The sequence below is a fragment of the Rhineura floridana genome, chromosome 3 (genome assembly GCF_030035675.1).
Source record: "Rhineura floridana isolate rRhiFlo1 chromosome 3, rRhiFlo1.hap2, whole genome shotgun sequence".
Taxonomy (NCBI): Eukaryota; Metazoa; Chordata; class Lepidosauria; order Squamata; family Rhineuridae; genus Rhineura; species Rhineura floridana.
This window is the reverse complement of record NC_084482.1, coordinates 152,504,153-152,616,443: the sequence shown is the minus strand read 5'-3', so window position 1 is coordinate 152,616,443 and position 112,291 is coordinate 152,504,153. Positions and strand designations below refer to the sequence as shown.

At 42.9% G+C, this 112,291-nt stretch overlaps 1 protein-coding gene across 3 annotated transcripts; it reads left to right on the top strand.

The window, feature by feature from the left end:
• Positions 1–25,971: 25,971 nt before the first annotated feature.
• Positions 25,972–107,280, top strand: PODXL2 (podocalyxin like 2). 3 transcript variants are annotated; one of them, XM_061618373.1, is made up of 8 exons: positions 25,972–26,679; positions 67,195–67,485; positions 73,244–74,175; positions 81,544–81,618; positions 94,571–94,727; positions 100,202–100,263; positions 105,875–106,054; positions 106,205–107,280. In XM_061618373.1, the coding sequence occupies exons 1-8, from the start codon at positions 26,634–26,636 to the stop codon at positions 106,412–106,414; spliced, it is 1,953 nt and encodes a 650-aa protein (XP_061474357.1). In that variant the 5' UTR covers positions 25,972–26,633; the 3' UTR covers positions 106,415–107,280. The 3 variants fall into 3 exon arrangements, with proteins under 3 accessions (XP_061474357.1, XP_061474359.1, XP_061474358.1); XM_061618375.1 differs by lacking the exons at positions 105,875–106,054; positions 106,205–107,280 and adding an exon at positions 104,522–104,678; XM_061618374.1 differs by lacking the exons at positions 25,972–26,679; positions 67,195–67,485 and adding an exon at positions 72,198–72,250.
• The last annotated feature ends 5,011 nt before the right edge of the window (positions 107,281–112,291 follow it).

Below are 112,291 nucleotides of genomic sequence, written 5' to 3'. Positions count from 1 at the left end.
TCAAGCTCAGCCAACAGCGCGCCAAAAATACAGAAACAGAAAGTATTTATACACTTTGTGCAGGCCGTGTCTCGGCATCCCATAATTTCAGTTATAAACTGTTACAAAAGAACATTACCTTATAAGGTCATGGACACAGCAAGACAGCAAATGCATGCGTGCCAAGATGGCGGTGATATTTTCGTGACAAAACATTTGGAGGTTATAACATGTTAGGGGGTATTTACCTTATCATTCCCCCCTTTAATACTTTAACTTCTTATTATAATGATTAAAGTATTACATAACAATAACACTGTTTTACAAATTATTCTCTTCTTCATGGGGTACTGGTTGATATTGGTTGGCTTGTAACACCATCTGTCGGGCAACCTGAGTCTCTACTGCTCCTGAAATTATACTTCTCAATCCATTGATTATTATAGGCATAGTGCATGGTAATAGCAAACATAACAGTATCAGTACAGCAATAGTAATGATCATTCCTTTCAATCCCCCCATTTTCATCAATTTTTAAACAACATTCTGTCAAATTTAATAACTTACAAACTCCTCCTTCTTTACATAACAGGTAATCTAGGGCTAACTGATTTTGCAATGGGGGGGAAACAATAACAGTATTAGTATAACTCCAAACTGGAACAACATAATTAAATAAGATAATTTGCAACAGGGCATTTTAATTGAAGCTGGGCAAATCTGTATCTTCGGGTGGTGTCCCACTACTCTCTCCTGGTCGGTAGGGGATGCAACATCCTCTTGAGTTTCGCTCACTTGGTTGCCGGTCCCAAGGAGGCTTCTCCTGTCGCGTCCTTTCGGCCCACATTGGCCCTTTTCCAGATCTTCATCCGTAGTGTTTCTGGTAACATGGCAACAATTTCCCATTCTGGACTGGCAGCTGGCTTTACTCTGGTCCAATGGATCCATGGGATCTGTCCTTCAACTTTCAGGGCTGTAGGGGTGACCATAATTACTGCAAACGGACCTTTCCATTTAGGTTGTAGCAATTTGTCTTCCCACGTTTTTACCCAGACTTTATCCCCTGGATTATAATTATGCATGCTAGTGGTGATTTGCAATGGGCTGGGATCAGTATATCGCTGCAATTCTCTTATAACTCGATTTAAGGCTTGTAGTTGCCTCTGAAAAGTTACTTGTCCCTGCTCTCCTAAGATTTCTACTCCTGTTGGTAAAGGTGGTGGTCTGCCATACATCAATTCATATGGAGTATAACCAGAACTTCGAGGTGTACATCTTTGATGCAACAGGGCTAGAGGCAGTAGCCGGACCCATTTTTCCTTAGTCTCTATGCACAATTTTGTCAAATGTAATTTCAAAGTCTGATTTGCTCGTTCCACCATTCCACTACTCTGCGGTCTCCAAGCACAATGTAATTTCCATGTTAAGCCTAGAGCATTAGAAACATGTTCTACTAGAGTGTTTGCAAATCCCGGACCATTATCAGAATTTATTTGTAAAGGCAGTCCATATCTAGGCACAACTTCTTCTAATAAAAATTTAGCAACTATTGCTGCTGTCTCTCCTGTTGCCGGTCTAGCTTCTATCCATCCGGTGTAAGTACAAACTGCCACCAGCAACACTTTGAATCCATATGCTAGGGGCATGTGGGTGAAGTCTATCTGTATGACTTGAAACGGTCGTGTACCCTTAAGGACAGTCCCGAGTGTTAGTCCTGGTCCTTGACGGGGATTTGCTTGTGCACAGGTAAGACATTCTTTTGTTATTAATTTACACCATTTGTATAAATGGTCAATATAAAGAGTTTTTCTAGCTAATCTTTCCAGATTTATTTTTCCCAGGTGACATTGGTTATGGATTTTAGACAGAACTTCATAGGCTAAGCTTTGAGGTATCCAGACTCGGTCATCCTCCAAGATTTTCCATCCATCTATGTCCCTGAACTCGTAGTCTTGAGCTTCTTTTTCCTCCTCAGGGGAATAATATGGTTTGCTCATTCCAACAGGTATCTCTGCATAGTACAGGTGGGCAAAACTTCGAGTCACTGGAGGCCCAGAAATAGCGGCCTTCTTTGCTTCTTGATCTGCTATGGCATTTCCTTCTGGCACAGGCCCCCCCCTTTTTGGTGTGTGCCTTGCAGTGAACCACTGCCACCTTTAACGGTTTCCACACCGCATCCAAGAGGGCCCTTATTTCACTAGCATAAGCTACTGGTCTTCCTTCAGAGGTTAGGAATCCTCTTTCTTTATACAGGGCTCCATGCACTTGTAGAGTCAAGAAAGCATTCTTGCTGTCAGTATAAATAGTGACTTCTTGTCCAGTTGCTTCTAGTAAGGCCTGGGTGAGGGCTATAATTTCAGCTTTATGGGCTGAAGTTCCAGCAGGCAATTTCCCATTTCTCACCATCCGTCCTTGCTCCACCACAGCATATCCTGCTACCTTGCAGCCTTCCTTTATGTAGCTGCTCCCATCACAGAATAAAATTCGGCCTTTTTTCAGTGGTTCATCTTTCAAGTCTGGGCGACTGGAATATACCTTGGTCATTACCTCCTCACAATCATGCACAAGTTCCTGCTCTGGTACAGGCATTAAGGTAGCAGGGTTCAAAGTAGATCGGTCTTGAATAGTTACATTAGGATTTTCACAGAGCTGAGCAGTATATTTAACAAGCCTGGAACTTGTCATCCATCTGGGACCCTGTTTTTCTAGTAGGTTCTTGATTGAATGGGAGGCGGTGACATAAATGGTCTGTCCAAAGGTAAGTTTCAATGCTTCAGTTAGAAGTAAAGAAGTGGCGGCTATACTTCTTAGACAACTTGGCCATCCTTGACTAACTGTGTCTAACTTTTTACTCAAATATGCAATTGGTCGGTCCCATGAGCCTAAAATTTGGGTTAGCATTCCCACTGCCACTCCCTTTCGGTCATCTACAAACAATTTGAAGGGCCTGGTTGTGTCTGGTATTCCTAAAGCTGGTGGGCTTTTGAGAGCTGCTTTCAGGGTTTCTATAGCTTTCAACTGGATGGGTTCCCATGCAAGTGGAACATTCTCTGGTAAATTTCCTTGCAACATAGCATACAGGGGTTTAGTTATTGAGGCAAAATTCAAGATCCAAATTCTGCAGTAACCCGCCATTCCCAGCATTGTTCGTAATTCCTTTTTCATGCGGGGCAAGGGCAATGTCGTAATGGCCTTGGTGCGTGCTGGGCTTAAAAGTCTCTGAACCTTTCTTATTATAAAGCCCAAATATTCCACTTTCTCTTGACATATTTGAGCTTTCTTCTGGCTTGCTCTATAACCTAATTGTTCTAATTCCTTCAGTAGTGATAGGGTATGTTCCTTACAACTATTCAAGTCGGGACATGGGAGCAAGATATCATCCACATACAGAAGGAGGGGTCCATTGGTTTCTTGCCAATGTTCCAGATCTTTATTCAATTGTTGACTAAAAATAGAGGGAGAATGAAAGAACCCTTGAGGCAACCGCGTCCAAGAAAGCTGAGAGGTGATTCCTGTCCGAACATCCTCCCAAGTAAAGGCAAACAAAGATATAGAATCTTTGTCAAGGGGGATACTGAAGAAGGCATCCTTCAGATCTACTACAGTATAAACTGAACTGTTACCAGGAATTCTTCCCAATAGAGTATAAGGGTTTGGTACAATCGGTGTCATTGGGAGTACAGATTCATTGACTGCCCGCAAGTCCTGTACTGGTCTATAGTCACACTCTGTCCCAGGTTTTTTCACAGGTAACAAGGGAGTATTCCAGGCGGAGGCGGTTTCGATCAAGACACCTAATTTCAAAAGACGGGCTAAATGGTTCTGAATAGGTTCTTTTGCTTCTATCGGGATCGGGTATTGCCTAACTTGTACTGGCCTGGCTTGAGGTTTCAGGATTATCCGGACTGGTACCGCCTGTACTGCCAGACTAATTGGGTTATTTTCTGCCCATACTCCAGGTACTAAATTAATTAGTTTCCACTCACCTACCCCCTTCTCCTTTACAGAGAGGGCTTTTACTGCTTTTTGACACCTCCAAGCCTCTTGTACTGGGCACAACAAGATAGGAGCCCTGCAGTGTAAGGATTGCATCTTTACTTGCCCATTTGGAGCAAACTCCAAGGTTGCTTGCATCTTACAAAGAAGATCTCTACCAATTAAGGGGATTGGGCACTCAGGTATGTGCAAAAATTCATGGTAAATAACTTGAGATCCAATTGCAACAGGTTGGCTCTTTAAGTTCACTGCAAGTGTGGCTTTTCCTGACGCTCCAATTATACTGGTGTTATTCCGACTAGCTGTTCCAATTGGAATATTTAAAACAGACCGTTGTGCCCCTGTGTCTACTAGACCTGTAACAGTAGTTCCCCCCACAATGATTTCCATTACGGGCTCAGGGGGGCTCGCCCGTAGGCAGCCCTATGGCCGTGCGGGATACGATTCTTCTGGTTCTGTCTCTTGGGGGTAAGGAATCCTGCCTCCGATTTCCGATGGTCTTCCACGATATAGTCCTCCCTGTAACAATCCTCTAGCTCCTTTCATAGTCGCTTCTCCTTCTATCTGTCTTTTGAACTTCTTTTCTCTCTCTGGACATTCATTCTTCCAGTGATTATAACCTTTTCAGTAGGCACACTGGTTCTGATCTAACGAACTCCTTCCCATCTCTTCTCTTCCTCTTCCTCTGCCACGTCTCCAATCTGGAACCGCTGGTCCCGATGGCCCCTGTAGGGCCGCTGCCAACAAACATGCTTTTTCCTTCCTCCTCCTCTCCTTGTCTTTAACCTCTTCTGCATCACGGTTGTTATATACACGATCTGCTATTGCCTTCAACTGTGACAAGGGCATCCCCTCAAATCCCTCAGTCTTCTGTAGCTTCTTTCGGATGTCAGGAGCTGACTGTGCCACAAAACTCATCACAATAATAGACCTATTCCCTTCCTCTTCAGGGTCTAGGGGACTGTGTTTTCGATATGCTTCTTGTAGACGCTCTAAAAATTCTCCTGGGGCCTCGTCCTTCTTCTGGACTACATCATGTATTTTTTGCATATTCATCAACTTCTTCTTTCCCTTTTTGACTGCATCTAGGAACAATGTCTGGTACATTGTCTGAGAGTTTTGTCCTTCAATGGCATTCAAGGCCCAATTAGGGTTTGTGACCGGTGCCCTTTCTCTGATCCAGATAGTAGGATCTGCCTGATTCGCAGCTACTGCTGCTTGGCGCACTACTTCTTCCATATTACTCTGAACTGTCCTTCTTTGTTCACTGGTAAGGAGGTACGCCATCAACTGTTGAATGTCGGCCCAAGTAGGATTCTGGGCCTGAACTATGCCCTCAAGCATATCTATAAATTTACGGGTGTCCTGTTCATACGATGGGCCATGATTCTTCCAATTTAATAGGTCTGATGTTGAAAAAGGCACATAAGAACGAGTCTCCACCACCAAGCCTTGTACCTGGCCGTTATCGTCTGTTCGGGGCACAATGCCAGCCGTAACTCGAACTGGTGCAGTGAAGACCTTTTCTGAGGCAGGTTCCCTGACCTGCCGTGGACGAAGGCGATTTTGTATAGGGGTAAGTTGGTTTCCCTCTATTGGGGGTGCCGAAGGTTCGGCATTCCCAGAGGCCCCTGACAACTGTGGATATAATCGTTGGGCCGGGACAGGAGGCGATGGTTGAGTTGTATCTGGCTCCTGGTCTTGATCTTGGGGCAGAGGTGGGGGTTGCGGCCTAAGGACTGTTGTGGCCACATAAGGAGGTGGTTCTGGTTCTAGCTGACTTGATTCCTTTAAAACAGGCGTTAGTTTCTTCAAAGTTCTTTTAGTCCTTTCCTTAGCCTCTGAGGCACTATAATTTAGCATCAAACGGGCAGGTCGATCTCCTAACTTCTTCTGCATGGCTTTAACGTCCTTTGGGGGGTGTTTACTAATTTCTAGCCAGCCCAAAGCGTAGTCAGCGTCAACAAGATCCACTCCAGGATTAGAGTCCACTATCACATAGTTAAACAAACGGCTGACAGCAGGGACATAAAAGGTTCCTTCTTCTGGCCACCAGATGAAGCTTGGGGCCATATTGGGCCATTTTTCTTGGCACTTCTGTTTCATAGTTGTCAGGTTACATTTGGACTGATCAAAATATTTATTAAAATGGGTTACGGCCATATTTAGGGGTGTGCTTTGTCCTTTCCCCATCCTGCCTGTCCTTTTCACTCAGTAGGATAGTAAGACAAACAAAAGAGGGATTTCAGGCACCGTAGAGTAAGGGGTCTCTACGGGGAGGATACACAGAAGGAATTTCTACAGGCCGTGTGGATTCCGCTTTACCGGCAGAGTACCTTTAGTGCTTACTAACCCTCGGTGATACTTGGCCTGGAGCCAGAGGCACTAGGAGCAGGAAACACTAGTGCTTAGCCAGGTCCAGAGGTACCTTTACTCCGGGTTTTCGTCACTGGGTATTTTGCTTTCAACCGTTCCACACCTTTCACACAACAATCATGCCAACAGGAAACCCACCAACCCGTTTCCTACGGCTCCAGGTGAGGGACTGGCCTTGTCCCCCCTTCAGTCCTTAAGGACTGGCCAGAACTGTCTAAGGGACTCACTATACTTGCCTTTCTGATGTGGTGGGGTGGTCCCTATTCCGGTGCCGGCCGGTCTTTCACAGGAACCGTTTGTTGTCTCACTCCTTTCCCGGTGGAGGGTTCCCGCAGAGAGACAGACCGCCCGTGCCGCAAGGCGATCGGTGAAAATTACCGGTCGGCGCGCTCCCTTTGGTAACGCTCGGTCTTCCTCTCCACACCGGTCCGTCCACTTCAGGAGGGCGGAATACCGCAGCCTATTAGTGTCTCGTCAGTGTCCCACCTGGGTCGCCAAATGTTAAGGGAACTTGACGATGACACATTCAGACCAGAGAAAGGTACAACAAAGGATTTATTGCTGCAGCAAGGCGCTAGGGAGTCAAGCTCAGCCAACAGCGCGCCAAAAATACAGAAACAGAAAGTATTTATACACTTTGTGCAGGCCATGTCTCGGCATCCCATAATTTCAGTTATAAACTGTTACAAAAGAACATTACCTTATAAGGTCATGGACACAGCAAGACAGCAAATGCATGCGTGCCAAGATGGCGGTGATATTTTCGTGACAAAACATTTGGAGGTTATAACATGTTAGGGGGTATTTACCTTATCAATACCCTGGCTTAGCATGTGCATTTAGATTGCGGTATTATAATTTAGAGATTTGAGAGTGGGGAAGTAATGACGGGGGGGGAAGAGAGTTGAAGAATGCACAATGACTTCACTAAAGTAATGCATCTTTGCTGTGGTATAATAGAGCAGTCACTGTGGCATTTCTCATGTTACATTACAGACTGCTCATGCTTAAAACAAGCAGCACTGTGCATGCAAGTACATATGAAAAGTGAAAATAGCAGGACAGTACATCAGCAAATGTCATTAAGCACTTTTACATAAATTCTGATATTGCTGGTTGTCCAAAGTCCATATCCTTGAGATAAAGAATGTTGGAATATAGCAGCAGCAGCTCCTCTCAGTCTGTTGTGTAACAAATCTTGTCTGCTTCTCTCAGACAGACAGTACCTCAGGCTGGAAGTGTGTATTTTCTTAACTAGAGCAGAAAGTAAAATATGTTTCTTTGGCAGTAGGGTGGAATTAAACAAGAAAAGAAAGCTATATATATATACACACACACACTTCATCTAGCTTTATTTCTTACTTGCCCTCTGATCTGTGTTTCCTCCTTACTGCTAAATTTATCCCACCAGCAGCTGAGGTCTTAGACAATAAGACTTCTCTGGATTAGAAAATAAATCTGGAAGTAAGGAGCATATGGTTACTTTCTTTGTAGTAGGAAAAGGCTAGAAAGGGATGAAAACGCTCATAGGGGAAGGTCTTAACGCTGTGGTGGAAGGTTAACAAGGAGGGAGAAGACTGTGCTCCCTAGAATTGGAATTCCAAAGCCTGGATATGGCAACAGACAAGATCCTCTCCCTTGCACCACCAAAAGTGAGTTTGGAACTGACAAGATGGCCTTTAGTATTAGTTGTAGTAAATACTTTACCAGTAGACTGGGCAGGTCACAACAATATAGAATACAACATTAAAAACAGTTTAAAACAAATTACATTCACAACTAGAGAGGGTCCTAATGTATCTCAAGTGTCAAAAGCCAGGGTGAAGAGGTGCATCTTCAGCATATAAAGAAAGTTGTACAGTGAAGGTGCCAGGCTCTCTGCTGTAAGAAAGAATTCCACAACTTAGGGGCAGCCTCAGAGAATGCCCTCTCCTGGCCACCCCACTAAACTTCTGGGAGGGGTGGAGGTACCAAGAGGGCCACTTTGGGTGATCTCAACACCTGAGAGAGTCTGTAAGGAAGGAGGCGGTCTTTCAGATACTTGGGGGCTAACTTAATGTCAGTTAAGAAGATGGTTGGCTTGTATGGGAGAAGGTGGTCCCAAATAGTGTATACTGATAACACAGAAAAATATAGAATGGAAATAAGCATCATCAAGGATGATGTACAATTTAGCCTCAATTTCCCCCCTCATGCTAATGTTCTTGAGACTTAAGCTGGGGCCCTGGACCCTACTAAGGAGTGCCTGTTCTTTTGACCCCATCCCAGTGCTTGGGCCTACGGATCCAAATAACTCATCCTCCAAGGAGTTCAAGGTAGTATATGTTGCTCTCCCACTATCACCACCCCAGCACACACATGGTATACACGTGGAGAGTGATGAATGAGACAACAGCCCTTATGTTGATCATCCTGCCATGTAAAGTATGCTACTTTTTTGTTGTTCTGGGGAGCTGGCAATTCTAATGGTAAAGTACTTCACTTCTGTGTTGCCTGCTTTCATGATAAATCCCAAAATCTGTTTCTTTGGGTTCAGGCCTCTGTCTCTGCTTTACTTTATAAGCATGATGAAGGTGGGAATCCCTAATCTTTCTGTTCAAGACATCCCCCCCTCCTTCCCCACAGCTGTCACTGTGGGGAAGAGCCATATCAATTCCTCTGACTGGTCAGCATGCTACCCTGAGATCATCTTTGATCCTTCCCTTTCCTTCTTCCTATCCCTACCCCAGCTCTTGCTGAACATCTTTAAGAGGGGCTGTTTTGTTTCGGTACAATCTGATATAAGCCATAACTATACTTTTACCTACTGCCATCTCCATGATAACATTTCTTCTGATCTTGTTAATGGCCTTTCCTCCTTCATCCTTCTTCATGTGTTTATATGGGATTGGATTAGCAGGGCTGGCCCAAGACATTTTGCTGGCTGAGGCAGATAAGATAGCACCTCTCCCCATTCCATATACAAAAGCCAACCAGACTGACAGATGAATCTTACTTCAACACTGCAAATGGGGCAACATTCTCGGTTCTGCCCCAATTAAGCATTATGTTGTTTAATAATATACTGCTTGCAGGTTAGTAGGTAGAATTCTAGTCAGGAAATCTGTTAGCAACTGATTAGGTCTGATTCTCTGTGATCATGCCCTGATTGGCTGCCCCTGAGAAAGGCCTTTAGTTATATGTTTTGTGGTGGTTCTTTCTAGAAGGCAGACAACTTCCCTCAGACCTGGTTCTCCTCAGCTCAGAGGGCTTGGCCAGGCATTACCTTTTCACCACGCACCCATTCCATCTACTTTGTTCAACTGAATCCTCTAATCAACTTTGTGCAATTAAGTGTTTATTGGTTGCTGTTCAAGATTGTTCACCAATAAAAATAGAAGATTTAAGTTACGTAAAGTGGGATTGGACGTGAGTTTATCTGCCTGGATAGACACACACCTCAACGTGTGTTGAGGCCAGAACATCCTCTGCTGCACCTGAGCACAGTAGAGTAGCCTAGAGCAGTCTCTGAGACCCACAGAGAGATGCATTCCAACACCTCCCTGCTGTTCCCCACCCCTCCGCCTTTAGTCTGCCTAATGGTAGGGCAGGCCCTTATGTTAGACTAGACTCCTTGAAATCTGGGATTTAAGGTATCCTAAATAACTTAACACCTTAAAAAAAACCAGTTTCATTGAACATTTTTCAAACAAAGAAAAACAATTCGGTCTGGAGCAGAATAAAAACAAATGAATAATAGATTATTTATTTAATTAATTAATTTGTATCCCGCCCTTCCTCCCAGCAGGAGCTCAGGGCGGCAAACAAAGCACTAAAACACTTTAAAACATCATAAAAGCAGATTTTAAAATACATTAAAACAAAACAGCATTAAAAACATTTTTTTAAAAAACAACCTTAAAAAAGGGTTAAAAACATTACTAAAACATATTAAACAATTCTGACACAGATGCAGACTGGGATAGGTCACAACTTAAAAGGCTTGTTGAAAGAGGAAACTCTTCAAAAGATGCCAAAAGGATAGCAGAGATGGTGCCTGTCTAATATTCAAAGGAAGGGAATTCCACAGGGTAGGTGCTGCCACACTAAAGGTCCGTTTCCTATATTGTACAGAACGAACCTCCTGATAAGATGGTATCTGCAGGAGGCCCTCACCTGCAGAGTGCAGTGATCGACTGGGTATATAAGGGGTAAGACGGTCTTTCAGGTATCCTGGTCCCAAGCTGTATAGGGCTTTGTACACCAAAACTAAAACCTTGAACTTTGCCCAGTAGCAAAAGGGCAGCCAGTGCAATTCTTTCAGCAGCGGAGTGACATGTTGGCAATACCCTGCCCCAGTGAGCAGTCTCGCCATGGCATTTTGCACCAGCTGCAGCTTCCAGACCAACCTCAAGGGCAGCCCCACATATAGCACATTACAGTAATCCAGTCTAGAAGTTACCAGTGCGTGGACAACAGTGGTCAGGCTATCCTGGTCCAGAAACGGCCACAGCTGTCTCACCAGCCGAAGCTGGTAAAAGGCACTCCTAGCCACTGAGGTCACCTGGGCCTCTAGTGAAAAAGATGGATCCAAGAGCACCCCCAGACTACGGACCTGCTCTTTCAGAGGGAGTACGACCCCATCCAAAGCAGGCAACTGACCAATTATCCGAACTCGGGAACCACTAACCCACAGCACCTCCATCTTGCTAGGATTCAGACTCAGTTTATTGGCCCTCATCCAGCCCACCACCGAGTCCAGACAGCGGTCCAGTGCTTGCACAGCCTCTCCCAATTCAGATGTTACGGAGAAATAGAGCTGGGTATCATCAGCATACTGCTGACACCTCACCCCAAAGCTCCTGATGACTGCTCCCAAGGGCTTCATATAGATGTTAAACATCATGGGGGACAAGATGGTACCCTTCAGCACCCCACAGCATAGCTGCCAGGGGGCTGAAAGACAGTCACCCAATCCTATTCTCTGAGAACGACCCTGGAGATAGGATCGGAACCACTGTAAAACAGTGCCTCCAATACCCTTCTCACCAAGTCGGCCCAGAAGGATACCATGGTCAATGGTATCAAAAGCCACTGAGAGATCAAGTAAGAACAGGGTCGCACTCCCCGTCCTTCTCCCGATAAAGGTTATCCATCAGGGCAACCAAGGCCGATTCAGTCCTATAACAAGGCCTGAACCCAGACTGGGATGGGTCAAGATAATCTGTTTCATCCAAGAGTACTTGCAGTTGCTGCGCCACAACCTTCTCAATCACCTTCCCTAAGAAGGGGGTATTTGCAACCGTGCGGTAGTTGTCACAAACCAATGGGTCCAGGGTGGGCTTTTTCAGGAGTGCTCAAATCACCGCCTCTTTCAACGTGGCTGGAACCACTCCTTCTCGCAATGATACATTGACCACACCCTGGATCCACTTGGTCAGATCCCCTTGGCAAGCTTTAATAAGCCAAGAAGGGCAAGGGTCGAGAGGACAAGTTGTTGGCCACATCATCGCAAGCACCTTGTCCATGTCATCAGGCCACATCAACTGAAACTGTTCCCAAGAAGTTGCAGCAGATGTTGCACTGGACACCTGATTGGGGACTACAGTAGATGTGGATGGGGCATTAAGACAGCTACGAAGGCGAGCAACTTTACCCTCAAAGTGCCTAGCAAACAATTCACAGTGGGCCTCCGAAGGGTCTAAGACTCCATTTCCTGGAGTTGATGTCAACAGACCCCTGACAATACGGAAAAGCTCCACCGGATGGCTACTTGATGCGACGGAGGCAGAGAAGTGGGCCTTCTTCGCCGCCCTCATCACACAGTAGGCATGGTTATGAAGTTTTACTCATGCCCGATCAGCCTCACAGCACGTCTTTCGCCACTTGCGCTGTAGCCGTTGTCCAGCCTGTTCATTGCCCTTAGCTCAGTGGTGCACCAAGGTGCAAGCCGGGCTCCACAGTGCCGGAGAGGGCGCTCGGGGACAACTGTGTTGAGAGCCCGACGCGCCTCACTGTTCCACAGCATGACAAGGGCTTCAACAGGGTCACCTGCTCTATCTACTGGGAACTCCCCGAGGGCATTCAGGAATCCAGTGGATTCCATTAGGCTCCAGGGGCAGACCATCTTAATCTGTCCACCACCCCTGCAACAAAGTACATCAAAGACAGGTAAGAATAGCCAAGACCCAGCAGGAAAAAATCAACAAAAAATTGAGTTGATTGAGCGTGTCTTTTAGGACCCCCCCCCCACACACACACACAGCAAAACAAAGGAACAGATACCAAATAGCTGTAATGTATTGGTTGGGCTAACCTCCTTAGCCTTTTACACTCTTGAGGGGTTTTTTGGACCAGAGCTAGCTGGCAGATTATCATACCAAGCTCTCACTGAAAGGTACTGCACCTGCTTCAACTTCTTAGGAGTTTCTAAATGTACTTCAAGCAAAAACTGAGGCTGCAATCCAATACATGTCCACTCAGAAATAACCTCCACTGAGTTCAATGGGACTTACTCCCACATAAGTGTGTATTGGATTGCAGCTTTCATGATTCCCATTAATTTTAAATGGATCTACTCTAAGCATAACTGAGTCTGGATCCAACCCTTTATTTAGTGAATAATTTTAATAAAACACCATCTGAACGACTTTCAGCTAAACAAAGTACATTTTGAATTTACATAAATCATGTACAAAATCCACTTTTCATTGTACCATTGCGATCGACTTCTACATATTGAAAAAAAATCTTATATTGGAATAAATTAGATTTTTTACAGTACTCAGTAAAAGAATTCCAGTTAACTTCAAGGTTGTTCCATTTCTTGTCTGGTCTTTTTTTCTTCTCATAATGTGTTAATTTGCCATAACAGCCAAATCCCACATTTTATCAAGCCAATCTTTCAATGAAAGTAAGTTCCGAGATCTCAGTTCTTTGCTTGCAAAAAGTAAGCTAGCCCCAATAACCATGTAAAATGCTAGTTGGTAACTCTGATCTCATCATATACTTTAGAATAAAAATATTGGACCAATATTTCTTTTGTCCATGGAGTTTAATGAGCACAGGTACATCTTATAGCCATAGTCTCATCTCACAGCAAACTTCCCAGTATTTCCCCCATTTTATTTATTTATTTTGGCAATGCTAGTCTTTCCACTTAACCACTCCATGCCAATTTCTTGATAAGATCCACATCGTATCTTTCATCAATTATGCAGTTGTTACTGCCATGATTACAATTTAATGTCTCCATTACACTGAGCAAAAGCTTGTCTGTGGTGGTTGCTGTCTCGGCACAGGCACAGCCTTGGACTGAAGCTCTACGGAAAGCTCTGGAGCTCAACCGCAAGCTGCATTCTTAACAGCAAGAAAGCTGTCAGTTGGTTACATAAGCCACATGGAGGTTATGTCTGGCTATCACCTGTTCACCTTGTCAGACTTCTAGCTTGTAAATTCAACATATTTGTGCAGCTGGCAAATAAGGCTGGAGTATTGTAAAAGGTTGAGAACAATTTGTACATTGAGTTACTGAAGCGTCTGTCCTCCACTTTGGCCAAAATCATAAAGAAAAAATTAGTTTGGCTACTATACCATAAACAACATTTGTATGGCACTCAGAAGAAGCTGAGAGCAATGCCGTCCGGAGTCTAGACCAAGAGGCTAGACTCCTAGCAGGGGCACCCATGGTGGAATGGTCAAAGCTGAGACACCAGACTAAGATGCATCCAGACTCAGAGGAAGGCAATGGTAAACCACCTCTGAATACCTCTTCCCACGAAAACCCTATGAAACAGAGTATCCAAAATGCAACACGAGATAGTGCTGGAAGATGAGACCCCCGGGTCGGAAGGCACTCACTGAGCTACTGGGGAAGAACAAAGGACAAGGACAAGTGGCGCTGTGACTAATGATGCAGCTGGGTCAAAGCCGAAAGGAAGCCCAGAGGCTGATGCGCACAGATGCGAAAGGAGAGTCTGGAGTTGTACGACGCACACAATAGGAACATGGAATGTGAGAAGCATAAACCAGGGAAAGTTAGAAATTGTCAAGCAAGAAATGGAGCGTATCAACATTACAATACTTGGTGTGAGTGAATTAAAATGGACAGGAATGGGACATTTTCAATCAGGCAACTACAAAATATTTTATGCAGGAAATGAGAAATTAAGAAGAAATGGGGTTGCTTTAATAGTGAGAAGTGATGTAGCAAAAGCAATTAGGAGTTACAACATAAGGTCTGAGCGAGTGATATCAATGAGATTAAACAGGAAACCTATTAACATAACCATCATCCAAGTCTACGCTCCAAAGTCAAACGCAGAAGAAGAAGAATTGGAGAAATTTTACACAGAAGTACAGGAAGAAATTGATCACACACCAAAACAAGATATGATGATAATCATGGGGGACTGGAATGCAAAAGTAGGGAACAGAGAAGAACTAGGAATTGTGGGGAAATGGGGCTTAGGTGACAGAAATGAATCAGGAGAAAGACTTATTGAATTCTGTGAAGCCAATGATTTGTTTCTTGCCAACACATTTTTTGAGCAACCAAAAAGACGACTGTACACATGGACATCACCAAATGGTCAATATAGGAATCAAATCAATTATATAATTGGAAACAGAAGGTGGAGAAGTTCTATACTTTCTGCAAAAACAAGACCAGGAGCAGATTGCGATACAAATCATGAACTGATTGCATCAAAAATCAGAGTAAAGCTAAAGAACAACAACAAAGCACTTATAATGACAAAATACAATTTAAATAACATCCCAGAAGAATATAAAGATCAAATAAGGAACAGGTTTGAGGCTTTAAACTTAGTTGACAGAGAACCAGAAGAACTATGGACTGAAGTCAGGGACATTATCAGGGAAGAATGCAAAAAGAAAATACCTCTTGTTAAAAGGAGAGAAAGACCTTAATGGATGACTGAAGAAACTCTTAAAATGGTTAAAGAGAGAAGGAAAGCAAAAGGAGATAGAAACACAGTCAGAACTCTAAATGCAACTATATTTATTTATTTTTATTTATTTATTTATTTAATTACATTTCTAGACCGCCCTATAGCAGAAAGCTCTCAGGGCGGTGTACAACAAATAAAATCACAATTAAAATATGAGCAAGTGTGGAAAATATAACATGATAAAAATCCAAAATAGAATTGCCATGAGTTTATAAATTAAAATCCATATTAGGTTTAAAATTAAATTTAAAATGTTTAAAAAGCCTGGGCGAAAAGGTAGGTTTTTACCTGGTGCCGAAAAGATAACAAAGAAGGCGCCAGGCGTATCTCGTCTGGGAGGGCATTCCATAATTCGGGGGCCACCACCGAGAAGGCCCTAGATCTAGTTGTTGATCTCTGGGCCTCTTTATGAGTTGGGACCCGGAGAAGGGCCTTCGACGTCGAGCGTAGTGAACGGGTAGGTACATAGCGAGAGAGGCGTTCCACCAGATATTGCGGTCCGATGCCGTTTAGGGCTTTATAGGTAAGAACCAACACTTTGAATCTGGCCCGGAAACATATCGGTAGCCAGTGCAGCTGCGCCAGGACAGGTGTTATATGGTCAAATTTCTTTGTCCCAGTGAGAACTCTGGCCGCAGCATTTTGCACTAGCTGAAGTTTCCGAACCGTCTTCACAGATAGCCCCACGTAGAGTGCATTACAGTAGTCCAATCTAGAGGTTACCATAGCATGGATAACTGAGGCGAGATTCTCCCTGTCCAGATAGGGTCGTAGTTGGGCTACCAGCCGAAGCTGGTAGAATGCATTCCGTGCCACCGAGGCTACCTGAGCCTCAAGTGACAGGAGCGGATCTAATAAGACCCCCAAACTACGTACCTGCTCCTTTAGGGGGAGTGTAACCCCATCTAGGGCAGGTCGAACGTCAACCATCTGGGCAGAGGGCCCTCCCACCAACAGCATCTCAGTCTTGTTAGGATTGAGTTTGTTTATTAGCTCTCATCCAGCCCATTATCGCGGCCAGGCAGCGGTCTAGTACATCAACAGCCTCACCTGACGAAGATGAAAAGGAGTAGTAGAGCTGCGTATCATCAGCATATTGCTGGAAACGCACTCCAAAACTCCTGATGACCTCACCCAGCGGCTTCATATAGATATTGAAAAGCATGGGGGACAGAACTGAACCCTGCGGGACTCCATATTGGAGTACCCAGGGACTCGAGTAATGTTCCCCCAGCATCACCTTCTGGAGACGATTCCCGAGATAGGAGCAGAGCCACCGCCAAGCAGTGCCTCCCACTCCTAAATCCGTAAGTCGCTCCAGAAGGATACCATGGTCGATGGTATCAAACGCCGCTGAGAGATCAAGGAGAACCAACAGAGTTACACTCCCTCTGTCTTTCTCCCGACAGAGGTCATCATACAGGGCGACCAAGGCCGTTTCTGTACCAAACCCCGGCCGAAAGCCCGATTGAAATGGGTCCAGATAATCAGTTTCATCCAAGAGAGCCTGGAGTTGGCGAGCGACCACACGCTCTAGGACCTTGCCCAGGAATGGAACATTTGCTACCGGCCTATAGTTGTCCAAATTATCAGGGTCCAAGGAGGGTTTTTTTTAGGAGCGGTCTCACCACCGCCTGTTTCAGGCAGGATGGGACCACTCCCTCTCGTAAAGAGGCATTAATCACCTCCTTGGCCCAGCCGGCTGTTCCATTCCTGCTAGCTTTTATTAGCCATGAGGGGCAAGGATCCAGAGCAGAAGTGGTCGCCCGCACCTGTCCAAGCACCTTGTCTACATCCTCGAGCTGTACCAACTGAAACTCATCCAGTAAAACAGGACAAGACTGTGCTCTGGACACCTCATTAGGATCAACTGCTACAATAATGGAGTCAAGGTCCCGGCGGATGTTCATGATCTTATCACAAAAGTGTCGCGCAAACTCATTACAGCGGGCAATTGATGGTGTTATTGCGTCCTGGGGACCAGAGTGTAAAAGTCCCCGGACAACTTTATAAAGTTCCGCTGGGCGGTTAAGAGATGACTGAATAGAGACAGCAAAGTATTGCTTCTTTGCTGCTCTCACTGCCTTCACATAGAGTTTGGTAGAGACCCTCACAAGTGCATGATTACAGCCGTCGGGAGTTCGCCTCCATTTGCACTCAAGCCGTCTCCTTTCTTGCTTCATCACTCTTAGCTCCGGGGTAAACCAGGGAGCCAATTGAGCTCTGCAACGGAGAGGGCGCACCGGGGCGATCGTGTCAACTGCCCGGGCCATTTCTGTATTCCACAGCGTGGCCAGGGTTTCGACAGGACCGTCAATTCTATCAGCCGGAAAATTCCCTAGAGCCATCAGAAAACCCTCAGGATTCATTAGTCTCCGGGGACGGACCATCTTAATTGGTCCTCCACCCTTGCAGAGGGGAGAAGACAATGTTAGTCTAAACCTTAATAGGCGGTGATCTGACCATGACAAAGGAATAGATGTAAAATTCCTCACTCTCAGATCACCATCCCCTAATCCAGAGGCAAAAATCAAGTCCAGAGTGTGCCCCGACACATGCGTAGGGCCAGTAGCAAATTGAGACAGCCCCATGGCTGTCATGGAGGTCATGAAGTCCTGAGCAGCTCCAGATAAAGCGGCCTCAGCATGAATGTTGAGATCCCCCAATACCAAAAGTTTGGGGGAACGCAACAATAGATCCGAGACCACCTCTGTCAGCTCAGTTAGGGAGGCTGTTGGGCAGCAGGGTGGACGGTACACCAACAGTATTCCCAGTCTGTCTTGCTGACCCAACGTTATGTGTAGACACTCTAGACCATTAGCCACCTGGATAGGGTGCCTAACAAGAGGGATGGAACTTCTATAGACCACAGCGATTCCCCCTCCCCGACCCTCGGATCTACCCAGATGCTGAACCGAATACCCAGGTGGGCACAACTGGGAGAGATTAATACCTCCCAGATCGCTCACCCAGGTCTCGGTAATACATGCCAGATCGGCCGCCTCATCCACAATTAGGTCATGGATGAGGGAGGTTTTATTATTTACTGATCTGGCATTGAAAAGCAGCAACTGGAGATCCGAGGGTTGGCTGATAGAACTACCAGCAATCCTGTGGGTGTGGGGAGGACCGGAACACGTCACAGCCACCAGTTGTCTGGGGCGAGTTCCCCTTAACTGGCATGTCCTACTCACAGCACCATACCTCCCATTACCCGTCACTACACTAATAGGGGCCCCCTTTGGTCCACCCTCCCACAACACTGTCCCCTCGCCCAGGCACATAATAAAAATAAAATAAATAATAAAACTCATGGCATATACACACAATCACACACTCACTCATACAACCCACTCATACATTCAGACAGCACAGCAGCATCCGAGGGGCTTCAGCAACCGGCAGTCCGTAGTAGCTGATGTAATAGGGGCCCAAAAGCGATGGACAGCAGGCAATGGGTCTCCCAAGCCCCCTCAGCCAGCCGGCTTATATATCCCCTCCAAAGAAGGAACAGATGGAACAGTATCAGGCACAGCTGGCTGAGTACCTGAGGCCTGGTCCTGCAAGGCGCCCACGTGCAGAGCAGGAGCCCAAGAAGGAGAGAGCAGAGATGTTGACCAAGCAGCAGCAGCAAAGCAGGCAGATGGCTCTCCCTCCCTGGGCGGTGATGGTCCTCTTCCCTTGCAGGCACTGGATCTCCCAAGCCCCCTCAGCCAGCCGGCTTATATATTCCCTCCAGAGAAGGGACAGGTGGAACAGTATCAGGCACAGCTGGCTGAGTACCTGGGGCCTGGTCCTGCAAGGTGCCCACGTGCAGAGCAGGAGCCCAAGAAGGAGAGAGCAAAGATGTTGGCCAAGCAGCAGCAAAGCAGGCAGATGGCTCTCCCTCCCTGGGCAGTGATGGTCCTCTTCCCTTGCAGGCACTGGATCTCCCAAGCCCCCTCAGCCAGCCGGCTTATATATCCCCTCCAGAGAAGGGACAGGTGGAACAGTATCAAGCACAGCTGGCTGAGTACCTGGGGCCTGGTCCTGCAAGGTGCCCACGTGCAGAGCAGGAGCCCAAGAAGGAGAGAGCAGAGATGTTGACCAAGCAGCAGCAGCAGCAAAGCAGGCAGATGGCTCTCCCTCCCTGGGCGGTGATGGTCCTCTTCCCTTGCAGGCACTGGATCTATACAATGACTAGTACTATTGTATAGAAATAGAAGAGGACAACAAAATGGGAAGAACGAGAGCCCTATCCCAAAATATTAGAGAAATGAAAGGGAAATTTAAACCACAAGTAGGGATGTTGAATAATCAACAGGGAAACACACTGACTGACCGAGATGAAATAAAAGGAAGATGGAAGCAATACACTGAAGAACTCAATAAAAGAGATGCCAGGATGACAGATTCATTCACGGAGGAACCGTATGATGAAGAACCAGAAATTTTAGAATGTGAGGTGAAAGCTTGGAAGAAACAAATCACCAGGAATAGATGGCATACCAATAGAGTCCAAATTTTGAAAAAAATTGTCAAGAAATATGGAAAACTAAACAATGGCACACAGACTGGAAGCATTCAATATATATTCCACTTCCAAAGAAAGGGGATCCCAGAGAATGCAGTAATTATCGAACAATTGCCTTAATATCCCATGCAAGTAAAGTAATGCTCAAGATTCTACAACAAAGGCTCTTACCATATATGGAGCGAGAAATGCCAGACGTCCAAGCTGGATTTAGAAAGGGAAGGGGCACCAGAAATCATACTGCAAACATACGTTGGATAATGGAACGGAGCAAGGAATTTCAGAAGAAAATCACCCTGTGCTTTATAGACTACAGCAAAGCCTTTGACTGTGTAGATCATGAAAAACTATGGAACGCTTTAAAAGAAATGGGGGTGCCACAGCACCTGATTGTCCTGATGCGCAACCTATACTCTGGACAAGAGCCTACTGTAAGGACAGAATATGGAGAAACCGATTGGTTCCCCATCGGAAAGGGTGTGAAACAGGGCTGTATTTTATCACCCTATTGTTTAATCTGTATGCAGAACATATCATACGGAAAGCGGGATTGGACCAAGATGAAGGAGGTGTGAAAACTGGAGGGAGAAATATCAATAATTTAAGATATGCAGATGATACCATACTCTTAGCAGAAACCAGTAATGATTTGAACCTAATGCTGATGAAGTTAAAGTGGAAAGCACAAAAGCAGGACTACAGCAAAAGACTAAAGTAAAGACAACAGAAGATTTGTGTAACTTTACAGTTCACAATGAGGACATTGAACTCCTCAAGGATTATCAATACTTCGGCACAGTCATTAACCAAAACGGAGACCATAGTCAAGAAATCAGAAGAAGGCTAGGACTGGGGAGGGCAGCTGTGAGAGAACTAGAAAAGGTCCTCAAATGCAAAGATGTATCACTGAACACCAAAGGCAGGATCATTCAGACCATGGTGTTTCCAATCTCTATGTATGGATGTGAAAGTTGGACAGTGAAAAAAGCAGATAAGAGAAAAATCAACTCATTTGAAATGTGGTGCTGGAGGAGAGCTTTGCGCATACCATGGGCTACGAAAAAGACAAATAATTGGGTGTTAGAACAAATTAAACCAGAACTGTCACTAGAAGCTAAAATGATGAAACTGAGGTTATCATACTTTGGACACATCATGAGAAGACATGATTCACTAGAAAAGACAATAATGCTGGGAAAAACAGAAGGGAGTAGAAAAAGAGGAAGGCCAAACAAGAGATGGATTGATTCCATAAAGGAAGCTACAGACCTGGACTTACCAGATCTGAGCAGGGTGGTTCATGACAGATGCTCTTGGACGTGGCTGATTCATAGGGTCGCCATAAGTTGTAATCGACTTTAAGGCACATAACAACAACAATGGCACTCATGTAGTATAATTATTACTGCTATTATTCCCTGTTGCCTGCCCCACCCACCTGTCAAAATGGCCAATGGGGGGGGGGGCTGGGAGTTAGGATCCAATCTGCTTTAAAGCCTCTAGATCCTCAGGAGAGGCTCTGCTTTGCATCCCATCCCATTCAAAGTTAAAATGGTGGATATGTGGGACAGAGACTTCTTTCTGGTGCTACCTAACTTCTGGAGCTGGCTTATCAAGGAAAATTGTCTAGTTCCCTCTCCCTCGGCCTTTAAAGCAGGTGGATCTATTAATTTCTATGGAAAGGTTAAAGAGGAAACCCCTCTCCCATGGCTATTGGAGAAACAACTATTAGCCTTTTTGAATAATGCAACTATAAAGGAGAGTGCAACCAGAAAGCCGACTAAGTTTGAGAACCTGATGTTGGAATTTCAGGAAGACTCCCGAGGTCTGATATCTGTTAGATAAATCGGGGTCAAGATATGGTAGGAAATCAAATTAGGATTAAATATAAAAAGAGAGGACTGGGCAATTTAGTGGAGTAAATTACCATGTAAGTAAATTTCAACAAAACATAGGGAGATATCTCTCAAAATACTTTATCGATAGTATTTGACTCTCCAAAAACTATCATACTTAAACTCAGGCTCCACACCATGTTGCTGGCAAGGCTGTCAGGAGATAGGTAAGTTTACACACATGTGGTGGGATTGCAGAAAAGTTAAAAAGTTTTGGAATGCAATATTTGAGGAGAAAGGGCTAATAATGAACCAGTGATTGGATCTGTCACCTCAGTTGGCAATGCTGAACCTGTTTTTGAATTAAGGGATGAACTTGCACAATAAACCCCTGATCTGTCTCCTATTATTAGCAGCGTGCCTTTCTGTTGCAAGGTTTTGGGAAGAGTTGGAAGGGACAACTAAGAAACATTGGTACTGGGTGATATGGGAGATAGTACTCCTGGAGAAATGGATGGATAATATAAAGACAGCATGAGGAATTAGGACAGAAGAGAAATTGGTTTCAATTTAGTGGGATTTTATTAGTTATGTAAATTTACAAGAAAATGACATATAGCATATGAGAGGATTTGGGACTTGTCAAGAACTATTCCGCCATGAGAAATTTCAATAATCAGAGCCATTCTCGACAATAACCTCCAAAAAGAGAGTTAAAAAGGAAGAGAATTATATGTTAACAGTAAAGAAGTGAACTAGTATATGCAAAATATTATACTTTACCTGGAAACTGTAAAGTGTAAAGAAAAGTGGAGAAGACAGTTTCTGTTTTTATTTGGTTATGAAATTTAATTTTGTGATTTATTAAATTGTATGAAGCATGAATTAATTATTAACAAAGAATAAATAATTTAAAAAATAAACAAAAGGTGGATATTGTGTTTTTTAATGTAATCTGTTTTTATTATATTTTTGAAAGGCACATGTATAGTGGAAAAGTGACAAAAATTGTAATAAGTTATTAAACTATTTTATCTTCCACTCTTCGTTTGACACAATGTAAATACTATCCCTTTTTCGGATTATCTTGCTTTTAATTTATGATTCCCTTCTACAACAATGGTGTCATCATAGGCATGCTTCATCTTGAGCCCTTGAACCAAAACTTGCTGGAATAATCAGAGCCTAACAATACTTGTTTTAGGGCTTTGGAATGTACTGTATGAGAGAGGCAGACCCTAATGAGTTTATTGGCTGGAAGAGAAGGTAGTAAGAAAGGAAGCACAGTGTTAAATACACTATTTCAGGTGTGGGGAACCCCGACCCTCCAGCTGTTGCTGAACTACAATTTCCATAATCCCTGGCCATTGGCCTTGCTTGCTGGGATGGTGGGACTTGTAGTTCAACAAGAGTTAGAGAACTAAAGATTCCCTACATCTGCACTGTTTAATATGGGGATGGGAACCTGTTTTCCTGATGTTGAACTACAACTTTCATCTTTCCTTACTGTTGGCCATGTAGGCTGGGGCTGATGGGAGCTGGAGTTCAACAACATCTGGAGGTCCACAGGATCCCCACCCCGGATTTGTTAAAAGTTTTTAATCACCTTTTTACAGAGCTTAGAAAAGTTACTTTTTTAACTACAACTCCCATCAGCCCAATCCAGTGGCCATGCTGGCTGGGGCTGATGGGAGTTGTAGTTTAGAAAAGTAACTTTTCCAAGCTCTGCTTTTTTAAAAAAGACCATTGGCTTGCTGGAAAACAGGGAGGGGCAGCAAATTTCCCGACTTATTATGTAAATTTCCCAGCTTTTTCTATTGTGAGTGCATGCATTCTATGCTCACATGTAGGTCTTTACCAGCAATGAAGGCCAGTGTGCATATGAACAGTTAAGATATATATACTTTTTTTTTTTTAGGGAGGCTTGCCTGTTGTTTTACTCAGATGTAGGGATTATTTAAGCATTTTATATACTGCTTCATGTTGCAAAGAAAATCTCTAAGCAGTTCACAGCATCCTAAAAAACATTATTATGAACAGTTGTCCCAAGTATAGAAACACTGGAGGGCACCATATACATTTAATAAATAATAATCCATAAGAAGAAAACACTGAGTGGAGGTCTAGCAGGAGAAGACAATGCTAATAGGCGTCATTCAAATGGCAGGATACTTTTTTTTTTGAATGGAGGACATTGAAAGAGCCTGCTGGATCCAGGCCAGTGGCCCACCGAAGTCTAACTTCCCGTTCTTGTAGTGGCCAACCAGATGTCTATGGGAATCCTACAAGCAGGAGATGAGTGCACCAGTGTTCTCCCTCCTGCAGTTTGCAGCAACTAGCATTCAAAGGCATATTGCCCAACAGTGGAGGTAGAACATACTGATTCATAGCCTTATCCTCAATGGTTTTGTCTAATTCTCTTTTAAAGCCAACCAAGCTGGTGGCCATCACTACTTTGTGTGGGAGCAAATTCCATAGTTTAACTATGTACTGTGTGAAGTATATTTTGTCTGTCTTTAACCTTCCAACATTCACCTTCATTGGAGTTCTATCTCATCACTACTTAAAACAGGAGCATTTTACCCTATGTCTTTCCTACCAGCAGTGTACGCCAATATATCTTTTAAATCTGGATTATCTAAGTGACTGATTGGATTTGAATTTGCTCATTTTTAAGCTACTTAAGTTCCTTTTGTATTTCTGTAATAAGGAATATTCTATGTTCCAGAGTCCCAAATGAATAGAAATTATTACAGGAGTCTTTATCTTCTATGTGATTGTTTTATTAATTTTTAATTATCTTGAGTTCAAAAGACACTGTGCCCTTCTTCTAATATCCTCAAACACATATAATCAGAATGTGTAATACAATCTGAAGCATGTTTACTCAGTCTTTTGTAATCCAACTATCCAATAACACAAAAGGGTTATCTTCCACTTTATATAATCTGCTTGTTTTAGAGTCCTGCAGAGATATCTGGGGACAAAAGACAACTTGTGAGGCACATATATGGGGTTCCTTATACAAGAAGCAAACTAGAACTCAGTGTGGTCCAATCAGCGTCTTAAAACCACTTCAGTCAGAATTTGGGAATCAGTATTAAAATGACTACATGAGTGACAGCTTATTCCACTAAGAAATAAAAATGTGTCCCTATGCTGGACAGGTTGTAAGACTCAAGGTTCTTTCATCTAAGATGGTTGATTATTGGTGAATGATTCCTGGACAAGGGTGTTTGCAATAATCTCAGGTGGGGTGCAACAATTAATCCAACACTTGTGCTCCTTTGTGTATTTAAGAACCCTATCCCCAAGACAGAAGTTTTCATAAATAAACCATAATGTTCCTACTAGCAGCTGTCTGTGTTGAGATTGCTGACATCCCCATGGATTACACAACATCTGGTGTTGGTATGCTAGAATTTGGCAAGTGGTGTTGACTGAGAAATTAAACCCATCACAGCGCACAAACTAGGGGATTGATGAAGCCAGACCAACATAAAGATCATTTATCTTTTTTTCCTATAGAAACAAACTGATACAAAGTCTTCAACCTCTAGCTGCATCACAGTCATCTTTTTGCAGAGAAGAACAACAATGCTTGTTTTGTGGTTTTATTTATCCTATGAATGAGTAAATCAAGACTCATCAGTACTCAAACTTCTTGTACTCAATGCATTGTTCATTATGTTTGAATTTATTAAAAAGCCAATAGAAATACATATAAAAGAGAAGTCCTCTTGTATGTCACCAGGGATGTAAATAAATGTGACTCAGTGTTGAATGGAACTTATTTCTTAGTAAATGTGTTTAGGATTGCACAGCCTTTCAGGCAAGTGATTAATTGGTTAAAGCTTGATTATTATTCTCTAATGCATGGATAGCTCTCCTAATACTACTTCAGAGCTTCCAGGGCTGAGCCTTGGCACGGAAATTAGGTTATGGAGCTAAGCTCTTGTTATTCCTGGCTCAGACTAAGACCTATTCCTGGGTGGTGTGAACTAGCCACTTTTGTGTACACATACTGAGGAGACCCTTCGCCAGCCCCTAAATGGTGAAGTGCTTCAGGGAATCGGACTCAAAGAATAATCGCAATATGGTCGAGAATCACCTCTTCAAATGCCATCTTCCTCTATCTATGGTTTTCCTGGGTTCCGCCCAAGCGCGCGCACAGACTGTTCCACATTTTGCGTCGCTTTCTCCGCAGGTTGTTAAGTGAATGGGTGAGTGCAGGTGTTCCGTCTCTCTCTAGGACCCCGGTGGAAGCTGAAGCCGGGCAGTGGCCGGAATGCAGACCACTGCGCAATGCATACGATTTATAATTCAGCATCTGTGGGAGATCCTCGGCAGCCACCACGGACACCGGAGCGGGGGGCGGGGTGTGGAGAGGCGAAGGCAACCAGCAGCTGCAGAAGACAAATCAAAGCCGTTGCAGCTGGAAATTAAAAGCTACCCCCTTCTTTATTCATTGATTACACATCCCTATTCCCACTTCTTGTCCTAAAAAGCAAAGGAAAGAGAGAGAGAGATGCATGCATGCGGCGGGCTTTGCAGGGGAGTTGATATAACTCTGGGTAGCGGCCAAAGCATCTGAGCAGCATCTCCTCGCTCGTTTGGATGCTGCTTCGGTTTGTTGGCTTTGGACGCGAGCCGTTCGTGTATCGATCGAACAATACAGGAGCCTTCGCTCTCTTTTCCGCCTGCGACCCCCCGCCCCCGCCGCCGCGGGTCCTCTTCTGGATGCGAGACTGGAGGGAGGGAGGTCTCACAGCGGGGTGTTGCGGGGAAAGTTGCGACTCGCTTGCGGGGAGGGCGGGGGCGATGCCTTCTGAGCCAGAGCTGCAGCAGGGGAGAGAAGTCTTTTCTGTGGCCAGGAGGGGCAGAGCCCCGTGGGCAGCGGCAGCATCAGCAGCTGCACAAACCAGGTCTGCCTAAAGAAAGAAAGAAGGGAAGTGCAGGAGGAGGAGGAGGAGTGCAAGCATCATGCAGCCCTTGCCGCGGTGGGGACTGAGGCTGTTTCTGGCCTGGGGTGAGTGTCTGTTTCTTAATTTGAGAGGGTGGCTACTTTGGAGTTGTTGGGTGTTTAAACACGGATCAGTCGGAGAAGATGTAGCCAACTAAACGCCACCCGGACAAAGAAAAGACCTCGTGGGAATCCAAGGCTATGTAGGCACCATACATTTAAAGTGCATCTTTTTCACTCTTAACAAACTACAGTTCCCAGCATTCTAGGGAGGAGAGAGAAATACGCTTTAAATGTATGGTGGGCAGAAGCCCAAGACTGTCCACAGTGTGGGTGGGTTATGGGGAATCGCAATGGGGGGGCCCAGCAGAGCAAATTGCTTTGGTCATAAGCACCTGGAATAGATGGCTCTCTGGTTCATAACGCGGGGCGTTTATCTGGTTTAGGGCACGAATAGGACAGCAGGTTGAACTATTGAGATGGGGAACAGAATAGAAATGGAAACCGTTTTCCTCTTCGAAAACGGCTGTATAGCGAAGAGGGAGGTGGGCGCGTACATCTTTGCATCCTCTTTCATATTATCTGTGGCGGTGGAAGGAAAGCGAATATGAAAGGGGAATCATATGGACTCAGGCATTTTGTTCCAGCGGCAAAGTTTAAACTTGTATTTCGGTGGGAGGTTGTTTATTTTCCTAAAGTTTTCACTATTGTGCCAATTCGCCTTCGTAAAACATCCGTGTTTCCTGCGGCAGGCTTTGGTTTCTTCCAGATTCGCTTCCCCTTAGAGGAGATCAGGTAGTTAGCTGTGCTTCTTCTTTTAAATACCTTTTACTATAGCAAGCCTTGTTGCCATTCTAAACGTTGTGTTTCATCTCTCATAGACCCCTTTTATTTTTCAATAAATGGGGCATCTTCATAGGAAGAAAGTTGCTTCTGTCATGAGGCCACATAATGCTTACCGTACTTATGCCTGTAGTAACTGCTCTATAAGGCTGTTTCAAAGGTAAGCATTTGCCATTCCATTTTAAATGTTATGATGCCATGGAAAGTCATGAAGCACCTGTGCCTGCAATAAAGAATTGCCTCTTTGTGGTGTGGACTGGGAACTATGCCAGTCTAGGTCACTTAAAACTCTTGTCATTACACAAAACTTTGTATACCGACAGTGCTTGCTCAAGTGCTAGCCCAATTTCAATGGTGTGAAATATCAGGGCAGCTTCACACACCTGCAGCATATAGCCATACAACACTCGGGGGGGTGTTGGGGGGGTTGAACACCAAACGTTGCATTTAGTGTGTGCAAAAGAAAGTGTGCCCACACAATCAGCAGTGGATGACATCTTCCCACTGCTGATCCCCCTCCTGAAATAGAGAGAGAGAAATGGACTATTGATTTCATTTGGACATTTGCATGGTGCAATTCTGAAGAACATAATGAATATTATAGAATTTACTAACAGCAGGAAAAATGCTAGTTGTTAAGAATTGTTGTGATTCAACTATCCTTTCATTTAAATAATCGTTAATGATGATTTGGAAGCTGGCTGAAATGCCACAATTAATTGAATAGACCCATTTGAGAGATGGGCAGCAAGTAGAGACACTTGGGGAAAATAGTTTCATCTATGAGAGTAGTTGTTAATATTGATTTGTATTTTTCAATAGTTATATTTATAGTTTTAGTGTTGTTGTTTTAACAAAGTGACCCTAGAGAATGATGAAAATAGCTCTGATATAGTATGCTTTCTGCTGAGTTGGGATTCCTGCATATTGAATTTTCCACCAGGGACTACATCAGGAATCACAGTCTACCACACTGAGAACCATTGAAACTAACTCATAAACCTCTTCTGTCACTTTGTCTCCCTAAGGTGCTTTGATTTCCCCCAAAGTATGGTGTTGGAGAGGCCTCACACCAAAATAGACTCTGGTTCTAAAGAGTCTAATCTGTACATTTTGAAAAGGGGTGGGGTATTAATTAAAGCTGATTAAGTGCAGAAGTAATTATAACTAGAACAGGTACGAGGCCCGTGCTTCTAATTTTGTATAATCTCATCGAAGATATTTAAAGGCAGTGACCCCTTTAAAAATGGTGGAGGAGTATTTCTTAATATGAGTGAACAAGCTCAGTTTGTAATCTTAGTGAAGAAAGTAAAATGGAACTTTGTAACAGACTATTAAAGCATTTCTTTAAAAAACAAAACACTTGGTAGCAATGGGCTTGGAAGAATGGAAATCATCTGGTCATTTTGATGGTGATGGGATTGGAATGGAGCACGATAGCCCTTCTGCTTGTAAATTACACCTTATCTTCATGAGTATTGTGAAGATATGCTTCTGTAAGAGATGCAGCAAGTCAAGTTAGCTGTGTTGGCCCATAAAAACATTCCAAAATCCATGTTAAGGCAATACCTTGGCTAAAATACACAAAACAGTCTGCAAGCTTTCAGCTTCTCCAGAACTCTTCATCAGGCTAGATTGTTTAAAAAAGAAAAAGCAACGGGAAGGAAACACTTGGCTGATAGTAACACCATGAGACTACATCTGCTAAGAAAGAATGTGGGAGAAGGTAGCAGACATTCCAGTGAGCCTCTTTTAGGTACTATGCAGGTATCAGATTACACAAAGGCCTACTAGGAAGAAGAGACAAAACAATGGCTGATGCTCCATCTCTGAAAATACAAAACTGTCTGCTGCTCACGTCTGTCTCCTCCACACAGGTTCCTTGATAGGTGGAAAACAGGAATGAAGAGAACTAGGCAGCCTAAGGTGGGAGTTCCATAGTCGTGACACCATCACAGAAAAGGTTGTCTCCCATGTTTCTACCAACCTAACCTCTCTTGGAGGATGGACGTAAAGCAGGGCCTTGAAGTAGAATAAACTACAGGTAGGTTCATACAGGAAAAGGCAGTCTTTCAGAAATGCTACCACCAAATTGCTTAGGACTTTGTAGGTAAGAACCAACACCTTGAACTGGGCCTGGACACGAAGTGGGTTCTTGTATACTTGGTGGAAGACCAGTGTAATATCAGCAAAGCACATGACAGAAAGCAATCTGCATTAATTACAGTTTCTGAACACTCTTCATGGGCAGTCCCACATAGAGGGAGTTGCAATAATCGAAAAGGGATAAGGAGGTACAGACAAAAGAAAAATATGCATACTGGGCAGATGATTACCAAGAACAGATGGAACAAGAATAAGCTATAATGAACAGTGTCATATCACCAAGAATAGCAACTTTGTTGAAATATCTGTAATCTGTACTTATAGGTAGTATACAACCTACAAATTAAATTAGTAAAAGTATCCACAGATTAAAAACATAATTAAAAACATCAGTAAAACTTCAGTAGATACTGGCTAGTTAAAAAAAGAAATTAATATTGTGCAGATGTGGTAATAGTACCGTTTTCAGGAGATGTCTAAAAAGGCAGGGAGAGTTCACACCGAACCTCTACTGGTAGGGAGATCCACAGGGCAGAATCCACCACATGAAAGTTTGGTCCCTGGTGGAGGCCAAACAAACTTCAGGGGTGTTGGGAACCACCAGAAGTGCCCCATTGGTGGATCTCAGTAGAGCATAAGGGAACAGGCAGACCTTAAGATACTTCGGACCCAAGTTGCTCAGAGCTTTGTGAAGTACCTTGAACCTGGCCTGGTAGCAAACCAGCAACCAGAGCAGCTCTCTCAGCAGCGGAGTAACATGTTTCTGAACATGGCAGCCCCATTTAAAGCAGGGGACCATAGGCATAAGATAGGCGATAATATAACCATTCAGGTCATCATAATAGCTCTTTCTCTTTCCATAAGGAGTGAATGGTTTCCATTCACCTATATGGGAAAAAGTTAGCATGTATTCAGGGGTACAGTTCACCCTTCTTTGTGATTCCAGCTTCTTGGGAAAGCAGAGTTTGCCCCTTTCCCAGCATTCTTACTGAATGTGGTCTCTTTATGTTGTCTCATAGAACCAAGTGGATATAGTCTCCATAAAGTGGGTGTGATGCTGAAATATGATGCTAAAATGTGATGAAGCCCTGGGACCTGGCTTTTATACGCATTGATGTGTTATGAGCCTCAGCCCAGGCATTGAACACAAGTTTCATGGGCTGAGCCTTGGAAGTTAAGCTCTGTATACTGTCAACCTTTGTCGAGGTCATAGCCTTTGTCATGCCATATATCTAGCTCCAGTTCTGTATTTGTAAAATGGAGCTGTTCATGGCTTTCATCAGGGGGCTTTTGTGAGAATGGATGAGAGAATGAAATCAAAAATAATTTCCATACTAAAAGGGCTATAGAAATAATTAACTATTTGCGATTCCCTGCGCTAAAAGCACATCGCTTCTTGACATTGCAGTTTGTAAAGGCATACCTTGGAAATGGTCTCTGGGAGGGTTCTGGCTTGGCTTTGTGGAAAAAGATCTCTATCTTCTTACTTCTGACTGTCAGTTCTTGTGCTATAGCCACAAAGCCTTTTAATAAACTGGTTCCTATTCATTGGCAATCACTCATGGCCGAGTAAGATTGTCTTCCAAGATAAGGTCTTTAACATTGGGTCCATAAGTGACTGTGGAGGTCAATTCTGGATCCACACAGCCTCCCACAGTGAGGACATAGGTTTCCAGATGGAAGATGGTCGCGATGAGGATTTGTTTGACGTGCCTTCTGCTTAGCTCGTTTGTCCCATTTGCCCTGTATTCATGCTTCTACAAAGTCCACAGCACCTTTGATAATAGCTGACCTCCATTTGGGATGTTCATGGGCCAAGACTTCCCAGTTGTCGATGTTCATGTTACATTTTTTAGATTTGCTTTAAGAACATCTTTAAACCTCTTTTGCGGTCCACCGATATTCCGTTTTCCATCCTTAAGTTGGGAGTAAAGTAGCTGCTTTGGAAGACTGTGATTAGGCATTCGAAAAACATGGCCAGTCCAGCGAAGTTGATGTTGGAGGATCATTGTTTCAACGCTGGTAGTATTTGCTTCTTCCAAAACGCTAATATTAGTCCGTCTGTCTTCCCAAGTAATTTGCAGAATTTTCCAGAGGCAGCGTTGGTGGAATCTTTCAAGAAGTTGGGAGTGGCATTTATAAGTGGTCCATGTTTCACAGGTGTACAGTAAGGTTGGTAGTACAATGGCTTTGTAAATAAGCATTTTGGTCTCCCTGCAAATATCCCGATCCTCGAACACTTTATGCTTCATTCAGGAGAATGTGGCACTCGCAGAGCTCAGATGATGTTGAATTTCAGCATCGATGTCAGCTTTTACAGAGAGATGGCTGCCGAGATAGGGGAAGTGATCAACATTCTCCAATGTCACACCATTAAGCTGGATTGATGGTGCTACAGAGGGACTAGTTCGCACTTGTTGATGAAGCACTTTGGTTTTTTTAATATTAAGTGAGAGCACAAGCTTTCCATATGGTTCTGCAAAGACATTTAGAATAGTTTGAAGATCTTTCTCTGAATGTGCAGAGACTACATTATCATTGTCGTATTGAAGTCTTATGACAGAGGCTGACATTACCTTACTCTTTGCTTTCAGCCTACTGAGATTAAAAACCTTTTCATCTGTTCAATATATGATTTCCACACCAGTAGGAAGTTTCCCCTCAACAAGGTGTAGAATCATAGCAATGAAGATAGCAAATAAGGAAGGAACAATGACACATCTCTGTTTTACGCCTGATCCAACTCTGAATGGATTGCTCTGAAAGCCATTGTTGTCCAAAATTGTTGCTGTCATGAAGGGGTCGCAAAATATTCACAAATTTATCAGGGCATCCAGTTTTCAGAAGGATGGTCCAACGAGCGGTTTGATTCACAGTGTCAAAGGCCTTAGTCAGATCAATAAACGCCATATATAAAGGTCGATTCTGCTCCCTGCATTTTTCTTCAAGCTGTCGTGCAGTGAAGATCATGTCCACTGTCCCCGTGGAAGGGCAGAAACCATTTTGAGATTCGGGGAGGACATCCTCTGAGATCGACAGGAGGCGATTTGCAAGGATCATTGCAAGGATTTTACCTGCGGTAGCAAGAAGAGAGATACCTCTTAAAAAGGGTGATAATTATGGCGTCCCTAAAGTTTTCCGGGATCTCCTCCCTCATCCAGATTTTTTCAATGAGCTTATGAAGTTGTTGTGTAAGTTCAGGCCCACCTTCTTTAAAGACTTCAGCAGGAATCCCTTCAGGTCCACTAGCTTTGTTGTTCTTCATTTGATTGATGGCTTTACTGACGTCATCCAAATTAAGGGTTACTGCAAACTCGTCTCTAGTTTGTTGTTGTGGAATTTGCGAGAAGACCTCAACAGCCACAATAGAGTTACTATTAAGGAGGTTGTGGTAATGCTCTTTCCAATGCAGTGCAATAGACTCTTTATCCTTAAGAAGTTTGGTACCATCCATTGAACGTAAGGGATTTTTACCGTAATTTGTTGGTCCATAGCTAGCCTTTGTGGCATTAAAAAAGCCCCGTGCATCTTGAGCATCTGCAAGTGCTGGATTTCTTGAGCTTTCTTTACCCACCAGGTGTTCTTAAGTTCTCTAGTTCTTCTTTGGACCTCAGCCTTTGCATTGGCATAGATTTCTTTCGTAGCAGCACAGTTAACATCTTTCTGCCATATCTGAAAGGCTTTCCTTTTCTTGTCGATGATATGTTCAATCTCACTATCATTCTCATCAAACCAATCCTGATGTTTCTTAGTTTGGTATCCAATGGTTCACATGCTGCAATAATGGATGTCTTCAGTTTAATCCAGTGTTCCTCAACATTCTCAGGGAGTTCCGTAGGCAGATGTTTCTTGAGAGTTGTTTGAAAGCAGGCTCGCTTAATAGGATCTTGAAGGGCATGGATGTTCATTTTATGCCTTGGTTTTCTTCCTTGGAGCCTACATTGAGGAACAATATTAATGGCCACAGTGGATCGAATTAATCGGTGATCTGTCCAGCAGTCATCGGCAGTTGTCATGGCCCTAGTGAAGAGTACATCACAACGATCTCTGGCATGGACAATTATGTAATCCAGGAGATGCCAGTGTTTTGATTGAGGGTGCTTCCATGATGTTTTAAATTTATTTTTCTGATGAAAGAGTGTGTTTGTAATAACAAGATTATGCTCTGCACATTTAGTCAGAAGTAGAATTCCATTCAGGTTGCTCTTGCCAACTCCTTCTTTCCCAATGGTTTCTGGCCATAAATCGAAATCACGCCCAACTCTTGAATTGAAATCACCCAAGAGGATAATTTTATCCTCTTTAGGTATCTCTGATAAGATGGTGTCCAGCTGGTTATAGAATTTTTCCTTGATGTCTTCATCAGCATCTAATGTTGGTGCATAAGCAGTCAGGATAGTTGCCTGCTAGTTTTTGGCAAGTTTTAACCGGAGAGTTGAGAGTTGTTCATTAATGCCAATAGGAACTTCTGACAAGAACTTCACAAGATTATTGTTAATAGCAAAACCTACTCCATGTATTCGTTGTTCTTGTTCAGGCAGTCCTTTCCAGAAGAAGGTATAACCTCCTTTTTCTTCCTTCAGTTGTCCTTCTCCTGCTCTTCGAGTTTCTTGGAGTGCTGCTATGTCAATATTAAAATGTCTCAGCTACCTTGCGATGATGGCAGTCCTGCATTCAGGACGTTCACTATCTGTATTGTCCAGCAATGTCCGTGTATTCCATGTTCCAAAGTTCATTTGTCTTTTGCAACCACTAAGTGGTGACCCCACTGGACGCAGTAATCCAGTCAGGGAGAGAGATGAGGCAGACTATGTTTAGGGCACCTTTTCTAGCTTCCTCCCCATACGGGGTGAGCAGAGTGGATCCTGAATAGGACTGCTCAGTCGTGGATATAGCTGCCGAACTACCCAACTGCCTCGGTCCTTGAGCCAGAACGACTGAGTCTGTATCCACCGCCCATGTGCTGGTCCATGACTAGGGGCTTCTGGATTTCACAGTCCTGCCCCTGTTGCCATTCACCGATCGCCATGGGATTTTGGTTTGATTTGGTTTGCTTGGAAGACACCTGTGCGTGAATTTGTTCTGTGTGGGGAGATCAGCGCACGACGATCAACACACAGTCTTGACAGAAAAAGACTTTGATCCAATGGCATGGATACCACGATGATTTGAAGTATTTTATCTGCTGCAGCCTTCATCTGCCTTCACAGTCGTTGTAACGTACACATTGTTATCTTCCGCCTGTTCTGCCACTGAGGACTTTCTCGGATCGTTCTTTGTCTGGTTCCTCTCCCTTGACCTTACTGCCATGGGTGACCCTGCTGGGAGTACATAACTCCTGACGGCATCATTCACAGAGTTCATTGGAACACGCAAGCCCACTCACCACTACAAGGTGACGATCCACTATAAAAAAATATTCTCATGTATAGGGGAAAAACAAAACTGCTCAAAGCATTTGATGCTGTGTTGTGTAAATGTGAAGCAATGTCATCTTTCTTAGTCTTCCTACAACTCATGGCAGGTGATTAATAGGCTAACTAAAGCACAAAACAGATACTTTCCATAGATGGCAGCACATTCTAGAAGGATGGAGAAATTCAATAGGCAATCTAGATTATTATAAAACTGTTGATGAAATCCTTGTCATAAGTGCTTCTTATACTCTCTTTCATTTAGTGGAAATCTAATATTTTTTTAAAAACAGAAAGGCAGAAGTAGAAACTTGCAAAAGTTCACAGATGCTTTTTGTTTGCACACACACACACACACACACACACACACACACACACACACACTCTCTCTCTATTCCCACATCCCTGTTCACATACTAACACTGTAACTCCGTTTGCATACTCTAATACTTGACTTCTTTCTCTGCACCCATTCTTACCAATTGACCCATCTATCTTTAGGCCTAGAGGACTGAGATTTAAAAAAAAAAAACTTTTGAGGAGTTGGAATGTTCATAAATGTTCCCTAACATCTGTGCACCTGAGTGAATAATTGGTGCAAGAGGCTCATTTCAATAAACAGAAGTCAGAGTTCTGGCAACTAATGGCTACAGAGTGTTTAAAAATATGATGTTGACCTTCAGTTCTTTCCCCACTTTCCAGGACCACTTTTTCCTTTTTCTTGTTTTGCAAATTAGCAGAGCCATTTTTAAAATTTGTGTTTTATATACTTTTAATTTGTTTACTTATTTAATTTTAGGCTACCCAGTACCAAAGTTCTCTGGGTGGCTCATAGAGTAAAAATATCCAATTAAGATAAAACACTACAATAAAAACACAATAAAATAAAATGCAGCATGGAACCAAGCCAGATAAGATCAAAAGTAGATAATAGGAAATGGAGACCAGAGAATGAAAAAAAATAATCAGAGGCAAAATGATACTAAATTATTTAAAGCGAGGGTAGCTAAAGCTCAGTTCAATGGGTCTAATCCTGCCCACCAAGAACATTTTTCTGTTCCTCCAAGGCTGTTGAACAGAGCACTCTAACATTTTCCAAAGTTTGTTTAACTTCAATAGATATATAATAAATGTGGAGCTGCAAAGAAACTGCAAAGGGGTTTAGGAAAAGACAAAAGAGGAAAGATTGCTCCTCTTGCCTTTCTTTCACTGTCTTATTAACCATCCCCCATGATAACTTCAAATTTGTAGGTAGGTTTTAAGCTGTCTGAAGGGAAGCAAATGAGGGACTGCATCTTCATTTCAACCACCCAACAGCCAGTTCTGACCAGCTGAGGCTCATGCCTGTATACAGTGTGTTTATACATAGCAGGGATAGGCAACCCATGATCCTCCAGATGTTGTTGGACTACAGCTCCCATCAGCCCCAGCCAGGATGGCCAACAGTGAGGGATCATGAGTAGTGAAGTCTAGCAACTTCTGGAGAGCCACAGGTCCTCCACCCCAATGAGAGCTAAGGTATTCACAAGTGTTATTGCAAATGTAGGTGGCCTCTACTATTGATACAGATGCTCTTCTATCCCTAAGTTATTAAGAAGTAGAGTTTCATTTTTCTGCCTTTAACATATGAGGTTCTTAGAATCAAAGATTGGGAATTTAAGGTGTGGTTCCATACCTAATACAGGTTTATGTATTATGTGTTGCCTGTCAATTCAGTTCCACTGTTATGGGTTTCTGAGATGAAGGAAACTGTTCCCCATCCTTCAACGTGGTGGTCATACTGAACCAAGTGCTTTTTCTGGGACATTTTGGCATGTTCTTCTGGAATGCACTTGTTTTTTAATATATGTGTTTTGTAAATCACTTTGAGTTCATCTTTCTAAAAAAAAGACTACTGATGATGGGGGTAGAAAGAGTGCGTCTGACTTTAAGTATTGGGACCTCTAATTTCTCCTCCCACTTCTCCAAAATCTTAATTCCTTCCATGCGGAGGTATTGCAATAGCTCTGGGAATATTAGCCCTGTTTTATAATAGGATTGTTACATTTTGTCAGTTAAGTCAGAAAGCACTCCACAGTGGCTGTTATTTGAAGGCTTCATATGTGTAAGTGGTGACAACCTGTAGCTGTGTTTTTATTATCATATATTGGCTTAATAAGCCTATATGTTAACAGATCTTTTGTCCATCCAGGCAACTCCTTCATTCCTCCCATAAGAGTCAAATTGGGAAGTTTCTAACCATGGTTTTCAATTTCATTCAAACTAGGAAACTCTGGTTACTAAAGTCAGAACAAACAGGATATTAAATCATTTTCAAACCATGGCTTAATATTTTAGCCTTTCATGAAGCTGGTAAACAAAGTTTCCCAGTTTGGATGAAGCAGGAAACTATGGTTAATTAGATGCTTCCTAGTTTAATCCTGGCTTGTGTGAAGACCCAGCATGTGTGGACAAAAGGCTCACTCATATCTCAGTTTAGTAAACTGAGATATGATCATCCTATCCAGACCTTTTTATTGCCTTACTGCTGACCATGGAAAGTGAAGAGCAATGTGCCTAGTCGATGACTTGCCCCACAGTCATGTTGTGAATAAAATCTCAGTCAGCTCTATTAAGTGAGACTTTCTCTTTATTAAATGGGCATATGATTGCAGCCTTGGTCTTTCTACAGTACTAGGCTATCACAGCTACTCCTCAAGAATTTAACTTCACAGTGCCAGTGCTTCACTCTAATATTTTAAGTAAAATAAATAAGTAGGATGGTTTCTCCATTTAATTTAAGCAAAGAGTCTCTTCCCTTAAAGTAGTGATTTTAACTTCCCATAATGAGATATTTTATCTGCCAGGCACAAGATTGATCTTGGTCCTTGGAACTCCCTGGGGTTTTCATTCACATAATGACTCCTAAATAATTTTATGGTGATGAGAAGTAGCAGATGCAATATGGTGCTAACTAAATTCTTAGTCTAATTAATAACCAGTGAAGTTTATGGCAGTTCAAGGACTTGCACTGATTTTCGTTTTGCTGCTGGGGATACGGACTTTCGTTCACTGGAGAGGTTATGAGTGAAGATGGGAACTCTTGCCATAATGGATGGCCTCAGGTTAACTCTGGAGACCAAGTTTAGTTCTGGAATTGCTGGGCAGTTGCAGATCAGGAATTAAACTAGTATTGGAAAAGTTATATTGGAAACTGAGAACAAAAATAAGATGTGTTGCAGGCTGTTTTAAGCCTGGTACTCTAGTGGCATTGTAGCAGAAGTTGTTCAGCTAAGTTACATGGTAGATGATTATGGGACTGTGTTTACTACATAGGATTTACCTCCATCTGGTAGTATGAGCAATGGAAGTTAGTCCTTTCCAAATAAAGTCTTCTCTTTTCCTTCCTTGGTCACCACCCTATGCTTTTGTGTGTATGGTACTGTGAGTTTCAGAGGGTGTTAAATCAATGCATCTTTCTCCTTCCTGTTATTTTGCTTGACTAATTCCTTGTTAGTTAATCTGTTCAACTCCTGCAAATTGGGATGGCTGTAAACTCTATGTAGTCAATCTGTCTAAGGAACAGTTTCTTTAATTATAGGCACTCAGGGTTTAAATAACTATATTCATACCCTGAGGGAGAGCTGCAGGTGACAGAGTATATATTAGAGCACAATTTCTTGCCTTGTGCTTGAAGTGAGGAACAGTGTTGTAGGATGTTGTGGATAAAGAGGCAAAATGTGAGCACTGAAGTGGGCCGCAATGAAGAATACTGGTATATGGACTCTCAGAACCAGTTTCTATGTGATTTGCCCTTAATAGTAATTTGAATGAGTTGAAAGGACAAAGTCTATATAACTCATTTATATGAATATAGCTTGGGTGGATTCACACATGAGGCAAAAGATAGCTGGGACAGTGTATCTTCCTTGTTCTGTCTTGCCAGATAGCACATGCATGCTTCTCACTTGCAGAAGCATACAAGTATTTCCTCTTCATATACTCTCCTCCATAGTGATTGGCAGCAAGCCAATGGGCAAGAGGATCCTGAAAAGGCTGGTGTTGTGGCTTGAGAGGTGTTGGGACTAATGTTGGCCTCCCCATGGTTCTTTTGCCTGGTGCCTCCTTATGCTGTTTGAACAGCCCACTCAGCCAACTCTTTTTCTCTTCCCTATTCTACAGGGCCAGGACTTGGGCCATTGCATTGCCCTTTCATGTCAGGAATAATGGAAGGATGCATTCACAATCCTCTTGGGACAGTTTTGGAGTCTTAATAGATCTAGCCTCCCTTGCTCTTTTCCTTAAAAATAGATAGATGAATGTGCTCTTTATCTTTTGTAATGGAAAAATCTGGGCACATGTTAGGACTTGCTTCCTATAGATTGACACTGGTGGACAGAGGTTGGATTATAATTCTACAAAAACATGATTTTTACATTAAAAAAACCCTCAAAGATAGTGCCTTGCAAAAGTACTCAGACCCCTGACCAATGCTCTCATATTACTGAATTACAAATAGTATATTGTAATTTCGTTCTGTATGATATTTTATTTTGAAACACTGAAACTCAAAGTCAGTTATTGTAAGGTGACATTGGTTTTATGTTGGGAAATGTTCGTAAGACACATAACAAACTGAAACATGCTGCTTGCATAAGTGTTCAACCCCCCCACATATTAATATTTGGTAGAGCCACTTTTTGCTACAATAACAGCTTTAAGTCTTTTGGGGTAGGTATGTACCAGCTTTGCACATAGTGTCAGAGGGCTTTTGGCCCATTCTTCTTGGCAGATTCGCTCCAGGTCATTCAGGTTGGTTGGATGTCGCTTATGGACCACAATTTTCAAAGAGCGCCACAGATTTTCAATGGGATTGAGATCAGGACTTTGACTGGGCCACTGTAGGACATTCACCTTTTTGTTCTTGAGCTGCTCCAGTGTTGCTTTGGGCTTCTAATTGGGATCATTGTCCTGCTGAAAAGTGAATTTCTTCCCGAGCTTCAGTTTTTTAGTGGACTGAAGCAGGTTCTCTTGCAGTATTTCCCTGTATTTTGCTCCATCCATTCTTCCTTCCATTTTAACAAGATGCCCAACCTCTGTTGAAGAGAAGCATCTCCACAACATGATGCTGCCACCACTGTAGGGGTGGTGTGTCTTGAGGCATGGGCAGTGTTAGGTTTGCGTCACATAGTGCTTTGAGTTTGGGCCATATAGCTCTATCTTGGTCACGTCTGACCACAAAACCCTTTCCCACATCACAGCTGGGGCACTTTCATGCTTTCTGGAAAACTTCAGACATGCTTTCAGATGGTACTTTTTGAGTAACGGCTTCTTTCTTGCCACCCTCCCATACAGGCCAGTGTTATGCAGAGCTCTTTATATGGTTGACTGGTGCACCATTACTCCATTTCCAGCCACTGAACTCTGTAGCTCCTTCAAAAGTGATGTTTGGCCTCTCTGTGACTTCTCTCACAAGTCTCCTTCTTGTTAGAGCGCTGAGTTTTGAGGGACGGCCTTTTCTTGACAGTGCCTGGGTGGTGTGATGCAGCTTCCACTTCCTGATTATTGATCCAGCTGTGCTCACTGGGATATCCAAACACTTGGATATTATTTTGTACCCTTTTCCTAATCTATGCATTTGTAGTATATTATCTCTCACTTCTGTAGAATGCTCTTTGGTCTTCATTTTCCTTCAGATCCACAGCCTGACCAGTGATCCCTCAACAGTGGGGGTTTTATCCTGACAATGTGACAGCAATTTTAATGGTTCACAGGTGGAGGCCAATGGTAAGGGAGTTGTGTCCTCGAGTTTCTTTCATCTGTGTAAACTGAGAGCTTCCACAGCACAGGGGTTGAATACTTACGCAAGCAACATGTTTCAGTTTGTTACATTTCTTACAAACATCTCCCAACATAAAACCAATGTCAGCTTACAATAATTGATTTTGAGTTTCAGTGTTTCAAAATAAAATATCATACAGAACAAAATTCCAACGTACCATTTGTAATTCAGTAATATGAGACCATTGGTCAGGGGTCTGATTACTTTTGCAAGGCACTGTAATTCTAACCATCTGCTGGTTTACAATCTTGTGTGCCCTCCATTAGTCAGTATGTGATTGCCCCCAATGCAACATCATGGTTCACTAAAATTACATTTACTTCCCCCCCTTTTTTTGCCACTAACCCAGAAAATATACAGGGCTGCTGGGAATGTGGATGTGCTAGAATCTCTGTGGAGTGCCTGCCTCTTTCACTGCTTGGCCTGTGCCAGAGGAATGCTGACCTCTTGCCTATGTTTTCTGTAGTCCTAATTAGAAGTGATTGCTCTGCTGGGCTTCCTAATCCTGCATTGAGAATGTTCTACTAATAAATGAGAGACTGGCAGAAAAAGGGGGGGTAGATATAAGGGTGCAGTATTCATTTCCCATAGGGAACTCACCAGGATCAGATGCTTTGGAATATCATTGGAAGATAAACAAAAGAGCTCTGTCGAGGCTCTGAGCCCTCTCTGTGTTCACAGCAGAAGCCACTGTGTCGTGGTGCAAACCTGCAATTCAGATGAGCCTCCAGTGTGTGCATGCAGCCTGCACTACGTTGTGCGCCACCAGTGTGTATAAGTGTGATGCCAGCCCAGTGAGCACTATTGACACTATTGCAGGAGCCATGTAAGCATGGAGTTGTATCACACCACATCATTTCTTTGTCAAGACAAATGGCTTGTTATGCACCTGCTTTTTGACTGCAAGAGGTACGTGTCAAATCACGATGGCACAAAATTTGTGCTGACTGAGTTTTTATATATATTCAAGCTGTGATAAACTTTAGAAAAAAATAACTGGAATTAGGGTGGAAGGAATGTAAGCCCAGAAGTCCTTCATAACTTCCTTGAAATAAAATAGTTATCTCAGATGTTCCCTGCCTCCATGTTAAAAGAAGCAGTTTTAACTCTCTTGTGTGTGTGATCGAAAGAGATGTTTGCAAGCAATTCCTCAGTTTTCACATACCCAGACTTTCTCACCATTATAAATGCTCCTCCCCACCTAAATTGCAATTAAAATAAATATCCTCCCACCCCTGTTCTCATTCTATGTGGAAAAAACACAGATAATAGCATAGGAAAGGTAATAGTGGGTTGGCAAAGTATTTATTTTTAGCACTACTTCTGGATTGGTCTGGATTTTGCAGCCCTCTGCCAGTCAGCATTGTTTTGCTTGATCATCCTAAAGATCTGTCTGTTGCAGGAGGAGTCTACAGTGGCCAGATGCCACAGTAAACTTCATGAATAAGAGTGTGATGGGTTCCGCCACCCCATTTGTCTCCAGCTTTTGACAATTAGAGGTATACTGCCTTGGAACAAGGAAGTTTCATTTTTTGCTGTTATGTCTGATAGCCATTGACAAACCTGCCATCTACAATCTTGCCTAATCCTTTGGTGGGGAGAGGGGGGGAGCCATGTATGCATTTTGTAGCAATGGATTCCATCAGCCAATCACACACTGTGTGAAGAAGTACTTCACTCCATTTGTCCTGTACTTCTTGTTTGTCAGTTCCATGAATCCATCAAGAGTACTTGTGGTGTTCTTAAATGGTTCACTCTCTTCACGTTGTTCATAACTTTACTCACTACCCTAACACTTTCTTTCTGCCTGAAGCTGGTAATACATAACGGGAATTCACTGGTATTTCTGCCTGCCTTTGCCTACCAGCAGCCTGTATGGAAGGGGGCATCAATGGCCGATGCTTTCCTTTAAGCCAGTCTTGTTTTCCTATATTAAGTGATTATTGCCGCCCTGGGCTCCAACTGGGAGGAAGGGCGGCATATAAATCTAATAAATAAACAAATAAATAAAATCAATGCATGACCTTTTTTGACCTAGCTCCTGATTTTAAATAATATCTGCTGGGCAAACGCTTGGGCAGCCTCTCAGATGAAAGCTAGATATAAACATAAGCTGGCTAGCATAGAGGCCTTCTCTGGTGGCCCTTCCCCAGTTGGCAAAATCTTCACTTGTAGCTTGTTCTGGATGAGGAATTTCAACTCAAGCATCACATCCTGTCATAAAGAACAGGATTAGCTAGTTGTGCTCCTTTACACAGAACCCACAGAAAACACACAAGTATGGCAGTAGGCACCTACAGCTGCCTCCACATTCAGTCTTCATGAATGTATATAGAAGACAGCTAGTGAGTCAGACTCTGAACGGGCAAACTTTTGTCTCAGTTTCACTTCACCTTCATTAATGCTGCTGTGTCTGAGATGGTCAGGCTGGAACAATGAGGCCTGCCTCTTCTGCCTTTCCAAGCCGTTTGTTTTGCAAACTTAGAGGAATGGCTTTTATTCTGTACTACATATCTCTGTGTGGCAGGAATTTGCCAGAGGACAAAACTTTTACTCTTGAAGAAAATACCTTATTTATTATAAGTATGTGGGGCAGTCAATTGAATTTGCTGTGCAGACATTGCTCTGGTTCATAGGCTGATGTGGTAAAGACTGGTCGAAATCCTGGTTAAAGGTGGAGAGGCTTCAGTGCTTTCCATATCAGTCTTTTTATCCAATATCACTCGTTCATTCCTGAGAGTCCATATGACGTTCCTCCTAAACCATTGCATTCCTCTCTGTGTCCACCACCACCACCACCACCATTGTGTCATCCCACTGTTTTAAAAGTCTGGCATTAATTTGTAGTGTCATTAGTATTTAGTTCCTCCTAAACATAAGTAGAATTCACATTGTCCGCTTGAACCTCATGATTATCCAAAGCTGCTTTATTTGTCATGTTATTCTAATGCAAGGGTGGGGAATCTCCGGCCCAGCGGCTGACTATGGCACTCCAAGCCTCTGTGTCTGGCCCCCTGGTGACACTTCCTCAGCCACATATCCTCCCCAGCCACATACCCTACTAGATCTGCTTCGCATCCTCCTTGAGTGTTTTCAATGTGTCCTTGAACTCTGATTATGCCTCTCACTTGACTGGGTGGAGGATAGTGATGTGTGTATGTGTATAGAAACTAGCCTACTGTACAAGGGTGAGATTTACATTCCTTGTTCTTAGGGTTGCCATATTGCCCGGTTAGCTGGGTTTTTCCCGGATTCTATGCATGCCACCCGGCGCCTGGCTAGCCCTTTAGGTGGCCCGGATTCTCAGCTTTAATTTAAAAAACAAATTAAGTTTCTAGGTGGTCTGGTTCTCGAGATATACATAAAAACGTCAGCCGCCCCCCCGACTGTTAAATCTTTCTTTAAACAGTACTGTATAGCACTTCGTAGCTTTAACCCCGCCCGTTCAGGAGTGCAGCCAATCAGGGATTCTGTTTCAGTTTATTTATTTTTTTATTTATTTAGTTTAATTTATATACCACCCTAAGCCCGAAGGCTCTCTGGGCGGTGTACAAAAAGATAAAAACAAGCACAATATATAAATACAATAAATAATAAATAATAATAAAAAAAAATAACGAACCAAACAACATCCAAAATACAGAAATGCTGTTTAAAATACACTTTAAAATGCCTGGGAGTATAAAAAGGTTTTCACCTGGCGCCGAAAAGATAGTAGCGTCGGCGCCAGGCGCACCTCATCAAGGAGACTGTTCCACAGTTCGGGGGCCACTACTGAAAAGGCCCTGGTTCTAGTCATCACCCTCCGAGCCTCTCAATGGGATGGTACTCAGAGGAGGGCCTTAGATGTTGAGCGTAGTGTACGGGTAGGTTCATATTGGGAGAGACCTAAGGCAGTGTCTAGAAAACAAAATGGTGGTTTCACCCCCTGTTTATCTGAAAATCTCATAAATTGGGTAAATATATACATTTCAGTTTTTTTTCCTCTCGTGTGCAGGAGTCAGATCTTGGGCAGTGTTTTGAAAACCTTCCCAATGCTTGCTTTTTGTAAAAGCAATGCTAATCCCATATGCCCAGAGTAAATCCCATTGAATTCAATAGGACTTACTTTTGAGTAGACATGGTTATGAATGTGCTGAAAATCAATGGGACTTTGAAGTGAATGTAAAAAAGAATTGTGTTTGTGCCCTCCAGTCCTATTTTAAAGCAAGTAGGCAGGGCTTACTTAGGTATTACAGTTTTTATTCTGTAGGAAAGTAATACTGATTTTTTTAAAACTAATACTGATTTTTCTGCAATGACCAACTGGTTTGACAATAAACTATTATATGGGTTGTATGTATTTATACATCTGCTGTGTGTGCGTGTGTGTGTATGGAGTCTTTCCAACACCTCTGTGAGGTAGGGTTGGAAACCAAGGCAGCTCACAACAAGAAATAAAGCCATTTAAAATCCAATGACCATAAAAACAAGTATAAACAGTTGCAAAACAGTGTAAAGTGGCATGATTCAGAATTTTGGGTTGTGTGAATGAAGTTGCTTATCACTTGAAGTTGCATTTCTGTCCCTGTTTGAGTAAGCCCCACTGAATACGCTGGGACTTGCTTCTGAATAAATAAACCTAGGATTGCACTATAAATATCTTTACAATTTGTGTAAATAATAAATATATTTGATAGTCATGCTTTTATATAAATATTTCTTCATTTATCATATTTTTGGTTGTGAGATGCTTAGTTTTCTGCCTTACTCATAGGAATCTTGTTGTGGTTGGTATGGTATTACATTTAGGAAAGTGTTACTGCCTTTTGTGTTGTTTTTTTCCTATTTGCATTTAACTTATCTTTAACCTCACTCCGTTACAGCCATAGAAGCAACAGCAGCATATGCAAGATAATTAACTCCCATTAGTGATAAGAACAAGAATTTATAATTATTATTTCAATTAAAACAAGAGGCTTATCAATACTTTGAAGAGGACCAGATATTTATTTTCTTTCTGAGCCCAGGACTGGGTCTTTCATGATGCCTGGGGGGGGGGGGAGCAGGAGAGTAGTCCATAAGACAGACATCCTGGCATTGGTAATCTAATTAGCAAGGTATGTGTGGGGTTGTTGCACACTTCCAGGCCCAGTTTCATTTTGAGTATGGAGGTGGAACCTGTGTAGATGTGGTTGATCAAAGGGAGAAGAAATTTTGAGTTAAGCAAAGCTCTGCTTTTATAAAACCTAAGAAACATACAGATACTTTCAATGTCTGAGTGCCTGCACCGGTGGAATACTGGAGGAACTTGTAAAGCTTGCTGCAACAGTATTTACAACTGAGCATGTGGTGTGAAAGACTCCTTTTCCTAACATTTTGACCTCTTGTTTTTCTCCACCCACCACATCTTTGAAATATATCGTATATGGTTAACCGTACTGTTGCCCTGACTTACTTTGTTTGTTGCTATTTTGTGTTTTTATTATGTTTTTATATTGATTGTGTATTTTTATTGTTTTTATTATATTTGTAAGCTGTGCTGAGCTCTGTTTTTAACAGTAAAAGGGCAGGATATAAATTCTCTTAATCAATCAATAAATACTCCATAGTGTTGGAAACTAGAGTCTAGGCATTTAAGGCTAAAAATGTTGCTTTTTAAAAAAAGATTTCTCACATCTTTCCCCAGTTTTTGGTGGTAATTCCTAGGCACAAAAACAAAACAACTGGACAATCCAAGTATTAATATGCAAATATTTGCATAATATGCAAATACTTTACATAATATGCAAATTAACCTGCCCGGATTTGTGGAACTGGAATATGGCAACCCTACTTGTTCTGCCCTGGTATAAATGCATTCAGCTGAACATCTGAAACGGCCCCCAGAAATATGTACAAGTGTGTGGGCTTCCATACAGTCGGAAAGCCTTCCTGGACTAAATGTGCTGAGATTAGAAAGCCTGGCCACGGGGGTATGCTGAAGCTGGTGATGCAGCTACCTGCCTCAGTGCATGAGGGTTTTGGAGGGAAAAGGGCTTCCCTTCCTATTTGTGAGGCCCTGGAAAAAGTGGAAAGGCAGATGGTTTTAAGGCTTCCAGCCTTATAGGCACTTCTGTTACTAGTCATCCATGGCTGTGAGTTCAAGACTGTAGGTGAAAGTGCTCCCAGTCTTCCTCTAAGAAAGGGACTTTTCTTATCTTCATTTCAAGGTTTGGGAGGGAGCTTGCTCCCTATTGCTCACTGGCTTGTGGCCAAATGAGATTCTTAGCCAGCTGTTCCCCTCATACCCAGGACATGTTGCTAGCATATCTCAGCTTTTCATTGTAGTTGGAGGTAATGAGTGTTGTGATACGTTGTGTGTATTAATCCCATTGTATGCTTACCATATGACTCTGTTTATTATTAATTTATTATTACATTTATATCCCACCTTTCCTCCAACGAGCTCAAGGTGGTGCACCTCACACTTTTTCTGCACGGTGCCCTCACAACGGAGGTTAGGCTGGGAGAAGCAAGCTTCATAGCTCAGTGGGGATTTGAACCTGGGTTTCTCAGGTCCTTTTTTTTTTTTTTTGCTTGTTGGTTGTATGAAACATTTTACCTGGAAACAGAAAATAATGTAAGAGAAATCAAAGTTTATCCAGAGCTTGGAAGTAACTAGTTACCAGTAACGAATTACTTGTAATTCATTACTTTTTTGAATAACGAGTGGGTAATTCCTTTACATTTTGATTGTAATAGAACAAGAGTAATTTTATTACTTTTGTAGAATAATTGTAACGTTTCCAGAATTACTTTTGGGCATTACTTGGGGGGGGGGAGCAAGGGAAGTCTTCTGCTCCTCTGATTTGTGGATGAAACTCATGTGCCTCAAACTGGGCTTCTGTGCAGTGTCGCTCTTTCCTCGTGCTCTGTGGATGGGCAGGAGGCGACGAGGGAGGAGGCGGAGAGTGAGACGGGGTGGAGTGGAGAAAACAATTATTTAAAAAAACGGATAGTGGTGGTGAAGAATGGAGTGGAGGGGAAAAGGATCTGGAGGTCAAGAACATGGATAAAGGAGGATAAGGAGGCAGCAGCAGAATGGAGATAAAGGAGATGAAAGATGACATGTGTGTGTTTGTGTGTGTGTGTGTGTGTGTGTGTGTGTGTGTGTGTGTGTGTGTGTACTGTGTTTGCACTTGGCACACAAAGTGGCCTCCACCACCCTCTCTGGCTACTGTGGTGCATTTGCAGTATTTTAACTTTTTTGCATCTCAGGGGAAAATGTTTGCTTGAGCGAGTGTCCCTTAGTTGGTGGCAGGGCAGGGTCCGGGAGGTGGTTAAGTGAGAGAGATTATGCTCTGTCTGAGTGGGGGGGAGTGTGCACTTGGTTTGACGTGCAAAGATCTGAGTAGTGGCCTCAGCCTCCCTCCCTACCACCCTTACCAGCGGAGAGACCACCATTGCTATCTTATGAATAAAAATAATTATTCTACTACCTCTGTATGTGTGTGTTTATTTTTAATGTTGTTTTAGGCTACTTAGATGTGCAGCAGCCAAGGCCAGCACCTTGTAGGCGGTTTTTTAAAAAGTAACTGAAATGTAATTATAGTGATTACTTTGAAGGAAAAGTAAAGTAATCAGTTACTTTCAGAGCAATTGTAACGGTAATTACTACGTTTTGGGACCATGTAACTGTAATTTATTACTTTTTAAAAGTAATCTTCCAAGCTCTGAAACAATACGTCCAAGCCTGTACAGCAGCCTTCCCCAACCTAATGCTCTCCAGATGTTTTTGACTACAACTCATTCCTTGCATTAATGGGAGTCATCAAACACATCTAGAGAAGTATCAGTTAGACCCCAGTGTAACATAATTTACAACCCATCTCACCTCCTTCTGAAACCTAGAAAGTGCCACCTTGCCAAGCAGATCAGACCCCCTGCCTCCACAGCCCAGGACCAAGTTGAACTGGGCAAGTCATGATCATCATCACGCACTGGAAATGAGTTGTAACACCTCTGCCAGATGACCAAGTGTATTAACAGTGGATTCTCAGACCAGACAGAAATGGAATAAGCAGTTCACTTCCTAGAAAGGCCTAGTCAGGGAATTACATGTATGATAAGCTGTCCACTGTGTGGCAGACAAGGGCGGATGACTCACTTTTCTTTCATGCCGGTTTAGACAGCTACAAGGGAGCAATGATTTGGCTATAAACTGGAGGGAAGTCAGGGATGGGGCTATAGATGTCATTAAATTAAACTTTTCCTTCCACAACTGAAGCACTATAGTAGACAGGATTAAACAGAAAAAAAGAGAGGATGCAACACAGAGAGATATCCAGTTAGACTGGCCACAAAATAGGAATTTTGTACTTCACAAGTAATGCAAAGCTGCCCAAACCTTAGCAATCATGGCCAACACAGGCCAGGCTTACCACGAGGCATGAAAAAACAGTGCATGTGTGACTTAAATTGCCTTCTAGCTATTTAAAAGTCGCATCACGACACAGTGGAGGAGAAGAGAGGAATGAGAGAAGCTTTATCACCGCATTTTTTATTGTGGGAATCGCTCACAAAATTCAGCTGGCAAAGTGGGTGCAGCTGAGGTCAGTTCTTCTGTAAAATAAGCTACCAAGGAATAAAAAGGAAATCGGAATTCTACCAATAGCAGCAAGAAGACTACAGCAGTCAGATTGTAGCATACTTTTTACACAGGATGGCTGTCAAAGAAAGGGAGGCTTGTTCCTCAGATTAACAGCTGTGCTGGGGAGAGCCCATTCCCAAGGGACAGCAGATGCAGGGTATCCCCCAAGCAGTTACACCATTCAGAGAGCAAAGAACAAAACTCCAAGGAAACACTAGTCTGGCTGCAGAGCCAAAAGGAAACCTGTCTGCCTGACAGGTGGTTTCTCCAGAGGGGCTAAACGAGTCAGGAGGCTTAGTGCTGGAGCCGTGTCAAGGGCTGATCAAGGGTGGGGTAGGGAGTGAGACTAGGCCCAAGAATCTAGAAAAAGCCCTGAAGGAAAGTCCAGGATAATAAGAGAAGACAGGAAACACCACGTTCATTAAAAGCTTGTAGAAAGAATGCCAATAGGCTAGATACTGCAAATCATTAGGGAAGATTTATGGGCAAAGGGCCTAGAAGAGTGATACAGGGAGTGGACTTAATCTGAAAAAGCGCAGAATAAACACTCTTGCCAGATCACCACAGCAGCCTCTAACCTCTTAGCATACAGAGGTGAAAACAGAATCAAGATTGTCAATGCCCGTGTTAACTTTTCCATTTGAAATCATTAGAACTGCCGATGGCACAACATTGAAGCAAAGCTAAAACAACTAAACTAAACTAGGCAGCCAAAAGAGAGGGACTAATTGGTTTACAGCCTGCCATATGGCAACCCCAGAATGGGGAACACGCTTCAGTGTAATGGAACGTGTCACTGAGTAGAATGTAAGACAGGAGGTTACATTAGGCCTAACAAGTCAGTGTCCCTGGGAAATCGCACACTTACACACACACGCATCAGGCACTGTCTTCCTCTCTACAGCTTAGCACTCCCTCCTAGACCCAGTTGTGTAGATCCCCAACCTTTTGAGGCCTGAGGCCACATCTGGAAATCTGTCATGGACACCACAAAATATAAATTTCACAGAAGAAAAGCTGGCAACGCTCAGAATGCCCCCCAAAACAGGCAGAACACCTATACCTCCCCCAAAAAACAGAGACAGAAAAAGCATGTAGTAACTCCCAAAAACAGGCAACCCAAAAGAGACTCATTTTAAAAAATGAGCCTGGGGTGGAGTATCTGACAGCACCATTGTTCACACAGAGGCCATGTTGGGGGGGGGCATCATTAAAGCACGTGGCAGTGCCATAATAATTCTCTCCCTCCCTGAATTCCTCTTCTTACCCGAATACCTTCACAGCCACCAGCAAAGACAAAGGCACTCTCAGGACCAGCATCCAGGACAACTGTAATTTGTCCAAAGGATGGATCCTGCTTGTGGGCTGCTCAAAATAGCTTTGTAGGCATAATAGGTTCAATCTGAAAACTCTTTCCTCAACAGTATTGCATCATCCATTTGGAATTTTCTCAGAAATATAGCTTTCAGGTATTTTTCCTTTCCTTCTCTTTAGCTCCATCCATATTCAAATACAGAACCCATTTCCTTAAAATACCAGAAAATCTGTTCGTAAACAGGAACCAAAAACCAGTGCAGCTTAAATAAATGGGAGAACTGCTTATCTATTACACATCCTCAATACCGATTGCTTCTTTGGTCTGACAAATTTAGCTTCTCCCCCTAGCTTGCTGAAACTAGTTCTCCCTGATCTGAGAGGCTATGATAAACTCAGAGCTTGGAAGATTACTTTTAAAAAGTAATAAATTACAGTTACATGGCCCCAAAACGTAGTAATTACCGTTACAATTACAATTGCTCTGAAAGTAACTGATTACTTTACTTTTCCTTCAAAGTAATCACTATAATTACATTTCAGTTACTTTTTAAAAAACCGCCTACAAGGTGCTGGCCTTGGCTGCTGCACATCTAAGTAGCCTAAAACAACATTAAAAATAAACACACACATACAGAGGTAGTAGAATAATTATTTTTATTCATAAGATAGCAATGGTGGTCTCTCCGCTGGTAAGGGTGGTAGGGAGGGAGGCTGAGGCCACTACTCAGATCTTTGCACGTCAAACCAAGTGCACACTCCCCCCCACTCAGACAGAGCATAATCTCTCTCACTTAACCACCTCCCGGACCCTGCCCTGCCACCAACTAAGGGACACTCGCTCAAGCAAACATTTTCCTGAGATGCAAAAAAGTTAAAATACTGCAAATGCACCACAGTAGCCAGAGAGGGTGGTGGAGGCCACTTTGTGTGCCAAGTGCAAACACAGTACACACACACACACACACACACACACACAAACACACACATGTCATCTTTCATCTCCTTTATCTCCATTCTGCTGCTGCCTCCTTATCCTCCTTTATCCATGTTCTTGACCTCCAGATCCTTTTCCCCTCCACTCCATTCTTCACCACCACTATCCGTTTTTTTAAATAATTGTTTTCTCCACTCCACCCCGTCTCACTCTCCGCCTCCTCCCTCGTCGCCTCCTGCCCATCCACAGAGCACGAGGAAAGAGCGACACTGCACAGAAGCCCAGTTTGAGGCACATGAGTTTCATCCACAAATCAGAGGAGCAGAAGACTTCCCTTGCTCCCCCCCCCAAGTAATGCCCAAAAGTAATTCTGGAAACGTTACAATTATTCCACAAAAGTAATAAAATTACTCTTGTTCTATTACAATCAAAATGTAAGGGAATTACCCACTCATTCAAAAAAGTAATGAATTACAAGTAATTCGTTACTGGTAACTAGTTACTTCCAAGCTCTGTATTGTTTTACTCCCATACAAAGGCATCAAAGATTTTAAAGACAGGAAAAAGTAGGACAAATCCCTTTCATACCTGGAGGCTGGGCTCAATGCAGAAAAACTAGTCAGTCTTTCCTCCTTGTGGAATCCAAAAAAGAGTGTGGCCAGGGCTGGTAAAATCCCTCGTGTCTGGTTACCTTGGATCTCTTCATGTTGGCACCCAGGAATCTGTTAGAATTTTAATTCTTGAAAGTGGATCACACTTGCTCAAAAATGCTGTATAGCTTCAATTATTATTGTACGTAGAGTCAGGAAATCTTTAGTTGCCACCTCTCTTTGAGGCAACAAAGAGAATACAAGGTCACACTACACAAAGTCCCTCCTCAGCTCAGTTTTCTATGTCTTTAAAACTTTCCTGAATAAGACCCAAGAGACAAATAGCTTTCTATAATTGCATTGGCGCCTGTCATAAAGCCCCACGTCTTATTTGTCCTTGGCAGAGTGGGCTGAGGTAAGCATGTACAGGCCTATACTTTTGCCTTGCATACACTTGGTTACTTACAGGCAAAGCACCTGTGAATAGTGCACATGGCAATGGTGTTAGTAGTGTACCACAGTTTTATAACATAAGTGTTGTCTGTCTGATAGTGGTGGAGCTGAGCTAGAGTTCAAATCCCTGCTCAGTCATGACTGTTACTTAGTGACCACCAGACAGTTTACCATATGTTAGACCCAGTGCTTTAACCTGTAATCTGGGAAGAATCTTTGAAGGAAGAAGATGGCTGTTGTAAAGCATGATCTTGACACATTGTGTTGCATATTGTTAGCGCTGTTTTGTTAGTCCGATATATTTCTTGCAGGGGCAGTTTGAAAAATGAAACAGAAAATAGAGCTGTGTTTACTTTGCACTAGTGGAAATTTGGTGTACGAAGTACAGTTACAGTTCAGTAGTGAATCTCAAATCCAAGAATCTTAGCAAAGTTTTGCAAAAGCAATTTTTCTGTACTTGTACTTAGCTTTCTCTTACATTTCTCTTTGCAGGAGTTCCTGAAATTCCCAGGGGTAAATTCCTGTTCAAAGAAGGAAGTAAGCTCAGCTTAAACCTCTTGCTGATTGAATAGGGTGCTTTTGCAACCGCTCACTCTTGTTTGGCTAGTGTAATTTTTTTCTTTGGTTGAGGATAGTAGCCTAGCCTGGATCATGAATCTTAAAAGGGTTTAAACTTGGTAAACAGTTCAGTGTTAAATGAGGATGAACAAACTACTGAGAACAACCTCCTGCACTAATGGGATTGGCTCTCCTGAAGACGAGGTTCATCACAAGTGACTGCAGTTTGTTAAGCTTTAGGTCTTTTATAGAGCATGCATTGGTAAGACAGTAGAAGCTTCCAGCACAATTATGTATATATTTACTCAGGAGTAAGCCTCACTGAGCTTAATGGAGCTTACTGCCAGGTAAATGGGTATAGGATTGCAGCCACTGTGCTGTATCCAATACTAGTCCTACTCAGAGTAGGCCCTCTGAAATTAATGGCTCTAAGTTAGTCCTGTCCATTAATGCCCATGGGTCTACTTTGAGTAGGATTAACTTTGGATACAACCCATAAAATGTGAATTGGTGCCAATTGTTCTGGTTGAATGGAAATAGAAATTCATGCAATTACGTCCATAATTATTCCTTCACTGTAATCTTCTAAAGTATGTTTTGGGGGAGAGATTGATAGAACAGTATATTGATTGATGGAACATGACACTGTATCTGTATAAGCTTTATCCAATGACTAAGAGTTCATCGAATCATAGAATAGTAGAGTTGGAAGGGGCCTATAAGGCCATCAAGTCCAACCCCCTGCTCAATGCAGGAATCCAAATCAAAGCATTCCCAACAGATGGCTGCCCAGGTGCCTCTTGAATGCCTCCAGTGTCGGAGAGCCCACTACCTTTCTAGGTAATTGGTTCCATTGTATGGCTCTAACAGTTAGGATGTTTTTCCTGATGTCCAGTCGAAATCTGGCTTCCTGCAACTTGAGCCCATTATTCCGTGTCCTGTACTCTGGGACAATCAAGAAGAGATCCCGGCCCTCCTCTGTGACAACCTCTCATGTACTTGAAGAGTGCGATCATATCTCCCCTCAGTCTTCTCCAGGGTAAACATGCCCAGTTATTTCAGTCTCTCCTCATAGGGCTTTGTTTCCAGTCCCCTGATCATCCTTGTTGCCCTCCTCTGAACCCGTTCCAGTTTGTCTGCATCCTTCTTGAAGTGCAGAGACCGGAACTGGATACAGTACTCAAGAAGAGGCCTAACCCGTGCTGAATAGAGGGGAACTAATACTTCATGCGATTTGGAAACTATACTTCTGTTAATGCAGCCCAATATAGCATTTGCCTTTTTTGCAGCCACATCACCCTGTTGGCTAATATTCAGCTTGTGATCAACGACAATTCCAAGTTCCTTCTCACATGTCATATTGCTGAGCCAAGTATCCCCCATCTTATAACTGTGCATTTGGTTTCTTTTTCCTAAGTGTAGAACTTTGCATTTATCCCTGTTGAATTTAAGTCTGTTGTTTTCAGCCTGATGCTCCAGCCTATCAAGGTCCCTTTGAATTTTGTTTGTCTTCCATGGTATTAGCTATGCCTCCCAATTTTGTATCATCTGCAAATTTGATAAGCATGCTCTGTACCTCCTCATCCAAGTCGTTAATAAAAATGTTGAAGAGCACTGGTCCCAGGACCAAGCCCTGTGGTACCCCACTCGTTACTTCCACCCAGTTTGTAAAGGAACCATTAATAAAAGCACTCTTTGAGTATGATTCTGGAGCCAACTGTGGATCCACCTGATAGTTGTTCTATCCAGCCCACATTTAGCTAGCTTGCTAATCAGAAGATTATGGGGCACTTTGTCAAAAGCTTTGCTGAAGTCGAGGTATATTATGCCCACAGCATTCCCACAGTCTACAAGGGAGGTTACCTGAACAAAAAATGAGATAAGATTAGTTTGGCAGAATTTGTTCTTCATAAATCCATGTTGGCTCCTAGAAATCACTGCATTGTTTTCAAGGTGCTTACAGATTGACTGCTTTATAATCTGCTCCAGAGTTTTTCCAGGGATTGATGTTAGGCTGACTGGTCTGTAGTTCCCTGGTTCAGGACCGGTTCTAAAGGGCGGCCAGGTTGGGCACTGGCCCGACGGTCCCTGGAGCTACAGGGGTCCCCTCAGCTGCCCCTCCGCTCCCCTTCTGTGATCTGCTGGGCTCCCACGCCCCCCCTACCCCCACTTACCTTTCTGCTGTCTTCTACCATTGCCCTTAACGAAGATGGCGGCTGCGGTTTCCCTAAGGTACTGAAGCCCCTGCCGCCATCTTAGTTGATGGCAGAGATGTGCGTGCATAGCACGCACGTGTGCCATCAACAAAGATGGCGGTGGAGGCGTCATTCCATTAGGGAAACCGCGGCCACCATCTTCGTTAAGGGCAATGGTAAAAGACAGCAGAAAGGTAGGAGGAGTGGGTGTGTGTGTGTGCGATACACGCGTGCACACACACGCTGGGGGCCAGGGCAAGCTGATGCCCAAGGGCCCCGGCATTCCTGGAGCCGGCCCTGCTCTGGTTCCACCTTTTTGCCTTTTTTGAAGATAGGGACAACATTACCCCTCCTCCAGTCATCCGGCACTTCACCAGTCCTCCACGATCTTGCAAAGATAATAGACAGCGGTTCTGAGAGTTCTTCAGCCAGTTCCTTCAATTCTCTAGGATGCAGTTTATCGGGCCCTGCCGATTTGAACTTGTTCAAAGTGATTAGGTATTCCTTGACCATTTGTCTATCAATCTCAAGGTCCAATCCTGCCCCTTCTACTTCATGTTTCCCCAGAGGGTCACAGATCCTTTTTTGGGAGAAGACTGAGCCAAAGTAGGAATTAAGGACTTCTGCCTTTTCTTTGTCATCTGTTGTCATTTTGCCATCCTCATTGAGTAGCTGTGCCGCCATTTCTTTTCTCTGTCTTTTACTATGGACATACCTGAAGAAAGCTTTTTTGTTGCTTTTAGCATTCCTCGCTAACCTCAGCTCATTCTCAGCTTTGGCCTTCCTGACACCATCCCTGCAATTCCGTGATACCTCCCTCTTCCTTTATAGCCTGGCCTTCTTTCCACTTCCTGTATGTGTCCCTTTTTGTTTTCAGGTCCTCTCTAAGCTTTTTGTGAAGCCACATTGGCTTCTTCTGTTGTTTCCCCCCTTTTTTTCTTGTTGGAATTGCTTGCCATTGCTCTTTTAGAATTTCCTTTTTTAGAAACTCCCACCCATCTTGGACTCCTTTTCTCATTAGGGTGGCTTGCCATGGAACCGTACTTACAATTGTTCTGAGTTGATTAAAATCAGCTTTCCTGAAGTCCAGGGTGTGTGTATGGCTACTCTCAGCTTTTGCTTCTGTTAAAATCAAGAATTCAAGTATGTTGTGGTCACTTTTCCCCAGAGTTCCCGTAACTGCCACTTCATCCACCAAATCATCTCTATTGGTTAGAATCAAGTCCAGGATAGCTGATCTTCTGGTTGCTTTCTCCACTTTCTGTAGGATAAAGTTATCTCCAACACAAGTCAGAAATTTCTTGGAGGGGCCGTGTTTGGGAGAATTTGTCTCCCAACAGATATCAGGATAATTGAAGTCTCCCATTACTACTACATCATGCCTCCTCGAAACATTGGCAATTTGCTTCTCAAAAGTTACATTCTCGTCCTCTCCTTGATTGGGTGGTCGGTAATAGACTCCAAGCACCACATTCCTTTTATTACTTGCCCCATTAATTTTAATCCAGATACTTTTGGTGGAACTACCAAGCTCATCTTCCTGTATTTCTGTGCAGGGATATGTATTTTTAACATATAGCGCAACTCCACCTCCCTTTTTATTCCTTCTGTTCTTTTTGAACAAGTTATATCCTTCAATTGCTGTATTCCAGTCATGGGAGTCATCCCACCAGGTTTCAATTATACCTATCAAGTCGTAATTACTAATCCTGTATTAAGAGTTCAAGTTTGTCCGACTTGTTTCCCATGCTCTGCGCATTAGTATACAGGCATCGAAGACCATGTGATTTATGGCTTGGCTTCCTTACTACATTTTTCTGAAGACTGTCACTGGTCCCTATTATAGTCAACCTCTCTGTTCCCGTTACTGTGCTTCATCAGTCGTTACCACCAAGTTTACGTCTCCCTCCCCCTTAGGATTCAGTTTAAAGCGCTCCTGATGAACTTCTCCATGCTGTGGCCAAACACATTCTTCCCAGTCCTTGTGAGATGCAACCCATCACTTGCCAGCAATCCATCTTCCAGGAACCATAGCCCAGCAGCATCACTAGCGGGAGTGTGGGGGGGTGCGGACCTCCGGTGCGCGCCCTCCCAGGGGCATGGACGAGGTGGCTGGGCTTGCATGCGCGTGCATCTGCACGCGCACTCGAGGCCAGCCACCCTGTCCATGCCCCTGGGTGGGCACGTGCTGGAGGGTCACCCAGCTGGAGAAGGCCTGGGAATGCCGGCGCGCCTCCCTCGGCACGCCTCCCTTGCCCCGCCGACACTGCTCCCAGTCTCACCCGCCCGCCTCCGAGGAGGAGTTGGAGCAGCCTTGCTGGGCAACAGCGTGGGGTGGGGCGGCTCTGGGTGTCACCCCCCTCATGGTGACACCCGGGTGCGGACCGCACCCTCCGCACCCCGGTAGTGACGCCCCTGCCATAGCCCGTGGTCCCAGAATCCAAATCTCTCACGTCGGCACCACCTTCGTAGCCATTCATTCACATGGAGTATTTTTATTTCCCTTTCTACTCCTGTTCTAAGTACTGGAAGGATGGATGAAAAAACTATCTGGGCCCCAAAGTCCTTGAGTTTCATGCTTCTTGAGTTTCAGCTAGAAGGTTGGTAAACTAGTCTTCAGCTTGCTTGCCTGTGGCTGCAATCTTAAACATGTTTACTGTGGAGTAAACACTATTGAATTTCTATTGAGCTGAATTGGTTTTTCCTAGGAATTTGTGTTGGGCTTATTTGTAGCAGTGATGGTAGTTCCTCAAGATGGAGAGGGAAGATTGATCTTGTGGCCAAGACTCTTTGCATTTCTGATGTGGTCTCAGCTTTATTCACACATTCCTTTTTTTTTTACAGATGCATGCACAATGGATCTAGGAGAGTTTGTGTACTAATAAAACTAATACATAGATATGCAGACTTGTGTGTCTTTTAGCCGTATGTATTTTAGAGGAACATGCACCAGGGAGCTCTGTCACATGTATGCCTCATAGCAAATACATTTGTTGGTGCATAGCATATGAGGTTATCAGTAGTAGCTTTTCATTTCTTTTTGCCTCTGTTCCCCATCATAATAGAAATAAGATCTGCTTAGGGTCCCATCATATGAACTTGTGTACACAAGCAACTTCATAAAACTGGGCAACAGGGCCCTGGTACTAGTGCCTTCAAGGGCATCATTGGATTCGAGCACCACCACCAGTGCAGCGGAAGCAAGCAGCTCTGAGGGTTGGCCCTGCCTTTGCTTGAGCACAGGTGTGCTATTTAAGGGCAATTACATGGCTTGGGAAATAAGGGAGTTTTGATGGCGTCTTATTACCTGCTAGGTATATTGGGATCTGTTTTTATATTAAGGTCATGGATAAATTGGGAGTGGCTGATAGCTTTGCTCAACTTGACAATCAAGGGGTCATGCCAGTCCTGACAATTTGCAGTTCTCTTGCTTAAGGAGATGAATAGGATCAGTCTCTTTTGGGTGTAGCCGGTAGTATGTGTGTGCTCTCACATGCATATGTTTATAATCCTAGCACAACAGATTTTTAAAATATATATATATATATATTTTGGGGTCTCAAGATGCTGCTGTTGTGTTAATAATAGCATGGTGACAGCTGCTATGTGAGGACATAAAAATCCTAGACACAATCCTGTGTTCATTCTGTCTCTTTTAGCTTCCTTGTAGACTGAGCTAGGAGAGTGTTCAAACAGGGTATAATCTGACCTGCAAAGGCATGCTGCACCCTCTATAATGGGGCATATTTTGAGATGTTTTGCTTTAATGACTGACTCAGCCATGTGCAAGGAACACTTGGTGAGGTTTGCCCATCCCCTGGGATGCCCACAGATGTCACGGTTGGCTGCTTTATGCTGCAGCGTTCTTCCTTTCAATGCTGCTTGCTTCTGTCATACTCTTGCTGTCTCTGGTATTTGCCTTTGTCTAAGTTGATCTCCTTTAGCTAATTTCGTTTTATTGATCTAAAATGAGAAAGCACATGGGACAATAAAAGTTTCCAAAAATAAGGATGAATTAGTTGTGGAAAGGCTCTAGCAGACAAAGCATTATTCAAGACTTAGAAAAGTACCCCTTTGATTTCAAGTTTTAAAAATTAATAGTGTATAAATTCTTCCTTGCGACTCATGTTTATAGAGTCATATTGCAATCCAAAGACTGCTCTGTGTACTGATACCCATCTTTGCAAATGGCCCATGTTGACTTTTACTACCTGCCAGTTGGTTTTTATGCTAATAACATAAGAAGAGCCTGCTGGATCAGACCAGTGGCCCATCTAGTCCAGCATCCTGTTCTCACAGTGGCCAACCAGATGCCCATGGGAAGCCCAAAAGCAGAACCTGAGCAAAAGAGCACTTTCCCCCCTTGTGGTTTCCAGTAACTGGTATTTGGAAGCATACTACCTCTAAATGTGGAGGAAAAGCATAGCCATCATGGCTAGTAGCCTTTGATACCATTATCCTCCATCAATTTGCCTAATCCTCTTTGAAGCCATCCAAGTTGGTGACCATCACTGCCTCCTCTGGGAGCAAGTTCCATAGGTTAACTATATAATATGTGAAGAAGTACATTCTTTTATCTGTCCTAAATTCTTTAGCATTCAGCTTCATTGGATGTGCACAAGTTATAGTGTTATGAGAGAGAAATTTCTCTCTATCCACTTTCTCCATGCCATGCATAATTTTATAAACTTCTTTCAGGTCACCTCTTACTTGCTTTTTCTCCAAAGTAAAAGCCTCAAATGCTGCAGCCTTTCCGCATAGGGGAGTCATTCCATTTCCTTGATCATCCTCATTGCCCTTTTTTGAACCTTTTCCAACTGTACAATATCATTTTTGAGAATTGTACACAATATTCCAAATGCGGTTGCATCATAGATTTGTATAACGGCATTATGATATCAGCTGTTTTATTTTCAGTTCCTTTCCTAATGACCCCTAGCATGGAATTTGTCATTTTCACAGCTGCCACACACTGGATCGACATCTTCATTAAGCTATCCACTACGACCCTGAGGTCTCATTCCTGGTCAGTCACTGTCAGTTCAGACCCCATGAGCATATATGTGAAATTAAGTTTTTTGCCCCGATATGCATCACTTTAGAATTGCTCACGTTAAACTGCATTTGCAGTTTTACCACCCATTTATTCAGTTTGGAGAAGTCCTTTTGGAGCTCTTCACAATCTTTTTGATTTAATGACCCTGAACAATTCAGTGTCATTAAACAGACTTGGCCACCTCACTGCTCACCCCTAACTCTAGGTCATTTATGAACATGTTAAAAAGCACAGGTCCCAATACTGATCCTTGGGGGACTCCACTTTCTACATTTTCCCATTTATTCCTGCTTCCTGCTGCTTAATAATAATAATAATAATAATAATAATAATAATAATAATAATAATAATAATAATAAATTTAATTTCTTCGTCGCCTATCTGGCCAATGGCCACTCTAGGCGACTTACAAAATTGTTAAAATACATTTGATAAAATACAGTAATACAATATAAAAACAACACATCTGCAGCAACAATATTAAAACTGGGCAGGAGGCATTTCAGTTATAACAATTAACCCTCCCCGGATACCCCGAAGGCCTGCTGAAAGAGCCAGGTCTTTAAGGCTTTCCGAAACACATTTAAAGAAGAGGCGTGCCGGAGATCTTGTGGGAGGGAGTTCCAAAGAGTGGGGGCCGCCACTGAGAATGCCCTCTCTCTTGTACCCGCCAATCTGGCTGTTTTTGTGGGCGGGATTGAGAGAAGGCCCTGTGTGGCCGATCTTGTCGGGCGGCATAATTGGTGGCGTTGAAGGCGCTCCGTGAGATAAACTGGGCCGGAACCGTGTAGGGATTTAAAGGTCAATACCAACCCCTTGAATTGGGCTCGGAAAACAACTGGTAGCCAGTGTAGGTCGAACAACACTGGTGTGATGTGATCTCGGCGGCGACTATTCGTAAGTAGTCAAGCCGCCGCATTTTGTATCAGTTGTAATTTCCGGACAGTTTTCAAGGGTAACCCCACGTAGAGCTTAATCAGTTCCTGATTCACAAGAGGGTTTCTCCTTTTATTCCATGACTGCTGAGCTTACTCGGGAGTCTTTGAGGTACCTTGCTGAAAGCTTTTTGAAAGTCCAAGTACACTATGTGAACCAGATCACTTCTATCTATGCTTGTTAACACTCTCAAAAAAACCTCCAATAGGTTGGTGAGGCAAGACTTACTCGTGCAGAAGCCATGCTGGCTGTGCTTCAGCAAGGTTTGTTCTTCTATATGCTTGTTTATTTTATCTTTAACAATACTGTCTCCCAGTTTTCCCAGGACAGACATTAAGCTAACTGGCCTGTAATTTCTGGGCTCCCCCCGAGATTGGATTAGAGATTGGTGTTACATTGACCACTTTCCAGTCCTCAGGTATGGAGGCAGATCTGAGGGACAAGTTACATATTTTTGTTAGAGGATCAGCTATCTCACATTTGAGTTCTTTGAGAACTCTTGGACCAGCAATTTGTCAGTTTTGATTTTGTCTATTAAGCCTAGGACTTAATCTCTTGTCTTGTCTAGCTTGGGTAGCTGCTAGCAACTCACCGCTCTTTACATCTAGACAGATATGGGTTGTAGAGATTCAAAAGTGGATGTAGTGCATGCACACCTTGCTTGTTTAATTCACATGAATTTCCAACTACCGTACTATTTTTTTCCTGTGTTTTAACAATTAACATGTACTGAGCAATGGCAAGGCTTTGTAGTTCGATATAGGTTAACACAGAGGATGGGAATGGGATCCAGCCAGCACTCAAAGTCCACTCCAGGGTGACCAAAGAAGGTGCCAAATTCAAAAAGCACTGACTTTTTGATGCAAAGGAAGAGTTGGGAGTACTTCTGATTCTTATTCCTTTTATCTGCGGCTTGAAGTTTTATGCTATGGCTTGATGTTTCTGTGCTTGAATATATGATGCCAGGCTCAGGAAATGTGGCATGGTTCCCTGATTGGCCAACCCCTGAGGCTTGGTGGGCCTAATTAGGCCCACAGGCTGGAGGCTCCCCACAGTTGGTTTAACATAAATAAACTATTAAAAGTAGAATTAATTCAGAAAAACAAAACATAAAATCAGGCACATCAAAAACAAACAAAACAAAGGATTCTGAGAAATCAAGACAGCATAGATGTTTAAATTCCATGGATCAGGGTGTAGTTCTTAGTTCTGCAAAGTTTGTATCATGATTACAAAGTCAAGTCTGTGTCAGTCAGTAGAAATGATCACATGCATCCTTTGTCAATGGCAACTTGATTTGTTAAAATGAGGAAAAACCTTCATATCAAGGGACAGGTTTTTTTGTAGTGCAGTGAAATTGTAATCCCAAGTTGATAATGAAAGATCTCTCTAGAATATTTTGAAGTTGTGTGAACAGTGAGTGGGCAGTTATTGACAGCGCAATTGTTGAGGATGGTTTGGAAAAGGAAAACTGAAACTTAGAATTCCTGTTATCATAGTAACCAACCAAGGATCTGGCAGAAATATGCAGTTTTGACTACAAAGGAAGACAAAGAATGGGTGATTTGTAGTCAATAAAAAAATCTGTCCTGTTCTTGCAGAGCAGTCCATGGGGAAAGGCAGGCCTATTGTTGCAGCACCAAGGACAGCTGCTAGTGAGCAACTTACTCCAACAAGGGTCGCAAGTGAACGGAGCCCTTTTGAGACTCTGCCTCCAGTCCACCTCTCCTAGACTCTGCTCCCTTGTGGAAAACTAGAATCCCTTAAAGGGCCAGCCTTCTAGTCTGAAGGCAGACATTTCTCCTGCATTCCATGGCCTACTACCTGCGGTGCTCTCTACACCATTGAACTGGTGAGGTACTAAGGGGGCACATGGTTCTTCAGGCCTAGGTGAAGATCTTGGCTCTGTTTCTGTGGGCCTTGCTGTTGTGAGAGCTATAGATCAGTAGGCAGGAGCCAACCTCAGGTTCAGTGGTCCCCTAATTCCCAACATCTGGCTTAGAGCCAGGAATCCAATTTAGCTCCTTAGCTGATAGCACTGTAGGCTCAGAGTCGATGATCTGGACACTGCTAAACTCCAGGATCCAGACTCCTAAAGGGGAAAAAATGGATCTACAAGGCTGAACCTTTGACCTTACTATATTATAGATGTCTATTGTTGAGGTCATTATGGCTATGAAATGAATGGGCTCCCCCCCCCATGTCACAGATGAGAATTAGACACAACCAAGTTTTGTTACTGAGACATATGAATGATTGTTCGTGCATCCATTTGCAGTATTTCAACTTTTCTGTAAAGAAGGCTTCAGAGCTTTCTAGACAATCAGTTTTCAATGCAAATAAATGTATTGTTACCCACTGGGATATGCAGAGTTTAAAAGTGTTCCTTCAGATTATTTCAGTTGCAGCAGTATATCATTTTCCCATTCCTGAAAATGACATTCTTCCCCCAGTAGCATATCCATCACTATTGTGTGATTGCTGTGGATAATGCATTTATCCCAAAGTGGGTAAAAATGCTTCTTTAAGGCAAATGAGCCTGTAGCTATTTTTGAAAGAATATAAGCACAGCCCTGCACAATCAGACCAAAAGCCCATCTAGGGTTGGTTCTGAGGATTGGAGGGTGGATTGGATTAGGCGGGTAGTGAGGCAGGTTATTGATGACTAAGAAACATAAAGAGTAACATAAAGAGTAATTGCAGGGCAGCAATTTGGCGGTAGAGGCATGTAATCAATATGGCGGTAGAGGCAACAGCGACGGGCAATGGAGCCCCACCGCCGATGGCTTTTATAGGGCAATCTTCCCTTGGTTGATGGTTACAAAGCATGGGAATGCACATAAAATACAGTGGAACCCCCCTCCTTTTATTATGCTGCCTCCCTTGTTATTTGACTGGGACTTGGATGCCAGTTATCAATATGACCCAGGGACCTATGTACATCAGGCCACCACTGCCTCTTGTGGTGGAAAGCTCTGGGCCGGCTGGAGCCAGAGCCGGGGAGAAACTGCGGCCTCTCGGCAGGCCCGTTGTTGTGGCCTATCCTGGAGGACATCGGTTCCTGTGATGATCTTTTGGCGTTTCAGAGGCGGTTTGGAGGCCCGGGAAGCGCCCCTGCAGCGGCCGCTGCCCTTCCATACAACCTTCATCCACTTGCCTGATATCGGCGGCATTTACACTCTGGCCCCTTCGCCGAGGCTTCTCTAAGAAAAACTGCTCTGTTAGTTTCGTTTTTGAGAGGCTGGTTGTTCCGCCCCTCTCCTCGCTGGAACTGCTGGATGCTGGGGTTGGGGGAGATGCCGGTTTTTGACCTTGTAAATGGACTATCTCCGACACTGGTTTTATGCCAGGGTGGGAAGACTTACATCAGGAACTCCCATCTCTAGTTACACCTCGGACCATACAGGCGAGAACCCTATTATTGAAACTGAGTTGCCTCTACCTTGTTGTTTAGTTATCATTTATTGTTACAGTTTTTATTGTTTGCTTTCTGATATTCTGTTGTTTATATGTTTTGTTATGTACATCACTCAGAGTGGCTGGTAAATCCAGCCAGATGGGCGATTAATAAATCGAATAAAAATAATAATAATAAAAAATAGTCCCTTGCCCTTCGTGGCTGTTTAAAGCTAACCTGTGCTGGGGGCAGGGATGACTGTGTTGGGTTCAGGGCATGGTAAAGGCATCTTTATATGAGGGAGTGGTGCAGGCTGCCTTGAAGGAGGTGATAATGCAGCCACTTATGAAAAAAAAATCCTGAACCTGATGCTATTTAACAACTGTTGCCTCATCACAAATGCCCCCTTTTGGGGCAAGGTACTTGAGAGGGTCATGGTGATGCAGCTCCAGTTGTTCCTGGAATAATCTGATTATCTAGACCCATTCTAATCTGGGTTCAGACCTGGGTTGGGAACTGAATCTGTCTTGGTTGCCTTGATGGATGACCATTATCAGGAGGGGGATGGGGGGAGTGTGACCCTGTTGCTCTTACTAGATCTCAGCAGCTTTTGATACCATCAACCATGGTATTCTCCTGGACCTTCTATGGAAGATAGGTATCAGGGGCACTGTTCTGTAGTGGCTCCAGTCTTGTCTCTAGGGACGGCTTCAAAAGATAGAATTTTATGAGTGCTTTTTGGCCCCCTGACTCTTGAGCTATGGGGTGCTACAGGGAAACATATCTCCAATGTTATTTAACATCTACATGAAGCCATTGGGAGTAGTGATTAGGAGTTTTGGGAAAAGCTGTCATTAGTACACTAATGATATCCATCTCTGTAACATCTAATTTGAGAATGGTTGAGAAGGCCCTCGGACTGGTTGGTGTCTCTATACAGTGATGGTCTAGATGAGGGCTAAGAAACTAAGTCTGAATCCTGGTCAGATGGAGGCTCTACGGATGAATGGTTCCCGGGTCTAAGACATCAGTAAGTAACCTGCCTTGGATGCGGTTGCACTCTCTTAAGGAGCAATGGCATAGTTTGGAGGTGGTCCTAGATCGAGCTCTAGAACTGGCGATGCAAATGTCCTTAGTGACTAGGAGTGCCTTTTACTAACCTTGGTTAGTTGGTAACAGCTGTAGCCATTCCTGGATCAGGATATCTTGACCACAGTTGGTGGTGACCTCACAGTTGGATTACTGAAATGCGCTCTATGTGAGGCTACCCTTGAGGTTGGTACTAACATATAAGGTCCTGCACAGCTTAGGATGAGAGACTGCATTATTCCTTATACACCCAGTAAGTCAGTATGGTCTGTGGGAGTGTTTTTCTTGCAAGTTCCAAATATCTCAGAAGCCTGCTCCATAATAACTTGGAGCAGGGCTTTCAGAGTGGCTGACTTTGTTCTGTGGAATAGCATTGCTGTTGGGATACAACAGGCACCCACTATCTGCACTTTCAGGAAACAATTGAAGACATTTTTGTTCTGACAAGCTTTCTCAGCTGGATGAATGGGTCTCTGCCATGGGTATCTACTTCGTATTGGTTTAAAATTTATTTTAAATTTATCTGCTTTTAAAAAAATGTTTATATTGTAAACTGCTGTCACTGTGGAAAGTGATTAATAAGTTAATGATGATGATTAATAATGATAGTCCAGCATCCTGTTCTTACAGTGTGCAACCAGATGCCTATGAGAAACCCACAAATAGGACATGAGTACAACAGCACTCTCCCAACTTGTGATTCCCAGCAATTGGTATTCTGACAGATGGTATTCTGGTGTATACTGCCTCAGACAATAGAAGCAGGACAGAGTTATTGTGACTAGTAGCCATTGATATCCTTCACTTCCATGAATTTATGTAATTCTTTAAAAAACCTTCAAACTTAGAAGCCAGCCCATTACTACCTCTTGTGATAGCAGATTCCATAGTTGAACTATGTGCTGTGTGTAGAAGGTACTTTCTTTTATCCATCCTGAATCTTCCAACATTCAGCTTCATTGAATAGTCCCTGGTTCTAGTGTTATGAGAGAGGGAGAAAAAAAATTCTATCCACTTTCTCTACACTATGAATAATTGTACATAGCTCTATTGTGTCCCATCCTTACTTGGTTTTTCTCTAACTAAAGAGCCCCCAAAGTTGTAACATTTTCTCATAGGGGAGTTGCTCTACCCCCTTGATAATTTTGGTTGCCCATTTCTGAACCTTTCCTGAAGAGGGAGAGACAGAGCACCATTGCTTTTTTTCTTTGCTGTTCTGTATGCTCACTAAAACAAATATTGCTGTCCTCTTTGTTTGTAGGTTCTTTGTGTATCTGCTGTGCTCTTTCAGAAGACCCTGGCACTGAAGGTCTGACTTCAACCTCCTTGGGGGACTTCACAGCAATGTCCAGCTTAGAATCTCTGGATACCAGTGAACAGCCAAACTTGGAGATGTCCGAGCCTAACCTCGTCCCCAATGCCCTGCTAGCTTCACCTGGTTCAGGCTTTTCCAGTGAGGAGAATGAAGATTCTAAGGTCCTTCCATCCCAGTATTTTTGGGACGATGGTGGAGACATGGTGGATTCCAGCTTGTATGTGGGACAAGCATCAGGTAGTCTGTTTTATCCTTTTTTTCCTTGGTTTGTCATTAGGAAAGCCTTCATTTTCTCACCTTCATTTCCTTTTGGTCAAAGAAAAATGGATTATTTTTCAGCTTCATGTCTATTTCCAGTGAGTTGCATGTTAAAGTTAGGATTCCTATGAAAGGGAATCCTTCCATGGGAGCTTGCAGACAGGCACCTCTAGGACTATCTAGTCATTGCTCTTCCACTGTTAGCTACAAGGAGAATTGCAACTGACTTTCCATCCTTTGCGAAATATAGAATTTTCAGTGTGAGTATGCCGCTATGTTCTGTCCACTCTGTCAGTGTGCATGACATAGGTGTGTGAGCGGAGAAGGATCCCGCCCTGAGCATACCATTTTTTTCAATCAAAATTGATAAACATTTTTAAAGCACATTCAACTGTTTTTATAAGTTAATTCACTTTTGTAAAATTACTCCAGGAACCTAACTTTTGTTTTTGTTTTTGTTTTAATTTCATTTTAGTACAGAACTGAAGCCCAGAAATGGCTGAAATGGTGGCAACAGAAAGGCAGCAGAGTGTTTTTAAAATCAGTTTTTTAATTAGTGCATTAACGGTTAGTTAATTAAAAAAATAAAACTAATTAAAATTAGTCAAAAATGTTAAAAAGTTGATGAAATGGTCCTGACTGGAAAGGCGATAGAGAAGGTACACTGAAGTGTCAATACATTCACCTGCTAAATACGTTGCTGCATATGTCAAAACCATGCCTTTTTGGAAAAGACAGAAGAGTAACACTCAGATTATCTACACCTGTGGCTACTATTCTGATCTTCCAAAAGATTTCTGTGGTTTGGGGGCAGGAAAGAAAGCTAGCATGTGGAAGACACCGGTGAACAATGATTTGACAGTGACATGTAGATATCCTGTAAAAAATGAGTGGACGGCCATTCTACAGTTAATACCTAGTGTGGAAACGGGTAGATTGATTTGGAAAAATTGGGGATGGGAGACAGAAGGCTCTTAGGGATTAGAGGAATGTTGGAGAGTAAGGCTGCAGGCACACTAGCTGCTTCAAAAGCAGCCAAACCATTTTCTCTGGCTTCAATTTAAAATGCGTTGGCCCATGTCTGGACACATTTCCCTTCCCCACTGCTGATCTCAGACCTTATAGGACCGCCCACAGCAAAGCGCTGGGCCAATCACTGTCTCTGCTCTACTTATAGCAAAGTGTTTTCATTGGCACACCAAGAAGTGGAAATGAGTTGATCTACCAGACAGTTTTAATTTCTGTGTGAAGCTGATTTCACAGAGAAATGTTCTAGAGGTGCATTTCCCCAGCTGTTGGAGTACAAAGGGGTGGAGTTTGACTAGTGTTGTGTGTCTCTGGCTTCAGAAAACAGAGGTGAAGAAGCGCTGAAGCCAGCACAAATGCAAATATGTCTCTATCCTAAAGCTGATGAGACTCCTTATAATTGTCACTGGCAAATAATAGCTCAAGCTTTTGAAAAGAAGTTTCTCAGAAAACAAATGTTGAACATTCTGTGACCAATATGATGGATGAGTATGGCATGTGTATCTTAACTTACCCATGTAACTAATGCATGGAAGCTACTGCTGCATTAAGCATTGGCAGAAATTGTTTCTAAAACATTATTCCTTCTCTTTTGACTTCCTGTGTTTTATAGAATTACTGCTTCCCTCTTAGCCACTTTTCTCAAAAGCTTCTGTGATCTCCTTTGCAAAATATGATTTTGAAAGTGTGCTTTTGAAATGCCCACTAAATGAGAGATAAGATGGGAAGAAGATGAGCAGATTCAGTTTTTCTGTAAAGCTTATGAGATTATCTTGTGCAATCTTGACCTGATTGTCAGGCAGAGCATGTTAAGTACAATGTGAAAAGTTGACCTTCATTCTATATTGCCATTCCTGCTACCTTCTATGCTCATTTTTGTCTCAGTGGGTACCTGCCCAGCCTGACTCTAGTCTGGAACTAGAACACTGTATCATTTCAAGTTATATCTCTCTATCTGAAAAAACTGAGGCCCCTGCTAGGATAAAGGCTGTGTTAGAAATAGCAAGCCATCTTACAGTTTTTAAAGCCCCTCTTGCTCATAATTCTCATCTACACATATTTAGGAGCCAGATTGAGGTAGAGTAGGGGGGAAAAAACCTGACTCTCCAACATAACCCTCTTCCCTTTCTAAGAAACAGCTATGTATACATTGTAATCATGCATTATGACACCAGTAGGTCCTAGGAACCTGCCTTTCCTTTTATGACTTTGCCAAACTCTTCAAGGCTTGGTTCCTAGATGAGGATGTAAGTGGCTGTTTTTCCCACATGCCTGTTGCTTATATCCACAGTAGATGTAGATTGCAAAAACTTAGGAAGCTGCCTCATACTGAGTCCATCTAGCTCAGGATTGTCTACACCAACTAGCAGCAGCTCTCCAGGGGTTCTGACAGGTGTCTCTCCTAGCCATACCTGGAGATGCTGGTGATTGAACCTGGGATCTTCTGTATGCAAAGCAGATGCTCTACAGTGTATCTGTGGCCCAACAGTAGCTTTTAGAAGCAGTATTAGAACCTACTTGCTACTGTTTGTGTCTCAGCTGAACTCACTTTTGGCAGAAATTATTGGTAAGTTTTGGATGACAGACAGTTCAACAACCATGTTTCTTAGAGGATGAAGAGAAAAAGGAGCACCTTGTGGTTTGATCTTGTAGAGGCATCCCTCAGCTGGGAAGCAAAGAGTTTCATACTGGGCCTAGGTGTCATTTAGAAACCATACAAAATACAGTAATGTGCTTTGCAATATAGGATATGTTTCTTCTGGAGTGTGTGTGTGTGTGTGTGTGATGAGGGGAGAGAGAGAGGTTATGGCATAACTACAAGGAATCATAAGCTGTGAAATTTGGCATTTAAGAAGATGATTGTTACATTTCCTGTAATAATCAGATGACATAGAAAGACTTCCTGTCCTGATATGTAAAATCACTATTTAGGCAATACTGGGGTCTGAGCATGGCAGTTTTGGGCAGTTTCATTGTGATGCTTTCACCATAAAAAAATTATCTATTTCTGTGTTCCGTGCAACTTCCACAATATTTTTTTAAAAATTCTTGCCCTACATACTAACCCAGGAGTGGCCAGTACCCTAACAATATATTCATATTAGTAGAAATACATGTAGAAAATTCAAGAGAACTTTATGTGCTTTGAGAATACTTAGAGCACTTACGTACATGTTTCCCATGTGCTTAAATGCTTTTGCACTGGTGCTTCATTATGGGCACAATATCCTACCTATTCCCTTTTTATGTTTTTACTGTGAATCAGATTTTAAGAATTAGCCTCCTTCTACATGCCTGTCCATTCACAGCCCATAGGATGCTTCAAATATAACTTATCCAATCCTCCAAACAATGAGTGCTGAACTGAAATGCTCCCTTCACGCTTACCTAGAAAAAATCAGGAAGCAAACCATTCAATCAAATAAACTGTGATTTGCAGGCCTAGTTTGGAGGGCTTGCAGGGAGAGCCAGTGTGGTGTAGTGGTTAAGATGTTGGACTATGACCTGGGAGACCAGGGTTCGAATCCTCACACAGCCATGAAGCTCCCTGGGTAACCTTGGACCAGTCACTGCCTCTCAGCCTCAGAGGGAGGCAATGGTAAACCACATCTGAATACCGCTTACCATGAAAACCCTATTCATAGGGTTGTCATAAGTCGGGATCGACTTGAAGGCAGTCAATTTCCATTTTTGGAGGGCTTGCACAAACTATGGAAGGATCAAACCAGGACATTATTCATTAAACTGGTCATACGGGGAGGGTGAAGGGACCATGTCAGCACAGGTCTTATTCCAGATCCTCTACAGTAGAATCTACACCATGATTTGGAGGACTGGAAACATTGCATCTGAATCAACTCCATGTCTTTGTGGCATTTCATTTCCTTAGTTAGTACAACTCACTGAATTATGCAACAGGTTGAGTGCTGATTTCTGTTTAAAAATTAATTAGAAACCCTGCCACTCATTATCTTACGATAAATTATAATAGGTGGCCCTAAATTTGGAATTTTATTAAGGGCTTTCTAAGCATTTGTGACAGGTTTTTAAACACAGCCTGTATGCCAGTGTTGTGGCAATAAATAGTGTTTTTTAAACACACCTTGTATGTGAGCTGCTTTCCAATTCTTTTAGGAAGCACTGAACTAAAAATAATTGTTTGCCATAACTGTTTTTCTTTTCATATTTATTTTAACAAATGTTATATACCGCTTGATTGTAAAAACCTCTAAGTGGTTTACAAAAGATATTAAAATTATTAATAAAATAATAAAACTTATGCCTAGCTATGAGAAGGGTAGGAGAGGGCAGAGCAACTGAGACTATGTATAGAAGATTTTCACTGTAACAATGGTAGCAATTCTCCCATCATGACTACCTTTCCAGTGGCACTAGTCCTAAATTAGGACTGCTTGCTTGATAGCTATAAAAACGGTGGGAGAGCTTCATGTGCTGAGTTGCCAATTTTAGGCACTTTCCCTGCTTAGTTCCATAAACATCAAAGGAACATTTAAATTGACTCAGTTACCTTCTACATAGCATCTGGTCTGATCAATTTCATCCCGAAAGGAAATGTTGAACTTTTTTCTTTATAAAGGGTTATCTGAATGCATGCATGGGCATGTGCCCTGAGCAGAAGGAAGAGTCAGTGTATTACTTCTCATGAGCACTATTCAATACAGGAATACCCCACATTAACGTATGCAATGGGTCCAGAGTAAGTACATAAATCGAAAATGTACTTACGTGAAGCACTACCTTTTCTTTTTATCTGCCATTAAATTGCAAAGCCAAACATGTTTGAACAGGGAAACGGCAGCCGCCGGAGCCCTCCTAAGGAGGAGGGAAGGAAAGTAAAAAAAACCCACTGCCGCCTGGAAAGAAACAAAGCTGGCAGCAAGAGGCGAGAAGGCTCTCAGCCCAGGCTCGTTTCGTGGAACGGCAGCCGCCGGAGCCCTCAACAGGGCTGAGGAGGGGAGAGGTAAAAAGTCCCCCAACAAACGCCCCAGACAAAACAAAACCGTGGGAGAGGGAACGAGGAAAAGGGAATGACGGGTTCAGTCCCACACACTCAATCACTCATAAAACTTAGCTATAACGCTACACTAGTAACATTAAAACAGTTAAGTGTCCGTTCTTGCGAAGCGAGTGTATGTAAACAGGGGAATGGTGCTACTGTAAATATGTCCGTACTTGCAAATGTCTGTAAATTGAAGGTCCGTATAGCGGGGTATTCCTGTATCTGGTCTTTATAGAGAATTTGTTCTTATTTGTTTGTAGGAAAGGTATATAACAATGAGCATTCATCTGGATTTGCTTGCGTGGTGGTTATACGTTTTCCCATTAGTTAGTAATCATCTTACACTTTTCATATGTTTCACTTTCACTTTCCTAACCACAAAAAGTCTCTGTGTTTTTTAAAGCAGATTTGTTGCACCAGGGTGACAGAGTGCTTTAATCCACTGTAATTGCACAAATCTAAATTTCCAGTATGCGCTTGAATCCCTCCCTCAAAATGTTGACAGTCTGGAGGCAACCCAAATCTCAGTCATGGCTCCCTATAGATATGTTGGGACACAGAGGAAGGTGGCAATCTTTAAAGTCTACCAGTGGAGCTATGGTCATGTGGTGTGTTAATGGCTAAATTAGTTTCCTATTGCCCAGTCTTCCTGGATAGTTTGTTCATGACACTTCTTCTGTTTCTCTTCAGATTACAGCTTTCCTCTTGCCTCCCAGAAGGCCCTGCCGAAACAAAAGGGGACACAAGCTCAAAATCCTTGGGAAACACCCACTCTCCATCAGCCATTTGATTCTCTTGAACCTGACTCTAAAGCACCTTCCACCAATGTTCTTGAGGAAGAGGAAGGATTACTTCCTATAAACCAGTCAAAGGGAGCTCCTCAAAGCAGCCGAACACTGGATGCTTTTCCAGAAGCACCCAGCCAGGACTCATTGTATTCCATCCTTTTCTCCACAACAACCAGCAGAATGGGTCAAGTGACAGAGATGGCTGCAGACAGGCAAGAGGAAGAATCTGTTCCTGAGCATGTTTCCTCAGGCTTTGATCTAGGGAGCAGCATGGGACCCAGCCTCTTGCCTTTGTTCTCCATTTTGTCAGCCACTACTAAAGGACCCCAGCTTGTCTCGGAGGTCCCTGCCAAGATTACTTCAGAAAGTACAGTTAGAGCAGGGCGGGAACTAGAAGAATCTATAGCAACAAAAGCTACAGTGGGAACTAATGTAAGAGAAATGGAAACTACAACAACAGGAGAGAGGCAAAAGCCCTCAGCAGGAGCTGAAACAAGACAAAGAGATTCCATAGAAGGGACAGTGGTCATGGTGGTCACAGAAATGGCTACAATGGAGCAGGCAGGGGAAGATCTTCTAATAACAGGATCTCATGGGGATGGCACTCTTGTTACTGAGACTTTTCCCAGGACTTCTCGCAGACCACCAAACCCCAGCTCTTCAATGGGTTTCTGGGACTGGACTGATAACCCAGCTCCTACCCATACTCCCATTCACAATAGCACAAAGCTGCCAATCGCAGCAACTACTACTATGGAACAGAGCTTTGTACCACACACCGGAGATATCCGCACAGCTGTGCTGTCCACAGGAGTGCCCTGGAGTTTGACACAGGTAATGATCCAGGGCTTGTGTTTGTGTGGTGAATTTTAAGTTATAATCTACTGTTTCAAAGGCTAGGGATAAACCACAACTTGTGTATCATTATCTACATTTCTTTCATGCTGGAACAAGTGTGAATTAGCCTTTAAATTTTTAGTCAGCAACTTATATCATAGCCATAAAAAGGATGTATCAGAAATGTTGTAGAAATATAGCCATGCTTAGATGTTTGTTTAGGGATAACAACTCTGAGTCCAGGCTTTATATTTTGATTTTCAGATCCTGATATGGGGGACACTTCCCCTCTTATTCATTAACTCTTTCCAAATGGATCTTTTTCAGATTTTTTTTCTATGAAACATACCCTGCTGTTTCATCTTGTATCTAGCAAATGATGGTAGTATATAAGATGCTAATTTCAATGAGAGGGAACATTTTTCTTTTCCAGAGAGCTCTGTGCTGTGGGAAATTAATCTTGGTTTGCTGCTTTTTATAAATGTTAAACCCCTCCTCTCATTGAGGCAAAGTCTGTGGAGTTTTTGTTATGCCTGTGTGATTTTGACAGCTATATGCCAACCTTGAACTTAAGGTTAATTTCAGGGGAATTGGTTCTGGTGATACAGAAACTAATGGGCTAATCAGCAAAATGAAAAAGCCACTTGGTACTAAAAGGTAGACCATAGGAAGATGTCATGACTATGAGTCACTTCTGCTATGTGTGGGAGAAGATGCCCATACTGGAGCAATGTGGCCTTCTAGAGGTCTATGTGATAGTTGTACATAAGAGCAATTAGTGCTTTATGATGAGAATGTAGCTTTATATGGGGGTAGGTATTTGGAGACTCCATAGCGAGGATGCATTCTCTCATATGGGACATTGGTATGAACAGCCAGGCCATCTTAGCATTTCGTTCCTCTGGAAAATAGTAGAGCAGATTTGCCTCTGTCAAAAAAGAAAAACACACGCCCTGGTAACTAGCACAAAATACCTCATAATCTTTTTGTGTTCAATTGAACCAACCAAGGATAGGTGGTTCTACAGAAATAAGTGATACTCTTTCCTAAAGGGGTAATTCCAGTCTTTCAGTTAAACTGTATGTTCACAACAATAGAGGAATAGATGAAACATTCTTCTTGTCTCTCTGGTATCTTTTTGGTATGGAGATCAATACAGGATTGTGTCATTTTGCCTGTTCTAAAAATATATATATTTAAAATATTTGTAAGCTGTCCTTCAGTTAAAAAAACAAATTCCCAGGTGTGCATAATCAAAAAGAAATCATTACCATAAAGGATAAAAACAGCAGAAAAATAAAAAGCATTTCATATAATACAGCTAAATACCAGCAGACAGCAACATCAAGAAAAATGGTAAATGTTAATAGCAGCTAGATAACATTTTTGAAGGCTGGGCAAATAAAAGCATCTTCACTCTGGACTTGAATTACATGAGGTTTGGCCCCAGGTGAGTTTCCCTCTGGGGAGGAAATTCCAAATATATGCACCTCAACTAAGAAGGGCTCCTTCCTGGTCATCATCCTCCTAACTTTAGCAGGCAGAGGAAAGTCTCAGATGATGATTGTAACATTCAGGCAAGCTTGTGTGGGAGAAGGTGGTCCTTTAGACATTCTCTTTTCATATATGCTGCTGAGCATGGGAAGAAATTAACCTTAATTTATTTCTTTACCCAGAATTTAGGCCAGACTTTGGGGTAAGATGATTACTTTCCTATATGTAGGGTTGCCATATTCCAATTCCACAAATCCGGGCAGGCTGATTTGCATATTATGCAAATAATAGATCAGCTGCATAATTAGCATAATATGCAAATAATGTCCTGATTAGGCAAATTAATCATATTAAAAGTTGCATTGTCCAGTTTTGTTTTGTGCCTAGCAATTACCACCAAAAACTGGGGGAGAATTTGAAGATTTAAAAAAATCCTTCATTTTCAACCTTAAATGCCTATTATGGAATATTTGTTTATTAAGAGGATTTATATCCTGCCTTTCCACTGTTAAAAATGGAGTTCAGGCAGCTTACAAACATAGTAAAAACAATAAAAATGCACAATCAATGTAAAAACAATAAAAACATAACAAACATAAAACAAGTCAATGCAGCACTATAAAAATCATACAACTTTTAACGCAGATAGAAATCAAGATTTCAATATTATCAGTTCTGTCAATCATCTTACCTAAAGGGAGCATGTCTGAGCATGTAAGAAGTGTCTTTAGTACACCGATTCTCACATATCTGATCAGAGAGAGGGGAAACGGAGCCTTCTATGATAAAGGCTGGAACATGATGGAGACCTGGGTGCTGGCACCTCTTTTTTAAAAAAGAAAATAAAAATGCAGTGAATTCTAGAGACCGGGCAAGCTGTGGTAGCATTAGACAGGGTAGCTGTTCCATTCCTTAAGGGGGGGGGTTACACCCCCCACTGCATTGAATATATGCATAGAGAGAGGGAGCGCCTCTGTGTGTATGTATACATGTGTGTAGGTATACGTGCACACACACACACACATATCCATCCCTGAGTGATGTCAGGGGCGGTGCGCTTGAGTGATGTCACAGGGATGGGCCGTAGTGCTGTCATTAAGCATGATACATTAAGCATCAATCACAGTTGTTTAGAGCATACAATGAAAAAAAAATTTTTCTGATTGAAAATTAAGACAGAAACCTTAGCTAAAATATGAAGCCCGGGTAGGGAACATTTAATCTAGCCCATTTGCTTTCAGCAAGAAGGGTTTAAGTGCCCCCAGACCAGTCACTAGAAGGCCACTGTAGGAAGAAAGGAGCCTAGTGTTGTGGAGATGTTAGATGGGAACACCCAGGAGTAAAGATGGATGCCCCTGAAGGCTGCAATTCTAAACACACTTACTAATGGACTAAGCACCATAGAACTCAACAAGACTTACTTCTGAGTAGATGTAGTATGGATTGTGCTGTTGGTAAACCTTGACTATGGATCCTCTGCAAAGACATCCATATCCAAGCAGGGTTGGCAACCCCCTGCCTGCAGTGCCCTGCCCCTATCTTTTAACATGGCTGCTCCAAAATTCTTAACAGATTTGACCGTTCAGAAAGAGGTCTGAGAAATGAGTAAGAGTAAAAAGATTCTTTACCCTTTCTGTCTACCCTGTGGGCTGCTATAAACTCACTTTGACAGCCAACCCAATTCCAGTGAGCAATAATGGACAGAGAGAAAACACACATGGTTTGGTCTACCTTCACAGGCAACAGCTTGGGAACAACAGTTGTAGCCACACTTCCAAATATGTGAATTCTCTTTTACCACTATTGGGCATGAAACAAACTCATACAACCGACAAGGTGCATCACCAGTGGGTTTAAGGGGGTTACCCTGAGCCCAACAGCATGGAACCACTGCTGTTGCTTCTATGGCTGTAACAGAGTGAGGTTAAAGATAAGTGAAATGCAAATAGAAAAAACAACACAAAAGGCAGTAACACTTTCCTAAATGCAATACCATACTAAACACAACAAGATTCCTATGAGTAAGGCAGAAAACTCAGCATCCTACAACCAGTCAGGATTCATAACCAAAAACCCAAACTAAAAAAATCCTAGCAGCCAGTCAGCCAAGGTCACAGAAATCCCCATGCAGCACAACCTGACCTGGGGACTGTAGTTAATGCAGAATGCTGCAGCGCGATTGCTGACATGAGTGAGATCCTATCAGCACATTACACCTCTGCTCTGAAATCTGCATTGGTTGCTGATTTGCTACCAGGCCAAATTCAAGCTGTGCTTTCCATGTTATGGGTGCCACATAGTACTTGTTCTGCTCTTGTAAGAAATCAGTCCTTTTGTGTGGCAACACCTATGCTTTGGAACTCCTTGCTTATTGACATTAGGCAGACGCCTCTTTTCAGCACCTGCTAAAATCAGTTTTCTTGAGGCAAGCCTCTCCAGGCATGTAGAAGCTATTGTGTTTTTAAATCAGTTTTTAACTCATTGTTGGTTTTATTATTTTGAATGTTTTTAAATATCTGTCCTTAATGCTTTTGCCAATAATTTTATTGTTTTAATTCTTTCTGTAAACTGCTTTGAGATTTTTTTACAATAAAGTGGTATATAAATGTTGTAAATAAAAATACATCAATAAATGTTGGAGTCACTGTGGCCCTTGAGTCTCTTCCCACTTTTAGGAACCAAGGAATCTGCCTTATACTGTCTCAGGCCATTTCGTACCATCTAACTCAGTCCTCATGACATGAACTCGCATTGGCTCTCCAGGATTCCAGGCAATAGTCTTTTCCAGGAATTGAATTTTGGACCTTGTATGCAAAGCATATGCCCTACCGATGAGCTACAACCCTCCCCCTGTTTAAAAAAGTATCTTTTAAAATTGTTCTTTGCAATTCACTCTTGAATGCACATCATACCTAGGGCAGATCCACACCATTTATTTATAGCACATTCAACAAACATTTGAAGCACATGAATCCCACCACAGAATCATGGGAATTTTCATTTGTTAAGGGTGGTGAGAACTATAACTGTGAGGGGGAAACTACACTTCCCAGGATTCTTTAGGGGAAGTCATGCGCTTTAAATGTGAGTTGGATGTGCTTTAAATGTGTTGATCTACTTAATCAACTTTGCCTGCATGTAAATCATTTTAATTAATTTTTCAAAATGGAAATGAGCTATAAAGTGTACTGGGTGACCATGTGCTACTCACCATCTCTCAGCCTATCCTCCCCTCAGGATGAAAACAAGGGAGAACCATGACCACCCCAAGGAAGAAGGGCACACTTAAAATGTAGAGGAAAAAATCCTCTACAACCATAGTGTGAAATCAAATACTTATTGGGGCACAGTATAAAGAAATATTTATATAAACATGACTATCAAATATGTTTATTAATTACACAATCTGTAAAGATATTTATAGTGCAATCTGATGTTTGTTTACTCAGAAGCAAGTCCCAATGTATTCAATGGGGCTTACTCAAATTGGGAAGTGTGCAGAGAACTACAGCCTCAAGTGATAAGGAACTTGTTCTTTCAACAAGCCTTTTAAGTTGAGACCTTAGCCCAGTCTGAGTCTGTGTTGGAATTGCTTTTTAATATGTTTTTAAGCCTTTTCAAAAATGTTTTCAAAGATGTTTAGAAGATGTTTTAATAGATTTGAAAGTCTGTTTTTTGTGATGTTTTAAAGTGCTTTTAGTACTTTTGTTTGTCGTCCTGGGCTCCTACTGGGAGGAAGGGCAGGATATAAATCAAATAATAAATAAACTTCATTCACCCAACCCAAAATTCAGAATCATGCCTCTTTAGGCTGTTTTCCAACTGTTTATTCTTGCTTTGTGGTTATTGGATTTTAAAGGGATTTATTTCTTATTGTGAGTTGCCTTGGTTTCCAGTCACAGGGTTGTTGGAAAGACTACACACACACACACACACACACACACACACACACACACACACACACACACACACACACACACACACACACACACACACACACACACACACACACACACACACTGCAGATGTATAAATACATACAGCTCATATAATAGTTTATTGTCAAACCAGTTGGTCATTGCAAAAAATCAGTATTAATTTAAAAAAAATCAGTATTAGTTTCTTACATAATAAAAAACTGTAATACCTAAGTAAGCCCTGCCTAATTGCTTTAAAATAGGACTGGAGAGAGACAGAAAGATTTAGAACACAAACACAATTCTTTTTTACATTCACTCAAAAGCCCCATTTATTTACAGCACATTCATAACCATGTCTACTCAAAAGCAAGTCCTATTGAATTCAATGGGATTTACTCTGGGCATATGGGATTAGTATTGCTTTTACCCCCACAAAAGCAAGTATTGGGAAGGTTTTCAAAACACTGCCCAGGATCTGACTCCTGCACACAAGAGGGGAAAAATTGAAATGTATATACTTACCCAATTTATGAGATTTTCAGATAAATTGGGGGGGGGGAGGGAACCACCATTTTCTGGCATTGCAGTGAGGTTTTCTAGACACTGCCTCAGGTCAACCAAACACAACCCTGGCTTCAGTTATTGGCTGCAATCCTGAACGGGCGGGGTTAGAGAGCTACGAAGTGCTATACAGGACAGATTTGTTAAAAAAAAAGATTTAACAGTTGGGGGCAGCTGACGTTTTGATGTATATCTTGAGAACCGGACCACCTAGAAACTTTTTTTTTTCAAATTAAAGCTGAGAATCCGGGCCACCTAATGGGCTAAATGGGCGCCGGGTGGCATGGAAAGAATCCGGGTAAAACCTGGCTAACCGGGCAATATAGCAACCCTACCTATATGCCACCAAATACTTGTCAAAGATATGACAAGAGCATTCCCATGTTTCTTCTCTTGGAGCAGCTTTGGACACTAATGACACATGCAAATGAGGGGCACATAAGTGATTTGCATTTCCTGCCTTATGCTTTCATGCTTACCATTAATATTTGATGCTGCTCTTGAGGTGAAGACAGATATACATAACTGTAGCAGTGGAGCCCAACGTGGAAACACATTGACCTATGAAATATGTTCAGCCCTCTTGCCCAGATGGGGCTCAGGGCAAAAGCTAGATTTTTTTTCACAGCACTGATTGGCAAGCTTTTGTGTCAGTCACAAAGCTACCTTTTTCAGAGTAGACTGCACATAGTGCCGACTGGCTGCCCTTCATTTTGATCACAAAGCCAATTCTTTGCCTTCCCATTCTTAATAGTTTTTTCACTGCTTAAAGTAGTGTAAAAATGTTTTGTGTGTTGTTTTTAAAAACCACTGAACCAACATTTGATCACATAAACATACCAGGCACTTAAAGAAGATAAAGGGCAGATAAGCCTTCTTGAAGCATGTGTAGGAAGGTCAGAAAGTAAGAGGCAATCAGGATTTGATCCACAGGCTGTACTTGTGTCTTCAGGAAAAAAGATGAGGAAGAATAGAGCTTGCTTTGCCACCAAAAAAAGTGGCCGGGTGGGGGGTAGGGTAGAGCTCACTCTGCAGCACTCTGGAGCCACACCTGTTTCTAGTCACAGATACATCTATCCTCACTCTCAGACACTTTGTGGTGTCAGCAAGAGACCTTGGAAGCCACTTGTAGTAGTAGTCTAGAACAGGAGTGGGAAACCTTTCTCCCTCCATGTGTTGCCGAACTATAGCTCCCATCAGCCATAGCAAACATGGCCTATGGTCAGGGATGATGGAAGTTGTTGCTCACCAACTTCTGGAGGCTCAAAGGTTTGCCACCCCTGATATAGAAGGTCAAAGCAACTTAATTTGTTCAAAAGAGACTGTTTTATACCACTTCCCAAGTAATTTCTATCTTAATTCAGGAAGTTCTTTGTTGTTGTTTTTCCAGGTGACCTGTAAGGACTGGAGCAACCTAGCAGGCAAAAACTACATAATCTTGAACATGTCTGACAACATTGACTGTGTGAGTGGCTTGCTTTTTTATTAACATTATTTACTAAATTTCTGTCCTGTTTTCTTTAAACCTAAATCATGATGGCCAGAATTAAATGTATCTGAACAGGGTGGTTCATTACAGATGCTCTTCGAGGTTGCTGATTCATAGGGTCGCCATAAGTTATAATCGACTTGAAGGCACATAATAACAACAGATCTATATCAAGTACTGGAATAATAATGGTCCTTGATACTAGCAACTCCACATGACTTCTAGTGCAATTCTATATATTGAAGAAGCTGAGAGCAATGCCATCAGGAGTCTAGACCAAGAGGCTAGGCTTCTAGCAGGGGCACCCAAGGCGGAATGGTAAAAGCTGAAACACCAGACTAAGATGCATCCAAACTCAGAGGAAGGCAATGGTAAACCACCTCTGAATATCTCTTACCACAAAAACCCTATGAACAGAGTATCCAAAATGCAACACGAGATAGTGCTGGAAGATGAGACCCGCAGGTCAGAAGGCACTCACCGAGCTACTGGGGAAGAACAAAGGACAAGTACGAGTAGTGCTGTGACTAATGACGCAGCTGGGTCAAAGCCGAAAGGAAGCCCACAGGCTGATGCGCACAGATGTGAAAGGAGTGTCCAGAGTTGTATGACGCACACAATAGGAACATGGAATGTGGGAAGCATGAACCAGGGAAAGTTAGAAATTGTCAAGCAAGAAATGGAACACATCAACATTACAATACTTGGTGTGAGCAAACTAAAATGGACAGGAATGGGACATTTTCAATCAGGCAACTACAAAATATTTTATGCAGGAAATGAGAAATTAAGAAGAAATGGGGTTGCTTTAATAGTGAGAAGTGATGTAGCAAAAGCAATTAGGAGTTACAACGCAAGGTCTGAGCGAGTTATATCAATGAGATTAAACAGGAAACCTATCAACATAACTATCATCCAAGTCTATGCTCCAACAGCAAATGCAGAAGAAGAGGAATTGGAGAGATTTTACGCAGAAGTACAGGAAGAAATTGATCACACATCAAAACAAGATGTGCTAATGATCATGGGGGATTGGAATGCAAAAGTAGGGAACAGAGAAGAATTAGGAATTGTGGGGAAATGGGGCCTAGGAGACAGAAATGAATCAGGAGAAAGACTTATTGAATTCTGTGAAGCCAATAATTGGTTTCTTGCGAACACATTTTTTGTGCAACCGAAAAGACGACTGTACACATGGACATCACCAAATGGTCAATATAGGAATCAAATTGATTATAGAATTGGTAGCAGAAGATGGAGAAGTTCCATACTTTCTGGGAAACAAAACCAGGAGCAGACTGTGGTACAGATCATGAACTGGTTGTATCGAAAATCAGAGTAAAGCTAAAGAAGAACAACAAAGCAATCATAATGCCAAAATACAATTTAAATAACATCCCAGAAGCATATAAAGATCAAATAAGGAACAGGTTTGAGGCTTTAAATGTAGTTGACAGAGAGCCAGATGAACTATGGAATGAAGTAAGAGACGTTATCAGTGAAGAATGCAAAAATACAATACCTCTAGTTAAAAAGAGAGAAAGACCTCAATGGATGACTGAAGAATCTCTTAAAACGGTTAAAGAGGGAAGGAAAGCAAAAGGAGATGGAAACATGGTCAGAACCCTAAATACAACAATACATCGACTAGTACGTAGGGACAAAGAGAACTATTACAAAAGCTACTGTATAGAAATAGAAGAGCACAACAAAAAGGGTAGAACAAGAGCCCCATTCCAAAAGATTAGAGAAAAAGGGAAATTTAAACCACGAGTAGGGATGTTGAATAATCAACAGGGGACTGACTGACCGAGATGAAATAAAAGGAAGATGGAAGCAATACACTGAAGAACTCTATAAAAGAGATGCCAGGATGACAGATTCATTCACAGAGGAACCATATGATGAAGAACCAGAAATTTTAGAATTCAAGGTGAAAGCTGCTCTTAAAATACTTGGAAGAAACAAATCACCAGGAACAGATGGTATACCAATAGAGTTGCTACAAGCTACTGAGACTGAATCTGTCCAAATTTTGACAAAAATCTGTCAAGAAATATGGAAAACTAAACAATGGCCCACAGACTGGAAGCGTTCAATATATATCCCAATTCCAAAAAAAGGGGATCCCAGGGAATGCAGTAATTATCGAACTATTGCCTTAATATCCCATGCAAGTAAAGTAATGCTCAAGATTCTACAATAAAGGCTCTTACCATATATGGAGCGAGAAATGCCAGACGTCCAAGCTGGATTTAGAAGGGGAAGAGGCACCAGAGAGCACATTGCAAACATACGTTGGATAATGGAATGGAGCAAGGGATTTCAAAAGAAAATCACCCTGTGCTTTATAGATTATAGGCAGGAAAGAAAGACAGGCTCTGGTGCTGAGTAGATTTATTGTAAGCTCAACGTGTTTCGGAATTATCCTTTTTCAGGAGCTAAAAACATTAAAACAAACTAAAATCAATGTCATAGATTACAGCAAAGCCTTTGACTGTGTAGATCACGAAAAGCTATGGAATGCTTTAAAAGAAATGGGGGTGCCACAGCATCTGATTGTCCTGATGCGCAACCTATACTCTAGACAAGAGGCTACTGTAAGGACAGAATATGGAGAAACGGACTGGTTCCCCATTGGAAAGGGTGTGAGACAGGGGTGTATTTTATCACCCTATTTATTTAATCTATATGCAGAACATATCATATAGAAAGCAGGATTGGTCCAAGATGAAGGAGGTGTGAAAATTGGAGGGAGAAATATGAATAATTTAAGATATGCAGATGATACCATACTACTAGCCGAAACCAGTAATGATTGAAACAAATGCTGATGAAAGTTAAAGAGAAAAGCACAAAAGCAGGACTACAGCTGAACATCAAGAAGACTAAAGTAATGACAACAGAAGATTTATGTAACTTTAACATTGACAATGAGGACATTGAACTTGTCAAGGATTATCAATACCTGGGCACAGTCATTAACCAAAATGGAGACCATAGTCAAGAAATCAGAAGAAGGCTAGGACTGGGGAGGGCAGCTGTGAGAGGACTAGAAAAGGTCCTCAAATGCAAAGATGTATCACTGAACACCAAAGTCAGGATCATTCAGACCATGGTATTTCTGATCTCTGTGTATGGATGTGAAAGTTGGACAGTGAAAAAAGTGGATAAGAGAAAAATCCACTCATTTGAAATGTGGTGTTGGAGGAGAGCTTTGCGGATACCATGGACTGCGAAAAAGACAAATAATTGGGTGTTAGAGCAAATTAAACCAGAACTATCATTAGAAGCTAAAATGATGGAACTGAGGTTATCATACTTTGGACACATCATGAGAAGACATGATTCATTAGAAAAGATAATAATGCTGGGGAAAACAGCAGGGAGTAGAAAAAGAGGAAGGCCAAACAAGAGATGGACTGATTCCATAAAGGAAGCCACAGACCTGAACTTACAAGATCTGAACAGGGTGGTTCATGGGAGATGCTCTTGGAGGTCGCTGATTCATAGGGTCGCCATAAGTCGCAGTCAACCTGGAGGCACGTAACAACAACAACAACAACAAAAGTGTCATTAAGCTCAGTGGGGCTTGCTGCCTTGTAAGGGTGCATAGCATTGCAGCCAAATGTTACTGGAGCAGCATAGGATCCAACCATGAGGAAACTGCATATATACCATTTTGGGAATATATGGATCAGGCTTTTAAATTTTTTGTCTGGATTAGGTGATATTTTCTCTCTCAAACAGATTGTGGATCTTGGCTTTTTCACATTTCGGAGACATATAACTGAGACTTGAGAGGGTATAGTCACGTATTTTAAAAGTGATGTGAGAAGCAACCCTGCAGCTTGTCTTTCTAAATAATTACAATGTCACACCAGGGAGTATAAAATAATACCTTGATGGTGTTACAGGAGATATTTGATAGCTATGACCAGAGAACTTGGTCTTCATCTCATCATCACAGCGCAAGATGGCCTCAGAATGCATTCTGTGCAGGCATGTTTTTCTTCCACATTTTAGAACTGAGTTCTGGTATCATTAGCTGCTCATGGCACCTAATGTTGAAAATCTATTAATAAAGAGGAACTTAATTTTTCAGCCTACACTTGCCAATTTTTAAACATACTATGGCCTTTGTTTAAGTAAGTGAAAATGTAACAATGGCTGTCCCAGAGGTTTGATTGTATGAGCGTTCAGGCCTTTCAATCTATTTGGTTTGTGCCTTTGTGGGGAGAAGAGCCTGGCTGGGAGGCCAGAGTCTGTGAGTTCAAATCCCCACTCGTGTCTCCTGGGTGTCAAGGGCCAGCTAAAGATCACCCCACAGTGAGTGGCTCAGGGGTTACATGCCCTGCCACCTGTGCAGCCGTGGGCAAGCTGCATAGTCCCAAGGACCTAGTTGTCCCCTGCCTGGCAGTTGCGGACAAGGAAGGGGCTGGCTTGTGTAGCTGTGGCAAGCTGAGCAGGCCCTAGCCAGATGGAGAGGACTAGCCTCAGAGGGAGGCAATGGTAAACCTCCTCTGAATACCGCTTACCATGAACACCTTATTCATAGGGTAGCCATAAGTCGGGATCTACTTGAAGGCAGTCCATTTCCATTTTGTGTTTGCATTAAAACAAGAATATATTTTTGTATGTTTCCCGCATGTGTCTGTATACCATATGTGCAGGTGAAAAAGAGAATGTTCCTGTGTCTTGCCCTATTTGTGTATGAAAGGGAGAGAGTATGTGTGCCCTCTGTGTGTTTGTGTGTGTTCATACAAGATAGGGATGCTAGGATTGACAGACTGGCTTATCTCTCTGCCTCATATTCTGCAGCTGCATAAGGAGACTAAGGGTAATGACAAATATATTCTATGGGCACGTAGAGATAAACAGAAGAAACAGAAGTTGCTTTGCTCTGGAAGTGTACTCACAGCACTGTTGACAGATAGACTTGCTCCCCCTCCTGGTCAGAGCATAAGGGAATTAGTTCTCTGAATTTTGCAGCAGAGCTGATTTGTACTGCCTTTATTGGCTGACAGTTGTAGCCCTTCCTACCGGGAGTCATTTAGCAATGTTTTGCAAATGGATCATGCTTTTTAAAAGTGCCAGATGAACTGATAATTGTGTGAAGTTTCATGAAGCACCTTAAAAAGAAAGTCAGAAAAGCACAATTCATGTTGTGAAATGTTCTAGGAGGAGCAGGAGGGACTATAACTAACCAGTCAGCATTGTGTGCAGCCTGCTCTGTAGCAAAACATACAGAACTAGTGAAGATGGGAAGTATTTCCTTGCCAGCAGAAAACACTGCAGCAACGGTTATTTACAGGTGTATCTGCAAGCACCTTACAGTTTGGAGTGAATTGGTTTGGAGATACATTCTTTAACATAAAGACAAATACCTCAGAATCCAGCAAATTATGTTAAAACCGCTTCACCCAACTTTAGAATTTATGCCCATCTTCACCCAAATAGTAGTGAATTGAGGGTGCCCGTGGTAAAACAAGGGCTACCGTACAATGTAAGGGCCCTTTCCTGGAGCAGCAGTCTGGGTTCCAGCTTCAGCTTGGAGCAACCAGTCCAAGCCATCTAGCATCATCTGAGGACAAACCAAGACTCATCCACAGCCTGAGCCAAGCAGATAGGAGCTCTTTTGCCTGCGACCCTCAAGTCAGGTCCTCTGGAATCCATACCCATGACACCTGCACCCATGAGGAGCTGGCATCCTTATGCCACAGATCTGTGCCCTCATGTCAACCTGGCAGCGCAAGCAACACACCCTGAAAGATTTATTGTAACTGAAGCAGCATACAGGACTCTCAACTAAAGTCCTGCCTATTTAAGCCTTCCACTATTCAGGCAAGTGGCAGAGTTTAGAAGGGATAGGCTGAAGACAGAAGTTCACAAGGCCTCAATTCACCTACAGCAAAGTGGGAAGGAGGAGATTGGATGGGTATGGGGGAGGGGTGAACAAAGGGGCAAGAGGGAGGGGATAGGAGGGAGGAGGAGGGGATGACAGGTTTGATCATTTGCATGCTTTTTGAGTTCAGTGGGATTTACTCTCATGCAGTCATGCTTTAGATAGATAAAACTGACCATGGGGGAGGGGGAGAGGAGAGGAAGAAGGAGGATGGGGAGGGGAGGAGAGTGGGTGGATGGGCACTGGGCAGAGGGGAAGCCCCTTTCCTTTCCAAAAGGAAAAATTGTGAACAGTATCATTGCTTTTCAGGGTTTCCCCCACCTTTTTGTTCTACAGCAGGCACATGTAGTCTCCTACCCAAATTTAAACCAAAGCTGTCCCTAGCCACATCCACACCAGACCTTTGTTTCTCTTTAGACAGTCATGGCGTCTCCCAAATAATCAATCCTGGGAAGTATAGTTAGTGAAGGGTGCTGAGCAGGGGCGTCACTACCGGGGTGTGGAGGGTGCGGACCGCACCCAGGTGACACCCTGAGGGGGGTGACACCCAGAGCCGCCCCGCCCTGCACTGTTGGCCGGCAAAGGAGCCGAGAAGCGCTCCGGGTCAGCGCAGCCAACTCCTCGGAGGCGGGCGGGTGAGACTGACAGCAGGCGCCCGCTCGCTGGCAGTGAAGCCGGGACGGGCCTTCCACCACCAGCCCCGTGCACCCACAAGACCAGCCACCCCATCCATGCACCTGGGAGGGCGCGCGCCGGAGGTCCGCACCCCCCCCGCACTCCCGCTAGTGACGCTGCTGGTGCTGAGAGTTGCTAGGAGATGCCCTGTTCCCCTCACAGAGCTACAGTCAGAGTGACTGACTGTTCAACCACTCTGGCCACTGCAGCTCTGTCAGGGGAGTAGGAGTCTCCTCTTAGCACCCTTCACAAACTATACTTCTTTTGGGAAAGCCATTACTGTCTCAAGTGAAATCAAAGTCTGGTGTGGGTGTGGCCCCCTGATTAGGCAAGTCCAGCGGCTGTGAGTCTGGCTTTTAGAACACTGACAGTTGGTTCTTACTGAGCATGCCCAGCCTTATTATTGCATTCTATGCTAAATTTCTTAAATTAATTAAAAAGCAGCCAGGCATTTTTTTTTTAATTTTTAAACTGCAGAAGATGAAGGTCAGAGTATGGGGCAAGGTTAGTAATAGGATTAAAGGTATTCTGTTAACATGGTTGTTTTTTAATTAATTTCAACAGATTATGAGAACTCTGACAGAAAAAAGTCCAAAAGGGGTCTGGTTTCTCTCTCTCTTTTTACAATTTGAACTCTCGATTCTCTCCAACTGTTTTGTGTATTGCCATAAACATTTAGAGGGTTGTTAAGCAAGCGTTTCTGAGTTCAGGACTATAAGTTTTGTAAGGTTTTGTTTTGAAATGAGCTTATGGGAAGCATCAGAATGGCATGGGGGGTATTTTCGATTTAACATTCCGGAATGCAAAAAATCCAAGCTGACTTGTACTATCTGATATCTGTTGACATTTTGAGCTATGGAGACTGAAAAGGTTGGAACCCATTGGAATGCAAGGAAGATTGATCAACTATTTTTATTCGTCAACATGTATAAAACACTGTTTTTTTCCCTTTCTTTCTGTGTACCTCATGTGAATGGAAATATTTTCCTGTTAGGAAGTACATTTCCCCAATATTCATTGCAAAACTACAGAACTCTCTGCATTGTTAGTTTGAACTCTGGTCTGTTGTGCGGCTCTTTGGAGAGACCTATCATTTATGCTACAATTCTAGGTGTGTGGCCCCAGAGATTACATCCATGTCTTCTCCTCATTCCCCTTCTGCCAAGTTGCCTGTTTTGCTGTGGTTCCTTAGTTGGCATCCATAACCTTTGCCTTCTGAGCTGAGGTGCTGATGGACCTTTGTGACTCAGGCCTGAGTCCTCCTTGTCTTTCCCAATTAGGCCTATGCCTGCCCTGAGCACTTGAGGTTGCCATAGCAACCAGCACTGCTAGCACGTATTAATACGCTGTGTGGCCTTTAGGTTGGCACGGCAACTGAACAAGAATAGAAAGACAGAAGTGGGAGAGGTGCTGCCAAGCAGTGTGCAACATGTCAGTAGAAAGGGACTACCCCTTGTTTGACCTGCAATCTGAGCTGATGAGGCTCCTCAACCTTTATAAATATTTATTATTTGTATCTTTCCATTCCTCCAAGGAGCTCAGTAGGGATGTACATGGGATCAAAGCAGCCCTGTAGCCAGCCTTCCTTGTTAGGTGAGGCAGCCACATTTCTAGGTGGGGCATTTGTGGGGGAGGTGCATAGCACCAGGTAGTCTCCCTAGACACTGGTGGAGAGGATGTGAGGCCATGGCCAGGGGAAGGGAAAGGCACTGACCTTCCCCCTTACTCCTACTCAATGCAAAGAGTATGTTAACCTACATAATGGATTATGTAAAAGTCAAGTTAACAGAAAATTTAGTATGAACAACAGACATTAAATGACGTGTATTTTTTGTTCCATAAGAAAAAAGGATGTTAAGGATACAGTTAACAAGGGGATACTAAAAGTTGTAAAACAAACAAAACAGTTTATATTATAACTAAGAAGTTAAAAATGAGTGTGGACCTTGTTTTCTCAAAACTTCAGTTTTAATTTGTCTCATGACAACACAAAAAAAACCCAGGTTTAGAAACAGTAAGAGCAAATTTCAGTACAACCATAGTCAATATTTAGGGAGAGTGGTGCTGAGAACAATATGCATAACTTTTTTGTTGAAGTCAATGAGATTGAGTCCTTAACTTTGTAAAATATTTACTGCACAAAAGACTTCCTTTCGTAAACTTATAAAATTGCTTGATAAACATGCAAGAAAGCTTCCTGAATCTAGGTTCACAATGAACCTTTTCAGAGAGAAAAAATGCATAGCACCTAAAAATTGTTCTTTAAGACAGTTGCAGCTTTCAGATTTTTCTAGAACTAAATTAATGTAACAACTTACCAAAATTAAGGTTAGCTGTCCTTACTTAAGAAAAAGCAAATCTGCTAGAGGCTTGTGAGTCACTGAAAATCTCTGCAGCTGACTGATCCAAGTTACAACTGAAAATAGGAAAATAAGAAATTAGGCAAGTTACAGCCTATGTGGTCAACCAGCAAACTAACTGTAGTGGGCGCAATAGTCTTTCTATTCCTCTAAGATTCTTTTCATCTTTTGCCATCAAGTACTCATGAAAAAGAAAAAATAGCCACTAAGCACAGTGAGTACTTTAAAAGAGTAAAGGTTAACTTAGGGTAGATATTTTTTCAGATCATTTTAAGTTATATCTTTATTTCACCCTTTAGCAATAAGCACCTAATCCTACTCTACTTGTCATAATACAGTAGCCCCCCCCCCATATGGCAGGTTAGGTTCCAGGCCCCTGCTGAAAAGCGAAAACCGCCAAGAAGAAGGCCAGTTGCATGCCGGTGGACTGGGATCGGTTTTGGCTTCTCTCCTCTGAGGAAGTGGACAAGGTGCTTTCATCTGTGAAGCCAACCACTTGTCTTACTGATCCTTGCCCTTCGTGGCTCCTTGTGAGCTGCAGAGAGAAATTGGGCGAGGGGATCAAAGCGGTGGTAAATGCATCCTTGAGAGAGGGTGTGATGCCATCAGCCTTCAAGGAGGCAATTGTAAAGCCCATCTTAAAGAAGCCCTCCTTGGATCCCCAAGTATTCGATAACTTCCGCCCAATTTCGAACCTGCCATTTCTGGGCAAGGTCATTGAGCGAGTGGTGGCCAACCAGTTGTCAGCACACTTGGATGAAACGGATTATTTAGATCCATACCAATCGGGTTTCAGGACTGGTCACGGAACTGAAACAGCCTTGGTCGCTCTGGTAGATGATTTGAGGAGGGCATTAGATAGGGGAGAATCCACCTTTCTTGTCCTCCTCGATCTCTCAGCGGCTTTTGATACTGTCGACCACAGTATCCTTCTGCTTCGCCTGGAGGGATTGGGAATTGGAGGCACTGTATTACAGTGGTTCCATTCCTTTCTCTCCGATAGGTACCAACAGGTAGCGTTGGGGGAGGAGGTATCAGACCCTTGGCCTCTCAATTGTGGTGTGCCGCAGGGCTCTATCCTCTCTCCCATGCTATTTAACATCTATATGAAGCCACTGGGGGCAATCATCAGGAGATTTGGGCTGCAGTGTCATCAATATGCGGATGACACTCAGCTCTATCTGTCGTTTAAATCTTCACCAGAGTTGGCTGTGGAGACCTTGTCCAAGTGCCTGGAATCCGTGAGTGGATGGATGGGAAGGAACAAGCTGAAGTTGAACCCTGATAAGACCGAGGTACTACTTGTGGGGGACAGGAGAAGGTTGGGCGACATCGACCTGAAGTTCAACGGGGTGAGTCTACCCCTAAAGGACCAGGTCCGCAGCCTTGGGGTTTTGCTTGATTCCAGGCTGTCCATGGAGGCTCAGATTTCGGCAGTGAGCCGGGCAGCCTGGTACCAACTACACCTCATACGAAGGCTGCAACCCTACCTCCCTGTTCACCAGCTCCACTAGTGGTACACGCCCTGGTCACCTCTCGTTTGGACTACGGTCCGGAAATTACAACTGATACAAAATGCGGCGGCTCGACTACTTACGAATAGTCGCCGCCGAGATCACATCACACCAGTGTTGTTCGACCTACACTGGCTACCAGTTGTTTTCCGAGCCCAATTCAAGGGGTTGGTATTGACCTTTAAATCCCTACACGGTTCCGGCCCAGTTTATCTCATGGAGCGCCTTCAACGCCACCAATTATGCCGCCCGACAAGATCGGCCACACAGGGCCTTCTCTCAATCCCGCCAACAAAAACAGCCAGATTGGCGGGTACAAGAGAGAGGGCATTCTCAGTGGCGGCCCCCACTCTCTGGAACTCCCTCTCACAAGACCTCCGGCACGCCTCTTCCCTAAATGTGTTTCGGAAAGCCTTAAAGACCTGGCTCTTTCAGCAGGCCTTCGGGGTATCCGGGGAGGGTTAATTGTTATAACTGAAATGCCTCCTGCCCAGTTTTAATATTGTTGCTGCAGATGTGTTGTTTTTATATTGTATTACTGTATTTTATTAATTGTATTTTAACAATTTTGTAAGTCGCCTAGAGTGGCCATTGGCCAGATAGGTGACGAAGAAATTAAATTTATTATTATTATTATTATTATTATTATTATCAGCTATAGCACGGGGGTCTGGAACCTAACCCGCTGATCGTGCAGAGTCTGATCACTCCAGAAGAGGAGGAGATCAGCTATAGCACGCTCGAGCTGATCTTCCCCTCCTCCAGCGCGATCAGATTGAGTGCGGGAGTCTGATCGCGCTAGAAGAGGAGATCAGCTGTAGCGCTCTACAGCTGATCTTTCCCTCCTTGGTGAGATCAGCTGGAGAGTGGGGAGCTCCAGCCCCCCCTCCAGCTGATTGCCCCGCTGGCGTCGTATTAGTGGAACACCGAAAAGCGGAGCGCTGAGAAACGGGGCCCTACTGTAATTGCAGAATAAACAAACCCGTACAAACAAACATGCTTGTTTATTGCTGGCTGGGTAGAGAACACAAATGAAAGGGTGGAGTCTAACTCCAGCCCATAATACAAAGTTCTAATATTTAACTCTGTTACTATACAGGCTGGGGTTTTTTTCAGGATCACTTAAGTAATTATAGGGTGATAATGATAATGAAAAATCCACCTTCAGTCAGGGAAAGTCTTGAGTGAGTAGACTTCTGTGTGCTCTTCCAGATGAGGTTTTTATTGTGCAGTCGCCCTGCCTTATTCACAGAATGCTTCAAAGAGTTTTATTCTTGAATTGCTCCTATTCTTCAACCAAGCTATCATCATTTAAATAGAGGCTGCCATTGTCTGTCATGACATAAATTAAAAAGACTATTTTCCAAAAAAAAGGGGGTGGAAGGGGCAGCAAAGCCCAGTCTGGGAGGGGCAGTGCACCCATTTGCCCCACCCTGGCTACAGGCCTGGATCAAAGTGTCCTCCAACTTGACCCCTACCAGTTTAACTTCAAATATCAGGCACCTCCAGACCATTCTCTGGATTGCTATATATTTACTGGTGATGCTGTTTATTTTTTATTCTTATAAGTAGGCTTGCAAGGGGCTGAGGTTTCAGGATACTTCAAAGAAGGCTTGGGTTTTTGTTTCTCCACTAAAATTTGAGCTTACATTCTTCTATTTCAATATAAAACTTCTTCTGTAACTAGAAAATTCAGACTGTTCATATAGAGAACCTAGATTATGTAACCAGACTGAATGAAATAAATTAAGTGCATTTTTTGTGAACTCTGAAACTGGTGGTATCTGTTAAACTGGGTGCCCCGTCGTAATTTCTTTCTTCTTACTTTAAAAACAAGTTATAGAGAGGGGCCAGCCAGGCATGTACATGTGTACAGATGCTCATTTTATTTTTGCTGTTTTAAAAACAAGTTAACTTTTCCTACAAGAAAATGGTGCTTATTCACAAGTAAATTGGGAATGTGGTTTTAAATTGTTTTTAATTTTTTTTAATTGTGTTTTTAAATTGTTTTTTGTGTTTTAAAATTTGTATATTTGTTTTTATTGTTTTTAATTGCTGTAAACCGCCCAGAGAGCTTCGGCTATGGGGTGGTATATAAATGTAATAAATAAATATATAAATATATAAATGAATAAAATAAGGTGCATTTTGAAAATAGCAACTAAGATGGAGATGCTAATGTGAGGGCATTTAACTGTTTTTCTGTTTTTATTGTACATCGCCTTGAGACAGTTGCGCAGAAGGTGATTAATAGATGATATAATAACAACTAGGGAGCACAAGAAAAAAGATTTTTAACAGTGTTTTTAACAGTTGTCACTCTCTGAGACTGACTTAGGTTTGTTTTCCTGAAAGCCTGCACCCAAACCTACAGGCTATTTTCTGCCAACAGGGATATGGGGTATGTGTGAGTCTGCATTCAGTGGAAGGCATAAGCCTCTGTTTAAGAGACTGACGAATGTTCTTTCTTGCAGGAGGACTTCCGAGTGGAAAGAGGCCTCCAATTGCTAGCATTGATGGATGATGCTTTCTCCAGGTATGAGAATGGATTACAGGGCCAGTGGTTGATCTCCCTAAGCAAACCCAATGAGAACGACAAACATCTGCTAATGACCTTGGCTGGAGAACATGGTAAGTTATTATGGAAAAGTAAAGAAAGATACTACTTTGTACTAAAAGAAATTAAGACTATCTCACTGTACTTTTGATGGCTCTAGTCTTCCCCTGTGAGGAAAACCTCCTCTCATCTTGTACATCACACTGATCCTTTTGTAATGTGCGATGCCATAGCTGCTATATGCTGTCATTCTCCTCAGCCATTTTTCAAATTCTATTGCTCCCCTCTTAGTCGTTTACTTTAGAGTAGTCTCTTGTCTTCTGACCTTCAAAGTGCTATGTGTTAGTATGTCCTTCATCACTGCCTCCCCACATACGCATCCTTCCACACTTTTGAGTTTGTGCACATGTTAGCTCCTTATTTCCTTCCCTAGGGCAGACTGTTAAGTCCTGTTCACACATAACACTTGTGTCTCTTCATCCAAGTTTCTGAACTTTACCCCATGCATTTAAAAGAACTATTGCTCCCTTAGAGAGAAAAGGATAGCCAAAAACAGATTCTGCAATGTGATATGTAACATCCTTACTAAGTTATATGGTACTGTGGTTGCCAGAGCTTCCTCATCTGAAGCAGAGCCCACTTTCAAGGACATATTGACTGGCTGAAGATGAGTAGGCATCTAAGCAGGGACATGATAGCTGGCTCTCAAAGTAATGACAGTTGGATATATAAGGTTGGAACATATTATAGTTAATGTGTGAATGGCACCACAAGTATTGTCCCCATGTGTCCTTTTCTCCCTACTCTCCCCCACAACATTTAGTAGGGCAAAAAGTAGGACATGGTATCATCATACCAGGAGCTTCCAACCCAATGAAGGAAAGTTGTGATGGAGAAACAACCAATGTGATAACCTCATAACCCCTGTTGTGGCATTATTAAATGCTATGGGGAAGAGGAGAAGAAGGTGATAGGGCCTATGCAGTAGCTGTGCCAGAATGTGTAATGAAAGGTATTATTGTGGAAATTAAGGACCAGATTAGACATAATGTGAGGGATTTGTGAGAAGCCTCCAATGTTTCCGTACTGAAAAGCAGGTGCAAGTGTATGCACACATACACATGCAATTGCACACACATGTGCAATTTTTAATGTTTTATTATTTCAAATTTGCAACAGGCAACATTTCAATAAAACCAAAGAAGGCCCTGCTGGTATCGCTACTGTCACATCAAACATAATGTCTAGTTCCAGTGGATTTGGCACAGTGGTGGGTCTCTGAGAAACCTCTTAAGCGGGCAGCAGAGAGGAAGACTCTTTCTGCCTCACTGTTTTGGCCAACTCCATTGGATTCAGACTCAGACTCACTGGTGTGGTTTGCTCTGTTATGTTTAATGTGATATGTCATTTTAGGGCATTTCACAGATCAGCTTACAGATTACCGAGGATTCTACATCTCTACACAGCATAACTAGGCATGACTACTCAAAGCTAAGAAGTTGTTGCAGCAGTTAAGACACATCCCTTGAGACCTCTTAAGTAGGTTCAGGGCAGGCTCTTTCTACTTGTGTGAGGAAGGTTTCACTGAATGAGACTGCATGAGCAAGTGAGCACTCCTAACTGGAAAAGCTGGAGCTACCTGTGCATGCCTGACATGTATCTGTGTGTCCTGGGCAATGGCGGTGGTGGCACTTCATCGAGATCCATCTTAGACAGCAACTTGGGTTGAGCCTCTGATTCCTCCTCCCCTAGAATCATAGAATAGTAGAGTTGGAAGGGGCCTATAAGGACATCGAGTCCAACCCCCTGGGAATCTCTAGAGGAAGCATGTGCAGTGGTGGCGGCTCGGGCATGGAGGGTGGGTGGACGGGAGAGAAAGGGGCTGGCTCCTGGTCAGACAGCATTTCTTCTGCTGTAACTGGAGCCAAGGGGGTGGAACTGTCACTGTCAAATGTGGTGAAGCCTTCAGCATTCCCCTGCTGCAAGCTACTGGGCCCCTCCACTTTATCTCTTTCTCCTCCTGACCACTTCAGGAACACTCCACGGGGCTCATGACACTCACCACCACCACCACCGCCTTTCTTTACTTCAGGCTGATTGCTTCCATGGTTACTCACCCTAGGATAACTCAGTCACTCCATGGCCACCTTTCTTGAGATTTGTACAGAGACACCAAATAGCCACCAGTGCTGCCACTTCATCTGAGAAGCCCTGATATGTGTGCACTGTCTTGATGCCCCTTGGCCTAAAACTTCTCAGATCACTTTTGTGTCTATGGAAACAGTACACACAGAGATGTGCTACTATTGTTGCTATAGGCCTGGGATATTCCAGGCCCAATAGTGTGTATTTTGTGTATGAAAACTCTTCTATACAGCCTACAACATCAGTTTTGTGTACAACAAATATTAAAATATTATGTCTACATTAAAATCAACACAGATATAAAGAAAACACAGCTGATGATCTGTGTAGTTACATTGTATTAGGAGCCTGGGGTGGCAAACATACAAGCAAAAACAAAAAACATCTAAACACAATTCCCGTACAAAAAGAGACTGCAAAGGATCTCTGCTTAAAAGCCTTGTTGAAATCGAGGAAGGTGGCACCGAAAAAACAACAGAGATGGTGCCGTCTAATATTTAATTGTAGGGAATCCAAAGCGGTTTCCACAACACTAAAGGCCTGATTCCTATATAGTGTAGAATGAACCTCCTGATATCTGCAAGAGGCCTTCACGTGCAGAGTGCAGATATGAACTTTTAGGGATCCTGGTCCTAAGCTGTATGTTTTTGTACACCAGAACCAGCACCTTGAACTTAGTCTAGTAGCTAATTGATAGCCAGTGCAATTCTGTAGTACCACACTGTGGTACCAAATATTATATTGTGTATATCATATATAACAGTGTGTAGTATATAGTAATATAAGAGGACAGAGTTAGAAGTATAGTGTAAATCAGGTGTGGGAAACCTTTGGCCCTTCAGAAGTTGCTGAACTACAACTCCCATCATCCCTAGTCTTTGACCATGCTTGCTGGGGCTGATAGGTGCTGTAGTTCAGCAACATCTGGAGGGCCAAAGGTTCCTCACATCTTGTATAAATAGTAGCCGTGTTGGAGGCTTCCCTTGTCACCCTTCTCCTCCATGAGAAAGTGAGGAGAAGAGTGCTTCTTAGCCTGGGTAAATGCTTTAATCAGTGTGTGCTTCCCACACCAGCCCAATGGAGTCAGCCCTCTTTTTTCCCCATCTAGTGGCTTGCATCGTGCTATCCCCTTTCCAGAAACACGTGTGGTTGGGGAAAGTGGCTGCAGAAAACCATGATGGACACAACTATTTCAGTATCCCTTGTTTTTCAAACTATTTCTTGAAATGGTTTTTGCTTCTCATTTTTTAAACCTATTTCTTAAACAAAAAAAACTATTTTACAGTACATCTTGTGGTACCTTTCCCCGCTTCATTTTTGAACACAAGCCACTAAGGTTGAGTTTAGACATTTGCAAATGGTAAAGAGCTTCATAAAAGTATATTCCAGTCATTCTTAAATAAACTGGCTCGTTAAATGGTGATTTTTCAGGTTGGTATGAATCGGTGTGCTTTTGCAGTTATACAGGTTGATATCAAATTTTCTATGGATTGTAAATGACACTCCAGTAAAGTCATTTCTCTGTAACTGGAATAGGGCTAGCCAGTGTAGTAGTCACTGGTCAGTTTGGCAGCTGCCAGAATTAGGGCTGTGCATCAAATTGTGCACCTTAGCAGTATTACGAACTGAAGTAATCTCCCCAACAAATGTATTATCTGTCTTTTTAAATTAAATTACAGTTGTTACATTAACATATTATAAATGCTCACAAACAAAGCAAAAAGTAGAAATATAAAGGCAACAAAAACATATAAAAGAAGGCTGACTTATCTGACACCATTTATGTTACAAAAAAGTTAAGGGGGAAAAGGTAAGAAAGAAATGAAATACAGAAAAAGCTTTGAAAGGGAAAAACGTACACATATTTGTGTTTTTAAACATACTGGTAGAAGATTATATTAATGTAAACAAATTAAACAGGACTATTTCATCAGTCACCTTATCGTTCCAAAATTGTATAAACAAGATCCATCTCTCTAAAAACACAGCATTCTTGTTATATGTCATTTTTATCATTACTACTGTTTCCCAAGTTTTTCTCAGCCGTTCTATCAATGTTGTGAGTTTGTTGTTTTTCCATCATTGTGATACCTGTTTTCGCGATTGTTATCAAAGTTGCTACTAATTAGGAGTCCACATCTGTAACTTCCCCATGAACAAACTGATGATCTTTGGCTTGGTAAAAGTGTCACAAAAAGAGATGAAGTGCAACACTTTTTCTTGTCCATATTCTCCCTGGCTTGTCCCCAGCTAACTGGGAAAACACCATGTTTGGCAAGAAAGCCATGTGAGAGCTGACAAATGGTTTTCAAGATACTTCATTGTGCAGATGCAACTATACATGTTGCCTGTCTGGGAAGAAGGCTGAGCTGATAAGCAGGGCCGGTGTCAGAGGGCGGCCAGGTTGGGCTCTAGCTGAGGGCCCCTGGGTCCCAAGGGGCCCCTCCTTAGGGTGGGTAGCACTCCCTTCTGCAATCTGTTGCAGCGTCGCCTCCCAACCCTGCCGTGGATCATGAGAGGGAGCTCCCAGGCACCCCCCTACTGCTGCACAGCCCCACAATGCCCGCCTGCATGCCCCACCTCCCTCTCCCTTGATGTAAATGCTGATTGTGCTGCAGGCGCAAGCCTTCCATCAACCTCCTGCTGGGAGGAAGGGCGGGATATAAATAAAATAATAAATAAATAAATAAAATATACCAAGATGGTGGCCAAGGTTTCCCTAAGGGGCTGATGCCCCTGCTGCCATCTTGGTTGATGGCAGGGATGTGTGCGTGTAGCATGCATGCATACCATCAACCAAGATGGCGGCGGAGGCATCAGACCCTTAGGGAAGCCTCGGCTGCCATCTTGGTTGATGGTAGGCATGCGCGCTCAGCATGGGCAGCATGCACCAAGGGAAAGGTAGGTAGGTGGAGCGTGTGTGTGTGCATGTGCTGGGTCCCGGGCAGGCTGGTGCCCAAGGGCCCTGGCATGCCTGGCGCTGGCCCTGCCGATAAGCAGTCCATTTTCACTGGGATACCCACATTTTTGAGGATCATAGCGAAGCAATGATAGCGTGGCAAGCTGTGGTTTTGGTATTGACAGATATGGCAGTGAGAAATCTGTGGATTCTGCAGATCAGATCTGAAGTGAAAGCACTGATTGTGGGAGGAAAACATATATTTCCTGCTTCCTCAATTCCTGTACTCCTCTCCTTCACCTGTTTCCGCTTATACCCATTATAGCTTCTGAAATAGATCTACTGCGCTGTAATGAAAGGGTTATCCTGTAATATAATGTATTCAGAGAATTCTTCTTTAATGTGGATATTATATTTCTCCAGAAATGCAAGTGTAATAAAGAAGAGCCCACTGAACTGATGCTTCAGGCTTTTTTTCTCTGTTCAATGTGTTTCATCCCCTAGGCGTTGTTCCAACGAATGATGTTCTCCTGGCACTAGGCGACATGCGGAGGAGCTTAGCTGAGGTAAGACCTTGTTCAGTCACACAGTGCAGTTAAACTGACCACCTTGAAAATTAGCCCCATGCTGTAGCCTAGCTAGGCTCTGAGCACGGAATAGGCAAAGTAATATCTCAGCATTTAGATCAGAAATCTCTTCTTTCCTGTCAGGTAACTGCTGAATCATCAAATGCCAATTTCTATTGGCTATGACTAATTTTGTGGATTGCCTCCTACTTTTTTAAAGCTTATATTCTCTTGGGATCCTGTGTATCCTTGCTGAAGAGTATGGAGAAATGCAGAAGTGATTTTCTGCATCTGTCACACCAAAATCAGTTGCAACCTTCTGCAGATATTGCCTCTGAGGTCTTTTGAAGGCACAGTGAACCTAGATACTGTATATTCTCTACTCACCGTACATAGAGATTCTCTTGTTTGCAGGAGCTGAACTTTCACATTTGGTATCTGAGGTGCCCTTGATGGCTGGGAAGCTTCTCATGCTTTCTCATTCTCTGTTGACATGAAAATATGCCCTTACAGTGTCTCTGGGGTTGCTTTGTATCCTATCTATTGTGTTATATGTGAAGCTCTATAGAACTTGAATGTAGGTAACAAGAGCTTAGAAATTGGCTGAAGGGTTTTCTGCATGATCACTGAAAGCCTGCTTCAAGTATATTTCAGCCATATTATGCAATATTACACAAGTGAGTGACATCAGTTTGATATCCTATATGTAATGGTTGATGTGTTTGTGTGAAAGAACCTCATTGCAATGGGATAGCTGTGTTACTATTTGCATCTTTACAAAAATATATGCTAGATATACTAGATGCATACTCTGCCGTACGTAGCAAGGGAGAGCACAGCCTTAAAAAAACTGAAGAAAAACAAACAAAAAATCCCTAGAAGAAATGACTCATAAAATGTTGTAGACATGAGAGGAGGAAGAGGTTGGTACCACTTGGAACAAATGTAATCACAAGCCATATCCAGTTGATGCCTGTAACTTTCAACGTAACTGCAACAACAATGATCTTGCTTCCTGGAGGATTTCATTTTTCTCAGTATTGTGCTCTGACTAGGGATGTAAGGAGGAAGTTATTTCCATCCCGTCCTGTGTTTGTCACAATCACCACTGTTTCTGTTCTGCTACTGTTCAGTTTGTTCTAAAAATTTTTTTGTCTCGCTACCCACTATAGCCAAAATTAACATAATTTCAGTGCATTTCAGTGCAAAGGAAATATCAAAACCAATGTGGAAAATAACATATTTACAGAATGTTTATGGACTAAAAAAAATCATAGTGTGATTACGTGATTTCTGTTCCTGACCTCAGCTGAGCATGCAAATCGCAGCAATTTCCATTTCTGTTTCCAACAGAATTCTCCAATATCCCTAGTTCTGACTATTCAAAAAAATGTGACATACTACTTTTGCTGAACTGTATAAAGCAGGAACTTGTGGATCTCACTTAGAATTAGATCTGTGAGCTGGAGATTACCTATGGAGTTCACAGAATTCACTGCAGGGGAGATCCATGAGTGCCTACACTGTAGGAATGTATGAGCATCAGGCTGTCTGACTCATAACTAATTGGCTCCCTTTGAACAGTTTCTCTGAACACCAAAAGTCTTTGTGGAAGGTCTTTGATGCTTGATTCCACTGCTCAAAGAGGAAGGCTCTTATTTGGGGGGAAATTCGAGAGTGGGGGCTAAAAGTTACCCCTTTTAGAGGATCTGTCTTGTAGATCTGAGCCTCAGCATCTTTCTTTTTAAATCAATTAAGCACTGTCTGTTTCTCCTTTGCCAACATTATATGCAACTAATTGTCTATTATTCACTCTTGATTTCCCCCTAATCTTTTCCTAGCAGCATTTCTTCCTACAACACTCTGCCTCCATCCCCCAATACCTATGTCCTCCATTCGTTGCTCCCATCCAGAACTATACTGTGCCAGAGCTCAGGCCAAGAATCTTGTTTTGTATCACCAAAGATTCTCTCCTTCCCTTCCACAGGAAAAAACCCACTAATTCTTCAGGGGTGAGGGCTAGAGAGCATGTTTATTGTGATATGTAATATGCCTAACACATTTTGACATGGTCGTCTTCAGAGGTAAAATTTTGTACCCTATTGAAGCAGTTCACTTAAAACATTAGTTTCAACATTTCTAAAACAGTTGCCTCTGAAGAAGACTATGGGTTGTATCCAATGAAGTCATCCTGTTTGTGCAAGGACTTCCATCTGTCCAATGGGTCTTCCTCTCTGTCTCACACATCTCCCTCTGCCTCCCCCAGATCTGTTCTGGGGATCCCCCCAACCCTTTGGAGCAGATTTGGAGGGATGCACAGGGAGAGGAAGTCCCATTGTACACGTGGAAATTCTTGCACTAATGGGACAACTTTGATGGATACAATGTTGTATGTTGAAGCCCATTGAGCATACTACATACCACAATCAATGTTCCTTCTGTGCATCAGCTTGAAGCTTTCTTGCATTGTTTTTGGTTTGGGGCTTTGTTTTTAATTCTTGTGTGCTGTTTTTGTGTGTGTGTGTGCCAGAAAGAGAAGCAGAAAAGGGAGATTTAATAATGGCACTGGTCTCAGATGTATGCATTTATTTTTCCCTCTTCCCAACCCTGCTTAACTAACCAGAGAACTCTGTATCTTTACCTTTCTCTTGCCTCCCCCACCCTCATCTCTATTGCATGTGATCTTTATGACAAGGCTTCACTGCCACAAGCAAGATACAGTATAGACTGAATTGCCTAGTAGGCTTTTTGGAATATGTTGACTCATAGCAACTAGTCAGCAATATTTTGCGTTGATGAATAGTGGCATGACTTTTCCAACAGTGGATGATGTTGCTTGTTTATATTTGGTACTCATGCTTGTTTAGCATGGATAAGATCTCTGGGTAAATTATTTGTGTCTTTCTATTTCTCTTCTAATTATGCTAGTCTTATGTGGGGGGAGATGCCATCACTTTGCCAATGAAACAGGCACCATATGCTATACATATTCAGCCCAAGAGAGGAGGGGAAAACACTCAATACAGAAAATTTTAAAATGGTGTGAAAATGACTAACACACCCTCAGTGTCCCTGGAAATATCACCAAAGCTCACCAGTCAGGGACTGTGCTAGTGACTACACACACATTTGGCCCAGTGAAATCAGACATTCCCCCAGTACACACTCTCCCCCTTCACCACAGACACAACATGCCACAGGGCCTCCAGTGGCACAGCCAACAGTGACCCCACTACAGCCAGTCTCCAGGCAACCTTACAGGTAATGGTTTCAGTCCCTTTATACTGCTCATAGCCACCTTTTTCATGCACAATTCACACAAAGGGGAGGAAGGAGAGCCCACACAACACAGTATCTACGTAGCTCCCTAGGCAGGATGCCTGCTGAGAACACAGACAGCTACCTGGGACAAAGGTTCAAGGTCTGCTCAGGGGGAGAGGGGCTCTTTTGCCAAGCAGCCAAAGTGAAGGGAGGGGCTGGGACATGCAACACACACACAGAGTAGTAACCTCAAGTGGCTCATTATATATGGCACAAGGTTAGGAAGAAGATAGGAGTTGGACCTTCACCGGGGGGAGTTCTCACTCACATATAGCGTGCCTGTCATGTTGGGGGCAGGGGAAGAGGGAGCCTTTGGCGCATGAACCTATACTGCAAACACCACATAGCAGTTTTGTAATCAGTCAGCTGCTGCAGCAGCAGCAGAAAGGGATCAGACATGTCATAGGGCAGTTGTTCTATGTTTGGATTCAAACCTGGGACTCCCCTGCAAGCAAAGTCCAAACCCACACTAGTAAAAGTTTGGAGGGGGCATGCACATCTGGTCAGTCAGGAGGAAGCCTGCATGGACCTATAACCTGGCTCCTGCATAAGCTAACCAGCTCTTTTGGCCCACACACCTCCCTCATGTTTTGTCTGGTAGATCGGCTCTGCTGGGTAGCATCCCAGCAAGGCTTAGTGCCTGTCCCTCATCATCCAGAGAACCTGAGTGATCCACTGGCATAGCTTTCTTGCTGGGAGCACATTTGGCATTCCACCAGTGTAACGGGGCGTCTGCCAAATCCTAGCCTTCAACTACTCAGAAGTTGAGTATAGGATTGCACACTAAATGGCATGCAGCAAAGTTACCAGTTAAATGAAAGCTGAGGATTGTTTTACTCAGTCTTCCCCTCCCCCCATTTTATTTTTAAGCTGTGGAATAAGCAGTGTGATTTGCTAGATTGAATTTATTATTCAATGTTTCTTGTCTCCTGAATAGGTTAGAGCTGTGGTTGCCAACCTTTTTGGACCAGGGAGCACATTTTGAATTTTGAGACTCCTGAGAGCAAGAGTCACAAAATGGGGGCATGGCATGACACAAAATTAGACAGCGTGCAGTCATTGCTGCTGCTCTTCCCCCTCAGACAACCTCATGTTTACCAGTGGAAGTCAGCTGTTAAAAGCACAAGAACCCTGTTTTTCCCCAATGCCAGTCCTAAAGCAACGCCTGAGCTGCCATCCTGTATCCATTTACCTTACAGCAGGGGTTCTTAATCTGTGGCTTCAGGGGGTATGTGAACTGGATGCAAAAAAAATCAATTTTAAATGCAATAAAATAAATTGTATGCAAAATTTTGTGTGTATGTTTTACTGTCTACACATATTTTTCTGGGAAGGAGTCCATAGCTTTCATTAAGTTCTCAGAGGGGTTTGTGACCCAAAAAAGAACCAGTACCTTAGAGTAAGCCCCATTAAACACAAAAAGTCTTACTTCTGAAAACATGTATACCATTACACTGTAAGTTATCTATACAGCGAATTCTTAACATCAGCTCCTGGACAGCAGTACAAATGCCAAAGCCTCTTAGGAAAGTTTTCACATTTCCCATTTGGGGAGGGGATTCTTTAACATCTACCCACAACACTATCTCAGAGTTTGAAATGTGCCCACTCATCCAAAAAGATTGGCGACCCTGTTCTAAGGAGTACCTGATCTCAGACAACCCACCGCAGGAAAAATGCATCCTGGCTGGTAGGAGAAAAGGAAGAGCAAACCGTGGAGATCCCAAGGACTACTAGAAAATCAGACATAAACAGGAAAGGTGCACTAAAGGGGAGAGAAAAACAGAAGCTCTTTAGGACCCCAGAGATTCCTACTGCCCAATGTCCAAATAACTCACTTTTCAATCACAGCTCTGACTTCATTCATTGGCTAAAAACAATGACAGGTGGGAGCAGCCAGACTGGGTCATTTCACAGAAACCACTTAAAAGGCTATCTGCACATTTTGCTTTGTAACTTTTTTCCTAGGAGGTCTAGAGACTCTAAAAAAATGACAGCTCAGAGTCTGGGGCTCCTTCGCAAGTGCCAGGTTGACGATCCCCGGACTAGAGATTTAGGAATGCTTGCCAAGTTATGTGGCAAATATATTTTGAACATTCTCAGCTGCCCAATGAATAGTTCTCTGAAACTTTTAATGTTGCATGCAGAGGTTAGTCTGGTAAAAAAATAAATGCCTAACAATATATATATATTCTGGTAAATACTCAAAATGGTAACATTGGGATAATCTCTTGTTCAGCCTTCAACTCTATTGATTACATTGAGTTTCTGCAACTATTTTTGTTTTTAGATTGGAATCCAGAACTATACAACTACATCAAGTTGCCAGTCACGTCCCAGCCAAACCCACAGTGACTACGGGAAGCTCTTTGTGGTGCTGGTCATTATTGGCTCAATTTGTGTCATCATCATTATAACAGGACTGATTTATAACTGCTGGCAGAGGCGCCTTCCCAAGATGAAGAACACGGTGAGTCCCAACGTGGTATCTAGCTTTTATTCTTCAAAGGACTGAGACTGATTGTTGGGAGTGCAACCTGATTGCTTATCTTCCTTCCTAAACGTCAGATTAAAAAAAAATGTTTTCGCTTGCTTTCTGTTTGTCCCTTTTCTTTTCCAGTCACATGGTGAGGAGCTACATTTTGTTGAGAATGGCTGTCATGACAATCCCACCCTGGATGTAGCCAGCGATAGTCAATCAGAAATGCAAGAAAAGAAGCCAAGTGTGAATGGCAGGGGAGCTGTTAATGGACCTGAGAGCTGGGACGTCCTCATTAACAAACGGGCAGGCGAAGAGGGAGATGTGTTTGAGGAAGATACACACCTTTAAATGTGGAGGCCATGTATCTGACTATACTCTTGCTTGACTTAAGGGCCATTTGGTGAGGGTGGTTCCTCAGGAACGTCTTTTTCAGGTTTGGAATGGATCTGCTCATCATGGTCCTGAGGCACCATCACAGTCCTGAAGCCACCCTGAACAAAGTGGTTGGGGGGGTGGGGGTGTTTGTGTGTTGCTGTCAGTAGCGCCAATGCTTTAATCACTTTTAAATGCACTTGTTCTAGTTCTTTGGTAGAAGATGGTCAGGTTTGGAAAATGAATTGTATCAAGGCTTACCATTGCCCTAAAGTGGTGTTTGTTGAAAGATTCATCACAGAGTTTCGCAGAGGAAGATGCGGGTTCACAATCTATCTCAAAAGGTGCAGTAGCAATGAGCAGTGCGGAAACACTGCATATTTTTTGGTTTGGGATAAGGTATATTAAGACAGTCTTGCAATTCTACACTCACTGTGTTGCCCAGCATGAGAAATTTTCCTTCTAGTGAATGGCTAGAAGGATTTTCTGCTCAAGTTGCCCTGTGGTAACATTAATATAACTGGGGACTGATGCATCTTTTTAAAACTTCTCTGTAAGGTTATGTTTAGGTGGAACAAATGTATTCTGAACACGTACCATATGTTCTAGTGCCCTAACTCTATGTTCTAGCTAGATATTGCATTACCCCTTACCTTACTGTGTGAACTTTTGCAGTAACGGCTCCTTTTGTGGATCCAGAAGTCTTAGTGGCAACTGCAGAATTTGACTTGTCTTGAACTGATCTAGCCTGGTTGATCTAAATTGATCTGAATTCAGAAAACAATTTTTCAAATACAGAACTAATTCCTACTATCACTTCCCCATGATTCATGGAATGGCAATTGGAGAGATTGGGGGGGGGAGAATTGGGGGGGCAGAGGAAATTAGCAGGGAAGTCTCTTACTTCAGTTAATGTACTTACTATAACAAGTAGACTGATTCCTGCTCTAGTCTTGTTTGATTGATCCTGAATGAAACAGACTGAAAACTTTAAGCCTTCTTCTGTACAGTACCGGTAAATGTTGATTTAATCCACCCTGCTGTATGTCAGAAACAGATCAATTTAAACAAATGCGGTTAGCTTGTTAATACCTTTGGGATCAGAACTAGACTTGAGCTCTCATATGAATGCTTTTTTGGCATGCCTTGGGCAAACCTGAATGCCCCAGGCTTTTCTGGAGGCTCTTCTTAAGAAGCACGTGCATATGCAGAACCTTACTCAGCCTTCTGTTTTCAATGCTGATGGCTGAGATATTTTTGCTTCATTTTCTCCAGAATGTTACACATATCTCATGGCCTGTCTTGCTTCAGAAGAAAAAACACAAGACAAAACACTTGCTTTATGATTGCCTATCTTGCCAGTAAGAGAACCATCACACACAAAGATCTATATATATTTAATGGAGTTTGACAATGAACTTGTAATTGAAATCCGTTGGCATCTAATCCGTAGCTCACTTTGAGCACTGAAATCTGATCTCCTTAAGACATAAAGCAATCTTGTCAGCACAGTTTAATTTCATATATACATACTCCATAAATATCACATCTAGACAGTATTATAAAGATCTGTTTTTAAAATTGCACATATGTTAGGTTACATTACTAACAGTTAAGAACATAAGAACATAAGAAGAGCCTGCTGGATCAGGCCAGTGGCCCATCTAGTCCAGCATCTTGTTCTCACAGTGGCCAACCAGGTGCCTGGGGGAAGCCCGCAAGCAGGACCCGAGTGCAAGAACACTCTCCCCTCCTGAGGCTTCCGGCAACTGGTTTTCAGAAGCATGCTGCCTCTGACTAGGGTGGCAGAGCACAGCCTTCATGGCTAGTAGCCATTGATAGCCCTGTCCTCCATGAATTTGTCTAATCTTCTTTTAAAGCCGTCCAAGCTGGTGGCCATTACTGCATCTTGTGGGAGCAAATTTCATAGTTTAACTATGCGCTGAGTAAAGAAGTACTTCCTTTTGTCTGTCCTGAATCTTCCAACATTCAGCTTCTTTGAATGTCCACGAGTTCTAGTATTATGAGAGAGGGAGAAGAACTTTTCTCTATCCACTTTCTCAATGCCATGCATAATTTTATACACTTCTATCATGTCTCCTCTGACCCGCCTTTTCTCTAAACTAAAAAGCCCCAAATGCTGCAACCTTTCCTCGTAAGGGAGTCACTCCATCCCCTTGATCATTCTGGTTGCCCTCTTCTGAACCTTTTCCAACTCTATAATATCCTTTTTGAGATGAGGCGACCAGAACTGTACACAGTATTCCAAATGCGGCTGCACCATAGATTTATACAATGGCATTATGATATCGGCTGTTTTATTTTCAATACCTTTCCTAATTATCGCTAGCATGGAATTTGCCTTTTTCACAGCTGCCGCACACTGGGTCGACATTTTCATCGTGCTGTCCACTACAACCCCGAGGTCTCTCTCCTGGTCGGTCACCGCCAGTTCAGACCCCATGAGCGTATATGTGAAATTCAGATTTTTTGCTCCAATATGCATAATTTTACACTTGTTTATATTGAATTGCATTTGCCATTTTTCTGCCCATTCACTCAGTTTGGAGAGGTCTTTTTGGAGCTCTTCAGAATCCCTTTTTGTTTTAACAACCCTGAACAATTTAGTGTCATCAGCAAACTTGGCCACTTCACTGCTCACTCCTAATTCTAGGTCATTAATGAACAAGTTGAAAAGTACAGGTCCCAATACCGATCCTTGAGGGACTCCACTTTCTACAGCCCTCCATTGGGAGAACTGTCCGTTTATTCCTACTCTCTGCTTTCTGCTTCTTAACCAATTTCTTATCCACAAGAGGACCTCTCCTCTTATTCCATGACTGCTAAGCTTCCTCAGAAGCCTTTGGTGAGGTACCTTGTCAAACGCTTTTTGAAAGTCTAAGTACACTATGTCCACTGGATCACCTCTATCTATATGCTTGTTGACACTCTCAAAGAATTCTAATAGGTTACTGAGACAGGACTTTCCCTTGCAGAAGCCATGCTGGCTCTGCTTCAGCAAGGCTTGTTCTTCTATGTGCTTAGTTAATCTAGCTTTAATCATACTTTCTACCAGTTTTCCAGGGACAGAAGTTAAGCTAACTGGCCTGTAATTTCCGGGATCCCCTCTGGATCCCTTTTTGAATATTGGCGTTACATTTGCCACTTTCCAGTCCTCAGGCACGGAGGAGGACCCAAGGGACAAGTTACACATTTTAGTTAGCAGATCAGCAATTTCACATTTGAGTTCTTTGAGAACTCTCGGGTGGATGCCATCCGGGCCCGGTGATTTGTCAGTTTTTATATTGTCCATTAAGCTTAGAACTTCCTCTCTCGTTACCACTATTTGTCTCAGTTCCTCAGAATCCCTTCCTGCAAATGTTAGTTCAGGTTCAGGGATCTGCCCTATATCTTCCACTGTGAAGACAGATGCAAAGAATTCATTTAGCTTCTCTGCAATCTCCTTATCGTTCTTTAGTACACCTTTGACTCCCTTATCATCCAAGGGTCCAATTGTCTCCCTAGATGGTCTCCTGCTTTGAATGTATTTATAGAATTTTTTGTTGTTGGTTTTTATGTTCTTAGCAATGTGCTCCTCAAAATCTTTTTTAGCATCCCTTATTGTCTTCTTGCATTTCTTTTGCCAGAGTTTGTGTTCTTTTTTATTTTCTTCATTCGGACAAGACTTCCATTTTCTGAAGGAAGACTTTTTGCCTCTAAGAGCTTCCTTGACTTTGCTTGTTAACCATGCTGGCATCTTCTTGGCCCTGGCGGTACCTTTTCTGATCTGCGGTATGCACTCCAGTTGAGCTTCTAATATAGTGTTTTCAAACAACTTCCAAGCATTTTCGAGTGATGTGACCCTCTGGACTTTGTTTTTCAGCTTTCTTTTTACCAATCCCCTCATTTTTGTGAAGTTTCCTCTTTTGAAGTCAAATGTGACCGTGTTGGATTTTCTTGGCAATTGGCCAGTTACATGTATGTTTAATTTAATAGCACTGTGGTCACTGCTCCCAATCGGTTCAACAACACTTACATCTTGCACCAGGTCCCGGTCCCCACTGAGGATTAAGTCCAGGGTTGCCGTCCCTCTGGTTGGTTCCATGACCAACTGGTCTAGGGAATAGTCATTTAGAATATCTAGAAACTTTGCTTCTTTGTCATGACTGGAACACATATGCAGCCAGTCTATGTCCGGGTAGTTGAAGTCACCCATTACTACCACATTTCCTAGTTTGGATGCTTCCTCAATTTCATATCTCATCTCAAGGTCTCCCTGAGCATTTTGATCAGGGGGACGATAGATCGTTCCCAGTATTAAGTCCCTCCTGGGGCATGGTATCACCACCCACAACGATTCTGTGGAGGAGTCTGCCTCTTTTGGGGTTTCGAGCTTGCTGGATTCAATGCCTTCTTTCACGTATAGAGCGACTCCGCCACCAATACGTCCTTCCCTGTCCTTCCGATATAGTTTATATCCAGGGATAACCGTATCCCACTGGTTTTCTCCATTCCACCAGGTCTCCGTTATGCTCACTATATCAATGCTCTCCTCTAAAACCAAGCACTCCAGTTCTCCCATCTTGGTTCGCAGGCTCCTAGCATTAGCGTACAGGCACTTGTAAGCAGTGTCTCTCTTCAAGTGTCTTTGGCACTTGTGGTTAGGCCTGTGGTAATTTTGCTCTTCTGAATTTATATCCTGTGCCCCTGCTCTCACAATGCCTACTTCTAGGCCTACCCCTTTTAAAATTTCATCATTTCTTTGGTTTTTATCCCAGGGGGGAGGTTTATTCCGAACCGGACCTTTCTCAGCTCCTGTCGGGTTTCCCCCCTCAGTCAGTTTAAAAGCTGCTCTGCCACCTTTTTAATTTTAAGTGCCAGCAGTCTGGTTCCATTCTGGTTCAAGTGGAGCCCGTCCCTTTTGTACAGGCCCGGCTTGTCCCAAAATGTTCCCCAGTGCCTAACAAATCCAAACCCTTCCACCCGACACCATCGTCTCATCCACGCATTGAGACTGCGAAGCTGGGCCTGTCTGGCTGGTCTTGCGCGTGGAACCGGTAGCATTTCAGAGAAAGCCACCTTGGAGGTCCTGGCTTTCAGCATCCTACCTAGCAACCTAAATTTTGCTTCCAGGACCTCACGGCTGCATTTCCCCATGCCGTTGGTGCCAACGTGCACCATGACCACTGACTCCTTCCCAGGACTGTCTACCAAACTATCTAAACGACGGGCGATATCCGCAACCTTCGCACCAGGCAGGCAAAACACCTTGCGGTCTACACGCCCATCACATACCCCACTGTCTATGTTCCTAATGATCGAATCACCCACTACAAGGATCCCTCCACCCCCTGGAGATATATCCTTGGCACGAGAGGATAGCTGCTCATCCCCCAAGGAATGGGTCCCTTCTAAGGGATCGTTTCCCTCTTCCTCAGCTGGATGCTCTCCTTCCCCGAGACCATCGTTGTCCATGATAGCAGGAGAGCTATCATCGTTGGAGTGGGACACAGCTATAACGTCCCTGAAGGCCTCCTCCACACACCTCTCTGCCTCTCTCAGCTTTTCCAGGTCCGCCACCTTGGCCTCAAGGAAATGAAGTCATTCCCGGAGAGCCAGGAGCTCATTGCACCGAGAGCATACCCACGACTTCTGTCCAACAGGCAGATAGTCGTACATGCTGCAGGCAGTGCAAAACACTGGAAAGCCCCCACACCCCTGCTGGCTTCTTACCTGCATAGTTTTGTTTAAGGTTTATTACGTCAATGGGTTGGAGACTGCGGTTTAGTTGAGGTCAGGGAACAGACGGACAGAGTGGGGGGCCCTGGCCTCCTCGCCCTGCTGCCGAACTCG

What these genes read in the sequence shown, in the direction of transcription:
- PODXL2 (XM_061618373.1), top strand. Translation starts at nt 26,634, where the DNA reads ATGCAGCCCTTGCCGCGGTGGGGACTGAGGCTGTTTCTGGCCTGGG. An exon ending in GACCTTGGCTGGAGAACATG is followed by an intron (nt 94,728 to 100,201) that starts GTAAGTTATTAT and finishes TTCATCCCCTAG; the next exon opens with GCGTTGTTCCAACGAATGAT. An exon ending in TTCCCAAGATGAAGAACACG is followed by an intron (nt 106,055 to 106,204) that starts GTGAGTCCCAAC and finishes TTTCTTTTCCAG; the next exon opens with TCACATGGTGAGGAGCTACA.